This window comes from Martes martes, assembly GCF_963455335.1.
Source record: "Martes martes genome assembly, chromosome: X".
Lineage (NCBI taxonomy): Eukaryota > Metazoa > Chordata > Mammalia > Carnivora > Mustelidae > Martes > Martes martes.
The window spans coordinates 14920792-15064970 of record NC_137897.1 but is presented as its reverse complement, the minus strand read 5'-3'; the positions used below and the strand labels follow the sequence as shown (position 1 = coordinate 15064970).

The 144179-nt window shown below is 37.5% G+C and overlaps 1 protein-coding gene across 2 annotated transcripts; it reads left to right on the top strand.

Moving 5' to 3' along the window:
- Window positions 1-30310: 30310 nt before the first annotated feature.
- RPS6KA3 (ribosomal protein S6 kinase A3) lies at window positions 30311-141687 on the top strand. Of its 2 annotated transcripts, none has more exons than XM_080831229.1 (22): window positions 30311-30360; window positions 61670-61726; window positions 88135-88251; window positions 93286-93367; window positions 102107-102187; window positions 103239-103318; window positions 103909-104015; window positions 107602-107639; window positions 107846-107988; window positions 108164-108234; window positions 116608-116696; window positions 116899-116963; window positions 117041-117143; window positions 119228-119352; window positions 122130-122255; window positions 124796-124885; window positions 126814-126972; window positions 127784-127945; window positions 131341-131417; window positions 131944-132061; window positions 138468-138608; window positions 139247-141687. In XM_080831229.1, the coding sequence occupies exons 2-22, from the start codon at window positions 61685-61687 to the stop codon at window positions 139367-139369; spliced, it is 2139 nt and encodes a 712-aa protein (XP_080687355.1). In that variant the 5' UTR covers window positions 30311-30360; window positions 61670-61684; the 3' UTR covers window positions 139370-141687. The 2 variants fall into 2 exon arrangements, with proteins under 2 accessions (XP_080687355.1, XP_080687354.1); XM_080831228.1 differs by lacking the exon at window positions 30311-30360 and adding an exon at window positions 30715-30810.
- Window positions 141688-144179: the final 2492 nt, after the last annotated feature.

Genomic DNA, 144179 nt, shown 5'->3' with positions numbered 1-144179 from the left:
TTTTTAAAGATTTTTTATTTATTTGACAGCGAGATCACAAGCAGGCAGAGAGGCAGGCAGAGAGAGAGGGGGAAGCAGGGGGAAGCAGGCTCCCCGCTGAGCAGAGAGCCCGATGCGGGGCTCGATCCCAGGACCCTGAGATCATGACCCTAGCTGAAGGCAGAGGCTTAACCCACTGAGCCACCCAGGCGCCCTGGACAAATGATCTTTGATCTGCATGTAGAGTACATACATCTGAACCTAACCAACTTTAGACAAAATGGTTACATTAGTGAAATTTCTTTTCTGAACTTCATCCCTTATGTCTTGAGATTTTCCTTCCTCCTTGAGAAAACCTAAATTTTTCATTCTCTCTTCTCCTTCCCAGCTTCCATCAGAGTTTACTTGTTCTGGGTCTTAAACTCAGGAGCTTCTCTTCTGTGTTTTGGGTGGCATCTAACTACTTTAACTATATCATATGATAGGTAGTGTCATATGGCTCCATGCTAAGATTTTCAAGTATGGGTTCCCATTAGTATAAGGCCAAGGTCATGGGATAACTGAAGCCATGGATTAAATATTATGATTGATCTCTACCAACCTTCAAGTTATCTAAAGAAACTGGTTGTAAAAAAGAGTGATGAAATCTTTGCCCCTTCAGATCCACTCTCCATCCCCCTCTACCCAGTTCTGTGCTCTTGGAGGGTGAGCTGTTTGGATTGCATCAAGGCTCCCTTGTCTTCTGGCCTCCAGTTGTGTACGAAGAATGGGGAGCATCAACAGGTCAGAGGGTGGGAAGAGCAGCGGGCTGGGATATTGAGTCCCTCAGTTTTGTTTCCACAGGATCCACAGGCTGGCCGAACCCATCTGTTGAAGGCCACAGCGACTCTCAGACAGCCCACTCCACACAGCTGGGTCCCAATAGCCACCCCCTCCCTGGCTCCAGCAGGCCCAGGCATGGCAACAGCTTCTCAATATTACTACTTCCAGAGTAATGCAGTCTCCCTTCCTGACCCCCTAACCCCTGCTGGTGCTTTTGTAAGGAGTCCCTCTGTCAAATCCTCTTCTGGTATCCAGTTTGGGTGTGCCCTCTGTTTCCAGGAAAGACCCTACCTGCTAGTCAGACAGGATATTAAATACTTTGGCTAAAGTATTTAAATATTTTTATATTATCACAAGCATGGATGTATTAAAGAGAAAAATGCAAAATATAAATTTACTGTTTTCTGCTACAAGGCATCTCCACAGAAAATTTGGGGCCATACTAGCAAATGTAATTCTCTTTCTTTAGGGAAAATTTATGATAACCAGAACTCAATTAGAACTTTTGCATTACCACTTCTTTTCTGGTCTTTGGCTCATAGTGAAAAAGGAAAAGGAAAGGAGAAAAATGAAAAGAATTTCATGGCAAGAATTCACCTTACAAAAATGTTTTCAAATTATGCCCTGGGTTCAGAGCACTTACTTTTCTTAAAAAAAAAAAAAAAATCTGGCATTTGCATTCAAAATTTTTTCCTTTTTACATTTCTACTCACGAATATGATTTTACAAAAATGCATACATGTGATCATATCATACACATTTGGAGTTTGGGTGCAGTCTTTTTTAATTCTCTTCCTGTTCAGCTTGGCTTCCCTCTCCCCTTCTTGCCTCCCTCTCTGGCATATATCCCCCTTCCAAATAATCCATGACAGCAATTTCATCTCTATCCATACATATTTTCTCCAAGCTCATATTTTGTACACATACACACACACACACACACACACACACACACACCTCTGTACATACACAGTTAAGGGGTTATTTTGGTCTTATTTTAGAAAAATAAGATTATACTGTACATGCTTTTTTGCACCTTTTCTCCATAAGAAATACCATTTAGAGGGAAGCCTGGGTGGCTTAGTCGGTTAAGTGCCTGCCTTCGGATCAGGTCATGATCCCAGGGTGCTGGGATCGAGCCCCACATCTGGCTCCCTGCTTGGCGGGGATACTGCTTCTCCCTCTGCCTCTCCCTGCCGCGATCCACCTGCTTGTGCACGCGTGCGCTCTCTCTCTCTCTGACAGATAAATAGATAAAATCTTAAAAAAAAATACCATTTGGAAATTTCCAAGTAAACTTGTATATCATAATTTGATTAACTATTCTCTACTGATAGTCATTTACTTTGATAACCATCTTCTGCCACTACAAGCAGTGTGTGTGTGTGTTCATTATTGTTGTTTTTAATTTCTAAGACTCGGATACCCTGAAAAGGGATAACTGGGTCAAGTGGCCTGGAGATTTTTAGTTTTAAAAGGTGCTGCCAGGTTGTCTTGCAAAAAGCTGTAGCAGGTCAGATATTATCCAGCAATGAATGAGAGTACACTTTGCCGTGCATCCAACCAGCAAAAAGTTATAGATCCTTTTACATTTTATGCCTGTTTCTTGGGCAGTGTTTTACCGTTACCTTAATTTGCATTTCCCTTTGCTAAGAGCATCTTTTCACATGTTGTTGACCATCTGGATTTGCACTTTGGCCTGTTTTTTTGTTGTTGTTTTTCTATTGGTAGAGAAATTATTTGTAGAAAATAGAAATGTAGGAAGCTTATTAAGACCTTGTATGTATGTATGTATGTGTTTTAGAGAGAATGAGAGAGCGTGAGCATGGGGAGAAGCAGAGGGGAAGAGCAGAGGGGAAGGGTCTCTCCAGCAGACTCTGCACTGAGTGCAGAGCCTGACATAAGACTTGATCCCACACCCTGAGATCATGTCGGAACAGAAACCAAGAGTCTGACGCTTAACCACCTGAGCCACCCAGTAGCTCCCTGATATAGATTTTTAAATGTTTTTCAGTTGTTCAATAAAAATGTGTTCTCCTTCAAGAACTTAGATTGAAAAAATATTTTCAAGAGCGAGTTTTGAAATAATTGCCTCTTTAAATCTTTTGCCCATTTTTACCCTGAGTTAAAAAGTTCTTTTTTAGGGGAGAATTTTTTTAAAAGATTTTATTTATTTATTTATTTGAGAGAGAGAGAGAGAATGAGAGAAAGAGAGCGCATGAGAAGGGGGAGGGTCAGAGGGAGAAGCAGACTCCCTGCTAAGCAGGGAGCCGGATGTGGGACTCAATCCCGGGACTCCAGGATCATGACCTGAGGTGAAGGCAGTCGCTTAACCAACTGAGCCACCCAGGCACCCTAAAAAGTTTTTTCTTATAAAATATATAATGTCTGGGACGACTGGGTGGCTCAGTTGGTTAAGCAGCTGCCTTCGGCTCGGGTCATGATCCCAGCGTCCTGGGATCGAGTCCCACGTCGGGCTCCTTGCTCAGCGGGGAGCCTGCTTCTCCCTCTGCCTCTGGCTGCCTGTGCTTGCTCTCTTGTTCTCTCTCTTTCTGACAAATAAATAAATAAAAATCTTTAAAAAATATATAATGTCTGCCTGCTGTTGCTTAAGTTTTTTCAAGTATATTGTTCATTGATTAAAGTTATGGACATTTTTATAATTTTATAAAGGCAAATATAGCCTGGCCCAGTTTTGGTTACAAAAGTCTAACCTATTCCACCTGCTATGTGTAGTTTCCTAGATTTTCTAACAGGGTGCTTATTATTTCATTTTTAACACGTAAGTGTTTAATCCATCTAAAATGTATTTGTATGTATAAGGTCCAATTTTGTTTTCCTTGTTAGTTATGTCTGCCCTATGCATTAAATAGTCCATCTTGGGGTGCCTGGGTGGCTCAGAGCTTAAGTGTCTGCCTTCAGCTTGGGCCATGATCCCCAGGCCCTGGGATTGAGCCTCACATCAAGCTCCCTGCTCAGCGAGGGAGCCTGCTTCTCCCTCTTCCTCTTCTCCCCCTGCTTGTGTGCTCTCTCAATTAAATAAATAAAATCTTTTAAAAATAAAAATAAATAAAACAAAAATAAATAGTCCATCTTTATCTCACACTTCTCCCTTCTCTTACAATTCTCCCTTATCTCCCACAATTCCCTGTCTCTCCCAAAATTCTCTAGTTGCTATCACAATTCTCTGGTTTCTCCCACAATTCCTTATTTCTCCCCCAGTTCTCTGATTTCTTCCACAATTCCTCACCTCTCCTACAATTTTCATTCTCACTCACAATTCCTTGTCTCTCACGCAATTCTGTCTCTCTGTCTCTCTTAGAACTTTCTGTCTTTGCTGTAATTCTCAATTGTCCCCCACACTTCCCTGGTTTCCTTACAGTTCCTTATGTCTCCCACAATTTCCCATTCTATACCACAGTGACCTCTCTCCCACAATTCCTTATATGCCCCCAAATCTCCATTCTCCCATAATTCTCCATTTTCTCCCCCAATTCCTTGTCTTTCCCACAATTCTCTGGTTTCTTCCGTAATTCCTTAATTCTCCCCCAGTTTTCAGATTTCTTCCACAATTCTTTGTCTCTCTCACAATTCCTTATGTGGCCCACAGTTCTTTACCTCGCACAACTGTCACACAGTTCCTTATTTCTCCCACAATCTCCATTCTCTCCAATTCCCCATTCTCTCTCACGGTTCCCTGTGGCTCCCACATTTCTCCATTTTCTCCCACAATTCTTTCTTTCACAGTTCCCTGTTCATTCCCACAAGTCCCCCATTCTCTCCTGCAATTCTCTATTCACTCCTCTATATCCCTATCTCTCCCACATTTCTCCATTTGCTCCCATAATTCTCTAGGTTTTCCCACAATTTTTTGACTCTTCCAAATTCCTTATGCTTCCCACAGTTTTTGTTGCTCTCACAATTTTGCCACAATTGTGTCTCTCCTTGTCTCTCCTCAATTCTATGTCCTCTCCCACAATTCCCTGTCTCTTCCATAATTCTATGTTCTCAAAATTCTTTCTCACATAATTTTTGTTTCTCTTATAATTCTCAGTTCTCTCCCACAATTATTTGTCATTACTAAATTCTTATATATGTTGAAAACTTTCTGGACTCCATGATTTCCCACTGAACTATTTGTTTATTCTTATCTGTTACTATATTGATCAGACTTTATAATATGTTCTCTCATTTTGGAAAATATTGTTCCTGCTAGTCTAAGACTTCAAAAGAAAAAAAGGCCTGACTCTTCTCAGACCTTTATTTTCTCACCTAATAAAAAAAGAATATTTTATTAAGTTTTTTTTTAAAGACACAAAAATTCAGGGTGCCTGGGTGGTTCAGTCCGTTAAACATCTGCCTTTGACTCAGCTCATGATCCCAGGGTTCTGGGATTGAGCCCCACATTAGTTTCTTCACTCAGTGGGGAAACCTGCCTCTCCCTCTTCCTCTGTCTGCTGGTCCCCCTGCCTGTGCATGCTCTCTCTCTCTAAAATGAACAAATAAGCTCTTTAAAAATAAATAAATAAATAAATCCACCTATTGGCATTCTAACTAGAATTAATTGGACTAATATATTAATTTGGAGAGAATCGAGCTTTTTATGTTGTCTCTTTCTCTAAGATTTGAAATGTCTTTACATTTGGTAAGATTTTGTTTTATAACCTTCAGTTTGAGTTTATAAGCCTTTTCATGGCAGTTCTGAACCTTTCTTATTAGCTTTCTTTTGTGAACCTCATGTGTTTTTTTCCCCCAATATTATGAATGGAATAGATGTTTTCAATTTTCTTTTCTGGCATTTATTGCTAGAAAAGAGAAAAACTATTGATTTTTAAAATATATATCTTCTTGTTTCCACTTGAGTGATTTGAAGGAGTGAATTATGTAGAGATATGTGGAAGGAGCACTCCAAATAGGAGTAACCGTAAGAACACAAGCTCTGAGACCTGGACACGCTTAATGAGTCAATACATAGTAAAACAGTCACTGTAGTTGGAGTCAGTGGACAATAGGAACAGTGGTAGAAGATGGAATCAGAACAGTAGCCTTGGGCAAGATTACATAGTACCTTATAGGCTTTATCAATTATCATTGCTTTATAACAAATGACCTCAAAATTAACAACTTAAAGGAGCAATAAACATTTATTATCTTATAATCTCTGTGAGTCAGGGATTTGTCAGTCATTTAGCCAGGAGGTCCTTGCTCCTGGCCTCTCTTGGGGTTGCAGTCAAGCTGTTCATCACAGTTACAGTCATCTGAAGGCTTGATTGGGGCTGGAAGATGCACTTCTAAGATGGTTTACTCACAAGAACCATGCTGCAGACATTTTTTTATTTCAATCAGTTCAATTCCTACTTAAGACCTGAAGTAAAACCCCGAAGGGGGTGCATAGTCACTTTTCTCTGATTTTATTTCCCTGTTTTATATGCTACTTTTGAAGGATGTGTTTTGAATATGAACCCATCTAAATGTCAGAGCCTGGCTACAAATGTCACAACCCATGTACATTTCTAAAGCCTGTAAGTGTTCTCCTTTGGAAACACAATAGCATTTATGAGATCAAAAGGACATAAGAGGGACGCCTGGGTGGCTCAGTTGGTTGGGCTGCTGCCTTCGGCTCGGGTCATGATCCCGGGGTCCTGGGATGGAGTCCCGCATCGGGCTCCTAGCTCGGCGGGGAGCTTGCTTCTCTCGCTGCCTCTGCCTGCCTCTCTGCATGCTTGTGTGTACTCTCTCTCTGACAAATAAATGAATAAAATCTTAAAAAAAAAAAAAGGACATAAGAAAGGAAGCATGAATATTTTAAACCAGGAAATATGGAGAGCCTCTAGATTTTGACACTCTTTGATGAAATACTGTGTGTAGCTCTTACTCTATTACAGATATAATAAAAGGCAGTATCTCTCATCATGGAGGCCTCATGTAAATGAAATGGGAGCAGATTTAGCTGAAGAGAATTATTCCATCTTCCAAAAGCTTAGTCTCTCCTTTCAGAGAGAATTTATTCTCAGGCTATGTGACCCTATAATTTGCATAAGTTGTTGTTCCATGTTTTTCTTTTAGTTTCATTAAGTTTATTCTTATGATTAGAAGTGGAATTGCTCTCAGTACCCAACTTTCTATAGACCTTCTCCTGGTCAAATCTGCTGGGCCTGTTAATAATAAAGAGCTCCTGGTCCAGGAAGTAGAGGCAAAAGCCAGGAGCTACATAAACAGTGAATCAATCAAAAGTCAGAGAGAAGGTAATGTCTCTGATGAAAATTTTAAAAATTCAAGAAGTTACCCAGGATCCAACCAGCAGAACAGATGCCAAAAAATAATTGTCAGTGCAATGAGAAAGATATCTATAACTTTCCAATTGACTACAATTCTGTTTTTCAGAAGAGTAGTTCATTAGGATTGTGCAAAGCCTGGATACTATATCTCTTATCATCTGATTTCTTCTCTCTGCAATTCCATCTTCCTCAGCATGACCTTCCAATAAATAAAATGGTTTCTAGGTATATCATGAAGGAGGTACCTAAGAGAAAAGACTCTGTGGTTCAAATCACTAGGAAAGTCTACACACCTATATATAAATTAATAAAATTTTCACTCTGATTCACCAACTGAACTCCTATAAATTTTATTTTTATGGTTTATTGGGCCTGATTGCTTCCTAGAACAGGAGAAAATAAAGTGGCATGCTGTTGTTTTTTTCTCTCATTTTATTTTTTTTTTTTTTTTTTTCTCATTTTATATTCAAAAGGAAAATCAATACAATAATGTTAAAAGCACTTAATTTTTTTTTAAATCTTGAGAGTATGGATAGAGATGTCTGAAATAGGGGAAAATACATATTGTAGGACACTGCTAATGAAACAAAATTTGTTTCATACATATGGACAATAATCTAAACTGCAAACAGACTTTTGTAAATATAAGACATGTTGAATTGAATTGAATTGAATTGAATTGAATTGAATAGGTGATTCATGTCTAATTAGCAAAATCCATTTGATTGTGAGTAATCACACTAATACCATGGAGTTCTTAACCCCTGGCAAATCCCCTAATATTGAAGGGACAGTTTCATATACATCTGTGTGCTATAGGTAGTACTCTCTCTTTTGCAAGTAAAAAATACTCAAACTAAACTTGTTTCAGGAGAAAGAGGAAGTTAGTATAAAGATTTCTCACAGAATCCCAAGTCATAAGTATGATTGGCTGAGCCCTCAAAACCACTAGAATAAGAGACACAGTTGATGAACTCTATCATACTTCTCTCTGCACACTGGCTTTATTCTTCTTCCCTTGGTGAAAACTGACTTTTTCCAGGTGATGGAAAACATGACTAACAAATACTTAAGAGCTTTAAGTCTCAGTTTTTAAAGTATCTGATGACAGATTGGCCATCTTTCTCCTTTTTTGTTCTGAAGTCTTGGACTCAGACTCTGATTGGCTTGACTTGAGTCAGATGGTCATCTACTGACCAATGAGATGTAGCCAGGACTGAGCTCATCTTGTACCAGTGTTGAGTCTCCTATGATAGCTAAGTGGTTAGTTATCTAGCCATAACATAGTTATCTCCTATGATAACTAAGCGGCTAAGAAAATTTTCAAAATTTTCTAAAGGCAGGTCCCTGAAGAAAGGTGCTAGGGAGATAATCCCAATTAAGTCTGCTACCCTGAATACAGGTATTTTCTTGGGATAGATCCATAAATTGCATCAAATTCTCAAGGGATTATGACCTCAAAATATTTATGAACTACTGCCTTAGTGCAGCTTATGTCCTTTAACATTCTCCCACAGTAGGGTAGATAAATATATACTCCCTTCAATGTTCCTGTATTACATTACTACTTAAAAATTTTTAAGGATTGTACAAAGTAAATGCAATAAAATTGCCACAAATTCTAAATTATTGGAATCAAACTAACTTTATCATGACAGAAAGATTCTACAGTTAATCTCTTAGCAATGTTTGGTTGTTTTTCGAGTTATATGTTGCTCAGTTTACTGTAATGGAAAGCACCAGTCATGTCTTTGGTTAGAAAAAAAAATCACCATTAAATATGTGATCTTTGATTAATGCTGGCAATGATAGTTTCAAGATTTATACTAGAAAAAAAAAAAAGGAAAATGAAGTATTTAAGACTGAGAACCAGAGCTCAGCCAGGTAAGTCCCTGCCTCTGTCCTTGGTTACTCTTATTTTATAGTTAAGGATTTCTCCCAACACCTAAGCTTCTTTGAAAGGTAATAACTTCTGAAAACTGCATTAACATTCATGATCTCTTTGTTCAGCTTTTATTATATAGTCCACCAAAAAAGAATATCTTATTGATAAACATGGCATAAAGACTTGATAAAATAACTAGGCATTTTTTTGTATCAAGCTAAAATTTTGTCCAAAGAATATTCAAGTTAGGGTAGATCATGTTGTACATTGTTCACCAGTTGTGAAGCATTATCTTATAATCCAGCTATATTAGCCTAATTTAATATCCTCATAAATAGACAAAATTCTGAGAGTTTCAAGCAGATAGCTGAGGGATTAGTAGATATGAAAGAAACACCATCTTTTCCACCAAAATATTCAAATCAATTCACTGAAAGATTATTTACTTGTGACTGGTTATACCATAATATTTTAACTAAAGTCAATGGAAAAATAAGAATGAAGTTACAGACTATTTTTTTAACAGATGTGTCTCATCAAATAGGCAACATGGAGTAGGAAAAAGTGATCTAAAGTGAACTGAATTTTAGATCTGGTTTTACCTCCGTTCCACTTTTGTGACCTGAGTATATGATTTAACCTCTTTGGTCATCAACTGTCAAATGAGAGTGGTGAGCTCCAACCAAGCCATCTTCCAACAGTAGCATCCTGAAATCTTGTTTCCATCTATCACTTGGGTTAGATTTGGTAGCCAATAGCAAGACCCAAAACCACTGCGCCTTAAATAGATGCAAATTTATTTTTCTCTCACATAAAACCTTGTGGTGGGTTGGGGGACACTGAAGAAGTAAGCAATCCGGGGCTGGTATAGTAGCCCTGCTTCACAAAGTCCTCAAGAATCCAAGCTCCTTACAACCCTAGGATGTGGCCCTTGTTCTTGTGGTCTAAAATAGTAGCTAGAGCTCTAGTCTTCATACCTGTGCCTTGGACAGCAAGATGAAAAAGAGGAAAATAAGGTTAGAAACAAAAAAGCACACATTGGCCATCTTTTCAGGAAGATTCTTGGAAACTGTCACACATCGTTTCTGCTAATATCCCATTAGCCACACTGAGTTGCAAGGGAAACTGGGAAACATAGTCTTCATTCTGGGTGGCCATGTTCCCACCTAAGGATGAAAAGAATGGTTACTGGGGAGCACCTTGCAGTGTCAGCCAAGGTGACACTAAAAAATCAATACTTCTAATAGGGTACCAGGACATCTCATCCAGTGTTCAGCAGTAGAGTTATCCATATCCGTAAGGAGTTAAGCCCATTTCTATTTCAACTTACTTCAACAAATACTTCATTGTTTCCCCTTTGCTAGTCACTGTGCCAAGCAAGCCCTAGGGACACAAAAATATAAAAGACAGGCTTAGTCCTTCATCTCATGGGGCTTATATTAGAATAGGGATGATCAGAACTAAGAAATACTAAGTGTGATAATTGTTACATAAAAGAAAGAACGGGGTGTGCTTACATTTGTGACAATTTATCCACCAATTCCTCTAGACTACCTGGACAAGGGAAGAACATGATATCTATTACCCATATTTTTCTCAAAAACCAAAAAGAAGTTTAAGATACCAGATCCTGTCTTCTTTCCTGCTCTTTCTAGCAGTGCTGCTGAGTGGTCTGAGTTCACTGATTTTCTATGGTACTCTGATAAATTCCTGGCCAGTTTTTACCCTGAGGGCCCAGAATGTTAAAAATCTACATTTACCTTAACATCTAAGAGTAGAGCAATAATAGTGCCAGACATACTTAAGAATGAGTTTCTTTGAATTTCTACTTACAAAAGGAAGAAGTCTTGGGAAAGATAACATCAAGAACTTTACAAATTATATTGAGAATCTTTCTTTGTTAAATACTATCCAATCAGCATTTGTTGTTTCTGTTTTTGCTTTATTTTAATTTTCTTGAAACCTCATCAAATGTGTATTTGCCATTAATCATGCACTACAAAGCAAGTTGTCTGCTACCTATAGTATTCACGTAGTCTTGTACATGTATACATATCTTTGCATGAATGTTATAGAAAGAGTTGCTTAATACCAATAATGTATTCAGAGAATAGAGAAGGAGCCCTTCAAAAATAAAATAGTAGTTTTTAGAGGTGTATGTACAGGAATGTGGTAAACACTTAACACATGGGAGTATAATTGTTTAATAATGAGAGAAGTTCATTACACTATTCTTCATATCACTTTCCTTCACACAGGCTACTGAATTTCCTTTGGAAAAACTCTTCTTTCTTTCCCATCAAGTTTTCAAGGGTCACAAGGATCTAGAAAACATTTCACTACTGTCCTGGGTTGAATAGTATCCCCCCAAAATTCATGTCCACCTGGATCCTCAGAATGTGACTTTACTTGGAAATGGGGTCTTTACAGATGTAATTAGTTAAGATGAGATCATACTGGATTAAGTAGGCCCCTAAACCAGTACCTGGTGTCCTTATAAGAAAGCCAGGCAAGGACACAGAGACACACAGAGGAGAGCTCCAAGTTAAGACAGAGACATATATTGGAGGAATGCATCTACAAGCCAAAGAATGCCAAGGATTGTTGGCAACTAGCAAAAACTAGGGGAGAAGCATGAAGCAGATTCTCCCTCAGAACCCCCAGAAGGAACCAACTCTGTTGACAACTGATTTTGAACTTAGAGCCAACAGAACTATAAGAGAATAAATTTCTGTTGTCTGCATATGACAGCAGAAGCTGTTGTAAACATCTTACAGCCGTGATGGGACAAGCCTGAGGACCAAACCAATTCTCTGAGAATGGCAGAGAAAAATAAGAAAAAAGCCCCAGCTTTTAATAACATTATCAAGCCTCTGAATTACATAACCTTGCGACCATTCTATCCTCAGTTTTCTTTTTAAATAAGATAACAATTTCCTTATTCCTTAAGCTTCTTTCAGTTGGGTCTTCAGCTCTTTGCAGTCCAAAACATTCTAACTGATAAGCCACTTCTGGTATAAATACAAAAGGCCAATACTTTAGCTTCATTTCATGTTAACTAGACTTGTGTGCATTACTCTAAAAGCTTAGCCACTGGGATAAAAAGATGACTAGAATCAAAACTTTGTATATGAAGGGGAAATCTCTTCTACAAGAAACTTGGAGAGAGAAAAGACTGTCTTCAGTTAAATGTTTTTGTGCAGATAACAATGACATCAGTGGTCTTGAATTATTTAATACTTTGTTCCACAGTGTCATTTATGGGCAGTATCTTTTGCAGTTCAAGATTAGAAGCCTCTTAACTTGGCATTTCATTTACCTTAGTCACATAGTCTTCAATCATCTGTTTTTTCATGTTGGCTATGCTTCAAGTTCTCTTTTCAACTTATTAAAACTCTTCTTTGTTGAACCTGAGCAAACTACAGCAGAATCCATGCAAAATGCAAAAGCAGAGAATATTGAAAAGTAAACAATCACCCCCAAATAAATAGTCCACAATCTAAAGTATTGATTTTGCTATACAAAAAGTTAATAAAGCAAGTAAAAAAGAAAAAAAAAGAGCTGAAGATGACCAGCAACCAATGACAATAAAACTTGTGAAGAGTCCTATGAGATGAAAAAATATATTTAAAAGTATTTCTTTCTGAGGTGAAGGTGGTGTGACATTAATGGGCTTGGTGAATAAGTGTAGATGCTGAGTAGGAGCTTGAAATAGTACCAGGGAAAACCATAGTTCAGCTGCAAAGGCTGGAAAACTAGAAAGAATAAGTAAAATGGAGCTAAGGAAGATGAGATCATAAAAAGCGGTCTATTTGAGGTTCAGCTCTAAGATTTGTATAATCAAAGTGAAAATTTTTCCATTTCAGGGACTGGAATTATGTTGAAATGGATTTTGATAAAACTCATCATTCAAACTTTATGAGTACGACTCCATAATTGCTACCTATCCATTATATAGAATGTACCCACAGAATTCTGTTGGCTGAATTAGTCGTGACTCATTGGTATGTGTTTTTAGAACATTTAGATATATTGGTTGCTTGAATATTTCAGGCAGTGTTGTCCAAATGTACCTCAATCAGAATACTTCAGTAGTTTCTGCCACTTCTAATCAGCACTAAAACATGACAAACCACTTAAAACACTTCACAAAAAAATGGGCTTTTAGTAAATTTTGTTTCATTAATTTCAAAGGAATTTAGCAATAGCCTAAGAAAGTTGTTAGTGCTGTTTTTAATGTTAATGATATTCCCCTTCAAGAGAAACAAATAGTGACTTGGCTATTTATTCATTCAGTTGACATTTATCAGCATCGCTCCATGCAAAGCCCTGTAGTATGCCACATGGGGAATGTTTAGATGAATCAGACAGGGACTCTGCTCATTCTGATATCAACAGTTAATTTGACAACAAAAAACACATACACAAACGGCTATAATAAGAGGTAGGAAGTAGTAAATGTTAAAGGAGATGTGGACATAAAATTCAAGGACAGTGAGAGAATATTGCCATCGGAGAAGTACAGGAAAGGCTTTGTGGAGAAAGTGTATCAATGCTGAATTCATTTCTTCTTTCAAGAAAAATTTACTGGAGGGGTGCCTGGGTGGCTCAGTGGATTAAAGCGTCTGCCTTCAGCTCAGGTCATGATCCTGGGGTCCCGGGATCAAGCCCCGCGTCAGGCTCTCTGCTCGGCGGGGAGCCTGCTTCTCCCTCTCTCTGCCTCTGCCTGCCTCTCTGCCTACTTGTGATCTCTGTCTGTCAAATAAATAAATAAAAAAAAAGAAGGTAGTGATTTGAGAGTGGAGTGTTCCAGGGAAAGGGAGAGAGTTTAGAGAAATCAAGAAATACCAGTAAGGGGGCACCTCAGTCGGTTAAGCATCCAACTCTTGATTTCGGCTCAGGTTGTGATCTCTGGGTTTTGATCTCGGGCTGTTAGACGGAGGCCCATGCCAGGCTCCATGCTGATTGTGGAGCCTACTTAAGATTCTCGCTCTCCCTCTGCCCCTCCCCCACCAGCTCATGCACACACTTCTGCTCTCTCTCTCTCTCAAAAAAAGAAGAAAGAAAAAGAAATAGGGTCAGTGTGAGCAGAGTGTAATAAGGAAAGGGGAGAATGATAGGAGATGAAGTCAAAGGGGTAGGTGGGGCTCAAATCATGTAAGACCATGTAGACTATAGGGAAGGAGTTTGGATTTTATTCTAAGTGCTTTGGGAAACCCCTAAAGGGTTGAGCAGGAAGGTGACATGATCTGGTTTGCGTTTTTAAAAGATCCCTGTGGTTGCAGGATGGCGAAGGGATTGTAGGGAAGTAAGATTAGGAGCAAGAACACCTCTGAGTAAGCAAATGAAAAAGTCCAGGTGAGAGTTCATGGTGACTTAAAGTCCATTGGCAACCAGAGAAGTGGCTAGACTCAAGATCTGTTCTGAAGATAGAGCCCAAAGACTTCCTGCTGGAGCCTTGTGAAGTGTAAAGGAAGTAGAGGAATTAAAGGTGACTGGAGATACCTGGGTGGCTCCTTCACGATCCCAGGGTCCTGGGATCACTTCCTGCATCAGCTCCGCAGCTCCTTGCTCAGCGGGGAGCCTGCTTCTTTCTCTGCCTCTGCCTGCCACTCTGCCTGCTTGTGCTGTCTCTGTCTCTGTCTCTCTCTCTCTCTCTCTCTCTGACAAATAAATAAACAAATAAATAAATAAAATCTTAAAAACAGAATTAAAGGTGACTCTTAGGATTTCTGCTCATAAACGGTGATGACATTTATGGAAGTCAAGAAGGCCTGCAGTGGGAGGAAGGCGGAGGGAAGAGGTAAACGAAAATCCTAATTTAAGCACTTTACATTTGAGATACCTTTTGGACCTCCACGGGGAGATAAGTAGACACGTACACAAATCTGGAGATCTTTGGAAACAAAAGGGCTGAAGATATAGATTTGTGACTCATTAGCATATAGATGGTCTTTAAAGTTGTGGACCTGGATAAGATCAGCAGGGAGAAAGTGTTGATAAACTAGGACAGAGACCTAGGACCAAGCCCTGGGGCACTTGAGAGATGGATAACATTCTGATAGGCAGAGATCAGAGAGGTGTTTAATAGGACGGAACAAAAAGAACAAAATATCAGGGACAGCAAACCGCTGAGCAGAAGTAGGGGAACACGACTAATCCATGGGAGACTCTATAATACATACCAAGTCCTAGATTTGGTGTAGACTTTAATGGAAACCGTGGAAGGTTTTCAAATCAGTGGAGTGATTCTGCCCCTGATAAAGTCAGAGTAACTCCTTTGTGACCACCCTTCTCTAGATAAGAACTAGAAACCCTTGACAAGATTGTTTTTTAAATCCCGCCTGAAGGCAATCGCAGAGCCAAACAAAAGCAGGCAGATAACGGAGGGGTCAGCACTTGAAGAACAGCAGCAGCTCTTTGTAAGTTTCCCATATTTATTTTACAGCCTCTTGCCTCAAGGCAAGTCCCACTCTTCACCTGCCAGGTCAGCTAAACCCTCTTTTCTTGGTTTGACAAACCCAAGGACAGAGTTGAGACTGAGGTGGGGGACGGGCTAGAAATCTGAACGGAGAGAGGCAGAAAGGGAGTACTTCTTTTTTTTTTAAGTCTCATTTATTTAAGTAATCTCTACACCAACCATGGGGCTCACCCTGAGATCAAAAGTCACGCTGCTCTGACTGAGCCAGCTAGGCGTCCCCAGGAAGGGAGTACTTAAAGTCTGTGTTGAAACTTTGCCTAAATCTCTGGCTTATCCTGGAAGTACACAAATAGAGGGCAGAATCCAAGAAGTCCAGGTAAGGTTAAAAAAAAACACTGAGATTTTAGCTACTGCCCACCATGGGGGAGACAGTTTGGAATTTGAGCTCAGCCAAGTTAACCGCCTACAAAAACAAACAAAAAGTTCCTTTGGAGGAACAGAACAGAATCCAGAATCTCTAAAACATGTCATTTACAATATCCAGGATACAATTCAAAATTATTGGACATATGAAGAAATAGAAAAACATGACCTATACTCATGAGAAAAAACAATCAATGGAGAAAATCAATGGAGATGACCCAGATGTTGAAATAAGCAGACATAAAGAAAATACGCTTGTAGTGGATAAAGCTGAGGAGTGAACTCATTCCTCTGTATCTTAGAAAAGTAGAACTTATATTGGTGTATGAGATTAATTTGAAGATGCAGAGGCCAGAGATGGGAGAACAGTAAGGAAGCTTTGATGAGTGAGCAGTTCTATGGATATAAAGATAGGAAAAATGGCGAAAAAAAATTACTTTGAACAGTATCATCTGACTATGAGAAGAAGTGAGGAATCAAAGACGACACTGAGGTTTCAAGTATGGCTGACTGAAAGAATGATAGCACCACCAGCAGAAATAGAAACATCAATAGAGGATGTAAAGCTTGGATATTAGATGACAAATTCAGCTTTCAAAGCATTGAGCTTGAAGTGTTAACAAGATACCCAGTTGGAGTATGCAACATAGAGTTCCAAGTTCAAGATGAAGCTGTGCAAAAGGTCAGAGTCAAGGCCAGAGAGAGTGATTTGGCGTCATTTAATAAAGAAGTGATCATTGAAGTCCCTAAAAAATTGGATTAATTTTTCAAGGAAGAATGCATACAGTTAAAAGATAAGTAATATGTAGTATTTACCAGTTGCTGCATAGCAAATCAAAAATACTTAAAACAATGGCCATTTGTTTAGCTCATAATTCTGTGGGGAAACAATTGGGTTGGGTTCAGCTGGATATTTATACTGGTCTCTTGCAGGCTCACTTATGTATCCGCCAGGAGCTGCCAGGTCAGGTTTGCTGACAGCTGTTAGAATTAGGTTGAAATGGATATTGATAAAACTCACCACTCAAACTTTATGAATATGACTCTGTAATTGCTACCTATCCATTATGTGGAAAGCACATCTTTCAGACCTCATCTGAGATGGTTCATCTCTGCTCCATATGCACTCTCATCTTCTTGTAATCTAACCTGGGCTTGTTCACATGAATTCCAAGAGAGCAAGCAGAAGTGTACAAAACCTTTTAAGGTTCAGACTCGGAGCCAGCAACACACTGCTTCCATCTCATTCTTTTTTTTTTTTTTTTAAAGATTATTTATTTATTTGACAGACAGAGATCACAAGTATGCAGAGAGGCAGACAGAGAGAGAGGAGGAAGCAGGCTCCCTGCTGAGCAGAGAGCCCGATGCGGGGCTCGATCCCAGGACCCTGGGATGATGACCTGAGCCAAAGGCAGAGGCTTTAACCCACTGAGCCACGCAGGCGCCCCCATCTCATTCTGCTGGCTAAAGCTAGTCATCAGGCTATCCCAGATTCAAGCACTAGGGAAGTAAACTCCACACTCTAACGGGAGAAATTGCAAAGTCACATCACAAAGGGGCATGGATACAGAAAGGGGAATAATTTATGGCCATTTTGCTATCTACCAAAGTAGTCAAAGGACTTTGAATTTGCACACCCATGTTTGTAAAAGCATTATTCCCAATAGCCAAGAGGTGGAAGCAACCCTAAGTGTCCATCAACAGAAGAATAGATAAACAAATTGTGGTATATACATGTAATGGAATATTATTCAGCCTTAAAAAGGAAGGAAATGTGCACATGCTCCACATAGATGGACCTTGCAGACATTATGCTGACTGAAATAAACCAGTCACCAAAAAGATAAAAACCATATGATTCCACTTATATGAGGCATTTAAAATAGTGAAATTCATAGAAACAGAAAGTAGAGTGGTGGTGGCCAGAGAGGGGAGGGAGAAATGGAAGTTGTTTAACTAGTACAGAGTTTCAGTTTTGCAAGACGAAAAAATTCTGGAGATCCATTGCACAATAGTGTAAATATACTTAACGCTACTGACCTATACCCTTAAGTGGATAAGATGGTTAAATTTACATGATGTGTTTGTTATCACAGTTAAAAATAAAATACCTGTTAAAAGATAGAACTTTGGATATGACCCATATCTGGGGAACCAAAGGAGGCAAACTGTGCTCAGTCCGGAACTAGTGGAAACCAGTCTAGCAAGTGGGATTTGAAAATGGTTCTCTACCCTTCTCCCTTTAAAGGACCCCTGTAAGATAAAGGATTCTGGAATTGAGCCTTTCCTCAGTCAAGGAAAGGGGAGAGCAATCTGCTCATCGGGGCCTCTTGCCTCCAGGATTCTCGAGTTCACGTGATTTCTCCAATCATCCAGGCTTATAATATCATGGTGGAAATTTCCTACCCCAGATCCACCTTCTTTTCTCATTCCTGCCAGCCCCATCTCCTAGTTCAGGACCTCAATTCTGTTCTCTTGGCTTCACATCAAATTGATTATTCCCTGTTAACGACTTAGTCGGCCTCCACTGCCTCCCAGAACCACAGCCCCATCTTGCTCCCAGAGAGCAGACATCTCTGGGACAGTGATACATACCTTAGAATGGTTCTAAAGTTCTGCTGCACTCAGGGATTTGATTGGACTGGGCTATCCTTTCGCTGACAGAGAAGGGACAACTCTCCTGCTATCCCAGATGGACATATTTGCTTGGTTCTGCCTTGTTCCCTGCTTGCTCACTCACTACAGTCAGGATGTCTTGTGGCCAGACCTGGAATCCTCCTTCTCACTTGAAGCTGCTGCAGATGATAAAGTCAGGGAGGTGGGGATCCATCCTAACAGTCAAATGGGATACCAAAGTTTAGTAAAAATGTTAAAACCACCAAAATTCTATTTATAATCAAAATGTCATGATTGTCTCAAGTTTGTGTATTCAAATCAAGTTTGTGTGTTCAAATCAAGATCTGGACAAGGTCCATGCATTATATCTGGTTGTTCCTTTTAATATAAAGCATTACTCCCTACCCTCTTTTTATTCATTCCATTGACTTGTTACGGTACCTGACTAACTAAACCTAAAGACTGTATCACATTCTTTATATCAGCCTACTTTCTCTTTTGTTTTGTTAAAGTTCATGATTTAATAGTGATACTTTACTTTTTAATTGAAGTGTAATTGACACACAACATTATGTTAGTTTCAGGTATTTAGTGTGGTGATTTGACAACTCTATATTACTATGCTGTGATCACCACAAGTGTAGCTCCCATATGTCACCATACAGTGCTGTTACAACAACATTGATTATATTCACTATGCTGTGCCTTTTATCCCTGTAACTTACTCATTCTTTAACTGAAAGCTCCACTCTCCTTCACCTATTTTGATCATCCCCCAGCCTCCCTCCCCTCTGGCAACCACCAGTCCTCCATATTTATGGGTCTGTTTCTGCTTTTCTGTTTGACTTTGTTTTTTAGATTCCACATATAAGTGAAATAATTTGGTATTTGTCTTTATCTGTCTGTCTTATTTCACTTAGCATAATATCCTTTAGATTCATCCGTGTTATCGCCAATAGCAAGATCTCATTCTTTATTATCACTGAGTAATATTCCATTGTACATATATACCTCGTCTTCTTTGTCCATTCACCTATCGATGGACACTTAAGTTGCTGCCATCTTCAGATATTGTAAACAGTGCTGCAATAAAAATGGGGGTGTGTAGGGGCACCTGGGTGGCTCAGTGGGTTAAAGCCTCTGCCTTCGGCTTAGGTCATGATCCCAGGGTTCTGGGATCGAGCCCCGTGTTGGGCTCTCTGCTCAGCGGGGAGCCTGCTTCCCCCCCTCTCTCTTTCTGCCTACTTGTGATCTCTGTCTGTCAAATAAATAAATAAAATCTTTTTAAAAAATTTAAAAAAAAATGGGGGTGTGTATCTCTTTTTGAATCAGCTTTTGTTTTCTTTGGGTAAATATACAGTTGTGAAATTACTGGATCATATGGTGTATCTATTTTTAATCTTTTGAGAAATCTCCATAACTGTTTTCCACAATGGTTGCACCAATTTGCATTCCCACCAATGCGGGGAGTTCCCTTTTTTCCACTTCCTCACCAACACTTGTTATTTCTGTGTTTTTGATACTAGCCATTCTGACTGATGTGAGGCGATATCTCATTGTGGTTTTGATTTGCACTTCCCTGATGATGAGTGATGTTGAGCATCTTTTCATGTGTTTGTTGGCCATCTGTAGTCTTTGGAAAAATGTCTATTCAGGTCCTCTGTCCACTTTTCAATCAAGTTATTTGTGGGGGTTTTGGTGTTGAGTTGTGAAAGCTCTTTACATATTTTGGATATCAACCCCTTATTGGTTGTATCATTTACAATTATCCTCTCCCATTCAGTAACTTGCCTTTTCATTTGTTGATGCTTTCCTTCACTCTGCAAAAGCTTTTAAGTTTGGTATAGTCCCAATGCTTTTGTTTCCCTTGCCTTAGGAAACATGTCTAGGAAAGTGTTGAGAAGGCCCATGTCAAAGAAGTTACCACCTGTGTTTCCTTCTAGGAGTTTAATGGTCTCAAGTCTCACAATTAGTTGTTAATCCATTCTGACTTAATTTTTCTTTTTTTTTTTTTAAAGATTTTATTCATTTATTTGACAGACAGAGGTCACAAGTAGGCAGAGAGGCAGGCACAGAGAGAGAGGAAGGGAAGCAGGCTCCCTGCTGAGCAGAGAGCCCGATGCAGGGCTCGATCCCAGGACCCTGGGATCATGACCTGAGCCGAAGGCAGAGGCTTAACCCACTGAGCCACCCAGGTGCCCCCTGACTTAATTTTTCTGTATGGTGTAATAAAGTGGTCAGGTTTCAGTCTTTCGCATATGGCTGTCCAGCATCTTTTAGGTAACTACCTCTTCCCCATTGTATATTCTTGCCTCCTTTATCATAAATTAATTGATTATATAAGTATGGGTTTATTTCTGGCCTCTCTATTCTGTTCTTTTGATCTATGTGTCTATTTTTTGTGCCGGTGGTGTACTGTTTTAACTACTACCACTTTGTAGTATATCTTGAAATTTGGGATCGTGATACTTTCAGCTTTGCTCTTCTTTCCCAATATTGCTTCATGTATTTGTCTATTTTTTGCTTCTGGTATCATTTAATTTCTTTCTTTAGCCCCCTTTTTCCTGAAAACAAAAGTTAGCTCTAGAGCAGCACAGTTCACTGGACCTCTCTGCCAGAGTGGAACTGGCTTATGATGCACACTGATACCATAGCCACTAGCCAAAGGTGAAGATTGACACTTGAAATGTGGTTAGTGGGGGCACCTGGGTGGCTCAGTGGGTTAAAGCCTCTGCTTTCGGCTCGGGTCATGATCTCAGGGTCCTGGGATCGAGCCCCGCATTGGGCTCTCTGCTCAGCAGGGAGCCTGCTTCCTCCTCTCTCTCTGCCTGCCTCTCTGTCTGCTTGTGATATCTGTCAAAATAAATAAATAAAATATTAAAAAAAAATCCTAGTCCACTATCGCTAGGAACAGAACTCTAAAAAAAAAAAAAAAAGAAAGAAAGAAAGAAAGAAATGTGGTTAGTGGAATTGAGGAGATTAATTTTAAATTTTTATTTTATTTTACTTAAATTTAAATAGCCGTATGTGGCAAGTGGCTACCACAATGGAAGCACAGCTCTAGATGCTTAATTGAATTCCACTTCAAGTTCTTAGAAATAACACTTAATAGGTAGTACTATATGCTTCCCATTGCATAACACAAGAGGCGTAGAGGGTTTGGTTCTGCCTCCTTTTGTGGTGTTAAGACTGATCAGTGAGTTCAAGTGGTGATAGCCTAATCCTTCCAGTTCAAGTTCCCCATCCAGTTTTTAACTGAGGGCTCCATTCACTTACAATTTTTGCCTAAATCAGTTCTTTCATTATGGATTTCAAAATAGTGCTTTTCTAAGTCTATCGCCCTGTCTACATTTATTTACAAGCCAAATTTCTTCTATAAAGAACTTTCATCGACTAATTTTTATGGTTGGTCTGAAATGCAGTTTATACAAGAAAAGGCATGATAAATCCTTAATTACTCCTCTTAATTGCCATTAATGGCTGGAGAGAAATGCAGGTGTCTTGCATCTATGCAAAGCTTTGGGGATTTTATCCTGAGCTATGGAAAGCCATTGTGAGTTTTAAGCAGGGGATCAACAAAATGAGATTTTCGTTTCAGGAAGCACCCTTTTAGTCATAGTGTGGAGAGTGGATTAAAAGTCAGAAGATTCTAGAGGGAGCCAGTCATAATACAGGCCAGAGATGGTAAGGACCTGAACTCTAGTGGGGGTGGTAGAGTAGGAGAATTTGACACATTCCAGGTTAGAAAGCAAATCAACAAAATATAGCTGTCAAATAATGTGGTGGGCAGGGCGAGAGACAGTATGGTAGGATGACAGGATGAACTCTAGATTTATAATTTGGTGAACTAAGTAGCTGGTCGTGCCACAAATCACCTTGAGAAATACAGGAAGAGAAGTAGAGAGAAGTTAGTTTCCAAATGAAAAATGAAATCAGCCCAAACACAGACCTCCTGGGCAGAAGGGATGATTTATGAAGCTGCAGCATAATTCTTTTCACTTGAATCTAACAAATAATAGTGAGTGCATACTATACTATACTTGGGGAAAATTGCTGATATAGAATAATCTGAATTCCAGAGATCTATAAATAAAAATCAGGGGTTATTTTGTTAGCATTAAGAGTTTAACCCGAAGAAATTAAATTCCAGGCTCTATTCCTAATCCATTTTTAAACATGTTCCAAATTCCAATCTATCATTTTTTCCCTATTGCTTACAAAGATGTACCTATGATTTTAGGAAATCCTCAATAATAGATATAATGTTTTCAGAAGTGAAAAATGCTATGCAAGTGTATAAGCAAAAATCTTCTCAGTGGTTGTATTAGTTTGCTAGGGCTGCCATAATGAATACCACAAACTGGGGGGAGGGGGAAGTGTGCTTAAAACAATAAAACTTCATTGCCCAGAGTTCTAGGGGCTATAAGTCCAAAATCAAGGTGGCCGCAAGGTCATGCTCCCTCTGGAAGCTCTAGGGGAATCCTTCCTTGCCTCTTCCTAGCTTCCGGTGGTTTGCCAACAATCTTTGGTGTTCCCTGGCTTATAGATGTATCATTCCAATCCTCTGTCTTTACATGACATTCTCCCTGTGTCTCCGTCTTCACAGGGATATCTTCTTATAAAGTCACCACTCACATTGCTTAGGAGCCCACTGTACTAACGTGTGACCTCATCTTAACTAATTATATCTACAACAATCCCATTTCCAAATAAGGTCACATTCTGAGGTATTGGGTGTTAGGACTTCAATATATCATTGTTGGGGGACACAATTCAAGCCAGTAGAGTGGTCTAAAGACCCATGCTGAATTATGAAAGAAAAGTTTTCATTTGAAAATTATCTTCTTTAGCATCATTTCAAAAGCGTTTTACTGATTGCTCTTTGGAAAAACTGAAACTTAGTTTCATTTTTTTCAAAATGACATTCACAGAACCCTGCTGTCTCTGGCAAGGTGAAAAAAAAGCATAAGAAAGCGATATGACATGCAAATGTATTTAATAAAGATCCTTCTAAGTAGTTATATAATTGTATTTTATGGCACATTTTCCTCAAACATTTTCCTGAACATTATCTGAAAAAATTATAGTACAAACATGCAGTCTTTATCAAATTGATACACTAATTTTTGCTAACAGTATCTATTGTTAGAACAAAACAAGATAATGTATGTAAACAATTTAACAGTTTGCAATAGCTGCTAGCTGCTATTAACATATATATTTAGTATTCTTAGAATTGCGCTGAGTATTAAAGAAGTTAATACCTGTGAACCACTTATAATAGTGCCTGACACATAGTATGTATGCAATAAATGTCTAGCTTTACTGTCAACATCACCATCATTATATAAGATGGCAAAGTGTCCAGGCTTCTGGGTGGCTCAATCAGTTGAGCAACCGACTCTTGATTTTAGCTCAGGTCATGATCTCAGGGTCCTGGGGTTGAGCCCCAAGTCCTGAGTCATGAACCCTGCTCCAGGCTCAGTGGGGGGGGTCTGCTGGAGCTTTTCTCTCCTCCCTCTGCCCTTCCTCCTGCTCGCTGGCTCTCTTGCTCTCTCTCTCTAAAATAAATAAATCTTTAAAAAAATATATAAGACAGTAGAATGTCCAAAACTGTGAACACTACTTGAACTCAACTTTTTCATATAGTTTCATTAGGTAGGGTTTATTTAAACTTCATTTAATCTATAGAATTCATCCTTTATTTAGTAGACAAGTGTAAGTTATTTAAATTTAATTTTTTTGAAATTGTACCAATTTCTTTTTTAATAAAGGGATTCCTTAATATTTATATGCCCCCAAAGTATCTATTTTATTTACTAGTTAACAGGAACATGACTTAAAAATAAGCTACTGAAGTCAAAATCAGTGTGTTGTTTGATAAAAATATACTTCATACAAGTATGGCATTATTAATCTACAGCCAGGTTTTCCTACAACAGACTTGATTTGACACTCCTTTATTCATTCAGTTTTTGTGATTAAAGCTGCATATTTCCAAAGAATATAGTTTGGAGCTCAGTTGGTGGTCGAAGAATAGAGTTCCATTTAATTCCATAGCTTTCCTCCAAGTCACTTCCCCAGCTGAGGTCCTGTTGTAGGGCTAGTCTTACATCCAAATCACTAAAAAAGTCAGAATATTTTTTAAAGTATCTTTTCTAGTTGCGGACTCAAATATACATCCAAAAACACAAATATAAGCTTTTATTTTAAAAATATAACCACAATAACAGCCATGATCTAAAATAACAGTTCCATAATGTTTTGGGGATTTTTTCATAGTGATGAGTACAAACCGGTGGTCCTCGGGTTTTTGCTTTAAAATGGTTTGTGGACTGAAAAAATTTGAGAACCACTGCTCTGACCAACCAAACTAAATTGATAGTTATAAAACAGGAATGTTTATCCTCTGAAGGAATACTTCATGCAGCAATTTTTGGTTAATGTTAAAGCAGCCGTTTTTAATATCGGATTGAAAATGAAATTTTAATGCATTATCTCCCTCTTATGAATTAGTGTTCATAAACAAGAACATTTAGTGGGTTTTTTCTGTTCTAGTAAAATGTAAACTGAAGGAAAACAGTAGCTTATTAAAGCTCCAAGAATGGCTTCTCAGTTCCTTGTCAAGTCTCAGAGTCCCATAATTCTTTCCCTTCAAACAACTCCGAAGCAAAATGACACCTCTAAGGATTAAGCATTTTGGAAACCAATAAAAGAAAACATTAAAGCATGTCTGACACAGACCTCTCCTCCATACTTCCCTGTTCCTCCCATCCTCCCTACATGAGTCAGGTAATGTTAACTTTGAATCATACATTCGTTAGTTTCTTTTGAGCATTACATAAACAAAGTTTTGATCATAGTCTATGAGGCAACTGACCTGTAATCATTTGCATTTCAACACATGTGGCTTGAAAAACAGAGCAGTAAGTTACCCTACATGCTCTTTTATTTGAATTCCGCAGGAGGTCACTCACTGTATCATTTTTTGTGATCCAAGAGTGCACTAAAGAAATAGATTATACCATAATAAAATGCTCACACAACAATAACTTTTGAGTGAAGTATTTGAATTACATTATGTATGCAGGAGTACTCCCTTTCTGAAGCTGATAACAATACCTCCATTTATTGAGTGGTTCCTATGTGGCAGGCTCTGTGCTCAATGCATGACAGACATTGTTTCCTCTCAATCTTCCCATCAGTCCTACCAGGTATGCATTATTATCCTTATTTTCAAATGAGGAAAACAAAGGTTAGTCCACAAATGTTTATTGAGCAACTACTATGTGCCAAACCCTGTTCTAGGCCATCAAGTTGAAGCTTAGAGACATAAAGGAACCTTCAGTTTGGGCACAGGCCTGTCTCAGCTCTTATCATGATCCCATGTCGCCTTACTGGGAAAAATATTAAAGAAATATTTCAAGTATTTGTATCACAGAATGTATTCCTCTTAGTTCTTTATAGATTTTATTACCGTCTTTCATCATAGGAAACTCTCAAATCATTGAACTTTATATCTGGAGGGGAACCTAGAGAAGATCCTTACATTTTCCAAAATCTGAATTCTCTCAACTAAAATGTTCAAATAGATGTAGAAATTCCTGTTGTCTCTTAAGATGTGTGTCAATCAGGGGCGCCTGGGTGGCTCAGTGGGTTAAGCCTCTGCCTTTGCCTCAGGTCGTGGTATTGGGGTCCTGGGATCGAGCCGGCATCGAGCCCTGCATCAGGCTCTCAGGGAGCCTGCTTCTCCCTCTCTCTCTGCCTGCCTCTCTGTCTACTTGTGATCTCTCTGTCAAATAAATAAATAAAATCTTTTTAAAAAAAAGTGTGTCAATCAAGAAAATATTGTTAATTTTTATCTAGAAACTTCAAAAATTCCCACAAAATTCATACACATGGAAGATATGTCACTCTGCATTTTGTTTGAATATTATCTTACCTGAGATAAAATTTTAGCCTAAGTCTCATCTTTCTTTCTCTCTATAAAGAAGTAGTGTCTAGCAATTACTTTTTCTTTTTTGTGAAAAATATACTTCAGATAATGTAAAGGGAGAAGACTTTTCAGAGAGGTGATGATGATTACACTCCAAGGGCTTTCTTTTTCTTTTTTTTTTTTAAGACTTTATTCATTTATTTGGGAGAGACAGCGGGAAAAAGATTGAGAGAACGAGTTGGGGAGAAACAGACTCCCTGCAGAGCAGGGAGCCCGACATGGGACTGGATCCCACAACCCTGGGATCATGACCTAAGCTTAAGGCAGACGCTCTGACTGAGCTACCCAGGCACCCTAAGAGCTTTCTATATCAATAACAAAGCTATATGTAATAGAGCTGTGAATTCGGGATGTGTGTAAGGTAGAGATTGTGCCATGAGCTGTCCTTAGTCATCTTTCCAGACTGATGGAACTCCATTTTTTGAGCAAATGTTATTTTGTTAAGTAAAATGCCCATTTAAACTCCTATACAAAGGTTATAATTATAGCAGGAAATTGTTGGGGATAGAGGAAGTTAAATTTGGTTGTCTTGTCATACATCAGGAATGATTTCTTGGAAATCTAGTCCAGATTTTTGACTGAGGTTTGCTGTTTCCCTTTGCTGTAGTTTCAAGTAATAACTTTCCAATATTTTGGTTCTGACTGGGAGATTTATGCAGGAGGTGGGGCATAGAATCAGCCCTTTGTGCTGGTTTTGCACCAAGGAACCCCAAAAGACAGTAGAACGTGAGGCTATCACTTAACATTATATTAGGACACGAAAGGCTCAATGTGAACATTCTAAAGCAGTGCTGTCCTCTAGAACTATAATGCTAATCTTGACAAGTAAGCCCTGTATATAAGTATACATTTTATAGTAGTCATATGAAGATGTAAAAAGAAACAGGTGAAATTAATTTTAATGAAATATTTTATTTAACTCAACATATTCAAAATATTATTTCAACATGTAGTCAATATAAAAATTATTACTGAGCTACTTTACATTCTTTTTTTGTACTAAGTCTTTGAAATCTGGTGTGAACTTTACACTTACAGCCCATCTCATTTGAGATCAGCCAATCTTATTTTAAGTATTTCAAGAGCCATATGTGGCTAGTAGCTACCATATTAGCCTGTGCAGGGTGATCTCTAGAGGCAGCTATTCTCTGGATAACTACACTTAAGAGTTTTCCTTTCTTAAGCAGGAAAGAAAAAAGTAATCCTGCTCAGGGTAATATCAGCTTCTATGTTCAAATAACTCTTTTTTGCAGCCACCTACAAGAAACATCCCCCAGCCTCATTTGATTTTTTCAAATTCTCCCACCTAAAGAGAGTGATTGCACCGCTTTTGGATTTATAAAAGAAATAAATGAAAGAGGTTTGTTAACTAAAAGAAAAAAAATTCACTTTTCTCTTTGGACAAAAGGAAGGAGAATAAGGAGAATGGTGTTTTTCTAAATCAGTTCACAAATACTTAATCAAGCGGATCCTATGTGGAAGACAGCTGTGCTAGTGGTACCTAGTGCATTATTAACAGTTCATTTCATTCCTAATTCCTGCAATGTGACCACTGTTCACAGTAACTTTGTTTTAGAAGTTATTCTTCTACTTCTTGAGGTAAAAAGAACAAAAGTTGATACTGAAATCAACTTTTCAGCATACAACTTGGTTTATTACAATGGAGTAATTCGCACGGCGCAGTGTTAGACACATAGTAACTGTCTCCTTAAATATAAGGTATGTTTTCTCCTAAAGCAAGAATGTTAGTTGGAATAATTGATCACTGTTTGGTGGACTAATTTACCTTAAACTAACCAAATTGACCAACTTCTTTTCGCTGCAAGGAATGGTAATGTGGCTTTGCAATGTAAATGAAAGATAAATTAGGCACTTCCTACATAAATGCAAAACAATGCACAGCTCCTTATCCTCAAACTGGTTTTACCGTCAGGAATTACGGAGATGGTGCTGCCAAATTAGTTGAGTTTGGGTCCAGACTGGATTTGCAGCACTAGAGTCAAGCATGTAGGGGGAGGTAACAAAATCACGAACTAAGTCCTCCCCACCCCCCACCCCCCCCACCGCACAGACCACGCTGAGCCTGCCCAGATGTTGCTCAACCCTGAGCTGTCCCCCTGAGTCCAAGGCTGTGAGAGAGGGCGCGCAGCGAGGACTTCCGGCCACCTCCTCGGGCTCCCTAAACAGATGGAGCCTCTTCTGGTGGCCACGAGGCTCCCGGGCCTCGAGATTGTGCCAGAGAGCGCGCAGGCAAAGGCAGCGGAAAGATTTCAACACCTGCCTCTCTCGGGCCCAGCGAGAAACCTTGCACCGCCCGCGCAGACCTGGCTGGCCAGAACTGGGGCTCTAATCTCAACCTCACACCTGCTTTAGGGAGGAAGCCAAGGGCTCTCCAGGTGTCTGGGTCCCAGGATGATGAAAGCGAGCTGTTAAAAGGCGTGCACCGGAAACGCAGCGGGGGACGCGCTGTGGCCGCCGGGCGTGGGAGGACCGGGACGCCTGGGCCGAGGCCTGAGGGGATGAAGGCACTGGCTGTCCTGGAGATTGCCCTTTACTTTTTTCCCTTCTCCTTCTAGAGGGGGTTGGCCAGTGGCTGCAGTAGCTTTCCACTCAGCCCCGCGACCTTTACACAATTTTGCCCAGGCGCACTAAGCTCGCTAGGCACCTGGCGTTGGGAACACGAGGTAGAACCCACACCCCCACCCCCGGCGGGACTCAGTCCAGACGCCCAGGCCTCTCCCCACAAACTCTTCGTCCTCTTGGATTCCGTTGCCGTCTGGGGATTGGGTTTTCTTAACCCAGGGCTTCCCTGTCTTGGGCTGGAGGAGGAGTTAGAACCCCTCCCTCGCTTTCCCTCCTCCACCCTCCGCCAGCCTGATTTTTAATCTAATCTTTTATTTAAAGTCAACAGAGGAGCAGGAACCCCAGGTTTCTGCCAACATGATATTTTATTTTTTTTTAAAGATATTATTTATTTATTTGACAGACAGAGATCACAAGTAGGCAGAGAGGCAGACAGAGAGAGAGAGAGGGAGAAGCAGGCTCCCCGCCAAGCAGAGAGCCGATGTGGGGCTCGATCCCAGGACCCTGGGATCCTGACCCGAGCCGAAGGCAGAGGCTTCAACCCACTGAGCCACCCAGGCGCCCCCCAACATGATATTTTAAAATAATTCCCCAACCTCTGCTGAGAGGGGCAGCCTCAAGGAACCTCCTTGTTTCCTTCTTCGTGCAGGGAGTGGGGGACTTCGAGAGTCAAGACTGAAGCCTGAGGGCTCTCCAGACTTTGGGTGGGGGGCGACTCAAGCAGGACAAATGCAGTACAAATATTAAAAAGATGACACCAGAGCTTCGATTTGGAGAGCCTTGAATCATAACCGAGAGCCGAACCTCCAGGGGGCTCCAGGGCACAAAGCCTTACGTGTCCCCGTCGTAGGGGACTTTACGTGGGGGAGGGCAGGTGAATGCCTACCGTGTGAGCATGGATAGGGCAGGTTTTGGTCCATTAAAGGATATGCCCATAGACACGACGCGCCCACAAACACCCGCCGAGGAGTGAGACCGAAAAGACACCCCACGCCCACTCCCCAGGTCTTTGGCACCGGACTGTGCCCACAGCGCCTCGCCCATCTCCCTCCCCAGCTAAGCGGGGACCACTGTTCTCTATCCCTAAGTAGCCTCCGACCTGCTCAGACCCTTAGCAGTTCAAGGCTCCCAGCCTTTCGCTCCTCTTGCCCTTCCCTTCTTCTTTCCCCGGCCGCCCGCCAACGCCCCCAGATCTCTCGGGCTCGCCCTTCCTGAAAGTAGGCGAGGCCCAGAAGCAGTCTGGGGCGAGGAAGGAGGGAGGAGCGAAGCGCGGTGGCCGGGGGCGTGTCTTCCCAAGCCCCGCCCCCGGGTGCGCGCGGCGGCGGCGGCGGCAGCCGAGCCTCGCTCTGAGAGACAGGTATCGCTTAGGCGCCATGTTGTGAGCGGAAGTCGGGGAGCGCGCGGCCGCCGCTGTTCTGCTGGGAGCGGGCGCGGGAACCGGCGGGGGGGGGGGCGGAGCTGTAGTCCCGGCGGCGGAAGGAGGAGAGGAAGAAAGGGGCGAGACCGGGTGCCGGGCAGCGGCGCGAGGCTCTCGCTCGGCGTGCGGACATCTCCAGCTAGGCGCGCGGCGTTCGAGGGTCGGTGTAGGCGCCGAGCCCTCTCCCGGGCAGTCGGCTCTGGTGCTGCTACTGCCGCCGCCGCGGCTGCTGTCGTGGGGCTCGGGCGGCGACAGAGCGGGGCCGGCCGTGGGGCGGGCGGGGAGGGAGGAGGCGGTGAAGGCGGCGGGCCGGGGGGGAAGATGCCGCTGGCGCAGCTGGCGGACCCGTGGCAGAAGATGGCTGTGGAGAGCCCGTCCGACAGCGCTGAGGTGAGTGCAGCCGGGCGGCCGGGGGCCGGCGCGCCCCTCCCCTCGCCCCCGCCGGCCAGCTCCCCTCCCGGGAGCTGGCCACTTGGCCCCTTCTTCTGCTCGCGTTTCCCCTCAGTCTGGGATTCCGGTTTGGGTAGTTGGGGTTGGTCTGTTTGCTCTTCTGTTCCACCCGCACCCTCACCTCCCCTCCCTCGCTCGGGGGGCTGTGGTGTGGTGGCGCGTGGGGTTTGGAGTGGGCGCTGGGGCTTTGCAAGAAGCCGATTTTAATCAACTTTGCGTGGGGGGGGGAGCGGGAAGTGGAGCGGGGGCCGGAGAGGAGTTGAGAAGTTTGGCCCTGCCTGGTTGGGGGCTTCCCTGGACCCTGGCGACTTTGGGGTGTAAGGGAGGGATATGGATTGGGTTCACTGGGGAGTAGGGACTCTCGAGTCCGGCCAGGGGAGGGAGTTGGTGCTGTGAGTCGGGTGCGTGGGGGCTGGAACGGCCCAAGGCAGGGCTGGCGACTTGCAGGGGTTTCGGGAAGGGGTGCAGGACAGCCAATGGTTTTTGCCTCCCCCCAGTTTGTCTGCCGCAGCGGTTTCTGGTGGTGCAAAGGAGAAAGTGGAAGCTTGAGGTCCTCCCCCTCCCCCATTTCTTAGGTCGCTGAGCTCGAGGACCCAGTCCGTAGGAGCTTTAACTTGAGTTTCCTGTCCTTGGAGGTGAGAGGGTGATTTTCAAGGCCATCAGTAGCTGCCCTGAAAGGCTTTCAGGTTTTCTTCCCCCAGGATCTATTCGGTGACCATCCCTGAGACACCTAATCGAGTGCCAAAAACCCAAACAGTATACCCAAAGACGGCAAAACAATTTCCCCGGACACGGCACAGCATCGAGCTTTCGCAGCCGCCCCTGTCCCAGCACCAACTCGGGGTCTGCGAAAATAATCCAGGCAAGACCCATGCTAGGGCATCAGCGCTCCTCTCCGGAGTGGAAAATCAATTCCTGATGGTGGCATGTCCGTGATTCTCCCTTCTTGACTTTTTGCTGTCTTCTATTCCCGCAGCGGACTTTGGGGGATTACAGGATGATAGGTTGCGTGTGTGTAATAGTGAGTGACCCCATTTCTGGAAAGCATGACTGAAACGCGGGGGTGGAATGGGGCAGGCTCTGATGAGTGGTGTACTTGGCGGCAGCCGCTGCCCTGCCGGCCTCCGCAGTGTGAGAGGTGGATAGGGTTACTGGTTACGTCAGTAAGACCGAGGCTCAGTTTGATCTGAGATGCGGGACACTTGCATTCCCGGGTATAATGGAGGGGGAGGGGGATCAGTTCAAATAGCTTTTCAATTTTTTTCCTAGTCACCTCTACTGCTGTATAAAATGTTTACTTGCTCTCCTTAACGTGAGCAGAGTTGTAATAGTGCTTACGGCTGGTACTTAGTATTTTGTGACTTGGATCATGTTTTAAAAATCTAAACTAAACGGTACTGTATAATAGAAAAGATATTGATAGATTTTTTCCTAAATATTTTAAAAAGGAAATCACGGTTTTAAGACTAGCAGAATTACGTTTAAAATTGTGTTAGCCTGTTTAATAGTATAGATGTTTTATAAGAAAATTGAATTTAGAATGTTTAATCATCCTTTGAATGGATAGTGTGAAAATTAGTTTGCACATGGGCTCTTTTCATTCATCTTTTTCTTCAGATTTTATTTGCATTAAATAATATAGCTAAAAGGTTTATAAAATATGTTTTCAAATTGCTGACCTTGTGAAAAGAAATTGAATTTGCTTTGAGCCTGATTGTTACATGCAAACGGTAACATTCGCTACTCATAATCAGTTCACATTTCTGCTTGGCACGTATCAGTGTGTTAAAAAATCATTTAAAATTCCACCTTATCCTTTTTCTACATAGCATACATTTGAATAGGGAAGGCACAAAACTGATATTTATTTAGCACTTACTATATGCCAGATACTGTGGTACATGCTATTTCATTTTATCCTTTCTATGACCCAACAGAGTAGGGTTGTGATCCTCATTATTACAAATTAAGAAACTGAATCTCCGAAGTTAAGGGCACAAAGATTATAAATAGTAAATGGCAGAGGCACATTCAAAGCCGGGTGGGTATAATTCATGTGCTTTGCTTTATATTAGGGTAGCTGCTTCAAATCCTTTGTGGAAAAATTCACAGTATAAATAAATAAGCCAGTAGTTAGAGGTCATGTATTTTTCAGAAACAGTTACGGTATTATAAGCAGTCTCACTTGTTAAAGCCTAGTTATTTCAGTTACTGTCATGGTTTCCAGAACCTGGCAGATAGGATTCCACAACTTGCCATTTTCAAAGAATTTTCTTGATATTTTGGTATAAGATATGTCACACGGAGCTGGTGTTGCCTGGATTAATTTTAAAAAGATCTTTTTAAATTGCTTTTAGATACTTTGTTGCCTTTGGTGGTTCATCTGTTTCAAGTAAATCACTTCTGAGACAATTTTGGAAATTGAAGCTAGTAAGGAAAAGGTTGAGAATTTTCATTCAAAAGTCTAATATTGGACTTAGTATTACGCCTGCTATTATGCCATCTCCTCCCCAGTAAGGCCTTATCAGAAAGTAATTATATTTTACCAGAGTAAAATCATTTTTTTGAAAGACGTTTACTTGAGTAAATACATCAAATTTTTTTCTCCCCAGACTAAAAGGTTTCAGAATTGGTCTCGATAGGAATTTTCATTTGTGGTCTCATTCCTAGTAGATTGTGAAATCTTGAAAGCAGAGTCCTTTTTCCTCTGTGTTCTCAGCACTTAACACAGTGCCTGGCACATTTATATTTTGGACCCAGTAGATGTCCACTGAATGAATTATGGTCAGGAATAGGGTGATTATCAATGTTATTTCTGTTCTTATCATTTTAATCTTACACTGAAATACGAGCAGTCTTAAAAGACCTGAGTACCTCCCCGAAAGTACAGGCAGTTTCTTCATTCCTTTACATAGCCTTCCTGCTTTAAGACCTGACATGGGTCTCATGGTGCTCAAAACAAAAAAACCCTTGTGGTTAACTCAAACATGGGTCAGAACATGATAGGCTAGAACTAGGCCAAATGTTTAAAGAAGCAAATTTAGGATAATAAAGGAAGTACTATGTAAGCAGTCAAGGTTAGTACAAGATTAAAAACAAAATAGCGTCCTAAATTGTCCAGGTGAATTCACAACTCTTTAAGGAGTTATTTAAAGATGCTAATATGTTTTTGAGTAACTGACTGTTTAGAAAACAGGTATCAAGGAATTGTGACTATTCTGTAAATTTCTCGCCACTACATTTACTGGATCATAAGCCTGACCTAAAATGACACTTTTTGTCAGTTTTCAATAAAGGATAAATGATGGTAAATGTAAATAAGAACAATATTAATTAATTTAATCTTAATAAAATCAAGGTTATTTTTTGCTTTATAGAAATGTGCTATATAAAAATAACTCCCTTGAATTCTTTTAAATAGCAAGTACCCATAATACATTAAAATATTAACTATGTAAATTTTTTTATAAAAAATGAGACCCTTGTGTTGGAAACCATCTTTAGTGGACATGCATCCATTTTTATCTTCAAAGATTATATTGGATTCTGTACTGTTTCTACAATATTGATACTAGGTTTCTTATTTTTATCTGCAGGGAAAAACATTCTATTAAAGTATGATCATTGATTTTGAAAAAATGTTTTATTAAGTTTCTTCCTTTTCCTGTTTCATTTCTACCACCTTTCAGGTTTTTTTCTTTCCCCCAAGTGAAGATCTGAGGAGAGGACAGGTATTGTTACATGTCAACTGTCAATAGTAACTGTGACACATTACTGAACACTTCACTGTTTTCAGTAATTATGATATAAGATGTTAGTTTTTGTTAAACTAGAATTTAGGGAAGTTTGCTTTATTTTGGCAGCTCTTCCTGTACTTATTTGATTGATCCAAAATGTGAAACTTCTTTGGTACATTTAAATTAAGATAAAGGGATAAACTTAAAGAAACCAGTATAGGCAGACTCTGCCTTTTCTTTAGTATGTTTCTGGAAATCACAATGAGTATATTCTACTTTCATTTAAGGAGAGTGGCATAACTGGGATGTGCACTCTCAACCAAGGATATGATAATCAGTAATTATAGATCAAAAATATAGCAGATCATTTATCAGAAGTCTGAATTGCAGAATTGTTGTAAAGATTTTTTAAAAAATGTATCACACGCTGAAACATTCATACTATTGTGATCATTGACAAGATTTGCTCGAGAGTTCCATACTCAGGGACGTGTGATATAACAGGCTGTGAATGTTGGGTGATGTCAAGGGCACCAGTTTCCCAATGCAGACTGGATGCTTTAGACCCAGTGATTCAGATTACAGTGTACAACAGTGACATCTTGGTGGTCTCTTGGTAATGCATGAGTGTGATGGAGCTCAGTTGTTTATGTGTTTTGGTGGATAACAAGTTTTAAAGCATTGGAATGCAATTGTGCAAATCTATATATTATACATGCAGTTCCCCAATTCACATAATAGAAAATAAAAACAACCAACTGCATTTTTATACTTGGCATTAAATGTCTCCCTCTACCCCACTTCAGATTTGATATAGTTTCCTATATCATTATTTGGAACAATTAGCAGATCTCATATATTCCAGTTTATCAATTTAATACCAAATAACATAAAACCAAAGTAAAACAGCTGTAAATGTTAGTTGTTGTAAAATGTGTAGAGTTAAAAAAAAAATGTATGCACTTTCTGAAGCAGATTCAGGATGAAATGTATCCATATAAGACATAACTATTATTTTATACATTTGGCCTATTTTAAGCAAATACATTAGTTACTAGCAATTAAATATTTCAGTTTTACTTATCTCCTTAAAATTTAGAAGGTACTTTTGTTAGATAATTTTGTTGTATGGGGAAGTGTTAAAGAACATAAGCTTTGGAGCCATAAAGACCTGGGTTTGATTCCTGGCTCTGCCATTTAATAACTTAGTAATCTTATACAAGTTGTTTAATGTCTCTATGCTTCAACATTCTTATCTGTAAAATAGGAATGAAATAATATCTATCTCATAGGGTTGTGGTGAGAATTAAGTGAAATGATAATATATGTAAAGTACGTGGTTTGCTGCATGGTTTCAGTGTTTAATAAATAATATAATGAATCATCTCTCTAATAGAATTGTCTGGGGGAAGCTCTGTGTTTTTCCTCTGGAGTAATTTTTTTCAGAATCAAGCAGAACAATTAAAGATTACTTGTTTGATCTGTTTAAACAGAGCCATCATTATATCTGAATATAATTGTAAGGGTAAGGTGAATGCAGATCTCTTGAATCTTGTCTCCCTTTTTATATTGTTCCCCTCTTCAATATCGTCTTTAAAGGGGAAAACAGATAAAGAACATTTGAAGAATACGTGTGGAAGAAGGAAGAAAGGAAACATTGGTCAGTTTGGGAGGCATCTCACAGTCCATAGCATGTGATTGTTTAGCAGTGTTTTTTTTTCCTCTTAGAGATATATAAGATAGTATATTTCATACATGATAGCATTTTACAATTGATTAAACCTGGTGTATCCTGGATGTCAACTTCTTGAAGGAAGTCTCCCCTTGAAGAAATGGATAAAGTCAATATATAGTGTTAATAGGTAGAATTTTAATTTACTTTCTAAAACGTACCAAAACAAAAAATGTGCACACCTTTTTATATTTTAGGATCAGTTCTATTAATTCCACTTTTAGAGACAGAAATTAGTATGGCACACCCTCCCCATTACTCTAAACACATTTGTTTTGCTTATTTGAATATGCCACGAGTAACTGCATTTTCCTGTCTAAAAATAGACTCCTTTGGATTTGGTCTTTTATGTGGTATTTGTACTTAAAGAATTTGAAATAGGATATACAGTATTTTTTTTAAAGATTTTATTTATTTATTTGACAGAGAGAGAGAGAGCGAGCGAGCGAGCACAGGTAGGCAGAGGGAGAGGGAGAAGCAGGCTCTCCACTGAGCAGGGAGCCTGATGTGCGGTTCGATCCCAGGACCCTGGGATCATGACCTGACCCAGAGGCAGTCACTTAACTGACTGAGCCACCCAGGTACCCCCAGGATATACAGTATTTTTAACAGAGAAGTCTCTGGACATGTTAAAGGTGTATCTGTCTATGCCCCAGGAACCATCACTGCCATGCAAAAACAGACAAAACAAAGGAGCATGACATAATCAAATAAATTTGGGAATTACAGAGTTAAACAGTATTTGACCAATGTCTTTACCTCATAAGTTCTTAGCACTTTTAAGGAGATATTATACATGATGAATCTGCAAAAAGGATATAGCCCACAGCATTTGAGACTTGATGTCAGAACCCTTTTTTCATGAACCATCTATTGAAGTCTCAAAGGACACAAGTGCTTTGCAGAACAGTTTGAGCAGTCTGATAACTATAGTAACATGATCCAGTATTGCCTGCAATTGAGCTGTTACGTTTAATTGACTATATCAAAGCTTTTTTCTTTATCAAGAGTTTTTGTTGCATGATTTTCCATCTTATAATGGACTAAACATTTAAATATAATAAATGAAAGTTTTAGATAACTTTTTTATCCCATATTCTGAAAATTAATTGTTGTATTCTACCTTAATATCAAACTATTTGCCCCTATTAAGTGGCCCTTGCATTGACTTGCTCTGTAACTTACATTTCAAATTCATAATTATTACAAACTCTCTTTTATCATTTGGCAACTTGATGCTGCCATCAGTCTGTCTGTCTCTCCCACTCTCCTTTTTAAACTAATTGCTTCTAATTTGCAGTTACTAGAAAACAACTAGGATTAGTGATGTATTGATGCAGTCATTTTTAACTTGGGAACCTTGTTACTCCATCTTAAAAAACAGTTTACATTTGCAGCCTACCAAATAATGCAAAATAGCATCATCACCCTTTTTGTGATCTCTGCCCATCGTATACACATACCTCTGGGGTCAGGGGTATTTGGACATATTACCTACTAATAAACAGTGTTTTATACTTCAACATAACATTGACCAAATCGCTCAGTCACTGGCATTACCTACTGTGCATATTTACCTTCCTTTCTGGAAGTGTCAACTAGAAAGGAATGTGAATAAGCTAAAGAACAGGGGGCTATATGACAGAAAGCTAGCCTACTGTCCCACCTGGAGTCAGGTCTCCACATTGTCTTTTGGAGTTTTTTGGTGGGATTTTTTTCCCCCATGAAATAGGTCTAGTTTCCTGACTGTTAGCTACCCTATATTTATATGTAAATCCAAAAGCTCTTTCATACCTCCTGTCATTCTTTTCCTCTATTAGTATAAATAGAATTACAGTGGTAGCATAACTTAAATCAGATTTCCTGACCTTAGCTAATATACCCATGGTATCTTACATACCTAGTTATGTTTAATCCACCATGTAAATTGACTTTTATAATCTTCTGTATAATAATGATCTCGTCTTCAAACTTGACCTGGTCATCTAGGTTTCTGTGAGCTTGCCTCTAATCCTGTGGTCCACAAAGCTTGTTATAGGAAACTTGGTTCAGATATTTGACATGTGTTAGAAGCAGATGTCAAATGATAGCCTGAAGCAAAAGGTGATTTTGATGTAATAGGTTGAAGTGCATCTCACATACAGTGTTTTGGGAGAAAACTTCTCTCCAGAAACCTTGTAGGAGCTGTACTAAAAACCTCAGTTACTCAGAATGTTATTTCAATTTTTACATTTAGGAGCCTGAAAACAATATAAAATAATAGGAAAGATTGACTTTAAAAAAAAACACCATAACTTCTAAATCGGCATCATTCAGTAACCACTAGCTACATGTGGCTATGAAGCACTTGAAATGTGATTAGTTTGAATGAGAAACTGAATTTTAAATTTAATTTTAATTATTTTAAATTTAAATAGTCACCTGTGGCTATTGGCTACCACATTGAACAGCACAGTTCTAAAGGTTATAGGATTATTACAATTTGGACTTTTTCTATACCAGTGTTTTTCAGCTCTGCCTTCTATTATTTGTATTTTTAAATTAATAGGCTAAAGCTTTTTCTAAATGAAAAAATACTGTGTTCTTTCAAATTAAATGTAAATTAGCTTTGTCTTGTTCCTCACCTACCCTGAAGATTTTTTATAAGCCCTACTACATGGTATGTGCCCTTCAAATCACCATTCTGCACTTTCTATAGTTTTGCTAGTTTTATAGTAACATTTCTCATTCAAGTGATAACACCAAGCACTGGGGAAATTTAGCTATCAAAAAATGTTGCATTTTGTTAATTATAATGTGCTAATTAATACTAGAAAAATGGATTAATGCATCTTATAGATTAACGTTTACTGAATGCCCTCTCTGACTAGATACTGTCTATATCAACTTGAGTGAGGTAGACATAATTCTTCTCAACCTACAGATGAGGAAACTGAAGCCTAGAAAGGTTAAAGAAGCTGTTCATGGTTGTACCACTAGTTATTAGAGGATGCAGGATTCAAACCCAAGTCTCAGGTTGCAAATTCCATTGACTTTCTACTAGACTGCCATGCTTGAGTTGAGAACTGCATGTGGGTGACTCATTCTAGATGAAATCTCCTACAGGGGAGAAGGTTCTCAGTGGTTTGCATGAGAATATATTTTTATGGGAATGTACAGGTAGAGTTAGAAAAGTGAAATTGATTCAACTCTCTCCAAATACATTGTGAGTTAAATAGGCTTTTGTCAGCTAGCCTGAAAAACAGCATTTGTGACATTGTATGAGAAAATGTTTTGGGATTTCTAAATGGCTGTCTTACAAATACTTGAAACAAAAACTATAGTATTTAGAAAAGGGGTGGCGGTGCTGTCCAGATATTAGTTAACATCTCTTTATATAGAAGTCCCTAGGTATGTGTTTGGGTAACTGTGCTCTGTTTTTGAATTGCTCCTCTTTAAATCATTACCTCTTTATATTTGCATCTCTTCAGAAAAATCTATTTGATATTCCCTCAAAGTGTCAGAGAATAGGATCTTACTCAACCTGAAAAAGTTACCATTTATCTTGCTATAGTATAAGAAAAGGAAATTTGTTGAAAGTTTACATGATCCTTGGTGGGATTTTCCCTCTTTTTTTTTTTTAGCCTGTTAGGTTAAATAGCCCTGATCTTTTTTTAAAAATTGAGATATGATTTACATACCACAAAATTCACTCTTATAAAGTATACAATTTAGTGGGTTTTAGTATATTGACAAGGTTCTGCAACCATCACCACTAATTCCAGAACATTTTCATCACCCCAAAAATAAATCCCATCCTCATTAGCAGTCAGTCCCTATTCCTTCTTTCCCCCAGCCCCTGGCAACCAATAATATACCTTCTCTATATATTTGCCTATTCTGGACATTTGATATTAATGGAATCATATAATATATGGCCTTTGTGTGTGACATCATTCATTTAACAATGTTTTCAAAGTTCATCCATGTTATAGCATGTATTAGTGCTTCCTTTTTATGGCTGAGTAATAAACTGGTGTATGGATATACCACATTTTGTTTATACATTTGTCAGTTCATGGACATTGGGGTTGTTTCTACTTTTTGACTATGGTGAATAATGCTGCTTTGAAAATTTTGTATCAAGTTTTTTTGAACATATGTTTTCGATTTTCTTGGGTATACACCTAGGTGTGGAATTGCTGTGTCATATGGTAAGTCTATGTTTAATATTTTGAATTACCAACAAATTGTTTTCCAACTTGCTTAAACCGTTTTATATTCCCACCAGCTGTGTATAAGGGTTCCAGTTTCTCCATATTCTCATCAACACTTGTTACTGTCTTTTTCATTATAGCCATTGTAGTGTGTAAGAACTGGTATCTCATTGTTATTTTGATTTGTGTTTCCCTTACATCTAAGGATGTTAAGGAACTTTTCGTGTTCTTATTGTCTATTTGTATACATAATTAATTCTTGTGCTTATTTTTTACTGATTTGGAGACTTAAGTGGAGTTTTTGCATTAATGCTTTTAATAGAAGATCCTTATCTGTGTTATATTGTGTACAAATCTTCCTTGACTTAAATAGGATTATGTTCCATCATAAGTTGGAAATGCATTTATTACACCTAACATACTGAACATCATGGCTTAGCCTAGCTTACCTTTAACATGCTCAACACTTATGTTAGCCTAGAATCAGGCAAAATCATCTAACATGAAGTCTATTTTATAACAAAGTATTGGATATCACATGTAATTTATTGAATACTGTACTGAAAGTGAAAAACAGAATGGCTTTAAGTGTATTGGTTGTTTATCCTCATGGTCACATGGCTGACTGTGAGCTGCCATTCCTTGCCACTGCCCAGCATCATGACAGTGTATCATACCAACGTATTGCTAGCCTGAGAAAAGATAAAAATTCAAAGTGTGGTTTCTACAGGATGAAATTAAATAATCACTTTTGCACCATTGTCAAGTCAAAAAATTATAAGTAAAACTGTCATAAGTCAGGTACTGTCTACATAGTTCTTCAGAAAACTTAGTTTTAATCTGTGCTTTCAAAAGATTTTTTTCTTTTTATATGTGATAAATTTAAAGCTTTTCCTAGAACACTGATTTTCCAACTGGGTCAGTAGAATCCTGTGTTCTGTGGAGATACCTTATGTTACCTTATCACCCGGACCACCTCTTTTCCCAGCCAGAGCAGAGTTTCTAGAGGAACACAATAAAGAGGTAATGTTAATTATAGAAAATTATAGCAAGAAAGCAAAAATTAAAGCAATGATATTTTTCGTTACAGTCTCCTCAGTGTTAGACTATTCTATAGTTTCTTATTTAAAGCAAGCGTACAGGAAATACTTGAAAGTCAATCAAAACCACAGGTCTAGATTCTCAGAAATTAAATACTAGTCAATAGATAAATGAATTCTTTTCAAGAATCCATTTCTTAAGTGAGATATACAGGTGTTTCATTTAAAGAAGTAGGAAGATGCAAAACAAAGCATGTTTGCCTCCTTTCCTTCAAGTTCCTGCTGGCTATTGGTATAAGCAGTAAGGGGGGGTATTACTTGAAGAGAGAAATTAAAAATAAGATTTCCTGGGGCACCTGGCTGGCTAAGTCAGTGGAACATGTGACTCTTGATCTCAAGGTCATGAGCTCAAGCCCCATGTTGGGTGTGGAGCCTACTTTAAAAAAAGAAAAAAAAAGGATTTCCTTTGGATTATAAAAAAAAGAAAAGCTCATAAATGAGGGTTTTTAAAAAGATTTTATTTTTTTGAGGCAGAGAGAATATGAGAGAGTGTGAGAAAGAGCGCACTGGGAGGGAGTAGGGGAGAGGGAAAGGGAGAAGCAGGCTGTCTTCTGAGCAGGGAGCCCAACATAGGACTCCATCCCAAGACCCTGGTACCATGACCTGAGCTGAAGGCAAATGCTCAATTGACTGAGCCACCCAGGCACCCCTGTAAATGAGTTTTAAAGTGGACTTTTTCCCCCTGGCTGTTCTGAGCATGTAAAGTATATTACTAGGTGATGGTGAATGAAATAGGATTATTTCCTTTGGAATATTATAGTTTAAAAGTACTGAGGTAGACAGGCAGTTAAAATAACATGAAGTAAGCTAAATTAGCCAGGAATGTTACAGATATAATTGGAACTTTAGAAGAAAATTATGATCTATAATGTTTTAGCATTTTCCATAGTGCATTTTTAAGCATAGTGTGGAAGATTAGAAAGTAAATATTATTACCCCTGACACCCAGTAAAGTTCCTTTTAAAACACACATACACACACAAAGCAAATAAATGTTATTTTCTTCCTTTTTTAAAAAGATTTTATTTATTCGACAGAGGGCAAGCACAAGTAGGGGGAACAGCAGGCAGAGGGAGAAGAAGTGGACTCCACCCTGAATGGACAGCCTGATGTGGGGCTTGATCCCAGGACCCCAGGATCATGACCTGAGCCAAAGGCAGATGCTTAACGACTGAGCCACCCAGGCACTCCTAAATGTTATTTTCTTTTTTTTTTTAAGATTTTTATTTATTTATTTGAGAGAGAATGAGAGAGAGAGAGAGAGAACATGAGAGGGAAGAGGGTCATAGAAGCAGACTCCCCACCAAGCAGGGAGCCCGATGCAGGACTCAATCCCAGGACTCTAGGATCGTGACCTGAGACGAAGACAGTTGCTTACCCAACTGAGCCACTCAGGCTCCCCCTAAATGTTATTTTCAACATAAAAATTAATCACTTGGAGGATACTTCTGGTTCTGTCAAGTTGGAGGAGCCCTGTTCCTCCTAGGTCCTCTTTTACAACTAAAACCCCTTAGACAAAAACACATCAAACAAGTACAGGAACATTGTGAAAGATGGAAAGAAGAAGGGAGACTCCCTACAGACTTTTGGACTCAAGGAATGACACAAATAGTGAGTTCCTTGGTGGTTTTTTTTTTTTTTTATTGCCTCCCATATATCTTTGACAGGTCCTGTAAAAGCCTCCAACCTGAACCACCAATAGACACAGTGAATGAGGAAAGGGTAGCCTAACAATAGTAAAATTTTTGGACATACTCACCCTACTGTAGCAAAACACCGTAGAAAAACCCCACCCTATTCCAAAGAAGCAAGTGGCAGTGCTTGAATTCCTCCACTCACTGATGTTGGCTGTGTAGATCAAGGCCCTGATCTCCCATTGCCTGCCTAGCAAAAGCAGAGAGCACTTTGATTTCCCACTGCTGGGTGGTTTTGGCAGGTTGAGCAGGAATCTGATCTTCCCATCCCCCACCCCATGCCACCACCTGCAGAAGGAGGTGATGATCTCACTAAGGTAGTGTCAGTGTGGTCCAGGAGCCAGTTGAGGCTCCATCCCAATCTGGAAGCGGTGAAACTTACCAAGGTGGTGTGAGGCTGGGGTAGTCCCCAGTAAGCCTCCCCTTGCCCTCTGTCAATGAGGAGCTGAGCTTACACCTTCACTTAAAATCAACAAGGCAGAGCAAGGTGGTTGGAAGTGGGCTAGTCAACTCTGCTTTGCTTCTTTACTGATGTCATTGGGGCCCAGTGGGCAGCTGAGCCTCCCTGCCTCGCATCTGGCATCTACAAGGTAGAACAAAATGGTGGATGGCAGGGCTGGTTGGCACTCCACTCCCCTTCTTCCCTTCCCTGTTTATTGGGCCCTTAAAGAAGCTGAGCTTTCCACTCCTCCTTATAGCCGCAAAGCAGTACAAGTCAGCCCTCTGCTTTCTCTCTCCCTATTGGCAGTGTGATTGATCAGGTAGATGAGTTTGTACCCCTACTCAGAGGCAGTGTGATGGTGCAGCTTGGTGTCCCACTTCCACTGATACCAAAAATGGAGCTGAACTTCCATCTCAGTGCTGTTCAGAAAAGCAAGAGTAATTGTTCCACTTTTGCCAGGGTGGTGTCAGTGGGCCCAGCAGGAAGCTGAACATACACATTCACCTTGCTCTTATACTGCATTTCACTGAGTAGACTGCCTGCTAAAAAATGATTAGGGGCATCTGGGGGGTTCAGTGGGTTAAAGCCTCTGCCTTTGGCTCGGGTCATGATCCCAGGGTCCTGGGATTGAGCCCCGCATTGGACTCTCTGCTCGGTGGGGAGCCTGCCTCCTCCTCTTTCCCTCTCTCTCTGCCTGCCTCTCTACCTACTGGTGATCTCTGTCAAATAAATAAAATCTTAAAAAAATGATTAAACAGGATCCAGGGTTTTCTCTCCAAAATTGTCCATTATACAGTTGAAGATCATTGTACTAGGAACCAGGAAAATGACAACATGAATGAGAAAAAAGTCAACAGCTACCAACACAAAGATGCTTCAGATGTTGGAATTATCTGACAAGGATTTTAAAGCAGCCATCACAAAAATACTTCCATGTGCAATCATAAACACATTTGAAACAAATTAAAAAATCATCATAGAAAAGATATAAAACAGAATATGGAAACTTTAGAACTGAAAGATACAGTAACTGAAATAAATATACTTCACGGGCTTACTAGAAGAGTGGGGATTAACAGGAAAGAGTAGTTTTGAAGATCGAGCAACAGAAATTACCTAATTTGAACGACAGAGGGGAAAAAAATGAACTGACAAAAAAAAGAGCCCTAGGAGCCTGGGGAATATTAACAAGAGATTTAACATCCATGTCACCATAGTCCAGAAAGTGGAGAAAAAGGGTGGGCCTGAAGAAATAATGGCCTAAACATGCCCAGTTTGACAAAAGACAAAATCTACAGATTCATGAGACGGAACCCCAAGCAAGATAAACCCAACATAATCCAGGCCCAGACACCTCAGAATCAAACCTTTGGAAATGAGAACTTGTTTAATGGGTTTGGAGTTTCAATTTTGCAAGATGAAAATGTTTTGGAGATTGATTACTCAGTAGTGTCAATATATTTAACACACTGAACTGTACACTAAAAAGTGTTTAAGATGGCAAATTTTATGTTGTATTATACAACAATTTTTTTAAAATATGTAATTAAACTAAAAGCAAAGCAAAGAATCTTGAAAGCAGCTAAAGAGAAATGAACTATTACGTATAAAGGAACAATGATTCAAATGACAGCAGATACCACATTAGAAACTATGGAAGCCAGAAGCAAATGGCACCATTTTTCAAATGCTGAAAGAAAACTGTCAACCCAGAATTCTATACCCACCGAAAATATTCTTCAGGAATGAAGGTGCATTCAAAATAGTCTCAAATGAGGGAAAGCTAAGAGAATTTGTCTATATATTTGTCAGTCTTTTCAGACCCTGAAATAATTACTACAGATAGTTCTTTAAGCAAAAAAGTAATTTTAGAAGAAGGATCTGGAATATCAAGAATAAAGGAATAGTATGAATTATACAGTCTTTTCCAGAAAATAGAAGAGGAAACACTTCATAACTCACTTTATGAGGTCAGTATTACCCTGAAATGAAGACGTAAAGACTATAGAAAAGAAGGCTATAGACCAGTATCCCTCAAGAGCATAAACATAGAATCCTCAACAAAATATTATCAAAAGAAATCAAGCAATATATGAAAAGAACTATACACTGTGACCAAATGGATTTTATTCCAAGGATGTAAGGCTGGTTCAGTATTCAAAAATCATTCAATATACTCCACCATATTAGAAAGGAAGAAAAATCACATCATGTTAATAGTGCACAAAATGCATTAAACTGAATTAAACATTCATAATAAAAGCTCACCAAACAAACACCTGGGTGGCTCAGTCATGAAGCATCTGCCTTCAGCTCAGGTCATGATCCCAGGGTCCTGGGATCGAGCCCCACATTGGGCTCCCTACTCAGCAGGAAATCTGCTCCTACTCCCCCTGCTTGTGTTCCTCTCTTGCTGTCTCTCTCTCTCTCTGTCAAATAAATAAATAAGATCAAACTAAGAATAAAAGGGAACTTCCTCAGTTTGATAAGTAATATTTACACACAAAAATACCCCCACAAATAACATCATACTTAATGGTGAAAGACTGAATGCTTTCCTCTTAAAATCGGGAACAAGTCAAGGATGTCCATTCTCATCACGGCTATTCAACCTAGTCCTGGAAATTCAAAAGGTAAAGGAACTAAAATATCTAATACAAGATAAAAATAAAGTGGAAGGATCCACCCAATTTTAAGCTTCAGTAATCAAAATTAACACTTCAGTAATCAAAATTCTGTGGTATTGGTAAAAGGATAAACACATAAGGGCTCCTGGGTGGCTCAGTCAGGTTGGGTGTCCAAGTCTTGATCTCAGCTCAGGTCTTGATATCAGGGTCGTGAGTTCAATATAGAATGTGTAATTAGACCCATACAAGTACAGCCAGTTGATTTTTATCAAAGATGCGAAAGTAGTTGAATGGAAAAAGGATAGATGGCCTTTCCAACAGTAGTGCTTGGAGCAGTTACACATCCATGGGTAAAACAGTGCACCTCAACATCACACATTATACAAAAACTAATTCAAATGTGTCATGAGGGAATTAGGAGTATACTTACCTTTATGAGCAATGAGTAACCTATAGAATTGTTGAACACAATATTGTACACCTGAAACTGATAGAACATTGTATATTAACTATACTGGATTTAACACATTTTTTTAAATTTTGTTTATTTATTGAGAAACAGATCACAAGTAGACAGGCAGACAGAGAGAGGGGGGAGCAGGCTCCCCGCTGAGGAGAGAGCCCGATGTGGGACTTGATCCCAGGATCCTGAGACCATGACCTGAACCAAAGGCAGAGGCTTAACCCACTGAGCCACCCAGGTGCCTGATACTGGATTTAATAGACTTTTCAGAACATTTGCTTTATGAAAACAACCCTATTAGGTCAATGAAAAGACAAGTTACAGATTGGGTAAAAATATTTGCAAACTTGTATCTGAGACAGGGCTTGTATCTAAAATACATAAAGAACTCTCTAAACTTAACAGTAACTTAGGCTGAACAATCCATTTAGAAATCTGACAGAAGAGATGAATGACATTTCAGTGAAGAGGATATATGGATAGTAAATAAGCATATGAAAAGATGTTAACATGGTTGGCTATCAGGGAAATTAAAATTAAAATCATGATGAAGTACCAGTACACACCTATTAGAACAGCCAAAATAAAGAATAGTGGCAATATTGAAAGTTGATGGGGATCTGGACAGACCGGCTCTCTCATGCATTGCTAGTGGAAGTGTAAAGTGATGCAGCCTTTCTGGAAAAGAGAGTTCAGCTGTTTCTTTAAAAACTCAACATAGGGGCACCTGGGTGGCTCAGTGGGTTAAAGCCTCTGCCTTCAGCTCGGGTCATGATCCCGGGGTTCTGGGATCGAGCCCAACATCGGGCTCTCTGCTCCGCGGAGAGCCTGCTTCCTCCTCTCTCTGCCTGCCTCCCTGCCTACTTGTGATCTCTCTCTCTGTCAAATAAATAAATAAAATCTTTAAAAACTAAACATAAACTTACTGTATGACCCAACAGCCATACTCCTGGGCATTGATCCCAGAGAAATGAAAATGAATGTCCGCACAGAAGTCTGTACACAAATTTTCATAGCTGTTTGTAATATCCAAAACTTAGAAACCAAATGTCATTCAGTGGGTGAATGGTTAAACAAGCTGTGGTACATCCACACTGGAATTCTACTCAGCAACTAAAAGGAATGGATTATTGATACATGCAGCAATTTGGATGAATCTCAAGGGAATTCATATTCCGTAAGTAACATTAAATCTGTATGATTCCATTAACATAACATTCTTAAAATGACAAAATTGTAGAAATGGAAACAAGATCAGGCAACCACTGATCTTGTTAGGAAGGGGCAGGGGACCTGTACCCCTGGGGCAAATAATACATTATATGTTAATAAAAAGAATAAAAAGAAAGGGGCGGGGGGAGGTGGGTGTGGTTATACAGGGGCAGCACACAAGATCCTGGTGGTGATGAACTAACTGTTCAGTATTTTTATAGTGGTGGTAGCTATAGGAGCCTATAATGTGATATATTTCATAGAACACACATGAGAACCTGTAAAAGTAATGAAATCTGAATAAGGTCTGGGCTTTGTGCAAGTACAAATTTCCTGGTTTTGACAGGAAGTTATGTAAGATGTAATCACTGGGTTAAAGTTATATGTGGCCTCTTATTTTTCCAACTTCCTATGAATCTGTAATCATTACTAATTTAAAAGATAAAGGAAGGGGCACCTGGGTGGCTCAGTGGGTTAAGGCTCTGCCTTCAGCTCAGGTCATGATCTCGGGGTCCTGGGATCGAGACCCGCATCAGGCTCTCTGCTCAGCGGGGAGCCTGCTTCCCCCTCTCTCTCTGCCTGCATCTCTGCCTACTTGTGATCTCTCTGTGTCAAATAAATAAAATCTTTTAAAAAAATTTTTTAAATAAAAATAAAGATAAAAGAAGTCAGCACTAGATAAAATTCAATGTCTATTCTCAATTAAAAACGTTAAAACAGGAATAAAAGGGTGTGTCTTTAATGTTATTAAAAGCAGTCTCAGACCAAGAGCCAGCATCATGCTTGATGGGGACATATTTTTAAGTCAATCTCATTAAAACTTTGCCTGCTGTTTTCACCTCTCTTTTACACTCTAGAAAGAGTTTGCTAATGCAATTAGACAAAATCAGAGTATTCAAGAGAACAGTAAAAGATTACTATTCATAAATGATATAATCATTTGCTTAGGTAATCTAAGGATGCCACTAAAAAGATTCTTTAAAACTAATGGTAGTCTCGTAAGGTGGTATTATACAAAATATATTCAGAAATCAACTAGTTAGAAATGGTAGGGGCACCTGGGTGGCTCATTTGGTTAAGTGTCTGCCTTTGGCTCAGGTCGTGATCCCAGAGTTCCGGGATCAAGAATTGCATCAGGCTCCTTGCTCAGCGGGGAGTCTGCCTCTCCCTCTGCCCCTTCCACTGCTCAAGTTCTCTCTCTCTCTCTCTCCCTCCCTCCCTCCCTACCTCAAGTGAATAAATAAAATCTTTTAAAAATGGTAATGGAAAAAAATCTCATTCAAAATAGTAAATTTTGGGTTATTAACATAATCAAAGGGCAGGAAGTAAATTTAAAAATTAGTTGCATTAAAGAAAAATTTGAACAGATTGAGAGAAAATCTATGGTTCTTTAAATTCAAATAAGATTTAAGGTTTCTTTTTTTCTTGTTTATATTTAAGAATTGAGGGTAACCTGTCTTAAATGAACGTTCCCAGATTTTTAGTTTTTTAAAAATTTCTTAAGCTTCTTTTAGTTATTTTATAGTTTATCTGGACAATTAATACTACCAATTTTTAGTAAAATGCACTTATTAAAAGTATTTATGCTTAATACATGTGCAGCTAGGATTAATCATGGAGCTATAATTAGAAACTTTTATCTTTGACTATTTTTTCAGAAATAAATCTTGTTGCCAGGTTGTGTTTATACTTTTGGTAATTTTTAAATATGTATACACATGTTTTTTTTAATGAGTGAGTCATTTGGATTGTGCTTTTCTAAGTAAATTCAACTCCAAACTTGTCTAAAACGCTTTGTGTTAAGATCCAGTTGATACTACACAAATAGGAATTTTGCTTGGATGTTAAGCTCTGATTTATTGTGTATTTGAGCAGATCCCATTCTGTCTCAGTTTACTACTTGTAGGCTATTATTGCTATCTTCTTTTTGTTCATAAGGGCCTTTATTTTTTTTAAGATTTTATATATTTATTTGACAGAGATCACAAGTAGGCAGAGAGGCAGGCAGAGAAAGAGGAGGAAGCAGGCTCCTTGCAGAGCAGAGAGCCCAGTGCAGGGCTCGATCCCAGGACACTGGGGTCATGACCTGAGCCGAAGGCAGAGGCTTAACACACCGAGCCACGCAGGCGCCCCCGTAAGGGTCTTTAGAAGACTATATAACTTTAAGTGATTGTTGACCATTACATTATCAGTAACATGTTGGGTTCAGTTCAGCAGACATGCAAGCACCACTTGTTCTACCAATGAGGAAACAAGAGATTCAGGTCATTTTGCCACAGTCACAACAAAAGCTTGGGCTTTGAAGCCTATCATCATGGTATATCTGTTTTAGGTTAGGAGGGCTTCAGTAAGCCCCTGGAAACCAGAAGAAATCATTAGACTTGTTCCTTAGACTCTTAAATTAGCCAAACCAATTAATGCATTAAAGAGTTATCTAGTACTCAGATTTTTTAGCTCTCAAAATGGAAGTGGACCCATTAGGATAAGAGAGTCATCAGAATCCCCACAAGTATTTGTATTCGTCATTTCCTCTGGCAAGGTGAGCAGGAGAAAAGAGAAACTAACACTAACACCCAAGACAATGAACTTTACCACAACCTCCAACATAACTAGTATCCAAATCTTGTGGATTAGAAAACTGAGGCTCGTGTTAAGTAACTTGCCCAAAGTCACACCTATAATAAAGGGCAAAGTCAGGTTTTGAAGCTTAATATGTCAGACTTCAAAGCCTATGATCTTTATACTGTGATTTTCCAGACTTGTCTAATCACAGGAATCATCTAAAGTACCTGTTTAAAAAATGAAATAATACCATGGGGCTTCTGGGACTTTGATTCAATTTTGGATAAGGCCCCATAATGTATCACTACCAGGAATTTTAGGTGATTCTGATAATCAGACAGGTTTGGAAAATACTAGCAACTCCATTAGAGTACTAAGAGCTGGGACTTGACGGTATTAGGAAGGTAGGAATAGGTTTGGGAGTATATAGAGGAGCTTTAAAAAAAAACAAAAACAAGTTGACACTTAGTTTTCAAAACTGGTGGAATAGGAATAGTAAAGTTGGAGGCACCTTGCTGGCTCAGTCAGTGGAGCATGCAACCCTTGATCTTGTGGTTGTAAGTTTTGAGCCCCATGTTGAATATAGAAATTACTTAAAATCTTAATAGTAAAATTGGACTGGAAAATTATAAAATTGCTTTAGGTTCCTTACTCTTCACAGAAAAACAATGTTTTGTTCTCTTAATTCTTCTCTTTCAGTTAACATTTATATAATCATTCTTTGACATTAACCTTGTTTACACTTGGGTACACAGGCACTGCTGAAGGATATAGGTAAAACTGTATTTTGAATGCAGATAGGAAAGAAGAAATTAGAAATAACATAAAAGGGGCGTCTGATGGCTCAGTTAAGTGTCCAACTCTTGATTTCTGCTCAGGTCATGATCTAAGGGTTTTGAGATTGAGCCCCGCATCCTTGAGCTCTACCCTGAGGTGTGGACCCTGCTTGAGATTCTGTCCTTCCCTTTGTGTGTCGCCATGCGTGTGTGTGCGTGCACCTACACAAACACACACACCCTCTCCTAAAAAAGAAAAAAGAAATAACATAAAAACAGCTTGAAATACAGAATCATTAATTTCCTCGGGCGTGAAAACCCTAGAAAATCTTTAATAACTTTAATCCTTAAAGTTTAAGATTATAACAAGATTATAACATTCTCAAGCTGGAAGAGCTCTTAGATAACCACATATTTTATGCATGAAGAAACCACAGCTCAAGAGAGGCTTAAGGACTTGCCCACAGTCCTGTGGCAAACTTTCAAATCCATGCTGCCCAAGGTTCCATCTAACTCTTATGGATTGCAGCTAAGTACCAGAAAATAGTGACTTTTCCACAGTCACACTGCTTTTTAGAAATAAATTTACTGGCAAATCATGTTTACCTTATATTCCCTACTTTGTTTATCTAATTTTATGGTTTCTTCCTTCTTTAAATGCCTGATTGAGAGTGTGAATATATTCAGAAGGATTGCTTTTAGGAGATTATGCAATTTGAAATACTATGTCTGAACAAGAATATGTTAGAAAAATGAACCATTACCCTCTTAGGGTAGTTAACAGATGCATTTGTATTTAACAAATGGACACTTTCAGAACACGTTCTGTTATGGAGGACTCTAGTTTTCTCTACTTTTGAAGATGAACAAAGGTAGATGTCTATACATGAATTCTAACAGCATTTCTGTGTAGGAGTATGAGCTTTGGATTCAGACATGGATTCAGTTATCTTATCTGCAAACCTAATAGCTCTGTGATCTTGGAAAAATTACTAACTCAGTTTTTTCTTCCCTACTATACATAATAACACACCTCATGGTTTATTAATGATTAATTGGGATTAAATGAAAGAATATATGTAACATGGCTAACCCTGTATTTTGAACAAAATAAGCATTGCATAAGTGATGGCTGTGGTTATTAGTTCCTTGAGCTAGTGGGGTTTTTATAAGAATATTCATTTCTGAATGAGTGCTTTATTTCTTTATTCATGTTCTTTATCATAATCAGAAGATATGATCTGTACAATTCCTGCTTTGAAGACTTTTGGATTTACTTTATGGTCTAGACATACTCTTTATAATTTTTCATAGGTACTTGGAAAGAACCCATATTCTTTTTGCATTATAAATTCAATATCTACCTGATCTAGTATAAATTACTTCACATGCTTTGTCCTTATTTCATTCATCGTGCTAGCTGATACTAGTGTACTTAAGTTTCCCTTCCTGTTTTGTGTTTGTTCATTTCATGTTATAGTCCCCAAAACATCTTTTGTGTTTTGTGGTTAGTCTGTGATTAAATGTTTTTAATGACTTTTTTGAAAAAATAACATGTTAATTGTAGAAGATCTGAAAAATAGTGAAACATAGAAGGAAAAAAACATTTTTACTCTTACTAAGAAATATCATTATTAAAAGATTTAAATGTGACCAAGAGTAGGGGTTTTAGATTCAGACTTGGGTTTGAATTTAGGCCCTGTTTATTAGCCTTAAGCACAATATTAGACTTTTTTATTTACTTGACAAATATTTATTGAGCACCTACTTTGTGCCAGGCATTTTGCTAGGGGCTGAGGATATAGTGCTTAAAAAGATTGACATACCCATCTTGGCTTAATTTCCTCATTTGTAAATTAGTGATAAGGCCTCACAGAGTTGTTAGAGGCATCTATAGTACTTAACACTTGCCTGGTATGGGGTAATTGCTTAGTAAGTGATAGCAATTATTGTCACTATATGTATTAAGTACTAATTACATTTTTAGTCCAAATCAGATGACCTTTTTAAATTGGCTTTAGGTTTTTGCCTCTCATTTTATTTTTGGCCTTAATATTACAAACTCTTTCTTTTTCTTTATGCTTTTCTAGTCTTAACCTGTTTTGCGTTTCTCTTCAAAGCAGTAAATAATTGTATGGGCTTTTTAACCTTTTAAAAAATATAACCTATGACTCTTGAAGTTCCTAATATCAAGTATTTCAAACACATAGTATAGAATAATATAGAGAGAATAGTATAATGAACTACCATATTCCCATTACCTAGTCTCAAAGATTGTCAACTCATGGCCAATCTTGTTTTATCTGTACTCCCCTCATTCCCACACATACATTCTCTCCCCCACCCTCCAGTGGATTATTTTGAAGCTAATCCTAGATACATATATTCAGATGTAAATATTTCATTTATATTTCTTAAAAGATGAAGACTTAAAAACACATAACCACCATAACATCATCCCTCATAAAAATGTCAATAATTCTGTAATAGCATCAAATTCCAATAAGACACTTTATTTATATTAGATACTTAAAACTTTACATTTCTTACATTATTTCTTTTGAAATGATTTCTATCATCTTAAGTTTTTAATTCTTTGTGGTTTGTTTCTTTTTTTCTTCTGACATATGGGTTGTTTTTATTTGAGGAGGTTATGAAATACTAAAGAAAGAATTACAAAGCTAGAAAGACCTGGGTTTGAGTTTTGCTCTTGCCATTAACTAACTTTGCTGAGCCTTGGTTTCCTCATCTGTAAAATAGGGGTGATTATACCTACCTCATGTTCTTAAGGTTGAATGTGATGCTGTCAAAAAGTAGTTTTTACAGTCTTTGCAAGTTATTATCTTTTCTAGTGATTTGGACTGCAATAAATAAATACAGTTTTTGGTTATCATATGGTTTCTCAAAACATTCCAAAATTTATATTTATTAGCTAACTACTAAAAATAGTGGTTTTTAAGTAATCCTTTTAGGAAAGAGAGAATTGAGAATCTTTTCTCCCTTCTTCCACTACCTCTTCTATTTGGGTCTACATTAATTTAGGCTGAGATTACAAATCTTACCTTTAACTTCCTAAGTTTTATATTGTTTACATACTTATATCAACTATTTACTCTTCATTATGGACCCTTTCTCCATTAGTGGGGTTAATTATTTTACTCATTTGTTTGTAGATACTAGGTTGATTTCAGTATACTTCACCATTTCTTCCCTGCCTCAGTATTCTTAAGTTCTTATTTTGATTCTCTTTCAATGGTCTAGGACATACCTTTGAACAATTTATGAAAAAAAGATACTACCAGGATGGTGAACTTTTATAAGACTTTGCTGATCTAAGAATAATTTCCTGTGACCTTTGTACATGAAAAACTAGAACAAGGTATACATTTCTTAGATCATAACTTTTCCCTTTCAACTCTCTGTAAGTCATTACTTCATTGTCTTCTGGCATTTTATTGTTGCAGAGGAAAAATCTGAGGTCACTCTGATTTTAGTTCCTTTTGAAAATAACCTATTTTTTTCTGCTTGTATGCTTATAGGATTATATCTTTATCCTTGAAATTTAAAAACATTTGCCAGGACATGTCTTGGTGTTGATGATCTCTGTTGAACCTTCTCAGTCTTCAGTCTCAGGTATTTTTTTTTCAGAACTGGAAAGTTTTCTTATACTTTTGATTGATTAAAATGCTCTGTTTTTTTTTTTTCTTTAGGAACATCTGTTATTCATAGATTATTTCTGTGTCTGTCCGCCATAGTTTTTTAATCTTTTCTTTCATTTTTTTTCATTTATTCAAGTTTGTCCTCTGTGGCATGATTCCGTTTTCTGCAGTGTCGATTCTAATATTTGCTATTCACAATGAAGATTTAATTTTGGCTACTGTGTTTTCATTTCTTTATTCTTACCTCAACATATTCCTGTTTCATAAGCAGAATTCCCCTTAGGGGTACACTCCAAAAAACATAAGGTGGATTCAGGCCTAAAATGTATCTGTTTTCTGAGGCCACAATCACAGGACCATACAGGCAAAAAAAAGCTTCTGAAAGGGTCCTCTAAAACTTAAAAGCATAGATATAACCAGAGGTCATTTCTACCCTAGTCTAGAAAATAGAACAGTCTTGAGTACTAGCAGGCCTTTAGTTGCTTGAGGAATAGCAAAGCAACCCATAAGGGCAACTTAACTAGAAGTGATGGATTTTTCCTATTATATTGATTGTACTTTTTCCTCATTATAAAAATAACAAATAATAAATGCATGTAATTTTGAAAACACAAGAAGAAAATCCCATGACCCAGGTAACTGCTGATAAGATTTGATATATGTTTTGCCAGTTACATACACACATGTTGGGGGGGCACAAAATTGGGTCATGCTATATAGTTTTGTATCCTTTTTAATTTAATATATTACAAGCATATTTTTGCATCATTAATTTTTTGAGGCCCTTATTTTAACCATTGCATAGTATTCCTACATATGAATAGATGTGTTATGATTTATTTAACCAGTCCCCTGTTGGTCATTTAGATTGTTTTCTATTTTTCAGTATAATGAGTATGATGAATATCACTGTACATAAGTCTTTATGCACATCTCTGATATTTCCTTAGGATAAATGAGGAGCTGATTCTTAATCCTGTCATATTGGTAAGGATTATATACATTCCTTATTAAGAATATAAAATGCTTGTTTCTTATTGTTTCAATGTGATTGCATAGAAGATTCTTTGGATTCTGAACAATTTGATGGTATCTGAACTAAAATTCAAGAGAGGTTTCTCATGCCTCATCCTCAGCAGCTTCATGGGACTCCTATATGCTTTGGGCAGGAGAACCACTGCTGATTTCAGGGAGTTTGGAAGGCAAATATACTTGTGGGAACTTGAGGGTGGTTAAAAAAAAAAGTACAGTCCTTGCTCATTCCTACAGCCTGGTCTCCAAATTAGTACACCAGGCCTCTGGACCCTTTCTTTTCCTCCTCCTTTCCTGTTATTTCAGGCTCTTATTCTCTGTGAGGAATTCTTTTCTCCCAGTGTTCATATGTATATTTCATTTCTGCATAGGAAGATGTCAGTAGATGTTATTTCCTAGTAATCTCAAGGTAGCATATCGTCAGTCACAGATAATTTTTTTAGTTCTAGTATACTTGTACATGATGATCTGCTGGACTCAAAGCAATTTTTTAACGTATTTTATATTTTCTTCAAAGGTATGAAACAGCAACCTGGAAATGTACATTGTTGTAACATACCATTACAACAAAACAATTCGTTAAATAAAGTTGCTAAAATGAAATTTTTATTTAGTAAAATAGTCTTATTTTTAACATTTGAGAATTTCCCTTAAAACTTGCAAATACTCTAGAAATCATGAAATCTTGGTTCAGAATTAGTGGTTTGAATTGTTCATCCTTTTTAAACCAGAAAGATGATTTTAGTGATAATCTCATACCAGAACCTTAGAAGTTATTTTGAAAACAATTCCTGCTGAAATGCAAGCTAACAGTCTCCTTTGTCTGATTTGTTCTGATGAGATCCATATTGTACGTTATTCTTATTTTTGACTTTTACACATTTCAGACTAAGAGAGTAAAGCATGATTAGCATTTCCTAACCTTTTCCAGTATTTCACATAATATTTGCATATGTACAATCTGCCAAGCTCTGCAGTTTTTTGGCTGGAAGGCATAATGGTGGGATGAGAGAGGATAAATACATTTGCCTCACTTTTAAACTATTCTTTTTTGTCTGTACTCATTCTTTGGCCACATTGTATAAAAATATACTACACTTATGAATGATCTCTTTCACCCTGCGTGGTGGGCAATTGGCTGTATTAAGTAGCAGAACAAGTATCTCAGCACTCTCCTGTACTTCTTTATTGCATTATGTCTTTAGAAGTTAACTGTAGAAATGTATATATTACACAATTCAGGCAAAAGAGAGAGGACAGAAAGTAGTATTTACTGAGCATCTGGTGTCCCTTGGTAGGTCCATTTAAGTACAACATCCCTGTGAAGTAAATATTATATGCATCTTACAGAGACTGAGGCTCAAAATGTTGAGTAACTTACCCAAGGCCAGGTAACTATAGCAGTAAGTGACAGAGCTGGGGTTTAAACCTGATACTAGTGACATGCAGATCACATGTTTTTTCTGTTTCTTTAAATTAAAAAAGTAAGTTTTCTTATTTAATAGGTACTGTTCCTTGAACTTTAGAAACTATAGAAATTGCATATTGAGTCAGACTAATTGCCCATGTAACCTAATCTCTAGTGAAGCTCAGGGTCATTTTTCAAAAAGGAAACTTACTAGCTGCATGAGTAATTATGCTCATTTCTAACAGGTAATATTTGAATCATTGTTTTGATGAGACGATACAAAAGGTTTGTTGAAGTAAAAGTGCTTTTTAAAGTAGATTTTTTTAAAGCTTCACCAATATGTAGGATAATGTTGGCTTTTTTAGTTTCCTTAAATTGTCCAAAATTTTCAATATTTCCTAAACTCAGAAAGAAAGTAGACATTTTTGCAAAAGATAAGAGCATAAACTACCTTTAGATCATGTTTCACTTCATTTTTTTTTTCAGATGGCTTTGTTAGTATATTACTGTTAATTGGCTGGGTGAATTGTTTAGAAAAGAAATACAAGATTTGTGGATTACATGAAGATGGAAATAGCAAAGAGGCTGATTAGCAGATTCAGAATCCTTTTCATAGAGGCTGTAGCAATCCTATAGAGAATCAGAACTAGAAAGATAAGTCAGAAACTTAAAATTTAAGGCTTTATTCATGAGACTAAGTGTACCAACAAGTACACAGGGCTTAGTTGCAGTAAAAAGAAGACTAGGATTTAACCAACAGAAAATTTAGTATGCCTCAGCAATGTGTTTTGGGCATCTCAAAAATAATGCATATGTGAACTGCATTAATATAAGTTTATTATCTAAGACAAGGGAGGTGATATGCTCTTTACTCTGCATTGGTCGTATCAAGGCTGGAATATTAATTGAATGCAGTTCTGTATACGACCCTTTAAGATGAATTGGGTGCATGCTCAGAAAAGAAGGTGGTCTCATCTATCCGAAAGGAATGTTTAAAGGAACTTGAGTTGCCTAGTAAAAAACAGACTCAGGATGGTTTACAGTCATAGGTGTAGATTTACTTCCTGTTATTTTGCAGATATAATACAGGCAAGTTAGTCATATATCAGTAATCCTATTAAAGAGAGTTTGTAGCTGAGGAAAATTACTATATAATAAAGAATTTTATCTAGGCTGCCTGTGAGGTAGTACATTCTTGTCCTGATAGTGTTCAAATCTAGGTGAGAATGGCAAAGAAAGAATTGAAGCATATGATGTTTATTTGGAACAAAAGACTTTAAAGATCCCTTACCAATCATAAATGTTTTGATTCTAAGATTAAAAAAGACTTGATGGAGTATTTTATCCTCATGAAGCTACCTCACCTTAGTCATAATTTGCATTGGTATAGCACTTCATAGTTTATAAAGTACTTCCTTAAAAGTTATCTCAGTTTTGAGTCTAACATTAACCCTTTAGGTGAACAGGGCAGTTATCCTCATTGCGAACAGATAAGATAATAGGCTAGGAGACAGTCTGAATTGCCCAGAATAATAAAGCTTCTAAGTGGCAAACCTAGGACTCTATCCCTTGTCTACCATTCCAAGTTTAGTGTTGTTTCTACTATAACAGTTGGCCTTAAAAGTAAGTTATAGGTCGTAATTCTTGCTTTGTTGCATTGAAAATTGCAAGGAACAGATGGTTCTCAAATTATACTCCCATGGAAAGTGTAATTGTAGCTCAGTTAGATGAAGGGTTCTAAAAGTTAAATAATTGGGAGCCATTTAGCAGATCTTTGTTATAGAAAGAGAACTCTGTGTACAATTAATGAGAAAATCAGTTTGTGCTACTGGATGAATGATGGTACCATTCACTAAGATAGCAAGTATAGAAGTAGCAGATTGGTGAGCCATAAATGGGGTGACTGAATTTTGGGTGTAATTAAAACGGCACCATTGGTTGTCCGTACTAAGCATCAGGCACTGTGATTAGAGTTTTACATCACTTATCTCACTTAGTCTTTACCACATGTCTCTGAAGATGAGACTTTTTCATCTCTACTTCTCATATGAAGAAACTACAGCTTAGTTTGAATAACTCGTCCAAGGCTTCATACTTAGTTTAAGAGTAGAAATTTCAGTCTAGGTGTCTGACTCCAAAGCTAGTGCTCTTAAGAGCTACTTTAAGGTTTGTCTGTGATGTTTGGAGAAAAATGATCAGTTCAATGGAATTAAATGGTTGTGGCTTTTGGGAGAAAGATGTCTCCTGGAGTTATCTGAGTCCTTACCATAGAAGTGGGCAATACTATAGCCTCTGAAAGTGTCTTAGGATAATAAAGATTTTATACCTGCCTCCCCTTTACTGCATTTTAGCACCATTTTTGTGCTTTGTAATATTGTATAGGCATTCCCTAACCTAGGAACATACTCTTTGAGTGTTTGAAAATGAAAGGTACTCTTTTTACAAGTCAGTGGATCTGTAAGATCCTCTAAGATAGATCTCTAGGTTGGGGGCCATGTTTTATTAACCATTCATGTACAGCTTGGTGCCTAGAACATAGCATGAATGAAAGAAGTGGGTGGATGAATGGATGGATAAATAAGGATTTGGAGAGTAGAGAGAGTTCAAATTCAGAGCATCTGCCTCATGTGGTATGTAGGGTAATGGGTGGGCTGCCTTTTATTTCTCAATTGATAGTGCTCCAAAGATGGTTAGCTTAGATCATTCTACATTTGTTGAATTGACAAGTGGTCAGGGGTGTTTACACCTTTTTCCATTGAAGTGACTAGGGAAGACCCTATGTTCCTGACTTCTGGTTTTGTTTTGTTTTGTTATTAATTGCACAAATATCCATTGTAGACACATTAGAAAATTCAAATATGAAAAAACAAACATATTTTTAATTGTCTAAAATTCTACCACCCAGAAATAGCCACTGTTAACATTTTGGTGTATATCCTTCCAGAGTTTTTCCCATGCAAATATATACATTGAAATATGTATATATTTATTTAAAATGGGATCATTACAATCCATATTTTTTGTAAACTGCTTTTTCACTTATTACATGTGACTGTCTTTCCATGTCAATAAATTTACATCTTTATTATCATTTTTAATGACTGTATAGTATTCCATTATATGGATGTGCCATCATATATTTAACTAGTTCTCTATTGTTAAGAATTTAGGTTTCCAATTTGGAGTTCTTTTTGGAAAAAGTTATGGTGAGCATTCTTGTATGTACATCTTTGCACACTTGTTTTAATACAGACTTAGATTACCTTCCTGAAAGGTTGTGCTGATTTATACTTTCTCCAGCAGTATATCCTGAGTGCTCTTTTCCCCATACTCATATTAGCGCTGGGTGTTATTTTTTCTGTTAAATCATTACCAGTTTGAAAGGCAAAGTTATCTTTCGGTTAAATGCATTTATTTGATTAGTACTAAGGCTGAACTCTTTTTTTCCTTATTGCTCATTTCTTTTGAGGTTCATCATTTTTTCTTACAGGTTTGTAAAACAAAGTTCTTTATGTATTGAGAATACCAACCCTTTGTCATATGTTGCTTTTTTTGTAATCAATTTGTCTTATCTTTTTCGTGTCTGACAGATGATATTTTAAACGTCTATCAATTCAAATGTCATTTTTTTCCTTTATGGTTTCTACCCTCCTTACCCCATAAATATATTTACCTATAGTTTCTTCTAATATTTGTATAATTTTGTTTTTGACATTTAAATGTTTTATGCACCTGGAATCAATTTTGATACAGAAATCTAGCTTACTTTCCCCCCAAAATAATCAGTTGCCCTGTTTAATCAATGGAGTTGGAATTTAGAGTATCTTCTGCCAAAGAAAGTATTGTAAATGATGTTCAATGAGGTTTGAATGACAACCATTTGTAATGCATTTAACTATTAAAATAACCTCAAGGGCTCACCTGGAAAGGTAATCATCATTTATTATATCATTTTCATGGAAAATGCTTTTATAGTTAACTTTTAAAGCAAAACCTGTTGCATACTGGCAACTACATACTTGTATGGTGGTTTGGTACTTCATTAAAACCCTGTAGGGGTAAAAATATTCCTATGTGATTTTGTTTTGTCTGCCTTCATTTAACTTTAATTGATCTGAGATCTGTGTTGGTAACTTTCTACTTGCTATGCTTTTCACAGAATGGACAGCAAATTATGGATGAACCTATGGGAGAGGAGGAGATTAATCCACAAACTGTAAGTAAAGTATTGTATCATAAGGGATATAGATAAATCAGATACTATATAGTTTAAGGATTCTTATTTTTCAACCAAGCAAAGTAATGATCTTATGGTATTAGAAACTTGTTGATGCTTTCACATTAATTTTACCAAAATATAGTCTTGAATATGCTAGTGCCATTTTAAAAACTGTTCAATAAGACTGATTTTAAAAGAATGACAAAACAAATTGCTTTATATTGTTGAAAGTTTTTCATTGATACCTCAAAGCTTATTTTTTTTAAAGATTTTATTTATTTATGTGAGAAAGAGAGAGAGAGAGCATGAGAGGGGAGAAGGTCAGAGGGAGAAGCGGACTCCCCATAGAGCTGGGAGCCTGATGCGGAACTCGATCCCGGGACTCCGAGATCATGACCTGAGCTGAAGGTAGTCGCTTAACCAACTGAGCCACCCAGGTGCCCTCAAAGCTTATTTTTTTAAGACTTCATTGACTTATTTGAGAGAGAACACGAGTGGGGGGTGGGGAGGGAGAGAGACAAACAGACTCCCTACTGAGCAGGTAGCCCAATGAGGGGCTCAATCCCAGAACCCTGGGATCATGACCTAAGCCAAAGACATATCCTTAACCAACTGAGCCACCCAGGTGCCCCCTTAAATCTTTTTTTTAAACGAAACTAAACTTTGATTTCTTAGAGACAAAAATAAAAATACTTTATAGAACTATTTAGAACTTTATAGAACTATTTAACATAGAAGATGAATGGTCACCATTTCCTCATCTTGTTTTTTTATTCCCTTCTAAGTCCCCAGCACCTAGACCAGTGACTGGCACATAATAAACACTCATTAAATATTACATAAATGAATTAATAAATGTTCCTACCTTTAAGATAACCATTGTTAGCACAGTTAGTATCTTCATTTTTTTCTGTACATAAGATAGTTATTACTGATATTTATAAAATATATATATTCTCCAACTTGCTCTTTTCAATTACTAAGTCTGGAACACCTTTTTATCATAATACATGTAGATCTTCTTTTTAAATTGTTGCATGATATTCTGGTTTTTTGAGATTTTATTTATTTGAGAGAGAGCAGGGCAAGGTAGTGGGGAGGAGCAGAGGGAGAGGGACCAGCAGACTCCATGCTGAGCATGGAGCTCCATGTGGGGCTCCATCTCAGGACCCTGAGGTCATGATCTGAGCCGAAACCAAGAGTCAGACACTTAACCAACTGAGCCATCCAGGCACCCCTGTTGCATGATGCTCTATATTTTATGCATGTCCTACACTTAATGGAATTTTCCCCCTATTTATTTTTGTGAACTTGTGTTTCAGTAGGATATAGTCTTAGAGAAGGATGTGCTAGAACAAAGGATATGAACATTTAAATCTCAATAGACATAGGAGCTCCTGCCTGGCTCAGTTGGAAGAGCATGCAACTCTTAATCTCGAGATCATGAGTTCGAGCCCGACATTGGGTATAGAGATTACTTAAGTAAATATTTTTTTAAAAAATAAATAAATCTCAGTAGACATTGCCAAATTGCTGTCTAAACCAAAAGGGTTGTAAAAATATTACTGTATAAGAGTATCTGTTCAACCATACCCTATTCAACAGTGGGTATTATTAGAAATTATTTTTCATTTGAGCCACTCTAAATAAATAATACTTTCTCACTTCACTTTGCATCTCATTTGATTATTACTGAAGTTGCATATGCATGTATTATTGGCCTTTTTGTTTTTGGTTGATTATCTCCTTATGGTCTATGTGATCATATATATTCTGGATATTTACTCCACATCTTTAATGTATCTCGCAAATATTTTCTCCCTGTTTTTTAACATTGATTATGTTGTCTTTCATTGTATGTATACAGAAGTTTTCATTTTTAAATGATCATATCTGGCTTCTGGGTTTTGTGTTTTGGTTAGAATATCTCTCCCTTTCACAGACCTGTACCCCTGGGGCTAATAATACATTATATTTTAATAAAAAATAAAAAAAAAATTTTAAAAAGAAGATCTTTCCCTGCACCAAGGTTATAAAAATAACCCCTTATCTTTTCATCTACCACCTCTCTGGTTTTGTGTTTTACATTTAGATCTGTGGTCTACTTGGAATTGTAGTACACATTATGACATAGAACTCTAACTTTTTCCAAATACCCTGTTGTCCTATCCCTTATTCACTGAACAAATAAAAACTATTCAACTTATTTGAGATTTCTCTTTTACCATATATAAATTGCTGTGTTCTCCTTGTATTGGATTTCTCGGGCTTCCCTAATAAAATACCACAAACTGGGTGGCTTAAAATAATAGAAATTTATTCTTTCACAGTGGGAGGACACTAGAATTTATGTGTCAACAGAGCCATGCTCTTTGAAGGCTCTGAGAGGGGGTCTTTCCTTGCTTTTTCCAGCTTCTGGTGACTGCCAGTAGTAGTTCTTGGGATTCCTTAGCCCTATCACTCCATTCTTTACTTCCATTGTCACATAGCATTTTCCCTATGTGTCTCCATGTCCAAATTCCTTCTTCCCATAAGGATGCCAGTCATTGGATTAGGGCCCACCTTACTCCAGTATGACTTTATCTTAATATTATTGAATCTACAAAGATCCTGTGTTCAAAAAAGATCGCATTCACAGGTACTGGGATTAGAAATTGAACGTATCTTTTTGGAAGACACAGTTCAACCCATAGCATCTCTGAATGTCTTGACTTCACATACATTTTCAATTACTTTATTTTTATCATATGTTTTTTGTATATGTCAAGGCAAGCCATCCCACCTTTTTAATTTTTTCCCAAAATTGTGGTCTTACACATCTTCCAGATAAACTTTGTAATCAATTGATCAAGCACTTCTGAAAAAGTTACTGGAATTTTTATAAAAATTCTGTTAAATTTGCTAATTAACATGAAGTAAATTATTTTAATAATGTTGAGTCTTCACATCCCCAAAACATTTATTCTGATATTCTTTTATATTCTTTATCAAAATTTTATGGTTTCTTACATATGGTTTTATACATTAATTTATTAAGATAATTCATGGGTATTTTGAGTTTTTGTTACATCGCAATGGGATTTCTTTTCTGCTGCCTTACATCTAATTATTGTTAATACATAAAAATGTTAAATGGTGGGGAACCTGGGTGGCTCACTTGGTTAATAAGCATCTGTCTTTGGAAGTCTGCTGCTCCCTCTCTCTGCCCCTCTCTCTGCTCATGTGCGCGCTCTCTCTCTTTCTCTTTCTCTCAAGTAAATAAAGATCAAATAAATGATCTTTAAAAAAAAGTTAAATGTTGGGGCACCTGGGTGGCTCAGTGGGTTCAGCCTCTGCCTTTGGCTCAGGTCATGATCTCAGGGTCTTGGGATCGAGCCCTGCATCGGGCTCTCTGCTCAGTGGGGAGCCTGCTTCCCCCCCACTCTCTGCTTGCTTCTCTGCCTACTTGTGATCTCTGTATGTCAAATAAATAAATAAAATCTTTAAAAAAAAAAAGTTAAATGTTAATTAAATGAATGCATAAAAGGGCCCAGGCATGGGACCTGTGCCTGAGGTTACCTTCACGTTTAGTCTAGATTTCTGTACCTCCCAGGCCATTTGAGGCATTCTGTTTCATTCATCTGGAGTATATATTTATTAGCATTTAAGCAAACATAAAAACAAACAGTAAGCATTAATACTGATTTTTCTGCCACAAGTTACCTGTTTTTCTTAGGTAACAATTTCTTTAGAAGGAAAACCTTCAAATTTTTTATTCTTTCTATAGTCTAAAAACGTTTTCCATTGTGATATTATGTGGTTCATACTTCCCCTGAGAGTACTCATGGCATTAGTAACATCTGTAAGAAAATTGCATTTTATAGCCTGGTTTGAAAAGGTGCCTGACGGGGTTGTGATATCAAGCCCTACATCGCTCCACAGTAGGAGCTCCTCTCCCTCCCGCTCCTCCCCACCCCCACTCACTCAGGCGCTCACACTGTCTCTCAAAAAAAAAGAAAGAAAGAAAAGCTGCAGGACTGTGGTATTACTAGCAATGTGGGTGAAGTTTTTGAGCAGATCATTCCAGATAATAGGAATTAGGATTGAGTATAAAAAGCCTAATATTTACTATTTCACTGATGGTATTAAATCCAAAAGATTGTCAAAATATATATGAGCCTTATACTTTTAAATTGTATATTTGCCTTTAATGTACAACTAAAAGATTTCATTTTGTCAACTACTGATAATTTAAATAACAAAAGTTGAGATGTTGCATTAGTTATCTATTTGATGCATATCAAATTAGCTCAGACTTAGTAGCTTAAAACAACATACATTTCTTATCTCACAGTTTCTGTGGGTCATTAATCTGGGCACAATTTAATGGGGTCCTTTGGTTCAGGGTCTCTCACTGCAGTGAAGGAGTTAACCAGGGCTAGATTCTCATCTGAATCTTGATGGGAAAAGGTTCTTCTTCCAAGCTCACGTGTTTGTTAGCCCAGATTCTTGGCCCATAGAAACTGTGAGAAGATGACCTGATGATCTTGTGATTCCTCTTCACCCTAATTTACCCTCTTCCCTATGGACTGCTCCACGAGAGAAAAATAGGCACTTACCTTGTTTGAGCCATTGCATTTTGGGGTCTTTTTGTTATAGCAGTGTAGTCTGACTACAGCTAATCATTCATTAACCAAGTACTTAAGGAATTTCTCTGATGTGCCAAGAATTCTGCTAGGTTGTTAGAGACTCAAAAGCAAATGCAGGAAACTTGCAGTCTTCAGACAGCACGATAAAGTTGTTCTTGTCTTCTTCTCTTCTCACCCAAGACATCAAGGAGAATAAGAAACAGAAATATGGTCTTTAAATTAGATTTGTATAATTTGAACCACAACATATGAATATGAAAAGTAGATAAGACCATCATAACAAGAGGAAGTTAAAGGACCTAAGTGCTTTTAGAGAGGTGTAGCAGCAGGAAACATGCCTTATTTATTGCCCTCACAGCTCCAGAAGAGCTCAAGAAGAGCTCAAGAATGAAGTCACCAGGCACCATGGAAAGTAGAGGAATGGCACGGGGCTGAAAACTGAGATTGGTTGAATATCAATATAAACAGCCTCCACTGTCTCCTCTCTCCTACCTCTGGAAGAGACAGAAGGTATTTCATAGAGAAAAATGAATCAGAATGGCTCCAGACTTGGGGAACCCCAGGTATAGTAGGAAGTGGGGTGAGGCACTGGGCTAGAAACAAGGAGATCAGGTAAAAGCCTAGTAAATGGTGATATGGTCCCCTTCCTTACCTGTTACACAAACCAGGACTGTATCTTCCTGACCGGAAAGTAAAGCCTTTCCTGAAGAAATTAAATGGTCCCTGATAAAAGACATTCAGACACAGTTAGGAGATCTCAAATTTAAAGGCTGATTATTTGGCCAGTTAACCTAGCAAAAAAACCTCACAGTTGACAAGCTCCAGAACATCTAGTCCACTTCTTAGTGTCTCACTCTAAAGTATGACTGAAAAGCCAAATATTGCTGGACATTTGAGAAAGGCTTCCAAATGAAAGAGTAAGCTCTTGAAGGAACAGGCAGTGCAGTAAAAAGGAAAAAGATAAGTTAAATTAATATCTTCTGCATGTTGAAAGACAAAACTGATTTGCTAAAATAAGAGTAGGATGCTACTTTTTTAATCAGAAGAAGAAATTCTTAGAATTAAAAATGGGATAGGAATGTTTTACATTTTACTAGAATATTTAAAAGCTAATGTTAAGGAAATCTCCAAAAAAATAGAACAAGGGAGGGGCGCCTGGGTGGCTCAGTGGGTTAGGGCCTCTGCCTTCCACTCAGGTCATGATCCCAGCGTCCTGGGATCGAGCCCCGCATCGGGCTCTCTGCTCAACAGGGAGCCTGCTTCCTCCCTTCTCTCTCTGCCTGCCTCTCTGCCTACTTGTGATCTGTCTGTCAAATAAATAAATAAAATCTTAAAAAAAAAATAGAACAAGGGAAAGAGATAGAAAATAGGAGAGAAAAAGAAAGAAGCAATCTAACATCTACTTAATAGGAATTCCAGAGACAATAGGGAAATGGAAAGGAAGAAATTAGGAAAGAAATGTCCTAAAAGATTTGTTTTTTTGACATTTTAATATCTCTGAAATCGAAATCCTTGTTAAAGTCAGTGGTGTGACACACTTTAATTGGCAGCACTTTCTTCTATAATGGTATAGTGATAATCATGCTCTTAGATTAAATGGAGTACTAAAATACCAAAAAAAATTTTTATCCTTAATGTGAGGACTGTGAGTTGCTGGATTAAAACAGCCTACTGAAAGCCTCTTAATAAAAACAAATAAACAAAACACCTACTCTCAAGAAGAATCATTATTATGAATTATCAAACACCAGTGATAGAAAATCCTAGAAGTTTTATTGGACTGAATGTGTCCCCCCGCAAAATTTGTATGTTGGCGCCTAATCCCCGATGTAATGGGTGTTTGGAGGTGGGGCTTTCGGGAAGTAGTCAGGTAGAGAGGGCAGATGGCTCCTAAATAGGATTAGTGCCCTTATAAAAGAGACCCCAGAGAGCTCCCCCTTGCCCCTTCTGCCATGAGAAGACTCAGCAAGAAGGTGGCTGTCTAGAAACCAGGAAACAGATTCTCACCAGACACTGAATCTGCTGGTGATTTTGATTTAGACTTCCTAGCCTCCAAAACTCTGATGAATAAATTTCTGCTCTTTATCGTAAGTAACTTAGTATATGGTATTCTGTTATAGCAGCCCAAATGGGCTAAAATAAGCTTTTAGAGATTTTTAAAATATATAAAGGACAGGATATGAGAATAATATCAAATATTTCACATTGGAAATTAGAAGACAAGGAACAATGCCTTTGAAGTGCTTAGCGAAAATGATTTTCAACCAAGATATTTTCAGACGTATATCTATTTTTAGGAAGGTGCTGGAATGTAGGCTCCGCCAACACAAGATGGTTGTTAACAAGAAAAAGACAGGAGATTCAGGCAACAAAGGATCCAACATTTATAAGCACAATGAAGAAAGTTCCTTCACATTGTGATGAATAAAGGGTGCTTCAGAAGACTAGTTCATTCAGTAGGCTTAGAGAGTACTCAGTCCAGATTGAAGCAGACAGATGATTCCAGGAAAGCTGTCTCCAGGGGAAAAAATAGAAGTGATGAATTATCCAATAGGTTGGAGTACTGAAAATTCACTTAAGAGGCAGAGTGAGAAGAATTTGAGATAGGCAGAAAGAAAGCAAATTTTAAAACCAACTGCAGACTTAAGAAGAAAACAGAAGTTATACACAAGAAATGTAACTAGAATATATTCCTTACCTTGGCAGTGAACAACATTTGCGTCGTCATAATAATGTAAAAACTAAATACTGATTTAACCAAAATTTGTGATATGAGTGTTGTTATCTCTAATGGGATGTCTAAAGGTAATATCTGAAATTGATGAGTCAAGAGGAAGTAGTATAAGGTTATTTTTTTCCTTTTTCAAGTTTTTATTTAAATTCCTATTAACATACAGTCTAATATTAGTTTCAAATATACTGTAGTGATTCAGCACTTCCATACATCACCTGGTGCTCATCAGGACAAGTGCCCTCCTTAATCCCCATCACCTGTTTCACCCATTCCCCCCCAACCTCCCCTTTTGTAACCATTAGTTTGTTCCCTATAATTAAGAACAGTGGTGGGCCCCTTTCTTTTTTCTCCTTTGCTCGTTTGTTTTGTTCCTTGAATTCCACATATGAGTGAAATCATATGGATTTTGTCCTTTTTTTTTTTTTAAAGATTTTATTTGACAGAGATCACAAGTAGGCAGAGAGGCAGGTGGTGGGGTGGGGGAGCAGGCTCCCTGCTGAGCAGAGAGCCCGATGTGGGGCTCAATCCCAGGACCCTGGGATCATGACCTGAGCCAAAGGCAGAGGCTTTAACCCGCTGAGCCACCCAGGCGCCCTGGATTTTGTCCTTTTCTAATGGACTTATTTCACGTAGCATAGTACTCTAGCTCTATCGATGTCGTTGCAAATGACAAGAGTTCATTCTTTTTGATGCCTGAGTAATATTCCATTGTATACATGTACCACTTCTTTATCTCTTCATCAGTTGATGGACACTTGGGCTGTTTCCGTAATTTGGCTGTTGTAGATAATGCTGCTATAAACATTGGGGTGCGTGAATCCCTTTGAATTAGTGTTTTTGTATTCTTTGGGTAAATACCTAGTATTGCACTTGCTGGACCATAGGATAGTTCTATTTTTAACTTTCTGAGGAACCTCCATACTGTTTTCCAGAATGCCTGAACCAGTTAGCATTCCCACTGGTAGTGCAAGAGGGTTCCTGGTTCTCTACATCCTCACCAACACCTGTTGTTTCTTGTGTTTTTGATTAGAAATAAATAACAATGGGAACAATGGGAACCAACAATGGGAACAATGAAAAAGCTGAAAGGGTACCAGGAGCACTAGGTACTGTTCCTTTTTGGTCATATAAGTCTTACAGCACTATTTGATCATGTAAACATTGATAAAAATTTAAGTTAACTAGGATATAAAGTAAAACTAGTTATAACTAGTATAATCAGGTAAAAATTCACAAAAGACATAAAATTTTGGTAGAGGTTTTTAGAAGTAAATGCCAGTATTTGGGTGAAGGCATTCTCATAGGAAAGTGGTATAAACAAAAGCCAAAGGGGAAAAAATGTGAGAGGTTGCTAAGTCAGTTTGACTAAAATGATAATCATAAAGGAAAGACAAATTTCTCCTAAACAAAACTAAAATAACATAAACATAACATAAAATACCTTCACTCAGATCTTCTTGACATATGGAGCTGCCTCTGTGTTGTATCTTGAACATGTCCCTTGGTTTCTGTTTGTAGCAGAGCCATTTCATTCTGGCTGGATTGTTTCCTCCTTTACACCTCATCTCTTCTCTCTTCCCTTTGTTCTTTGCTGTGCATTCTGCCTTCTTCCCAGATCCTAGATCCACTTCTCTTCCGTCTCCTGAAATTTTAATGCTTTTCCTTTATTCTGGCTTTTTGAAAGTTCAATCCTTTCTTGTCTTTACTCTCCTGAAGTAAAAACTTTTATATTTTCCATGTATCTCATAAAATATAAGAACATTTATCCAAATAAATTGATTCATACCAGAATATAACAGACAGTTATCACCTTCCTCTATCTCCCTTCCCCAGGGATATTTGCATGTTAATCCATATTTATGCATAATTCATTGAATTTTTCACCAATTAATTTGTTCTAGCTGGTGTCATTTGTTCTCCCTCCCCTGCTGGAGAGACTGGATTATTTTTAGCCTTTATTCTGGTGGGACTGGGGAAAGACTGCCTTCACAGCAAAAGATAAGAGTGCTATATAGTACTTCAAGCCAAGATATCTTTCTGGACTCTAGAATTTCCCATCTTTTCTCAGCTGGCTAGAGAACTCCATGTTCTGCATGATCCATGCTGAAGAAATAGGGAGTCTTGGCCGTTTACATCTCTATAGTCATCCAAGAACCATCATTAAAGCAATTTCTTGCTTAATTGGGAAATAATTCTCTTAGCGGTTCTTACAGTACCCGGCAAAGGTTCTTCTGAGGCTTCAGAATTAAAGGAGATAAATAAGTACCTAGCACAAAGTAAGAACCCAGTAAGTGTTCGTTGGCCTGTCATCTTCCTTCCAGAGTCTGTTCCTTTTCTCAGACTATTCACCCGGAATAAAGTATGTCTGTTAGGAACTATGGTGGTATCCAGTAATTTTGTGGCTGACAGTAGGTCTGTGAGTGAAGTGAGTTGTGAAGTGAGTTCATTATCTCTTAACTTGGTCCTCTGGCCTTTCTATTTATCTTACTATTTATTTCTAGTGACCATGCACACATCAATTATTTATGACATCAACTTTGTAAATATTATGTGACTACAGTCTTAAACACTGTATTTATCAACTCAGTCTTTGTAGCTGTTGTATCATAGTCACATGCGTAATTGTCAAGAATTAGAGAAAGCTTGTTAAAAGTAATGGTGATTAAAAATGGCTTAAAAAGGTATAGTGAAGATAGTTCATAGATGACCTTAAATGTCAGGTTAAGGAGCAGCACTCCTATGAAGGACACAGGTAGTACACTGACAGTGCCCGCATTCTTTACAAATCCCCTAAAGTCATGATAGGCCTTTAGTAGTAATTTCTTCCGACTTGCACACATGCTGTTACTCTAGCAGTTGTTTATATAGTAACCTTAAGGCTACAGTATAATGTATATGATGGCCTCCACAGTATCCAGGGAACTTCACCTGTTCCAAGTTGTCTACCGTTTTCCTCCATTTCCTTGAAGGTTCCCTCAGGCTGCCTTTTACCTTGCCTTTGAGCATCCAAAGTGATACTCATAGCCATGAGTCCAGCACATACTTGCACACATCATGGGTTCAACACAAAATAAACTATAGAAGGAGAAGCCCTAGTGTAGTAGACAATAGACAGTGACGAATCCACTCAACATAGGAGAGTACAATAGAGGGCTCATTGGTAGGGAACATTTGTGGAGTGGTACATTGACAGTACTTACTGATTAATTGTGTATTGTCTGTTGTTCTAACTCTCATTGGCTGAGAGTGTATTTTAGCACTTATAGCATGGGAAAATATAGTCTAGTACATGTAAGTATATACCACTTAGGAAAATTTCCGAGATAAATAGCATTATAATTAGCACTGCATGGTGGCATTAAATGAGTACGTGTATAACTGGCAAATTTTACAAACATGCAAGGTGTCCCTTTGTTACATTTTTGGCTCTCTTTCAAGGCTATTTTTTCTACTTCGTAGTGTCCCTTCATCCACCCATAAGAGCTTTAAAAAAAAATAAAATCTCCCCCCTTTTTTTCATGGTTTGCCTACCTCATATGGTGCTTCTGATCCAAAATTGCTTCTCTTCTGCTGCAGTCTACACACTTTTTCAGTTTGATCTAATCCACAACTGGAAAGAGAGCAAACTGATTTAAATTCTGTTCAGGTATGACTAGTTTATAGAATCGGTCTGAAATAATGAGAGTTGTAACCTCTTTACTTACATGGGGGGGGGGAGTGTGGATAGATTGATGAGCATTATCACCTAGGATGTATCACTGCTTATTGCAATAGGCCTACGTGGGGCATTGGTATAGCTGCCCCCTTGCCCTCTCTCCATGCTTATGGGAAATGTTGCAAATGATCGTTGAGACGAGACCTTAGAAGGAACCCATCTCAGTGCTCTAGGAAGCCACTACCATTTGCTTAAGATTGGTGATATTTCCTATCTCTGATTTAAAACCATAGAACTTCAGCACTTTGTAACATTACCTACTGATGGATGTGTACTAGAGAGTAATTCTTTTGTACTTAAATGGAAACCCCTAGATATTAAACCCTTCAATACTGAAAAACTGATCCATACAAAAAATCATATACAAAGGAATCATTTCAGAAAACATTTTTGTTTTAAGTTTGTATCCTCAGGTTGATTTTTCTCCAGCATGGTTCTACTTTCATGAGCTTATGCAAATGGATGATAATTGGGTTTGACCAGGGTTGGAGTTTTGCCAAATATAATGTATGGTGTAGAAAGGTGTTCAGGAACTCTGCTATGGACCCTCTACTGAGCTGTCTTTTCTTCTGGGTCTTACCACAAGTTTTAGCATTTCCTGGTTTCTGACCTAAGTCAGCCACTGGCCATACATAAATACACACTCCTTCCCCAGATAGAATTGCCTGGTTATGCTCCCACCAACATCACAGCCATTCCAACTTTCTTCAAGAAAGTATGAACTTGAGCAACAGGTTCCTTAACTGCTCTTTACCCCTCAGTTTCTGCATCTGTAGGATGAATAGTACTTATCTCAGTGTAATGAGAATTAACTGAAATAATTTCACGTAAGCACAGTGCTTAGAATGTACTATCTTAAATGATATTGTTAGAATTATACTTTAAAGAACGAAAAATTTATTAATGAATGAGAATTCAAATAAAGAAACTAAGGACTCAGTTGAAAGAAGCTAGAAAAAGAACTACAAAGTAAACTTCTAGAGAGCCAGAAGAAGGAATTAAATACAAATTCCAAAATCAGTGAATGAGAAAATGGGGGTGGGGGAGCAAATACACAACATTCAGAAAGCAAAACACGATACAACCACAGATAGGAAAGAGTTTAAAACATCTTAACAACAAAAATATTTATAGAAGAACTGATATAATATCTGGGATTTGCTTCAAAATAATTATGGGAATGAATTATGGGAATAATTAGTTATGGGGGAAGTGAGTGTATGAAGTAAGATTGTATGTGAAGTAAGTGTGTGTGAAGTAAGATTGGCCATGAGTTGGTAATCATTAAAGGCGAGTAATAGGTACATGAGGGTTTGTTACACTAGTCTGTCTACTTTAGATATGTTTGACATGTTCTTTAAGTTTAAGGTTAAAAACATGGAATATTATTATAGCAGCAATGGCCACGGTCGCCAAACTGTGGAAAGAACCAAGATGCCCTTCAACAGATGAATGGATAAGGAAGATGTGGTCCATATACACTATGGAGTATTATGCCTCCATCAGAAAGGACGAATACCCAACTTTTGTAGCAACGTGGACGGGACTGGAAGAGATTATGCTGAGTGAAATAAGTCAAGCAGAGAGAGTCAAGTATCATATGGTTTCACTTATTTGTGGAGCATAACAAATAATATGGAAGACAAGGGTAGATGGAGAGGAGAAGGGAGTTGAGGGAAATTGGAAGGGGAGGTGAACCATGAGAGACTGTGGACTCTGAAAAACAACCTGAGGGTTTTGAAGGGGCGGGGGGTGGGAGGTTGGGGGAACCAGGTGGTGGGTATTAGGGAGGGCACGGATTGCATGGAGCACTGGGTGTGGTGAAAAAACAATGAATACTGTTATGCTGAAAAGAAATAAAAAATTAAAAAAAAACATGGAATATTAAGTGTAACTGTATACTAATATAAAAGTCTTGCTGAAACTTGGTTTTCTAGGAAAATCTAAATGATACCATTTAGAAAGGGATAGAAAAACTGAATATAGCAATAGCAAGGGAGAAATTTAAGGTGTTAAACTCTCTACCTCCTAATTATGGGCAGGCCCCTATGATTTGATGGAGAAATCTTTGAGACTTTGAAAAAATAGATCATTCCTATAGTCTTTAAAATGTCCCAAAGCATAGGAAAAAAATGTACATTGCCTTCTAGTTTGTTTTATAAAGTTAGCATAGCCCTGAAAATGAAAGTTCATACACAAAAGGAAACTGCCAATTTAACTTATGAATATAGATGCAAAAATCCTTTTAAAAAATTACAAATCAGATACATATATTAAAACAATGGATTTTTCCCAGGAATGCAAACGTATCAGGACACTGTTGATCTACATTATCAAATCATGAGGTCAAAGGAGATAGATGAAGTGACTATATTAATAGATAATAAGACATTTTATAAAATTGACTATTCATTCCTCTTTTAGTAAAGAGTATTCTGACCTTAACATGATAAAATAATGTCTAAAACCAAATATCAGGGCGCCTGGGTGGCTCAGTGGGTTAAAGCCTTTGTCTTAGGCTCAGGTCATGATCCCAGGGTCCTGGAATCGAGCCCCGCATCGGGCTCTCTGCTTAACGGGGAGCCTGCTTCCCCCTCTCTCTCTGCCTGCCTCTCTGCCTACTTGTGATCTCTGTCTGTCTAATAAATAAGTAAAATCTTAAAATAAAATAAAACTAAATAACAATATCGTGTCAGAAAGATTTAGTGAGTGTATTCCCAAGTCATGATCAAGTAGTGTTTATTAGTGCCTGCTTTATGGTCCATAGCCTGAGGAATTTGGGTTTTGTTCTGTGAAGGGAAACCATTGAAGAATTTGAGGTAGGGGCATGACCCAGTCTGATTTCTGTTTTAAGATTATTCTGGCTATATATTAAGCCTCACCCATTCCTTTTCCCACTGCAGTAGCAGAGTTGACAGAAACCATATGGCCTACAAAATCAAGAACATTTACTGTCTGGCCCTTTACAGAAAAAAGTGATAAAATGCATAGTATGGTTCAAGTGTGTATATGTGTGTATCCAGAAAAAGACTAGAAAGATAAGCACCAAAATAGTGATTTTTTTCTTTTGTTTTTCTCCTTATTATTCAAGTTTTCTGTAATGGACATGCATACTTTTTATAATAAAATTTACTTCTTAAATAATAAGGTAAACACTAAAACCAGTAAGGTACAAGAATAAAGGGAAATTAGCTGAAATTTTAATAAGATTAATTTAGAGAAAGTCAAAAGAAGCAAGAAGAATATAAACAATAATACCTTGTTTCATGCACACAGCCACACAAGTAGTATCCATTTCAGATTTCAGCATATGACACTTTTTACTCCAGCAGCCATTATTTGAATTCCTATTGTATGCTCTTTGCTATGGGAATACAAAGATAAGTATGGTGCCTGCTCTGAAGATTAATCTGGTAGGGGCAGTGGCATGAACTTAAACAGTAATCAGTGTCTTAAGCAATGTACCAAAGGGCCTTAAGCGCTTTCATTTTTGGTTAGGAGATAACTAACACCCAAAAAAAGCTGTTGCTTAGTGGTGAGTTGTAATATGATTATAAGGGATTCCAATCATGTGAACTAGTCTTTTTTTTTTTTAAAGATTTTATTTATTTATTTATTTGACAGGCAGAGATTGCAAGTAGGCAGAGAGGCAGGCAGAGAGAGGTGGAAGCAGGCTCCCTGCTAAGCAGAGAGCCCGATGTGGGGCTCGATCCCAGGACTCTGGGATCGTGACCTGAGCCGAAGGCAGAGGCTTTAACCCGCTGAGCCACCCAGGTGCCCCTGAACTAGTCTTTTTAACTTTATTTATGGTGCCTTTTGATACAGAGAAGTTTCTGAATTTTATAATCAAATCTATATCAATATTTTCCTTTATGACTTCTGCCTTTCCCAGACAAGTAGCCAGATGTCCTAACATCTCTGTCAGATGTAAAATGTCAACATTTATCCTTTTATTTTTTTCTGTCCCTCTGTTTATCTTTTATACAGCAATACCACACTGTTTTAATTTAGGTATCATTTCATCTCAAGGAGACTTATTTTAGGTTTTGGTATCTGAAATATTGATTCATTTTCTTAGTGCTTTTATTAAAAAGCACAGCACACAACAAAATGTGACTGTTAACCTGAGCATCAGTAGTCATTAAAGCCAATTCAAACTAATCCTTCAAATTCAAAAAAGGTTATTTGGTTGCTTCTTAAGTATTACTTGAATAAAGTTGATGAGTGCTGTATACAAAGACAATCCTATTTTGTTTTGTACATCTTTTCATCAGTTGCACAGTAACCGTGCTATTTGCTGCCTCTTGACAGTCTTAAAAGGCATCTCATGTTCAGACTGCAGTTTTTATGTTAGGTGGTTGTCCTAACCATGCTGCCATTTTGCAGCATTATAAGGAGACTTAAATAATTCCTTCTGGGAGATGGGCGGGTTTGTGTTCTGATGGAAATTTTCTTACGTGCTTTCCTTGCTGAAAAATTGAGCATGCATTTTTAATCAAGAAGACTGCACAATTCCCTAGCAGAATTCAAAATTTTATCTTGGTCATTTATTTGGGTCCCAGGTGATTCTAATATACCTGGTTAAGTAAGATAATTTTTTAAATTGAGCAGTTTTTTTTTATTCTTCAACTTCTGTTGGGTCACTTATAAAACATTGCCATAAAAGTTAAATGCAGCAAGAACATATAGAGAACATTATAGAACATAGCTGCAAAAGTTTGATAGGGTGAAAAGAGCCTTGGCCTTTCATATGGCACGTGTAACACCTAATGGAAACACGTAATGGATACTTCAATGTTTGCTCCAAAAAGTAGTGCTGAACTGAGCTCTCATTATAGATAACTCCATTATCAAATATGTGCCTGCCTTGACCGTGGTTCCTTCATCCAGAAAACTAGCTGATCATTTCTGGTGTTTTCAGAAGACTTTTCAGGTTTTGTGTTTTATTTTGTTTTTTTGTTTTGTTTTTTTTTTTTGTACTATCAGTTTCAGAGGTGGAGTTTAGTGATTCATCAGTTGCATATAACACCCAGGGCTCGTTACATCTAATGCCCTCCTTAATGCCCATCACCCATTTACCCCATCCCCCCACCCATCTCCCCTCCTGCAACCCTCAGTTTGTTTCCTATAGTTAAGAGTCTCTTACGGTTTGTCTTCCTCTCTGATTTCATCTTATTTTATTTTTTCCTCCCTTCCCCTGTGTTCATCTGTTCTGTTTCTTAAATTCCACATATGAGTGAAATCGTACGATAATTGTCTTCAGATTTTGAAAATTCAGTTATTTTATTAAATTTGTATAGATTATATATATATTAATGATCGATGTGTTTGTTGGTTCTGCTTAGGTTAGTTAAATGCACATCAAGTAGAGCATTTTCCCACAGCTCTTGATGTTTCTGTCCTTGGGTTTTGTTTAAATGCCACTATCTCAGTGATCATATTCTGATTATTGGCATATTTTAAAAACTATTTTCCAAAATAAAAATACCTTAGAAGAACTTCTAGAGGCTGTTAGAGAATTAAATGGAGTAAGGGATTATCCAGTAACTTAACCTCTCCTTTTCCAGTTTGGCTTATATCAGTAAGTCGTTTGCTCACTAATAACCCAGGGGTTGGTCTTTCTTCTAATTTAGATTTTATCGACTAAGATTTTTAGTTATGGACCTTGAAGTCTTTAACCTGGCCAATAATTGATGCCTATAACCAGTGTGAATTTAAATATAATTTACTTCCATTTAAAACGGGAAGAATTTGTCCTTATATCACATGCAAAATGTTTCTTGCATGTAGTCATTTTCTTCCCATAGTTACGAAACAATGCCTCATTGAAAGGGAACACCCATGACTTGTCTATATATAACCTTAAAATAGTCTTGAGACTATCCTTTAGAGTGTGTGTGTGTAAACATTACAAAGGGTAGAATTCCACATGTGCATCAATGACTTATTATTTTAATAGTGCTGACTAGTTTCATTTGCTATTAAAGAGTCATAGTTAAGAAATACTGGCATTCCCCAGGATTCTAAAATAAAATAATGTTCATTTCACTAGTTGTAAAAATTGTCTGGATTGCTAGGAACCAAGAGTTAAGAACATTTCAACAGGATTTTTGCTATCAGCAAATCTGTTTTGGTTTCCTGTTCTGGCCTCCCTACCTATCAGCTAGCTACATAGTGCCCTCGCCATTACGTTTCTCCTTTCTTTTACCACAGGAAAATTGTCAGGCCTCTTTTTCTAGCATTTCAGGACCCGCCTGACAGGAAATTTTCTAATTGCCGGAACAGCTGGTAGGAGAAAACTTTGCAGGGGCTTGGCCTTCCCTTTCCAACCTAAGTTTTACAGTCAGAAATTCTTTTATCACCATCATGGTTTCGTAGCCATGTTTAAATTTTTGTCTTTTCGTGTTCGCTCTATACAGGTAAGCTTTGTTCAACTTCTGTGAAAACTAAAATGTTTTAGTTGGAGCTCAGTATAATTATACTAATTAAACAATTATTTCGTTTTATATGTTCTTTTAAGAAGGTTTTCAAAATTCAAAACCAGTTTTTAAAGAGCTTTTAAAGGATAATATTTATGTTTGCTAAAAGTAAGCCACCTATGTGTATTATTCGTTTCAATTGTATATTTTGTAAACTTATTTTTACATTGGCTTTTTGGTGGTAGAATAGTTTTTTTTTTTGCTCATGTTTGTAATTTTGTATAATAAAACAAATGACAGTAACTTTCAGTATTAAACCAGGCTTGAAGAAAATTGTGAACTTATTGATAGTTAGGAGATTACTATAATGTAAGCAATATTTTGATGGGTTAGAGAATATATTATTTTTAAATAGTCAAGACCTCAAAGTCAGACTTTTGTTGAAATTGGTTCCTTTCAAACTTTGAAGTTTTTAATCAACTGTATTTAAGTAACTTTAAGTAATTTCATCTTAGAGTAGACACAGTTTTCAAAGTATTACTTTGTTAAAATGTGCTTAGCAAATGATAATTTGCATTTTGTTTCATTTAAGTTCTGCCAAATTAACTTGATATTTTGCTGTGAGAATTGTGCTATTCTGCTGTTCTCCAAAGAGAATTTAATTTTTTGATTGGGATTCCCGATTGGGAGAAAACTGCTCCTCTGCAGCAGTGATTAGGAATGTTAGTCTGGAGAACAGCAATGCTATTTTCTCAAACATAGAAGAAGCTGGCTTGGAATACTCTTAGAGATCTTGGTTTAATGAAAAATGCTGAACATATTTATCATCCATTAGCAAATAAGTAAATTGGATTTGGTCAAATTGTAATCTAGAATACCTTAAATTGTTTTTTTCAGCATAACTTGGATAACCAGCCTAATTATGTATCACAGCCAAATTTTTATGTTTATCAGTCATCTAAAAATTTAATGTATCTTTTTTTTTTAATTTTATTTTTTCAGTGTTCCAGGATTCATTGTTTATGCACCACACCCAGTGCTCCATGCAATACGTGCCCTCCTTAATATCTTTTTAAAATTTAAAACTATATTATAGAACCTTAGGTTTCTATATAGAGATTAATACTTGAATTTTGAATTACATTCAAGAGGCAAATGAAGTATACATTTTTTATTTGTAACGTCTTCTTTATGTTAGGCCAAAAAACAGTTACATATTGACAGTTAGTAAAGATTTATTTATTAGTTTTTACCAAGGAACATTTAAATAATTTACTTCAAGTTTCATCTATATTTTCTGACATTCAAAACAATTTAGAAAATACAAATGCCTTAAGAACACACTTCCTGACCCAAGGGAGAGCAGGAAAAAGGAAATTATGTATACAAGTCAGGGCATAATGCCAAAAGTTGAATCATTCTTTAAAATCAATTAATATCACACAGTTTGTTTACTTAATGGTAGTATGTTACAATATTGGGTTTTCTGTCTTAAATAGACAGCATCACTTTCTGTTCCTTTAATACTTTTACATTTTAAGAACAAAATTATATCTTTTTCCTCTCAACTTAAAAAGGAAACATTAATTTTTTTCCCATTAAAGGGCAAATCTTAAGGACCAATTTAGAAGGAACCTATAGATCTTTTGGTGCTCCTGGAAAACAAATGAGGTGGCTTTCTGTGTGACTGGAGGAACACCAGAAGATCCACCTGTCCATGAATTTTCTTTTGCCATTTTTCTGTGATGTCTAAAATGACATCCTTTATAGAATTCCAAAAATTATATATTTGTTAACTGAATTGACCTTGTTTTTTCTATCATGGGTCACATACCAACAAGTATTTATCCAGTAATAAATCTTTGAAACCCTAAGTAAATTCCTAGAGGGCAGAGACTCTTCTTTATCTTAGTATCTCTAATATCTAGCCCATTACATGGCTCATAATCTGAATTGCCTTCTAACAAAAAGGAATGGGCCTAAGAATGTGTTACAGATCAGAAACATTTCCATTAGGACCAGGCAATTCGGAAGAAGCAGAAGCACCATAGTCTCCCTGAAGTTAGCCCCTCTTGGACCTGTTCTTTTATTCCTCTCTGATCCAAACACTGGTCTCCATGTGTGCTCCCACACTGGCCTTTGCACTGGCTTGTCTCTGCTTGAAATGCTCTTCCCCAGATGGTTGACTCCGTCTCATCTTTCTGGTCTTACACAAATAGCACTTTTTCAGTAAAACGTGCAATGATGGTTTTATTTAAAATTGCAAGCTCTCCTTTTCATCCATGCACTTCTGATCTCTCTTACCCAACTTAGTATCTTTTTCCCGTGGTATTTATCTTGTTCTAACATGAATATACCTATTATTGTTTGGTTTCTCCCCAAAACGCCAGAGATTTTCATCTGTTTCATTTATTGTATATCTCAGGCATCTAGAAGAATGCTTGGATGTATGAGGTACTCAATAAATAAACGTTTAAGTGGATGAATGGATGAATTCCCATAGCTTGAGGGTATTGAACATCTAGGCTGGGGGTGGCAAATATCTGAAAGTGACGGGGGTGTAGACAGATGATACAGGGTTGTGATGGAGACCAGCTTTTAGAAATACAGTGTAAGTTTTTTTTATGATGATTAATGGACATATATCCATGTATAATTTAAAATATGTCAGAGAATATAAAAATATGTGAACCTCACAAGGGGAAAATGGATATAAATTAAATCTGTGCTTGACTTCACTGACAAAATTCTTCTTCCATAAAATTATAGTTGCTTTACTGTGCGCTTATAGGCAAAAATTCAGTTTTACAAACTGTAATTCTGTGTTTTCATTATGTAAAATTTCATGTAACAGTTTTATTTCAGTAACAGGTGATTTATTCACATGATATGTTTGTCACATGCAAATCCCTGTACTTGGATTATCAGTGCCTTTGGAAATTTGATATTCCTTTCCTTATCCATCTCATTAGATTCTAGGTATGAGCTAGAAGAGCACATTGTTGCTTTTCTACCTATTGTCCAAGATTGCCCAAGAATTAGTATTATGTCTTAGTTGAACCTCATTTTCATTTCTAAAATACCATGGTCCCATAACTTGGAGAAACTGGTGACATTAAGCACAATCTGAGCATTGAGATACCAGCCAAGGGTATTTTGCTTATGATACTGCTATGACCGTATTATAACATAAACGTAGATAAAAGGTAGCTTGCTAATGTGACTAGTTAAAAATTTAAACTTGGAAGGAACAAAAAAAGTGTTGAAGATATAATAGTGACAAGTCTTTAGAACTTGGGCCATAGGCCTTGATCTTTTCTCTCCATCTCCGTGCACACTTTTTTGCACTTTCTGGGCCCAATGTAGAAAAAGACTTTTGAAATTCTAGTTTATATCCTAAAGAGGTTTGGAATGATTGCATCCATTTTGGGGTAAGAGGGTAGGGAGTGGAGGAAGTTGCTATTTTTTTTAAAGAAACATTGACAAAAGGAGCACTTGCAAATTTATTTTAAAATAAGATTTGCCAGAATAAGAAATTCAGTATGAGGGTGGGAAAATAAAACCAAGGAAGTCTCTTGGAAAATAGGAGAAAAAAGATAAGTGACATACAGGATTCAATCCCAGACATACAATACCTAAGTAGTAGCGTTGCAAAAAGATAAACCCTGAAAAACTGATGGAAGGAAATTATTTTTTTTAAAAAGTGCTAGAGTTCCCTCAGAGGCAAAGAATTCAGGTCTTTAAATTATAAAAGCTCACCAACCATCTAGCATTCTGAAGGAAAGAAGACCCATATTTATCTCACTAGTGTGGAATTTCAGAAGTACAAGGACAGAAAATTCTTACAGCTTCTGGAAAGCAAACAGTACATCTTCCCAAATATGTGTATCAGGCTAGCATCACCCATCTCAGTAGCAGTCCTGGCTGCTAGAGGGCAATGGGCCATTAATGTCAGTGTTCAAGGTCAGACTGTTTTTATTCTATAGAATTTTTTACCAAGTGAAACTATACAAATGTGAAGACAAAGACATCTTCGGATGTGCAAGGTTCAGAAAATTTTTTTCCACATCACTTTTCTTAGGAAGTTAACAGGGTAGTAATCTAAGAAAGAGAAGGGTATGGAAAACTGAGAATAGTGGGTTTGACCAGGAAAGCCCAGAAGAGATACCTGGAGGTAATAGCTGTACAGCAAGGCCTAGGAAACAATCGTTCCTGATGGGAAGGTAAGAGAGGGCTCTCAGAAGAACGGGAAGTATGGTAAAGGGTTAAGGAAAAATTAAGACTAATGGTCAAATTAACCTTTCCCTCCCCCCAGGAATGACAGGGCTGTTAGAAACAGGAAAAAAAGAAAAACATGTAAAAAATTCATGGTCCCCAGGGTGCCTGGGTGGCTCAGAGGGTTAAGCCTCTGCCTTCAGCTCAGGTCATGATCTCAGGGTCCTGGGATCAAGCCCTACATTGGGCTCTCCACTCATCAGGGAGCCTGCTTCTCTGCCTAGTTGTGATCTCTCTTCCTGTGTGTCAAATAAAAAAATAAATAAAATCTTTTTTAAAAATTCATGTTCCCCCCCCCCCAAAAAAAATCATGGTCCCAATAGAACTCAAAGTAAAATGTATCATGAATTTAAGCATTTGATGAAGTGTTGTTTTGTTTTGTTTTTTAAGTCCCCTCAGATTGTCTTGGAAGTCACTGTTATGGGCCTGTATAAAAGGAAATTTAATGTACTTTCTAGCCTGCATTTAAACAATATATTGTCATAAAAATGTGAATGCTGGTATATGGGACTTCTGCTTTTAAAATCAGGCGGTGGAGATAATATGAAGGGTTTGGTTGTGGTTACCGGAGAGAATTAATTTTCTCAATATTAATAAAAACATAAAAATATAGCTAGCAGGTTAGGGAAATACAGGCACTATTTTTTGTTAAAGATTCTTTTTACTCATTTGTCAGATAGCACAAGCAGGGAGAGCAGCAGGCAGGGGGAGAAGCAACCTCCCCACTGAGCAAGGAGCCTGATAGGGGACTCAATTCCAAGACTCTAGGATCATGACCTGAACCAAAGGCAGAGACGCTTAACTGACTGAGCCACCCAGGTGTGTCCGTACAGGCACTGTTAACCTCCTTTTATAAAGTGAGGAGTTAGGGGGTACCTAAGTGGCTCAATATGTTAAGTGTCCAACTCTTGGTTTCAGCTCAAGTCATAATCTCAGAGTCATGAGACTGAGCCTCACATCAGACTCTCGGAGTTCTCGGAGGGGAGTCTGCTTGAGATTCTCTCTCTCCCTCTGCCTGTGCCCCCTCCTCCCTTGCACACATAGTTTCTCAAATAAATAATAAATCTTGAAAACAAAATGAGATGAGGAGTTAGGATTCTATCCAAAACTAATAGAAAAGATGAGAAATTTATGTAAAAGCAATATAGTTAGCAAATAGTGGGGAAGAAGATGATGAAGGAGGTATGAGTGAATCCTTCATCTTATTTTTAAATCAGCAGGCATTGTCTTAAAGTTAATAAACCAAGAAATTATCAAAGTAAGTGCAGAAAGAACTTTTTTAAAAAGCCTAGGTATTAGGGTGAGAGGAAACTTGCTTTTCATCATAGGGTATTTTGTCACTATTTGATTTGGTCATCCATGTGCACATATTTAATTTTAAAAACAAAATGTTTAAGGAACAGGAAATAACCCAGTGGACAAAAGATTACGTGTAAGGCAATGTTGGGAGATAATACCATAAAACTAAGTTGCAGCCTTATTGTAGAGGGCTTTACATGCCAAGGGGAAGCAGTGCATTTAATTTAGGAAAACTTAAAGGAGTTTTTGGGCAGTCTGGTCATATGACTGGAGCTATCTCCTTTCAGAAAATGAATTTGTCAGGAGGATGAAGTGGACTGGCAGTGGCACAAAGGGGCATTACAAGTAACCAAGCTAGTTTCAGTTTTCCACAGGAAAGGTAATGAAGAATTTTACCTGGTGATGCTACTGGAAATGGTGGGGGCGGGGGGAGGAAAGAAAGACATTCCCATTACCATGTTTGATACATAGTAGATGTTTTAGTATATGTTTGTTGAATGAAGGGATCAAAGGGAGATTCTGTTTTTTGGTAACTTGTTTGACGTGAGAGGAAAGGAAGGGTAGTCATCCAAGATAAAATCTTTCTTGAATAGTTACTGCTGTTTATTTTGAGATCCGTGACCTGATTGTAGCTCTCCTTATGAGAGTAAGACTGGATCCTGTATGACTGCTGCAAAATGCAAAACATTTTATAATTCAGTGATCGTTCCCTGCCTGTATTGCATCTTTGTGACAATTAACTATAGTATTCTTATGAAATAAAAGATGAAACAATATTGCAGCCTAAAATTACATCCCACTTACCCAAAAAAGAAAACTGATAAGACATATGGAATGTTATACAGAGTATAGTTCTTCACAGCCTCATGATTTAAAGGCATAAATGGCTGTTAGATTCCAGTTAGGCTCTTGAACAGATAGTTTTTTCCATAGTAGGCTGACTGGCACATGCTAGAATCCAACCCATGACCTTGGCCTTTTGAGTTTAAGTCTGTAATCCACTAGTCTTTTAAGTGCGATGTGACAAGCACTTTGGGTTACAGAAAAGAAAGAGGAGAACTTCCTTTTAGTTTCATTTCCATGTATAATGTATATAATTCAGTAATACAAAAAGTATATATAATTGCAAAGCCAATAAGTATATAAATATTGGGTATATGCTAGTTTTTTTTTTAACTGATGAAGATATGCTACCAAAAGTTCAAAAACATTTCTCTAATCACTGTAGCTAACTGACCCAAGAGAAACAGACCAGTTAAAAGGATCAAGGGAATAAGTTTGTATGTTCCTGTCATTGATCTTGGATGGGGAACCACAGAAGCCTCTGACAGTCTCAGTATGGGGTAATGCTAAGACCCTTGTTTTAGAAGTCATTAGAAGTCAGAACCTGGAATTGATCCATACTCTGCCAGTTATTGGCTTGTGATCTTTACTTAATCTCTTTAAACTTCAAACTGTATTCAGACCATTTGGCCTTTAAAAGATCTGTCAAATTTCTAGTGATGAATGGGGGAGTCTGTAGAGAATTCTGAGATGTTTTTGCTTGCTCTGAGGTATACCCCACCCTGTTGTTACCAGCCCTCTCTAACAAGGTTTTTTATGAAGCAGGAAATATAAAAGGTGAAAAAGCACCTAACCCAGGCTTGGAACATGGTAGGTGCTTAATAAATGTTTGCTGGATTTAACCATTTTCACACATACATTATTCTTTGAAATTTTTCTTTAAAGAATTTGGTAATTTGCTTCCTGCCTTTCCTAATATAGGTACAAATAGCTGTCACTCTCAAGCCCTTGTACACCCACCAACCAGTCTCATTTGCAGAGAATGGGTGCACAGGAAGGAGGGTAGAGTCTCAGAGTCAGGTAATGCTTGATTCTACCCTAACACCTGCACAGGATGGTTGTGAAAAATAAAGGAGATAGTACACATGAAATTACAAAATAAAGGACTAAACCATATTGAGGGATTGTTTTATTGTTGCCACAGTTCTGAGAGCCTCCAAAATGTTGAAGCTGCTTGAGTATTAATTAGCACAGTCAACAAACGTCTGTCTTACAGAGTAAAATAGTGGGCCTAGATTCCTTTTTTGTCCTACAAGAGCTTTTCTTTTACTGCTCATTTTCAGAACCTGCCATATTAGTAGAACAGTGTATCTTTTTGAGAAATCTTTGTAATTCCGTATATAGCCAACATTCTATCTCAGAAAATGTTAATTGAGCTCAGACATGCATGTGGAAAACAACAATAATAAAAACAATGAATTATTTTTATACAACATATTTTGATTCTACTAATAATACTTAGACACTAGGAAAAAATAACAGGCAAAAAAGAAAAATGGTCTTTGACAGGCATATACTTCTGGTTTTGTTGGGTTTTGTTTTATTGTAGTTTTTGGCTATAACATAGTATATAGGTCTTGATTAAATAAGGTGTACTATCTACTAATCCCAGAGTGAATAAGTAATTGAAATTCTGTGTGTACATACATATATTTTCAACCTTTCTCCCTTTCTGATGCCTTCCCTCAGGTTTACTGACACATCCACTGTCTAAAAATCCTTCCCTTAACCCTAAGACCTTCCATTGTTCCATTATGCTGAGTAGTAACTTTTTTCTGTGTCTAATTCTCCATTCCAAATGTTAAATCTTTTTTGATTTTGTGTTTTAGAGTTAACTCTTTCTCCTTGTTTAGTTCTCAAGTAGTTGTAGAAAAAAAGTAACTTACATATTTCCAACAGAATAAACTTCAGCATACTGATCCAAATGGCCTTGCTGAGGGTAGAAATCTCCATGTTTGCCTTGGAATATTTTTCAACCCCACTCCCCAGTGAACACGACTCTGTGTGTGTGTGTGTGTGTGTGTGTGTGTGTGTGTGTGTGTGTGTGTGTGATTGGTTTTACCTAATACAAGCACATGTCAGAACACAGCAGATTACTCTGTTGTGTTTTCAGACTTCTTTACATCCTCTGCCTTCACCCCATGAAACTATTTTCATTATCTCCAGTAGGAAGAATGAAGACTTGGAAATACTCAGTGCTAATGTTAAGTAGAAGTTAAAGTGGTCTATGCAGTGGGCTGGTATCTTTCTCTTTGACATTTAACTTGAAAGTATACTTGCAGGGTTGTGTGGCTGGCTTGGTTGGTAGAGCATGTAACCTTTGATCTTGGGGTCACAAGTTCAAGTCCCACACTGGACATAGAGCTTACTTTGAAAAACCAAATAATAATTTGAGGATTTCTAATATGATAATGCTAAATTTATGTTTCTTGGTTTATAGCTGGAGAAAATGTCTCTAACTCTCTTTTTTCCGTTTATATTTGCTTCAACAGGAAGAAGGCAGTATCAAAGAAATTGCAATCACACATCATGTAAAGGAAGGACATGAAAAGGCAGATCCTTCCCAATTTGAACTTTTAAAAGTATTAGGGCAGGGATCATTTGGAAAGGTAAGTCACGAGTGTTTCTTTTTTAGAAGTTGTTTCTTGGAATTTGTGTGTATTTCAGACAGATGAAGAATGGTACTATTTTATGAAATATTACCAATCTCTGTACAAGCAGTGTTTCTGTTTGTTTGTTTTTTAAGATTTTATTTATTTATTTATTTGACAGCGAGATTACAAGTAGGCAGAGAGAGAGGGGGAAGCAGGCTCCCTGCCGAGCAGAGAGCCCAATGCAGGGCTCGATCCCAGGACCCTGAGACCATGACCTGAGCCGAAGGTAGAGGCTTTAACCCACTGAGCCACCCAGGCGCCCCTGTTTCTGTTTTTACATTTCTCACTGTCAGTAAGTATGAGAAAGTGAATAAAATCATTCAAAGGTACACTGGAAACTTTTGTAAATTGGCACTAATCACTTCATATTTGTTTTCTCTTCAAGAGCATGTGACTTATACACTTTACAAATGATTAAAAATCAAAAATTATTCCCCTGGTACACTTTTTGATACTTTTTGAGTCCTCATGTAGATACGGAAGGTGATCTTGCTAAGTACATTATAACAGTGTATCTCAATCTTTCCTCCAGAATATCCCTAATACCAGCAGAAAGTGAATGGCTACTCCCAAGGAATTAGGGGAGGAGGATTACTGCTATGAGTACAGAAATTTTGGAGACTTACAACTTGTCTTTAAACTGAATATAAAAGGGATGCCTGGGTGGCTCAGTCAGTCAACCGTCTGCCTTCAGCTCAGGTCATGATCCTAGGGTCCTGGGATCAAGTCCCATGTTGGGCTCCTTGCTTAGCAGAGACCCTGCTTTTCCCTCTGCCTGCCACTCCCCCTGCTTGTGCTCCCGCATGCTCTCTTGCTCGCTCTCTAACAAATAAATAAATTATTTTATTAATTAATTAAAATGAATGCCGAGGTTACATTCTAATGAATGATACCCATGTTTGTCTTTAACATCAAAAATGTTTCACAAAGCCACCAACTAAAATTGCTCCTGAAGGTGCAACATCATCATTTTTCTTCAGATATTCCTTATCCCCCTGCTGCATACCTCAGGAGCATTTTCTGTCCTCCATTTTGAGAAGAACAATATTATGATTACTATTATTTGATCTAACTATTCTGTTTCTCAGTAAGAGGAAGATTCTGAGATTGCATTCAACTTTCACATTGCAGTGCTTGCTTACCACCTCCCCGTGAGGAAATATCTGAAGATAATACGGTCTGCAAGCTCGAAAACAACACCACTTTAGCTTCCTTGTGTGTTTTAGGGGGACTATTTAGCAGTTCTTGGGTAATATAGGTAATTTATTACAGCTGTTAACCTCCTTTAAACCCAAAGTGATGCTTTTATTTCAAATATTGGTTAAGTAGACAGTAGAATGTAATGGTTGCAAGTTTGGGCTCTCGGTCAGCCAGATATGGATTTGATTTTTTTTCTTCTACTTGTTACATATGCTTGAGCAAGTTACTTAACCTCTCCAAGCCCCATTTTCCTCTTCCAGCCAGTCATTAAGTATTGAAATCCCTCAAGGTTCCATTCTAGGCTGCCTTCTCCTCACTCTAATACATAAATAATACATAATAATACATTAGTACTCTCACTAATTATTTTCTCTATGCCCACTATCATAATTATAACCCATATACAGCTGTCCTGACAGATTTCTCTCTCCAATCTAGATCATGCCTCTAAGCTCTGAACTCTATGTACAGCTGCATATTTTGTTCTCTTCACATGATTCAAAGGCAGTTTAAACTCAACATCTCTACAACCAAAGTCAGGATTTTCCCCTGCCCCCGCCAACCTGTCCTGTTTCATTTTTCTCTGCAACTATGAATGGCATCCAGTTAAGCAAGCCAGGAACTTGGGAGACATTTTTGACCTACCTTCTACTGCCTATCTTTTCTCTTGCCTCTCCCCACCAAGTATGAACTATCAGCAAGTCCTATTGATTTAGTAAAGATTTCTCAAATCTTGCCTGTCCTCTCCTTCTCCACTGCTACTCCTTAAGTCTTTGCCACCCCCATTTCTCCTTGGGGTGTTGAAGGAGGCTCCTAACTCGAACTAAATTTGTTCTTTCCTCAAGCCACTATTTACGTGACAGCCAACAAGAGCTAATCTTATACTTCAGTAGCTTCCTTTAAGCCTTTAGGATAAAAACATACTGTTAAGATGGCTGAGGAGCCCCTTGTTCTGGTGCCTAGTTACCTGAAAAGCACCACTTTATGTATTTTTCACTCTCCGTGTTCTGGCTACCTTGGCCCTTTTTTTTTTCCAGTCCTTGAGCACCTGGCTCCATCCCACTAGAAAGCCTTTGCACATGCGATTTCCACGTCGTGAAACACCCCACCCCACCCTTTTCCTCATCTTAACTAGCACCTCTCATGTTTATGATCTTCTCTGCCATTCTAAATCAAATTCTATTTTACCCTGTCAGAACATTATATACCTCATCTTCACAGCACTCACCACAATTGCATTTTTTCATGTGTGTAACTGTTCAGTGGCTATTTCCTCCACTAGACTCTGTGTTCTTTCCATGAGTGCAGGAGACATGCTCTGTACCATGTCTTAGCATTGAGCTAGTAGCACAGTATCTAGCATATAATTCTGGAAAGAAGTAATGACTAAATAATAGTCCTGACCTCATAGGTTAGTAGTGAGAATCAAATAATAAAAGGCCAGGCACATAATATCTGCTATGAAATTGTATTATCATGCAGTCATATTATGGGTAAACCCAAATAGACTGGTTTCTTTCTATACATTAGATTTTCAGGGAACACAGTATTTAAAGTTGCCAGGAGTTAGCATGCATCTCCCTTTATTTCTTTAAAAGTAACTTAAATACCTTACTATAAATAGCAAACATTAAAAATAGGGCATCTCCTTTCTTACTCATCCTAAAAAGCCCGTGTAAGCCAAGGAAACAGGGATGACCTGTCAGAGCTTAGAATAGCTTCATGGGGGGTTCGAAAGGTCATGAATACTCTGGCTGGGGAAGATCCGATGGCATCTTGGACCACTGCTGCTCCTGCTACCCTTAACTGGTGACCTGCCAGAGGGAACAGATGAAGAGTGCCTGAGCAAAGGCACAGAACTGGGTGGTGGCCCGATTCTTGTTCAGTACCTCCACTGTGACACTAGTCAAATTATTTAACCTCTCTAAGCCCTAGCTTGGGCAGCTATAAATAGGCATTCCTTAGTCCACCTGTCTCCCAAAATTATCATGATGATGTATTACAAGTGCTTGTGAAGGTCCTTTGCAAACCAAGAAGTGCTGAAAAGTGTTAAGGTACTTTCAAAGAAGGGTGAAAAAAGTTTGGAATCCACAGGGAGAATTTTTCTTGTGGAATGGCACAAAGAAGCTTGATTAGGGAATCTTAAGAATAAATACCAAATAAATCCTAATTATCTCCACCTAATTAGAATTTATTTCTGTTCAAAAATATTAATAATCTGATTACCTTTAACATGTGAACATCATTCCATCTTAGGAACCTGATTAAGAATGCTTTTTTCTGGGGCGCCTGGGTGGCTCAGTGGGTTAAAACCTCTGCCTTCGGCTCAGGTCATGATCTCAGAGTCCTGGGATCGGGCCCCGCATCGGGCTCTCTTCTCTACTCGGCAGGGAGCCTGCTTCCTTCTCTCTCTCTGTCTGCCTCTCTGCCTACTTGTGATCTCTCTCTGTCAAATAAATAAATAAAATCTTTTAAAAAAAAAAAAGAATGCTTTTTTCTCCCTAGTTTAGCTCACTGCTAACTGGCTAAAAGGAACTAAAGGGTGGGGCATCATAGAAGGACAAGAGGGAGTGATTTGTAGAGAGGAACACACAGTGCATCCAGGTTTCTGTGCAAGTTGTGGTGCTCTTCACTAAACTTTTGAGGTCATTGCCAATCACCTTTGGCACAGTTTCTCAAAATGAGGAACTCTCCCTCACCCTAGAATCTGTTGGATGTAGCATTTTTTGATTTTTGCTAATAGCCTGGCATGCTAGAGCAGATGATTGAGAGCTGACCTGAAAGTTAAATTCTTGATTATAATTGCTTCTCTTCTCATCTGTGGCAACTCAGTAGCAACTGCTGGGAAAGAATAGTTAGAAGAAAAAAGTTGAAATTCAGGTCCATTTAGTGAGTATGTTTAAGATTGAATGAAAAAGATCATGAGTCACTATACTGTATACCGGACACTAGTATTACACTGTATGTTAACTAACTGAAATTGAAATAAAAATTTTAAAAAAAGATCACAGACCTAATGGTCAAAATGAACAGGAAAGATGTATAGTTTCATATTAGCCATGTTATAGCATGACTGTGAATTATGTAGAGCAGGCTTTATTCATTTTGCATAAATTTCACACTAGATTTTGAAAGCAGCTAAAAATAATTTGGAAGATCAAGAGGCTCAGTAACATATGTAGGAACTGTGTTCTTCATATTTAGGTATGTGTGATAATTTAATTTTTAAAAGATCAAAATGTTAGGGTTCTGTCTTAAGTCACATTAAATAGTTGTGAATAGGCTTCTTCAGTGTGTTTTAAATTGTTCTTCCCAGCTATGAGAAATTTATGTGCAGTTTTCATACATAGAAAAGACCAATTATCAGTGATTAATTGTACCAATGGAAAATTGTGGTCCAGGGGTACTCCTGTATAACAATTTTTATCAGATCAAAAGAATTTTTATTTTGTTAAAAGCAGAGCAATGACCACTTACGTTATACTTTAAACATTGTTGGACTTTTATCTGATTACACAATTTAAAGATTTTTGTGTCTTATATGTTACATGCTTTTTGGGAATTGGCAGACAACAGAAAGAAAGAAAACAATATGTTCACTTATGTTGACACCCCAAGTTATTATCACTGTTTACGACTCATTGTATTTATAATTGATACATGAGAAAAATAAGCATCTACGGCACAACAATCTTTTTAGTAATACACAGTATTACTGGAAGGGTCTTTTAACAGTGGCATAGTTTGTGATACTTTGTAAAACTTATTTTCGCTCTCATTTAAATACAGGTTTTCTTAGTCAAAAAAATCTCAGGCTCTGATGCTAGACAGCTTTATGCCATGAAAGTATTGAAGAAGGCCACATTGAAAGGTAAGTGCTATAACTGTTTATACTGTTTGCATAGTCTAAGCAAACTGGAAGGTCTCAACAGATCTCTAGTGACTCCTAGGCCAGTTACTTACATTCTGAATCTGTTCCTGTTACTATCTTTTTTTTTTTTAAGATTTTTATTTATTTATTTATTTGAGAGAGAGAGAGAGAGCGAGCATGAGAGGAGAGAGGTCAGCGGGAGAAGCAGACTCCCCACTGAGCAGGGAGCCCGATGTGGGACTCGATCCCGGGACTCCAGGATCATGACCTGAGCCGAAGGCAGTCGCTCAACCAACTGCGCCACCCAGGCACCCCCTGTTACTATCTTTAAGTTTAAACTTTATTTTAATGAATTTTTCCTACTGGGCTAGGAATCACATGACTAGTGAGAATGGGTGTTGCCATGTTAAAGAAAAAGTTTTATAAATTCATTTTGGGCTCATGCAAATAAAGGTTTAGAAAATTCAGACTGGGTTTGATTCATCTTCAAATTAATGTGATTGTTTTAATGTTTTGAAAACCTACTGATTTATCAAAAGAAAAATAGCTTTTATTTTAAGGACTTTATCATCTTGACTTCTTTTTTTTTTTTTTAAGATTTTATTTATTTATTTGACAGACAGAAACCACAAGTAGGCAGAGAGGCAGGCAGAGAGAGAGGAGGAAGCAGGCTCCCTGTTGAGCAGAGAGCCCGATGCGGGACTCGATCCCAGGACCCTGGGATCATGACCCGAGCCGAAAGCAGAGGCTTTAACCCACTGAGCCACCCAGGTTCCCTATCATCTTGACTTCTGGTCTCCAAGTTTTTTATTTTAAGCCTCTGATTTTGAACAATCTTATATAGAATTTGACTCTTTTAGGTAAATAGTCATTTAGAAGAAATTATACATAATTTCTAAAATACTTACATCTATTTTTTTTTTAAAGATTTCTTTATTTATTGACAGAGAGAGAGTACAAGTAGACAGAGTGGCAGGCAGAAGGAGAGGGAGAAGCAGGCTCCCCACCAAGCAGGGAACCTGGTGCTCAATTCCAGAACCCTGGGATCATGACCTGATCCAAAGGCAGTGGCTCAACCGACTGAGCCACCCAGGCACCCCTTAAATCTTCTATTTAGTAGTTTTGTTTATTTTACCCCATAACCTCTGGTTGTTAATGTATTGATTCCCAGCATCATTTTTTTCCTCTTCAATTTACATGTAATTTTATTTATTTTATTTTATTTTTTTAGATTTTATTTATTTGACAGAGAGAGACACAGCGAGAGAGGGAACACAAGCAGGGGGAGTGGGAGAGGGAGAAGCGGGCTTCCCACAGAGCGAGGAGCATGATGTGGGACTCTATCCCAGGACTCTGGGATCATGACCTGAGCCGAAGGCAAACGCTTAATGACTGAGCCACCTAGGCACCCTACATGTAATTTTAAAGCTTTTAAAATATTTAGGAAGGAATATTTGTGATGACCATTTATTATTTCTGATGTTATTCTTTCCAGTTAGTAACCTAACCTGGATATCATCATTCCAAGAAATTCTACAATTCTCTATAAACACCATCCTTTGCTTTCTTTCTCTTGCTCCCTTCCTGAATGTATTTTCTTTCCTAGCTAGTCTCTACAACTGGCACACTACTTACTTGATTCTTGCTAGGACCAGAGAATTAAATTATGTCCTCAGTGCCCTACTTTATATCACTACTTGTATAACTTTATGCTTACTCCCAAGTTATAAAACTACATCAGTGGAACTTAAACAAAAGAGGTCATTCACAAAAACAACAAAAGTAGGTTTCATGTATTTGATGAGCTCTGTGTTATACATAATATACATAACTATAAAACTGAAAAAATCTAAAAGAAATCAGGAAAGGAAATAAATGCCCAATTCCTTTTAGAGAAGGCTAACTGTTGTTAAGAATCTTAGTATTCATCCAGCCATCCAATTAGCTCCATATCCTCAAGATTCCAATTGAATTTTCCTTTAAATATTTAAAATTTTATTTGAAAAGCATACACCTCAAAGAGAATAGGTGCTATGCTGTATGGCAAACCAGGTGTACAGAACAATGAGAAATGATTTCACAAATTTTGTTTGAAAGACTCCTTAGCAACCTGGAAAAATTAGTCTTAAATAAACCCTATGCCATAAAAAAATCTAACAATCTAACTGCACAATCTAAGATTTTATTTATTTATTTGACAGACAGAGATTACAAGTAGGCAGAGAGGCAGGCAGAGAGAGAGGAGGAAGCAGGCTCCCTGCCGAGCAGAGAGCCCGATGCGGGGCTCGATCCCAGGACTCCGGGATCACGACCCGAGCCGAAGGCAGAGGCTTTAACCCACTGAGCCACCCAGGCGCCCCACTAACTGCACAATCTAACTGAATTTTACAACTTACCACATCTAGGAAACTTGTGAAGAGATATTGAGCAAATTACAAGTTATAAACAGATTGACACTGCAAAAATATTTAGCCTTTCACACAATGAAAAATAGTATAAATAAGAAATCATGAAATTATTCACCTGAAATATTAGAAAATAATAACATAAGGAATGAGTACAGGGCTCCTACAGGCCAAACCTAGAACAATTTGAACATTACAGTAATTATAGTGATGGATTACAAACCACTGAGTCAAAAATCCATGGATTGATCCATAAATTAAGTAATATGGAGCAAGGGAGAGCTCTTCCTTACAGTAGAATTCCAAATAATATATATAAAAGGAATAATTGAATTAGGAGGTCCTGAAAAGTAGTATTACAACCTCTACCTAAAGGATTTCAAAATTTTATGAAGGGGGATAAAATAAGGTTTGGAAAAATGTTCCATTTTGCTGATACAGAAATACATGGAAAATAATGTTAACATTTCATACAGTGGAAGCATAAACTGGAAAGTGGTTTTGCAATAAATACAGAGAAGCATTATTGCTGCTAAACTGACCTGAGGAAATAATCTCAGAGAAAGAATTCATGCACTTGAAAATTCTCATAGCAATATTAATTTATAATGTTGAGAATTTAGAAATCACACAAATATTGAAAAATAGAGGAATGTTTAAAAATTATACTATTTAATAGGATATTATTTAAAAGAAATATTTCAAATATAGTCCCCAAAGTGAACTTAATGAAAATATGTAAGTCAACAGTTATAACAAATTTGGCTACCACAAGTATGTAAAATTACATGGATATAAGCTATAGAGGAAACCCTAGAAAAATGAAAATATTTGACATATCGGAATTGTAAGCTGTCAGATAATTTTTAGTGTATTCTTAAGCTCAATTTTAATTTTTACCAAAGTAATATGTATATAGAATCTTACAAAATAATATTGCTTTGCCAACTCTCCTCCCTATCCCAGTTCTTGAACCTCAGAGACAATGACTTTTGTCTCCTTAACTGCTATTTCTGTCATTTACATCCACATTCAGTACTCCTAATTGCAATTCTTTATTTTTTCATTTGGTGACAATTTACTGACTTCCTAACATAGCAGATTAGGATTTAGTTCTCTCATACTACCACCCACACATAATTCTGCCTTTCATGTCTGCCCAGTAATGTTTTCATTATTACAGCTTGGATTGTTTGTTTGTTTGTTTGTTTGTTTATCAGAGAGAGAGAGGGAGAGCACAAGCAGGGAGAAGAGCAGGTAGAGGGAGAAGCAGGCTTCCCACTGAGCAAGGAACCAGATGCTGGGCTCCATCCCAGTACCCTGTGATCATGACCAGAGCTGAAGGCAGACACTGACTGAACCACCCATGTGTCCCACATTATTACAGCTTCATAAGAACTGTTCCTAACTGAGCCAGATAGTATACTGGAGTCACATTACCTTCACATCTTTGCTGTATTAGATCTCATTTTCTGAATTCTGTGTCTACTTCTTTCTCAGTTCACTTTCCAGTCTGGGTAGAACACATCTCCTAGTAGCTACCTCAGAAAGGGTGAATGGATGGTGAAATTTTTGTGACCTTGAATGTCTTAAAATGCCCTTATTCTACCTTGTCAGTTAATTTATAATTTGGCTGAGTATAAAATTCTAGGTGAGAAATAATTTTCCCTCAGATATTTGAAGGCATAGTTTCCATTGTCTTCCAGTTTCCTGTGTTGCAATTATGAGGTTTATTGCAGTACTGACTTCCAGTCCTTTGTACGCAAGCTGCTTTTCCTCTTTGGAAGTTTTTAGAACCATTCAATTCTTTATCCCTGCTGTTTTGGAATTTGTACAGTGGTATTTCTTTAGTGTGAACTTTTGAAATTTACCTTATCAGGTATGGGATGGTCTCTTTCTTTCTTTTTTTTTTTTTTTAAGATTTTTTTCATTTGACAGAGAGATCACAAGTAGGCAGAGAGGCAGGCAGAGAGAGGGGGGGAAGCAGGCTCCCTGCTGAGCAGAGAGCCCGATGCGGGGCTCGATCCCAGGACCCTGAGATCATGACCTGAGCCAAAGGCAGAGGCCCAACCCACTGAGCCACCCAGGTGCCCCTGGGATGGTCTCTTTCAATCTAGAAATTCATTTCTTCAGTTTTGGCCAAGTATTTTGTCATTTTTTCCCCATTTTGTAACTCCTGCTCTTTGAATATGTTGGGTTTCGTGGATCATTTAATTTTTTTCCTTGCTGTTTTCTAGTTTTGTCTTTTTCCCCCTATTTTCTAGGAAACATACTAATTAACTTTCGAACTTCCTATAGACATTTTTGTTTCTACCATCATTTTTAATTTCCTAGATTTTCCTTGTTCTCTTCTATTTTTAAAAACTTTCTAGTATGGAAAGTGTCAGACATTTACAGAAAGAAACAAAAGAATATGGAGAACCCCCATATAACCTCCTTGCTGCCTCAGCATTTCTCAACTCATGGTCAATTTTTTTTGTGTCTGTGTCCTTTCTTTTCCCCTGTCTTGATACTATGATGCAAATCCTAGACATTGTACAATTTCTTCCATAAATATTTTAGTATGTATCTCTAAAAGATAAATATTCTTAAATAATACAACTATATTACTATACCTAAAAAATTAATATACAGATACCTAATCAATGTTTGAATTTCCACTTCTTCCTATTGTTATAATTCATCTTTCTTTTTGCAATTTGTTTGAATCGAGATCTATATCTCTATTTTATAGTTGGTTGATTCTCTTTAAGTCTTTTAATCTATGAACTCTGTCTCCATTGGTTTTTTTTTTTTTGGTAGTTTATTTGTTGAAGATACTGGTTCCTTCCACCCTGACCCTTTTTAAAGCTTCTTATTTCATGGGTGCCATATAGTCTTTGCTCTGTTGGGGTATATAAATTATTACAAGGTTGATTTTTAAGTTTTCTCCTCTTTACATTGTCTCTGTTACCCTTTATTCCTTTTTTTCCTGTTTATTTTTATAACTGTTTTTCATCTTTAGAGGCTTTCCTCAAATGCTTGGGGATCCTTTGCTATCTTTTTCACATTTAAGAGTGAGATACCAGGGCAGCTGGGTGGCTCAGTTGGTTGAGTGTCCAACTCTTGCTTTCAGCTCAGGTCATGATCTCAGGGTTGTGAGATCAAGCCCCACTTTGGGCTCCATGCTCAGTTGGGAGTCCACTTGAGATTCTCCCCTTCTCTCTCTGCATCTCTCTCTCTCTCTCTCTCTGTGTCTCTGTCTCTGTCCCTTTCTCAAAAAAATAAATAAATGTTTAAAAAAAAAAAAAAGAGTAAGTTACCAAATAGCCAACGGGAAATAGTTCTCTGGCAAGAATTTCCTTATTTCTCATTGGCTTCATTCCCTTAGGCTTAGCTTTTAGCTTTCTCTTATCTACTGTGTAAGTTACCACTTACTCATCTTCTGCTCTTGCTTTCTCTCCTGTTCTTTGTCCTTGTGAGCTTATGCATAATTTTTCCATTATCATAATTTCATTGGGGCTTTGGAAGAATGTAGAAAGTAAAACATTTATGTTTAACCAGAAGTCTCTTTCCATTTCAGAGTTCCTATTAATACAATAAATGGGGTCAAGTAGAAGTCGTTAGTGTTAAGTTGAGTTTGTAGGGACTTTTGTCCTAATACAGTAGTCTGTGGGCCTCAAAGTTTCTTAATACATAATCCTAGAAACATAAACAGCATTTCTTCTTGTTCACTCTTACGTTCAAGTCAAGGAGGATTTAAAATCTAATAGCTACGATATGAGAAAAATTATTTCAGAGGAATGTAGTTGCTTTGCCAGCATGAGTCATTATTAACAAATTCTATTTTAGGGTTTAGAGTTTAGCCAATATAAAACATGCCTTCTTCTAAACCAGTATATCCTAATCAAAATTCTTGATTTTAGGATGATTTATATTTGTCAGTAGGACTTTACATGATAAAAGAAACCAGATTAGAATTATTACACAGTCCTACCTCAGACAAAATGAAGGAATTCTTGAGTAAGTAAATCTCGCTGCTCATTTTCAACTAAACAAGTTCTCATCAGCGTTACATGTAAGGAAACCACCTCACAAGATAATCATAATGGGAAAAAAATCATCTTTTTCTAGCCTCTCATTTTATAGAGAAGAAAGCAGGAAGTCCCTGAGCAGTATAAGAATTTGAGCAGGTAATTCATCTAGTTACTGGCAGGGCCACTGAAACCTGTAGTTCCTGACTCCCAAATAATTGTTCTTTTGGTCGTGATAGAATAATAGATGAGGGATATGCAGTAAATATACGGATGGTTATTTTTGCTGCTCACTGAGCAGAGAGGTGTGTTTTAAATGATAAGCTTTGTAATCTTTGTATAATTATTGAAAGATAGAAATTTGGAATCCAGCTTTAAGGTAATAGAAACTGAATCCAAGATCATATAGATAGCAGTATAAAAGCACAAATGTGGGCTAGACTGGAACAGAGTTATCAGCAGACCTAAGTGATGAACCTCATTTATATAAATAATAGAAAGGATCTGTTGGATAGAAGACACCAGTTGTTGTGATAGGATAAGATAATGAAATCAGAGATTGATACTGAATTTCATATACTTGTTGCTGGACAAGTCATTTAAAAGAGCTTTGTAGACCTCAAGAGCAAAATGATTTCTGTATCTGGTTTGCCCATTTTCAGTCACTGGCACTGAAATCTCCCAATTGAAAGTGGAAAATTGGTAGAATGGGAAACATAGGATTTTGTTTTAGATTCTTTGTTTCTTTTTTTCCAGGGGTCTTATTTCTGTTTTTAAATATCTGGTCACTTTATATTGAAAAGAATACCAGTTCATCTTTCTCTCTGTCCCTACCCTCCTCCCCCTACAGAAGACTCTTTTCCTGGTTCTTTCTGCTTAAACTTTGACATAACCATTCAGTCCTTCTGGCCTGAAGAATGCAAGTCATTTATGGTTTATCCTTATTATGCAACAGAAAAAAAGAATAAAATTTTAATGAATGATCATGTTCACTTCTTAAATCCATTGAGCTACCAACACAGAATACTTATCAGAATGTATTCTATTTAGTTAGTTGTCTGTCACTCCCATCAGATTATGAGCTTCTTGAAGAATATTTTGTTTGTATTTGTGTCTTACGGTACCTATTACATAGAATTTGCTCAGCGAATCATTGATCGGTAAAAGAGAGCTTTACCTCTAAGGCGAAACATAAATTTATCTGCCATTCCAGATTGTCAAGAATCTGGGTCTTCCCAGTTTAACCTCCCCAGTTTCCATACCGATTTGGTTACTTTCTCTTCCTTACGTATGCCTCCATGTCCTTGCTTGCTCTGGTACTCCATACCTGGACTTCTCTTTTAGGTCTGACCTTCCCATCCATCTAAATTCCACTCCGAAAGTGCCAAACTCCACCTCTTCCTTCATGCTTTCCTACTCATCTTTTCCTTCCCTGAATTTCTTTCTGTACTACTTATTGCTAGTAATAAGTCATTTTATCCCTTTATCATATTCATGGTGCTATAGCTACCATTTAATTGACTATCTCCTATATACCAGGCTATAGCTACCATTTAATTGACTATCTCCTATATACCAGGCTCTGGGATGTACAGACCTTATCTCAAATGGTCACACAGCCTACAAAGGTACAGTGGTGTTATCTCTACTTCATAGATGAGAGGCGATGGAGGCTCAAAGAGTTTGAGTAGGTAACTTGCTTAAGATTACACAGATCTGAATCTGATTTAACTCCAAAAAGCCTCTGCTCTTTCAGTTGCACCACGTTATTTCTTCTCCCCTTTCTCTCCTCCTTCCCCCAAAGTAGACCTTTTTGGGTATACCCATCATTCACCATGTCTGTCATGTTTTACAGTTGCTTAATGAATGCTTGTTAAATTGAGTTGATAGGATTGGTAGGGGTTAGTAAAACCTATTCCGTTTTCTTGTGTGTTTTAATATTTCATTGGGATGCTTCATTTTTAAAAAGTTACTCTTTTTTGGTCATTTTTTATAACTTTGATTAAAATACTTGTAAATTTGATGTTAAAGCCAACATCTGATTAAAATTCTGATATGTTCTCTATGTATTTTTAAACATAAAGCACAGATTTTATAAACATGAACACTTTTGTCTAGCTATATAATTTAGTAAAAAATATATTTTAAAAATTTGAGACTAATAGTTTTATTTGTACATATAAATTGTTTTATTGGTATGTATGAAAATATGAATTCACACTTTAGCATAATTTAATTTAAAATAGGCACCAAAGAGATTTTGTTTTAAAGATTGTCTCTGAAAGCTATTGTAATACAGCCATATGTACAATATTTTGTAGTTCGAGATCGTGTTCGGACAAAAATGGAGCGTGATATCTTGGTAGAAGTTAATCATCCTTTTATTGTCAAGTTACATTATGGTAAGTTCAAAACCACTTGCAACCTCATCCCTCCACCTGATCCTCCACTCCCTAAGTGCATTCAGATATATTAATGTATATAAGTATTCACTTGTGTATATTTATATGTGTTTAACAGATAAATAAAATCATGGAAATTAAACCATTACTTCTTAAACTTTAGAAGCCTTTATTGCATTTATACTTATGTTTCTGAATAGTAGCCATAGGAATAGGTAATAATAATCATTGTTCTTTATTATAATAAGGAGTTTATTATATATTTATGTATTTGTATTATAATATTATATAATTAGTAACAGTGTACCAGCAGTTTATAGTGCATATGTGTTAGCCCAACTTTTCTTAAAAGCGAGAAAGATCCCTAATGTCAACATCCTGAAGCTTTTATCACCTTTCTTTTCCCCAAAGGTGTATGTGCTTCTCTCAGTGGGTAAAGTTGTGATTCTTCGTGTAATTAAAGCTTTGTGTAATTAAACCCACATTTTTCCTCCACTTAAGTGACATGGTTCTTATATTTTGTTTCATGGTTAAGTAACCATGTTGGGAATTTTTCTTATTGATCACATTTTTTTTAAAGATTTTATTATTTGACAGAGAGAGATCACAAGTAGGCAGAGAGGCAGGCAGAAGGGAGGAGGAAGCAGGCTCCCTGCTGAGCAGAGAGCCTGGTGGGATCCCAGGACCCTGAGATCATGACCTGAGCCGAAGGCAGTGGCTTAACCCACTGAGCCACCCAGGTGCCCTGATTGATCACATGTTTTAAAACTACTGTATTCCTGGGAGACTGTGGCCTGAAGAAAATGCAACAAATGTTCTAGTGGTTCCATAATAAAAAACTCTGGTTTTAACATTTCCACATGGACACTAAGAGAAATCAGTGGTTATCTTCTCATAAAAAATAAATTTAGATCTATGATATAATCATTAGTTTGCTTAAAATAATATAATATTCATTATTCAATAATAATAATTTGTGAATGAGTTGACCTAATGTAAGCCAAAAAAATAAACTGGTGGATTAAACAGAAATTCTCATTTCTTCATTCAGCTTTTCAAACTGAAGGGAAGTTGTATCTTATTTTGGATTTTCTCAGGGGAGGAGATTTGTTTACACGCTTATCCAAAGAGGTATGTAATTAATCTCTATTTTTAATCTATCTATATGCATCCTGTTTTAACTAAAACTTTGTTATATTTCAATATTATGTTTATCGTATTTTGTCTAGTGGCACAAGAGTCTTAATTAGAGCCAAAAAGAGTTCTTTTCCTACCTTTTGAAATTATTCTGAAAGTAGGACTTTAAATTGATAAAATGTCTTTGTCTTTTGTCCTGCACCTTTTAGTTACAGTTTTCAGAAGCAATAAATAATATATCAAGGTATCCTTAAACAATTAATACTGGAAATTCAGTATGCGTTTAAAAGATCACTTTTCATTTCTAAGGTGTTACTGTGGTAGGGCAACAATGGCACAATCTGAATATAGATGTTACTTAATAAAATGTAAAATTATTTCCCCCACAGTGCATTTAGAAAGTAATTAGTTGACTGATTTGATCAGTCAGGGATTTTTGCAAATTCCTTTCATTAGTAAAGTGGATAAAACTACATGTGATTAGCATGTTTATAACTTTTTAAATATTTAAACTCTAGGATGGAATTTTAAATAAAGGCTATAGACACAGAAAATAAGACAAAAAAATTATTATTTTATTTTAGGTGATGTTCACAGAAGAAGATGTGAAATTCTACTTGGCCGAACTTGCACTTGCTTTAGACCATCTACATAGCCTGGGAATAATCTATAGAGACTTAAAACCAGAAAAGTAAGGAATTATGCCACTAAGTTGAATACAATGTAATAAAATTATCTAAGAGGTAATAAAAAATAAAATTACTTTGTAGAACTACCACAAGAATTATATTAGAGTGCCTGTGCTTCACATTTCTGATAACACACTATGTAATCTTATACTTCTAAAAATCTGCCAATCATAATATCTGTTATTGTTATCTTGTTTTCATTTGCATTTTTTTATTTTTTTTATTTTTTTTAAAGATTTTATTTATTCATTGGACAGAGAGATACACAACAAGAGAGGGAGCACAAGCAGGGGGAGTGGGAGAGGAAGAAGCAGACTCCCTGTCCAGCAGGGAGCCCGATGTGGGGCTCGATCCCAGAACCCTGGGATCATGACCTGAGCCGAAGGCAGACGCTTAACAACAGCCACCCAGGCGCTCCTGCATTTTTTTATTTTTAATGAGGTTGAAATCCATGTGCATATGTTTATTGACAATTTGTATTTTTGTGTGATTTTCTGTTCATGGCCTTCATTTATCTTGGAATATTTTTTTCCTATTGTTTTATAAGATACCTTTAGAAATTAAGAATTTAATCATTTGGCATATATTACAAATAGTCTTTTTAGTTTGTATTTTAATTTTAACTTATTCTATTTTTACCTACACAAGTATTTTTTTCTTAGATCTATCAGACTTTTGTGATCTCTTCCATGACTTTTAGTCTTAGAAAGCCTTTTCCAATCGCATAATCAGATACTTATATTCTCATTTTATGGTTTCTTTTTTAACTTTTAACTCCATCTGGAAATTTTTTGGTACGAAGGATGGCATAGAGTTACTGCTTTCCTTCAAATATCGTTTATTGAATTTTGGGGGGGGAGCGGGGAGAGAGAAAGAGAGCATGCATGAGCAGGGGGTAGAGGGAGAGGGAGAGAGAGAATCTTAAGCAGGCTCCACACCAAGTGTGGAGCCTGATGTGGGGCTCAGTCTCACAACCTCAAGATCATGACCTGAGCCCCTGAAAATTGTCTTCTCCACATCATTTCAAATTCTTAGTGTGAGTTGAGCAAATTTCCCATTGTTTTTGTAGTAGCAAGTATCAAGAAGCTAGTATTTGGGGCACCTGGGTGGCTCAGTCAGTTAAGTGTCCAACTGTTGATTTCAGCTCAGGTCATGATCTCAGGGTTGTGACATGGAGCCCTTTATCAGGCTCTGTGCTAGGCGTGGAGCCTGCTTAAGATTCTCTCCTTCTCCCTCTAGCCCTCTCCCGACTCACACTCACACTCTCTCTGTCTCTCTCAAATAAATCTTTAAAAAAAAGAATTTGGATATTACTTACATTAAAATGTTACATGCAAAATTTAAATTATATATTACAACAGGAAATGATCCTTTGGGATCCTATTTACATGATCATTTAGAAATTATTAGACTTTCACATTTTACTTTCATTTTTTATACATTTTGGTTTTGGATAAGTTTTATATGCGTCCATTGTTTTCCCCAGATTATTACTAAGTTTTGTTTTTCTCATTTTCCTGATTTCGAACTATAAAGACATAAAATATAATTCCTAGTGAGAATAAATATTCAAGAATATGGTTCTTAGAAGAAAAAAATTACTTTAAACATAATAAAAATATGTGTTAGTGTTTTATATCATTTAGTTGAATGTATTTATTGTAAACCATTGGATTAGCATTGGTCACAAAATTATGTATACAGCATGGGACTTTCTTAGGAGTCAAATAAGATCAAATGTATGTAAGAAGTGAGATCTTTCACAAAGATGCCTAGATGACACTATTAATTGATGTAACATTTAGTTGTTAAATAATCCAACTATATACCATCATATAGAACTTGGAAGAAATTTCAGTTTTTAGACCAGTTGTTTTATGCACTGTAAGGGGTTTCCCACATTCTTGTAAACCAAAACTCTATTATAATAAATATGGTTGAAAATGATTATTAGTAGTTAAAAAAGAACTTTGCCTATTGAAAGTAATACAGTTGGCTTTTTCTTTCAAAGATAAAGGGTAGACGTGGTTATCTTAAAAAAATGCATTTGCTATAGAAGGCGTAAGTAATGTTCTGTTAGCTTAGATATGTTCTCTCTCTTTTTTTTTTTTCAAAATTACCAAGAGTGATTTGAAGTTTTGTTTTTAGAATTGTCTTTCATGTATTTATTAGACAGAGGGAGGATAATTTCCACCATACCTAATAATTTCCTTTATATTCTGGAAATGGTTAGTCTGCTCTGTAATCAAGCATAATTAAGCTTGTATTTTTTTATAAGTCCCTTATGAAGACATGAAAAATAAGTCCCTACTGAATTATCCTCAGTAGTAAACTTTATTGTAATCCTGTTTGAATTGATGACATAGAAAGGTTGGTAGTATTTTTGACATAGCAAAATTTTATTATAGCAAAATTTGGCTTTCACATTTTTTTAGTTAGAATTAAAAGTAAAGAAATCCCTATGTTATAGAATGGCTTTGAATATAAGTGAAACAGTTTATTACTTGGCCTTTCAAGTCAATATACTAAAATGCCCATCCAGAAATAGAATTATTGACCTCCAGCCTAGTACTTATCCCTTTCTATAGCTTGTTAGTTAATGACATTATTCTCCACTCAAGTATCTCCTAAAGCCGGAAACCTAGTGTCTTCTCCATTTGTTCTTTATCATGATCCATATTTAAGAGCTCACTAAATACCCTTTATTTTCCCCTCTGAACTGTTTTATGAAAATGCAGATCTGATTATCTCTACGTTTCATGCATATAAACTTTATATGATTTTCAGTGCCCTTGGGAAGAAGCCCAAACTATTTGGAATGCCTTATTGGCCTTTTGTAGACTGGCCCCATGCATTCAACATATGTTTCTTATTTGTCTCTACCAGGCGCTGAGCGACAAGATGAATAAGGTCAAACCTAGAAGCTCAGAGTTTACTGAGAAAGAGAGAAAACACTGGAGAACTTACACAGATTGGATAGGGGGCGCCTGGCTGGCTCAGTTGGTTAAGTGTCCAACTCTTGATTTGGGCTCAGATCATGATCTCAGGATTCTGAGATCAAGCCCTGCATCTAGCATCAAGCCTGCTTAAGATTCTCTCTCCTTCCACTCCCCGACTCTAAAAAAAAAAAAGAAAAGAAAAGAAAAAGAGGATTGGATAGAGAAACTAGGAAAGAATGATTGAGTCAGATACCTAAAAAATGACCAAGAAAATGACAACTTTAATGCAGTTGACTTAAATATGTGGACCCTCTGTCTGTTGTGCAAGCACTAAGGATTTTAGTTAGGCCACCTCTGCAGAAAAACATTACAAAGAGCAACTAGAAATTAGAAAGAATATATAGGTTTTAGTTCTTTTCCTTATAGTTTTCAAATGCCCTTAATACATGTTTATAAGGCTTTGCCTTTGGGTTTTGTTATGTATGTGTATCCAAAAAAATTTTCTCCTTTTTTACCTTTCCCTTATCACAGTCTAAAACAATATTTTAGAAGAAATGTGGTGATCTGGTGCTTAACACAGTAGTTTCAGTTCTAGGTTCTATAAGTATCTGGTGGTTTGAAAAGATTTTCTGAATTTGTTTTCTTTCAGCATACTTCTTGATGAAGAAGGTCACATCAAGTTAACAGGTAAAAATCTTCATTTTATTAAAATATTCTCTTCTACTTTATATAATTTCTTTTAAAGTTGATTGTGGTTCAAATATTGAGTAACACATTGCCTTGAAAACTTGGATTAGAATTTTTAATAAATGTAAATATTGGAACTCAAAACTTAAACTTTAAGTGTGGAAATTATTGTAGGATAGTTATGAGTTGTGTATTTATTTTGGCAGATTTTGGCCTAAGTAAAGAGTCTATTGACCATGAAAAGAAGGCCTATTCTTTCTGTGGAACTGTGGAATACATGGCTCCCGAAGTAGTTAATCGTCGAGGTCACACTCAAAGTGCGGACTGGTGGTCTTTTGGTGTGTTAATGGTAAGGATTGGGGTGTTTTTTGAGTTCAGTAATATGGTGGAAGTATAAATCACTTGTTTTATTATATAGCAATTTTACAAGATTTGGTTTGAAGTAAGATGTTGCTTTTTTATTTTCTGGCCTTGAGATTTTATACTTCTTGACTAATACCCCTGATTATGTTGCCTTTTTGTAGTTTGAAATGCTCACTGGTACACTACCTTTCCAAGGAAAAGATCGAAAAGAAACAATGACTATGATTCTTAAGTAAGTACTCCCTAAGTACTCCCTAGTGAATATGTTTTGATGAGATTTAGAAATAAATGCTTCAAACTGAAATATGAAATTTTATTCATTGATATTATGATGTTAATGTTAATGTGCTTCAAATATGAACAAGCCCCATAGATTTAGAGTACTCATGTTCCTTTTTTTCAATTCTGGGCACACAAATGTTGGAGCTTTTGGCCCTTATTCATGCCCTCCACCAAGTACAGCCAGAGACAAGGCCCCTGCCCCAAGCAGAAACACCAGGGATCCAGGGCTCTGGATTATATCTCTAAAGGAGTACTCATATAATCTTCATATTAATGTTAAAATAGTGAAAGCTTCACCTTTTAAATTTGGAATATGATAAGGACATCGATTATTCCACTTCTCTTCATGTTGTCCTAGAGATACTAGCAAGTATAATAAGGCCAGGAAAAGAAATAAGGTTTAAGGTTTAAAAAGAAGAAATAAGATTATCCTTATTTATACAACATGACTGTGTCCATAGAAAATCCAAATCTTCATATACATTCTTGGAATTAATAAGAGTTTAGCAAAGTTGTTGGATCAGAGGTGAATAAATAAAATCTATTTTATATCTACATAGTAGCAACAGAAAATGAAATTTTTTAAAAAGATAATATTTACAAGAGTATAAAAAACTCAAATAATTAGGGATAAATATAGCAAAAGTTATGTAAAAACTCTATGCAGAAAACTAGGAAATTTTATTTAAAGAAAATTTAAGGGGTACCTGGTTGGCTCAGTGGGTTAAAGCCTCTGCTTTCGGCTCAGTCATGATCCTAGGGTCCTGGGATCCAGCCTGCGTCAGGCTCTGTGCTCGGCGGGGAGCCTGCTTCCTCCTCTCTCTCTGCCTGCCTCTCCACCTGCTTGTGATCTCTGTCTGTCAAATAAATAAATAAAGGAAAAAAATTAAAATTTAAAGGATTGTTTTGCAAGGTTGTACCATGTTCCCGTTATGACAGACACAATATTGTAAAGATGTGGGTTTGTATAGATGAGCATTTTCCAGTAGAAATGTAATGTAAAATTACTGTGTAATTTTAAATTTTTTAGTAGCAACATTTAAAAAGTAAAAAAATTTAGTATGGATTATAATATATTTTATTTAACCCAGTATAGCCAAGATACCATTTCAACATGTAATCAAACAGTAGAAAATGATTCATGAGATACGATACTTTTTTTTCTTACTTACTTGAAACTCAGTGTGCATTTTATTTTATTTTATTTTTTCCAGGGTGCACTTTATACTTAGAATTTGGGCTAACCATATTTCAAGTGCTTGGTGGCTCTTTGTTGCTAGTGGCTACCATATTATACAGCATAACTATAGCCTTAATGCAGATGGGATTTAAATTTTAAGAAGTTTTTTGTGTGAAACTTGATAAACTGATTCTAATATGTAAATCAGAAAATGCACATTATAACCACAATGGGCTACAATTGCATACCCACCAGAATGGCTAAACAATATAAAGTGCTGACAGGATGTGGAGCAGTGGCAACTTTCATCCATAGCTGGAAGGTTCTTACAACCTTTGGCAAGCAGTTTTTGACATTATCTTCTAAAGCTAAATATATGTATACCCTCATCCAGTAATTCCACTCGTACACATGCACCCAGTTTACATGCATCAAGGTACTTGCACATCAAGAAACCAGAACAAAGGGGCGCCTGGGTGGCTCAGTGGGTTAAGCCTCTGCCTTCGGCTCAGGTCATGATCCCAGGGTTCTGGGATCGAGCCCCACATCAGGCTCTCTGCTCAGCGGGGAGCCTGTTTCCCCCTCTCTCTCTGCCTGCCTCTCTGCCTACTTGTGATCTCTGTCAAATAAATAAAATCTTTAAAAAAAAAAAAAAAGAAAAGAAACCAGAACAAAGATGTTCATAGCAGCATTATTTGTAATAGCCAAAAAGTGGAAAATGGATCACTAGCAGTAGAGTAGATTAATAAATTATGATATATTCATAAATGAGATAGAGCAGCGGTTGACATATGATCTGTAAATATTTTAGGCTTTGCAAGCCACACACACTGTCACATATTCTTATTCTTTATTGTTTATTTCCAGCACTTTAAAAATGTTAAAACCCGGGTCCCTGGGCACCTGGGTGGCCCAGTCAGTTAAGCCTCGGACTCTAGATTTCAGCTCAGGTCCTGGTCTCAGGGTCATGGGATCAAACCCCATGTTGGACTCCACCCTCAGCGCACAGTCTGCTTGTTCCTGCCCTTTGTTCTTCCCTGCCACTCATGCTTGCTTGCTCTCAAACAAAATCCTAAAAATAGTGTAAAAACCATTCTTAGCTTGAAAGCCTTGGAAAAACAGACTGAGGCCTTTGGCCCAGGGGTGCAGTATACCATATAGCAAAGAAAATGAACAAACCAGTTATATGCAGGTACTTGGGTTAATTGTGTAAGGATGTTGAGCAAAAACAGTTCAGACACAAAAGAATAAATAACTATATGGTTCTATTTATAAAGGTTTTTTGGTTTTTCTTTTCCCGAAGATTTTATTTATTTATTTGAGAGAAAGAGAGCAAGAGAGAGCATGAGCCAGGGGCAAGGAGAGGTAGTAGCAAGCTCTATGTGAGGCTTGATCCTCGGGCCCCAGGATCATGACGTGAGCCAAAGGCAGACGCTTAACTGACTGAGCCACCCAGTTGCCCCTCTGTAATTATGAAGTTTTAAAGCAGACAAACTAAAGCATAGTTTTTAAGGCCCATATGTAGATGGCAACAGCCAAGGCAAAATAAGAAAAGTGGTTAACATTGAATGAGGGGTTACAGTGTTACATTTCTTGGCCACATGTCTGTTCACTTTTTGGTAAATCAGTGAACTGTATAAGTTGGTGATGTTGGGGTTGTGTAGGGTTTGTTTGTTCGTTTTGCACTTTGTTATTCTCCACAATAAAAAAATACTTGCTATATAAGTGACTGTTCCCTGAACCTTCATTACTCCATCGATCCTGGCCCCTTCTTTTCAGCTAACGAATATACTCTTAATTTCAAAACAAACAAACAAAAAACAGCCCTTTCTTTGACCTGGCTTCCTTTCAGCTTTCTGCACCATCTTTCTGCATCCTTTCAACAGAAAGCCTCTTCAAAGAATTGTCTGTGCTTTCTGGTACCATTTCTTGGCTGCTTTTATTCCGCAGCCCATTGGTGGTTCGTTCCCACCAATCTCCTGAAACTTCTCTTATTATGGTCAGCAGTGGTCTGGTTGCTTAACCCAGTGGCAGTTTGTTAGAAAGGCGACTCTCTGCACCATTTGTTCACACAATTCATTCAACAGATGATTGAGGTCTTGGCTACATCTATGTAGGATGCAGTGTGAACAAGACTGACAGGATCTTCTGTCGTCTCACAGTGCTTGCATCCTAGTGGGGGAGACAAGGAATTAATATTTAAACAAATGAATGTAATAACTTCAGGTAATAATAGGAGCAATAGACATAATAAACCAGATTATTCTTGAAGTGTGAGGGAAGGAGTAGGGGCAGGAGCCATTTTAGAGAAGACAGTTAAGAAAGTTGTCTCTGGGAGTATCTGACACTGTTGGCCACTTTCTCCCCATTTAGATCTTCCTACTCCCATCTGCTTCTTCTGCCTCCCTAACAGTTCCTCTTTTGGTCTCCTGCTTGACCATTCCTTCTTTGCTTGCTTTTTTCTGTTTAATTATGAAAAATTTCTAATGTAATTAATAAAAATAGTGTTAATACAGTGAACACATATATCAGTCATGCAGATTCAGCAGTCATGAAGATTTTGCCACATGTGCTTCATCTCTTCATTGAAATATTTTAAGCATTCCACGCATGCCATTTCTCACCTACTGCAGGTTGCATCACTAGAAAGTATGGATGTTTTCTTATATGACCACACCTAACAAGACACTACTAAGGTATCCACTAATACCAGTTCTTAAACAGATTTTTCAGGTTTTCTCCAAAACTGTGTCTCTGTAGTCCCAAATCACATCTGAACCTTTCATTTGGTTGTATTTCCCAAACTTCTGTTTTTCCAGAACACTCTACCCTGTTTTTTCCTACCATTTGCTTGTGGAAGAAACCAAGACAGTTTTATAGAATTCCACTTTCAGAATTTATCTTGTCAAAAAACGACCCTAAGTACATGAAACAAAAAGCATTGAAGCCAATCCTGTTGCTTACTATAGTAAGGGAGAGTGATGCTAATCTGATAGCGTCTAAGAAGTGTAGACCACTGTTCTTACATAGAGTTTTGGGGGAAGGGTGGAGTTCAAAACTTGGCAGATTTTCAGGGCCATAAGTGGGTTGACATCATCTCTAAGAGTGGTTACTTGGGTGGGACTGTTGTTGATCACTTGGCACTCAGGTGTGGTTGTTGGAGTCAGTCCATTCTTGTTTGATTTTCACAGATGAAGAGCAGTTATTGATGGGTTGATTTGGAAAAAACAGAAACAGTGTTTACCTAGGCAAGTTGTTTTGATTAGTTAAATGACTTTAAAGCCAGTTCTTGTGGCTCTCTTTAACATGGTTACCCAACAATTAGTCTTTTCCTAGGAGGGTTGAAATTGTTTTATTTTCCTTGTAATATTGTTTAACTTGTTCCTTTATCGCATTTCTCGTTAAACTTTTTTTTGGCAAGATTGTTTCATAGCTCATGCTGCACCCTATTGTGTCACATCAGAAGGCTTAGAACACCTTGTTGGCCCACTTTAAGTGATGAGTTCCTATAGTTACAGCTGATCCCTCTCTTGCGAATTTCCCTGGCAGGCTTTCATCTAGTGTTTTCAACCACTGATAATCATTAGTTGAAACATTTATTTTATTAGGGATTCAAAAATCATGATTTTTCTATTGCTTTTATTCCTTCTTCATTTATTAGTTGGTATTTCCCAAAACACTGAACTTTCTCTAATCAATGAGGGCTCTTCAGTTACCTTGAAATAAGGTTCAAACAAGAAAGGCAGAATAAATGTTTGATTCTTTTATTCTTTTTAGATTTTATTTATTTATTTGACAGACAGAGATCACAAGTAGGCAGAGAGGTAGGCAGAGAGAGAGGAAGGGAAGCAGGCTCCCTGCTGAGCAGAGAGTTCAATGTGGGGCTGGATCCCAGGACCCCGGGATCATGACCTGAGCTGAAGGCAGAGGCTTTAACCCACTGAACCACCCAGGCGCCCCTAAATGTTTGATTCTTAATTTCTGGTTGTCAGAGCCCTGATTACCTCCAGTGGTGATGGTGTCCAATGAGTTGGGTTTTATGTTAGTTTTGACTTTTTCTTATTTTACTATAATGACTCTCTGGGATATAATCATCAGTGTGATTCAACGTTTACAAACAATTGCATTCATTTTTTTTTTTAGCTCTAATTTTTTTTTATTTCTTTTCAGCGTAACAGTATTCATTGTTTTTGCACCACACCCAGTGCTCCATGCAATACATGCCCTCCCTAATACCCACCACCTGGTTCCCCCAACCTCCCAGCCCCCGCCCCTTCAAAACCCTCAGGTTGTTTTTCAGAGTCCATAGTCTCTTATGGTTCACCTCCCCTTCCAATTATTTTTAATGCTCAAGTTGTTCTTTTTCTGACCACTGTTTAAATGTTCTTGTTCCCCAGGGTTTCATCTCTGATATGCTTTTCTTCCCTTCTGTGCTCATTTTCCTGGCTGACTTCAGTCATTTTAGTTACTCTCAAATTACTCTTTCTTACTTTAAGTTAACCAGGCATCAGACCTGTATTGGCATTTAATCACCAGCATAGCTCTCCAAAAACATGATATGTACGACTTAACATTTTTAATTTAAATTTATCTGTTTGGTGTTCTTTTTTTCTTCTTGTATTTTCAATTACCCTCATTTTTTAAAAAGACTTTTATTTATTTATTTGACAGAGAAACACAGCGAAAGAGGAAACACAAGCAGGGATGTGGGAGAGGGAGAAGCAGGCTATCTGCTAATCAGGGAGCCTGATGCAGGGCTCGATCCCAGGACCCTGGGATCATGACCTGAGCCGAAGGCAGACACTACTGACTGAGCCACCCAGGCACCCCAGTTAGCCTCATTTCTAAGCACCCTATTTCCCTAGCCAGAAACCTGAAAATCATTCTTGATTTCTTCCCCTCTCTTGCACTTGCAGGTATTGACCAAATTCGCTCTCAGAAGTTTTTCAGTGTCCCAGGCTTTCCTTTACACTGCACTGCTTATAGTTCTCAGACCATGGTGGTCTCCTACCTACACTACTGAGTGAAGCTCCGAAGTAAAATGGCTACAACTACCACCACTTCCCACTCCAGATAATCTATACTAACCTCTGGAGTTACCTTGTTGAAAATAAATTTGGTCATGTTAGTCCACCATTGAAAGACCTCTGCTATATCCTTATTACCTAATATGGCAGTGTTTTCCCAGATTTGTTCAGTTGAACCCTAATTCTACAAGATGTGAATAGATATTCTCTGAAAAAGACGTGCTAGCAGCAAATATTTAGAAAAACACTGATTCTTTTCTTTAGATTTCTCAGCCTTTCGTATGTAGTGTATTTTATTCTGTGTCTCCAAGAGGGATATAATAGATAGCATTCCACAAATTCATTAGATCATGAAGTATTTTTTTGTTGTTGCTGAGTATCTAGAGAAATTAAAGGTATTTAGTAAAATATTGGGGGAATGCTGGCCAAGTGAATAAATTCTCGATCTTTAACTGCATTTAAGGCCTTTCAGTCTCTCGTGTTAAATTAGATATCCCCTGCTATTCCCTTAGCAGTCTTTCCATGTGTCCTTCTGAACTTGCCTCTTCACATATCAGGATTATCCTCAGGTTGTCCATCTCCATCTTCTCCTATCTTTATCTCTGTACCCTCAGCACTGAGGAATAGCTGGCACATTGTAGCTCACTAACAACTCACTGAATAATAAATGGATCTATTTCTGAAGTAGAAATTTCTCTGCTAGCCGTTTCCCCAGCTGTTATTGTTTTCATACTTAGAGATAGTTTCCTTAATGTATAAGTTAGGGGAAGAAAATAAAATTATATATTAAAGCTGAAACTGACCTTCAAGCTCATTCAAGCTAGTGGATTTCAAACTGTGTGCTGTAGACTCTTAGATGTTCCACAGACCCCTTTCCCACCAGCTCCTCTTCCCTGTAGGACTGTTAAAGGAAATGGGAGGAAAACATAGGCATATGAAGCACATGTTCTTTTAGCAGTTTTAAATAGTGGATTTCTTAAATTCCTTTTGAAAAAAAGGTTCCAAGGCTATAGTTTGGGAGCCATTGATCTAACGGTCAGTCCCCTTGCTTATAAAGAAGTAGTAACAGACCCAAGGGGATTGTCTTTTCCCAAGGTCACAAAGTTCTTAGTAACAGTACTAGAACTAAAACTCGGATGATCTTACTCTCACAGCAGTGCTTGTTGCAAAATTTATAAAAATGAAGAAGTTTGTTAGAAAATTATGGACTGGGGTGCCTGGGTGGCTCAGTCAGTTAAGTGTCTGCCTTCGGCTCAGGTCATGATCCCGGGGTCCTGGGATCAAGCCCCATGTCGGGCTCCCTGCTCATCGGGGAGCCTGCTTCTCCCTCTCCCTCTGCCCCTTTCCCTGCTTGTAGTCTGTCTCTCTCTCACTCTCTCTCTCAAATAAATAAATAAAATCTTTTAAAAAAAATTATGGGCTAAAATTCTATTAAGTGTCCACACCAAAAAACCATACACAAATGTTCATAGCATCTTTATTTGTAGTAACCCAAACGACACAATCCAGATACTCTTCAACAGGGAAATAGATAAACGAACTGTGGTACAACTATACTGTGGAATATAACTCAACAACTTGGATGAATCTCAGGGGAATTTATACTGAGTAAAAAAGAAAAGATTACACACTTTGTGATTACACTTACGTTCTTAAAATGACAAAGTTACAGAAATGTAGAATAGATTTGTGATTGCCAGAGGTTAGGAACTAGAGAGGGAAGGAGGCAGGTGTGGTTATAAAGGGACATGAGGTATGCTGGTGGTAATGAACTGTTCAGTATCTTTACCGTGGTGATGGGTACAGCAACCTATACATATGGTAAAATGGCATAGGACTAAGCTTCTGCACACAGTGAGTGCAGTTAAAACTGGAGACATCTGAAGGAGATCAGTGGATTGTACCTAAAGTCAGTATTCTGGTTGTGATAGTGTACTATGGTTTTGTCAGATGTGACCATTGGAGAAAACTGGGTAAAGTGTACACGGGATCTATATTATTTCTTACAACTTAGTATAAATCCACAATGATCTCAAAATAGAAAGGATTAATAATTTTAAAATAGAATACAAATACTTCCAAAAAATAAAATGTTATTATGTGGGTTATTATTTAGAGCCAAGCTTGGGATGCCACAGTTTTTGAGTCCTGAAGCCCAGAGTCTTTTACGAATGCTTTTCAAACGAAATCCTGCGAACAGATTAGGTAAAATTTGTAATAAATTTGTTTCTTTTGTGTGTTTGTTGGTCTTTGGGATTTTTTAGTTGGGGGGAGGTGGGTATTTGTTTTTGTTGTAGAATTATGACATAGTAGTACATATATTAAAAACAAACACTAAATTATCTATTCCTCCTTGAAATAAAATTACCATTTAATCAAAAGTTTTAAACCATTTAATTTTTGATAGGTGCAGGACCAGATGGAGTTGAGGAAATTAAAAGACATTCATTTTTCTCAACAATAGACTGGAATGTGAGTATACAATGAAAATTTGCTTGAATTTTTTTGTATTTAATGCATGTCTAAATCTCTCTTGTTTTTTCCACCAGAAACTGTACAGAAGAGAAATTCATCCACCTTTTAAACCTGCAACTGGCAGGCCTGAAGATACGTTCTATTTTGATCCTGAGTTTACTGCAAAAACTCCCAAAGGTAAGGAGAAATGTGAAAACCTAAATGTAACACATATATATGACTCCTAATGCTATCCTCATATCTGCCCTGTGTACCGTATCCCTGCTTCAATAACTAGAATATTAGTAACTCCTTTACAACATTTTATAGCAGTTAAGATCCTTGTTAAATCTTTGATACTCTTTATGTGAAAAAATTCTTTGGTTGTGCGTTCATTTACCTGTAGCTATTTTTACATGAAATACTCTTCAGTATAGATAGTACTCTTTAAAACTCTGAGGTTAGGTAGAATTCTGGAAGTACTTGTGAAGTTCAAATCCAAAACATAAACTTTACATGTGGTGTGATCATTTCAAAATGATTCATATCCTGTGTCATGCTTTATCCTAAAATTGCATAAACAATGACTCTTGTAGAGAAGTTATCTTTGAAATGATAATCTGTATTTTATTAAATTAGTATGTGTTGCATGTAATTTTGTGTTCTGCACTCTAGTACTCTCTCATTTAGGTGTACCAGACCCCAGGTTTATCATTGACAAGCAAATAAATAAAAAGTGTATTTGCATATATTTTCTATAGAGTATATCATTTAAACCTCACTATAAAGCTTTCCAGTCAATATCCTCATAATTTATGTTAAACATTGATGGATTTTATTATTTTTTGGTAAGACAGTCTTAGAAATTTGGATTAATATGTAAAATTTTATCAAATACATGAATAGTGATATGCATAGAATTGATGATATACGGTAATGTTTTACTTTGCTTTCTCATTACAGTTTGGCCTGATAGAGGAAAAATGTCAAAAGAGAGCAGTTCTGTATTATATTCTACCCAGATTGGTTCTCTTAGCATAGTTCTTCAGTATAATACTGTCACATTGATTTAAAATGCACTAAACAGTATTTGTTGCTGAGAATGTCAAGCTGATGTTAAAAAAGAACTTTATGTGGAGTTGATGTTTAAGTATATTGCCTGTTTGGTTTTTGCTGGTGCCTAGACTTTATAGTGTAATTATAAATATTAGTATGCTTAGTTGTGTGTTTGTATTTATGAATAGCACATTTGTTATGTCTTATTTGTTTTTGTAATTAAATTTTTAAAGTATTTTTCTATTTTTGTTAATGCCAGTAGATTCCACACAAATAATTTGAGTAACCATATGTGTCATGTCATAAAATATATTCTAAGGACTGCATACCATGATTGTCTCAGAAATTACTTTTGTTCCTTATATATATATAAATATAGTAATTTTTAACTTGTAGTTTAGATTTCTAGATTCTGATGTTATATATTGAGATCACCAGACTAAATTTCTTTCTCCTAAATTATCTGTAGGGGAATCTTGTATCTCCCCCTCATCAGGAGCCATAGCATTGTTAGGTTATCATGTAGGGTTGCACTGTTTAGTATGGTAGCCTGTAGTCACATGTGGTTATTTCAATTTAAATTAATTAAAATTTAAAATTTTGTTTCTTGGGGCGCCTGGGTGGCTCAGAAGGTTAAACCTCTGCCTTCGGCTCAGGTCATGATCTCAGGGTCCTGGGATGGAGCCCTGCATCAGGCTCTCTGCTCAGCAGGGAGCCTCCTTCTCCCCCCCCCCACCCCGCCTGCCTCTCTGCCTACTTGTGATCTCTCTCTGTATGTCAAATAAATAAAAAAATCTTTAAAAAAATAAATAAAAATTAAATTTTGTTTCTCAGTCATGCTAAACCACATTTCAGATGCTTGAGAGCTGCATGTGGCTACTGGCTACCATATCGGACAGCACAGATAAAGAAAATTTCCATCACTACAGGGAATTCTATGAGACAGTGCTAATTTAGAATAACATTAGCCTAGTAATTCATTGATTTATTATATTCTTCAATGAATTAGCTATTTTCTGGGCTCAGAGGAGATAGCATGTTAGAGTTGTGATACCAATAAGCCATCAGGACAAAGCTGATAGAGTGTTTCACTGAGTTATCCTGGAAGCCCTGGATGCCTAATAAGTGGAATTCAAGAATAAGTGAGAAAGGTCATACTGTCAACAATTCTTCCTTTAATTAGCTTTCAGAGTATTACCTTCTTAGTAACATATTATTCTTTTCAGATTCACCTGGCATTCCACCTAGTGCTAATGCACATCAGCTTTTTCGGGGATTTAGTTTTGTTGCTATCACCTCAGATGATGAAAGCCAAGCTATGCAGACAGTTGGTGTGCATTCAATTGTGCAGGTGAGTGAATGTATAATTTAAAATTTGAACTGTTTTAAGATATAGTTCACTGTGTGAATAATTAGATTTATCTGCTGTTTTTAAGTGGGTGACTTAAAATACATTTTATGTCATTGATCTTGAAAATTCCTTTCATATGCCTCTAAAAAGATTAAAAAGAGAAAACTGTGCCTGGGTGACTTAGTTGGTTAAGCATCCAACTCTTGCTTTCAGCTCAGGTCATGATCTCAAGGTCATGGGATTGGGCCACTGGCGGACTGTGTGCCCAGTGCAGAGTCAGCTTGAGAGTCTCCCTCCACTCCCCACCTGCCCCGGCTTGCACACACCCATGCTTTCTCTCTCCTCTTTCTCTTTCTCTCTCTCTCTCTCTCTCTCACTAAAATAAATAAGTAATAAATCTTATAAAAAAAAAAAAAAGAGATTGCTTGCTCCAGAGTCCTGGATACCTATCTGACTTGAAGCGGGGAGGGGGGCGCCTGGGTGGCTCAGTTGGTTAAGCCTCTGCCTTTGGCTTAGGTCATGATCCTGGGGTCCTGGGATTGAGCACCACATCGGGCTCCCTGCTCAGTGGGGAGTCTGCTTCTCCCTCTCCCTCTGCCCTTCCTCCTGCTCATGCTCTCCCTTATTCTATACTCTCTCTCAAATAAATAAATAAAATATTCAAAAAAATAAAAGAGAGTTGAGATACATATCACCATCTTGTCTCTACCCTCTCCTCCTATGCCTCATGTTTATCAGCCCTAACTTGTTTCATCTTCTGCCTCTGTCAGGTCAGCTGTGATGAACTGAGGTCTCCTGATTCCCTGATGGCTTGGAACAGGGCTCAGTAGACTTGTTCTGTAAAGGGCCAGTTAATAAATATTTGAGGCTTTGGAGGCTTTGTGATCTCTGTTATGACTCAACTCTGTCACTGTAGCACAAAAGCAGCCATGGACTATAGCTAAATAAATGAGCATGGCTGTGTGCCAGTAAAACTTTATAAAAGAAATAAAAGTGAATTTCAGTCTTATATTTTCCAAGTTTTGTGCCCTTGTTCTTTTGGAGCCCCAATTACTATTTAAAAGAAGTGGTTATAGGTATTATCTTAGGGTGTCCCCCACCTCATTATCCCATCTGTTTATCAGAGTTGGAACACAGGGTAAAAACCACAGAAGCAGGATTCCAGATGTCTGTGTGTTTGTAACAGGAGACTGGACTAATAAATGTTATTAGAGGAACACAAGTAGTACAAACCATTAGATTTATTTCTTCCCATCCTAGTATCATAGAAAGGTAAATTTAATTCATCCTCCAAGTCACAGAGGGAACTAGATACATCTTTTGAAGCACTGATTGTTTTTAGGGCAGTAATTAGTGCTTGAATTTGCTTGATGATGAAGTTGCTTTTGCTCTAAATTTTTTTTTCATGAGTTAGTCATCTTTGTTTCCACTTTCTAGAAAACCAGTTTAAACACTGGTTTTTAGATAAAGTTCATGGTTGAAGCAGTTTGTTCAGTTTACTATAGCAAGCATGTGATGTGTATTAAGTTTTCAAGTTATAACTTCTGTGCCTAACATAGAAATCACAAACATATATTCTACAGATTTCAAATTTTAACCCAAACACAGTTCATAGGCATTGGTCGGGGGGGGGAGGTCTCCTTTCAATATAGCCAAGGACAGCACAACTTCCCCCAGCCTGCTTATGGAACTACTGATTTGCTTGCCATCATCCCACCACATGTTATTCGTCTTTAACTCATTAACAGTTTCTCTAGAAGAAGTTGTATTGAAACTTTGACTTGAGGGTGGAAATGGAGGGCATGGCTACTGGTAGTCCACAATGATGATAATAGGTATCACCTTCAAATACATTATTTTTATTTAGTATTCACCATTAACCATTAACACATGTTCAGGGTTACACAGTCTGCCAGAGGGACCTCTGAGACAAGAATCCAGATGTTCTAATTCTAAATCCTCCTAAATATTTTTCTTCTGTACCAGAAGCTTCAAACTTCTCCCTATTTGCAAAAGTACTTCAAAGACCTAGCACCATTTGGGGAATGGAACAGGACTCAGTCACAGGCAAGGCTTTCCACCCTTTGACTAGTAACTGCATTTTCTGTTGTACATATTCAGTTTTTTCTTTTTAACATGAGCTTTTTAAAAAGCCTATTTCTTGCTATACATTTTATGGTAGACACCTCTAAAATACACAGTTGTGGGGGTGCCTGGATGGCTCAGTCGGTTAAGTGGCTGCCTTCGGCTCAGTTCAAGATCCCAGGGTCCTGGGATTGGGCCCCAAATTGGGCTCCCTGCTCAGCGGGAGGCCTGCTTCTCCCTCTTGCACTCCCCCTGCTTGTGTTCCCTCTCTTGCTGTGTCTCTCTCTGTCAAATGAATAAACAAAATCTTAAAAAAAAAAATACACAGTTGTGGAAGAATAAATGCTGTAAAGATTCATTTTTAGGGGCGCCTGGGTGGCTCAGTGGGTTAAAGCCTCTGCCTTCCGCTCAGGTCATGATCCCAGGGTCCTGGGATCGAGCCCCGAATCGGGCTCTCTGCTCAGCAGGGAGCCTGCTTCCCCCCCCTCTCTCTCTGTATCTGCGTCTCTGCCTACTTGTGATCTCTGTCAAATAAATAAAATAAAATAAAATAAAAAATATTCATTTTTATTTTGATTATATTCATTTATATTTGTTGTTAACATCAACAATGTATAATGGGTAACATATTCCCCTAAGATAATTTATACCGTAGTTATCATAAAACTGTCAATTTGTAATTGTGTTTGTAGCAGTTGCACAGAAACAGTATTCAGTTTACTGATGGATATGAAGTAAAGGAAGATATTGGAGTTGGCTCCTACTCTGTTTGCAAGAGATGCATACATAAAGCTACAAACATGGAATTTGCAGTGAAGGTAAATCTTTTCAGATTTAAAATGCAGCTCTGGGGTGTCTGGGTGGCTCAGTCAGTTGCGTGTCTGACTCATGATTTCAGCACAGGTCTTGAACTCAGGTTCATGAGTTCAAGAGTTCATTGGGCTCCACGCCCAGCATGGAACCTACTTTAAAAAATTAAATCAAAATATAAAATACAATTCTAACAGTTATTATTCACACATGTCAGTACCAGTTAAAATTAAACACTTCTTCTTTGGTAAATGTGCCTCTTTTGTTTTGTTTTGTTTTGTTTTGTTTTGTTTTGCTTTAAAGGTTAGGTAAATTTAAGTATCTGCCTAGCAACCCTCAGGGGTCTTAATCTGGAACCACAGATTCACCTGTAAACTAAAGGCAAGGTAGCATACCTCCAGTTTGCTGAAGGTATTAGTACAGTTTACATCTGACCTGATTTTTAGTAACATCCTTTTACCCTGAAAAGTCCCCTATTTTGTGGTCTGTTAGGGAATTCCTCAAGATTGTATGCCAAATTTTAAGTGTTTACATTTTTCTGGCAAAAATATTCATACTGTCCTTTACATATAAAGGGATCTGTGGACCAATAAAAGTAAACCACTACTGTTACAAAATTTGTTATCATTTGCTGTTTTAATTTCATCAGGTGTCAAGACAGTAAGAATTTTCTAAGCCAAAAACCAAATCACGTGGCTCTATAATAAAGTTTGAGTTACAAACCTGTAGTTGTAAGTGAAAAAATACTATATTCAAGTCTCTGCCTTTTCATTTCTTGAGATGGTAGTCACTGCTCTCCCAATATAAGCAATTTAAGTAATATCTAAAGCTTTCAACTTATTTTGGACCTTAGAACTGGTCAATAAGTGTGGGTAGCTCATTTTTAGTTAGTAGGAAAGTGGCATTAATTGTTATTATTTCTGTACATCCACCTATCATCTGATATGATTTCACTGTGTAAAAATGAAAGTAAATGTATTTTATATATGCATAGCTAATATCTGGGAAGACACACACCTACATAAAAAATGGTAATTACTATTCTAAACTTGGATGTAATTGTTTTAAAAACTATCAGTGTCCGGCTTTCTATCAGATGTAGGATGAACCATAGAAATGCATGTTAATTTGCTCTTCTCCTACTCATTGCTCATAGTGAAATCTGGGGTACATAGGAATTTTCACATTGCTTACATGAAAGGAGAGAAGGTGAGTAATGTACATGATGGGCAGTTTAAGGAGGTATCTTGCCTCCATAAACGCATCAGAAGAAAAGCAGAAATGCCTTGAGGCCCCCTTTGAATTACAGAAACCAGAGGCAGTATACCAAAACCTTGAGAATATCTTCAAGCTATTTGTGGATTCTTGTGACTTAAATTTAATTCATAAAACCAATCCCAGCACAACTTCATTCTACTGAAATTACTACAAATCTAAGATCTACAAACACAAGTCTGAATGTGACATAAGCTCTGCTCAGATTAGCAGATCAAAGAGAAAGTTGCTGGGAATAACACCTCCCAGTGTGTTCTAGTTTTCAAAAGACTAGTCCTGGATCATCTCCCCTGAATTAGGATGTCTATTCCATATACGTTTCCTCTTAATCATCCATTTGCTATGGTAGTCCACAACTTGCTGTGGTAATTCCACACTGTCATTTGCATTTGATTACAGTGTACACCTAATGTTTGTATTCCCTCTTCTCCTCATACAGAACTGTTTTACAACTAAATCTATTTCAGGTAGCAGATTTGGCTTGTACTGTGAGTTGCAAGCTCTTTCCTCAACTGCTGGAGCATTTGAGTATTTATTGCATACATTAATTACTAAGCTTTTTTAAAATTGAAAATATAAAGGTCACAAAATTTGTTTCAGACTACCCTTTGGACAAAATGAAAGCCAAACTTGTCCTTTTAAAAATAGATATAATATTACTTTAACAGATTAAAACATTAAGAGGTATATTTTTAAGAAGCTGCTGACAGAAAAGGGTTGGAAAGCTACATTAGTATTTTAAAGGGCTTTATTATAATAATTAAACTTAACTCTAGCCAAGTAAAATTCTAGGTGTGGTTTTCTGCTTAGCTTTCTGCCTAGCTTCAAAAATAAGCTTGTTCTACTTAGCTGTTAATTAATTTTTTATAAGTAGCTTACAACTAATGGGTTATTCCATTGAAGCATTTTATTAAAGGAAGTAAAGTTAATTCAATAAACAGATGCTAGTGGTAGTATTATAGATACACCTTATTCTTAATTATCTGTATTGATTGGGCTTAGAAGTTGACTGATTTTCCAGGGTTTAAGGACATTCAAGGAGAGAAGAAGGATATGTTCTTCGTACCTCTTCTTGAGGCTTTTGAGTGTTTAGAAATTCCTAAACTTAGACTGGCGTTCAGACTTTGATTAGACAGTCTGGCCAAGTACTTGAATAAAACTGATTGATAAATGGCTCATATGTCCAGTATTTATATAAGATAATACCTAAAGTCTGTAGCTATTTGTGACCTTAATAGTTCACGAGATTTTATGATAAATATTTGCCTTTTAGATTATTGATAAAAGCAAGAGAGACCCAACAGAAGAAATTGAAATTCTTCTTCGTTATGGACAGCATCCAAACATCATTACTCTAAAGGATGTAAGTAGTAGATTCTTGAACTTCGATCATTGGAATCAGTTGTCCAGCTCACATTTGGAATGTTTTCAAATATATTGTGGTAGACAAATAACTTAATGAGTAACTTTTAAAAAAAATTGAAGGACAACATATACACCATAATTTAAGTTAATAAAAACCTGTTTGTGTAGTTAATTCTTATACTTTTGCTTTAAGAAAAGTGTTACTGACATTATTGCTTTTAATATCTTTATTGGAACATTTGTGTATTAAATAGTATTAGGGATTGACTAGTCTCATGCTCCATGGACTCCCCAGACTGTCTTCCACAGTACTGCCAGAGAGAGCAAAACTCGTATGTAACCACGTTACTCCTCTGCCTATAGTTCATACCCCCTCACCTCCAGTCCTTGCCTTCCTCTGTCTGCAGTGGTTTTCACACTTCCTCTTCCACCCCATCCCCCAACCATGCTCCACTATGTGCGCATCTTTAAACTTTCCTCCTTTTCTCATGCTGTTCTGTCTTTGAATTTATGGTTTCCTCATTTAATACTACCACTTACCTTCTTTGCCTGCCTTACTACCATGCATCTAAAACTTTGCTAAAACATTACTTCCTCCAGGAAGCCTGTCCTGAGCGTCACCATACCCCAGACAAGTAAGGTATCCCCTCCTTGCTACCTGTGGTTTTTATCATAACAGAGCTGTTGGCAAAAGGTGTGAACTCCCCAGACAGCATTAAATCTTCTCTTGCTGATAGTGCTCAAAGGCTGTATCTGGGTTGTAGACCTAACATGTCCCGTGGCCAGGTCAAGCCAGAGGACTTTTAAGGTACCTTTCGCCTTTCACCTCTGAGATTTCGTGAATTCCAAAGTTTACTCTCCCTTCTTCATAACCAAAACTCCTAATTTCCTCAGATTAATTTATTGCTGCTCACTGTTAGAAGGAGAATGTTAGCTTAGTCCCATTAAATGTGAAGCTGTGTAACTTAAGTGACTCTTTGATATAACCTGCAAGAATCCAAGTAAATCAAAAAGAAGGTATAGAAAATATTTTCATCTTTGCCTTACAAACTCCCTAAGCTGTCACTGTTTTTCACATCTTTTCTCCTTCCTTCATTTCAAATTCCAAAGTCTCTAAAATTTTCCCGACTTTTATTACAGCATCTCCGACTTTTTAACTCTTGTTTCTATCTTCCTCTCTACTAGAATAAAAACATTGAGGAGGGGTACCTTGTTTTCTCCATTTTGGGGGCCCCAGCACATGGTACCTCTTATGGAACTAAATAAAAGTGTGCAGTAACCCTGTGGTGAAGGGGAATAAAAGGAACTGAAGTTTAATGAAGGGGTCATTTCAGTTTGGGATTGCCTGGAGTACAAATCCAAATGACAAGGAGCTTTCTATTTCTACATGAGGAGTAAACAGCATGCTTCTGTGTGGTTAGATGGAATTTTTGCTACTTAATCTTCCTACTTAATTCTTGCCACAACTTGTCTTTCAGTTTAATCAAAACCAGGATAATTCATTGTACTGCATATGTAAATACAGTTCTGCAGTTGTAGGAGTTCCAGGAAAGTTACAGGCATGTGTCTTTATACCAATCCCTGCTGTCATCAGTAGATAGAAAGATCAAGAGAAACAAACCCTGAGAGAAAAAGTTCAGTGCCCTTTGATATACGTTGCCCATAGTTACTTTGATTGCCATGACTTACGTTTCATAGAAGGAAATTACAGCCTTTTTTTCTGACATCCAGTCTAATCAATTCGTATTTTAATATTCTTATATGTATAAAATGGTTTGCAGATTTTATACCGTCTATTAGTTGTGATAAGTAAAATTTTCCTTGACTATAAAATGAGTTTTAATTTCTCTTGAATATGCTAAACTTTATTCTGAGCACATGTAAAGCTTCAAATAATTTTTTACATTTTGATGTTGAATTTTACAGGTATATGATGATGGAAAATATGTGTATGTAGTGACAGAACTTATGAAAGGGGGTGAATTGCTGGATAAAATTCTTAGACAGAAATTTTTCTCTGAAAGAGAGGCCAGCGCTGTCCTGTTTACTATAACCAAAACTGTTGAATATCTTCACGCACAAGGGGTAAGTCTTTTTAACATTTTATACACACACACACACACACACACACACACACACGTGTATATATATATACACACACACACCCCTTTACCTTTTCCTTTTTTTTTTTAACCTTTTCTTAATGTTTGAACTAAAATTACAAAGGTTGATGTTACTTTATGCATTAATGGAGAATAACTGTTACTAGCTTATTCTGCTGTTAACTCCTCTACATAAATTTCTCCCACTGAGCTTGAAGTGATACTTTGAAATCCTGACTTGTTTATATTAAATTCTTATGCTTCCCAAGAAAAAGTAAGCAAGGTCCTCTGACCTGGAAGACCGATCACCGTTTTTGCCAGGCCACTCCGGACTCTTGAGAACTGGGTCCATTGCAAATTTAGACGCAGAACCAGAGAATCATGGGTTGTATTCAATTATAAAAGGAAATTAAGAGCTTACTTCTTAAGGAATTTATTTTCGATACATTATTCTTACTTTGTCTGTCCTTGCTCTCAGAAGCTAACAAGTGGAATGTATTCATTTCATCCTAGAGCTTCTTGACTTCTAGCTTTGACTACTCAATTGGACAAAGAGGAGGGACGTACATACTATTTTTTTTCTTCCTCCTGTCCTTGCCCCAGTTCTGTGCTAGAGAGTTAAACTTACATTATCAGCATTTTATTTTTTTTTTCATTATCAGCATTTTAAAATGAGATAATTTAAAGGTCAGCACTCGTCTTGTTAAGTACGTCACTTGACATTTTGCGAATAAAGAGTTTTCTGTAATGGAAATGTATTGTTAATGTACCTCTTTAATTTGTATTTCAATTAGGTGGTTCACAGAGACTTGAAACCTAGCAACATTCTTTATGTGGATGAATCTGGCAATCCAGAATCTATTCGAATTTGTGATTTTGGCTTTGCCAAACAGCTAAGAGCAGAAAACGGTCTTCTCATGACTCCTTGTTATACTGCAAATTTTGTTGCACCAGAGGTAATTGTGAATTATTTACTTCCAGTATTTCAGTATATTTAAAAACTCATTTGCTGTGTTTATTTATTTTTTTTAAAGATTTTATTTATTTATTTGACAGAAAGAGACATAGCAAGAGAGGGAACGGAAGCAGGGGAAGTGGGAGAGGGAGAAACAGGCTTCCCGCCAAGCAGGGAGCCTGATGCGGGGCTCGATCCCAGGACTCTGGGGTCATGATCTGAGCCAAAAGCAGATGGCTTGATGACTGAGCCACCCCGGCACCCCTGCTGTGTTTAATATAGAGTGGTTAATAGTTGTTTCATTGAAGACCTACTGAACAAATAATTAAAATGTCAGCTCTCTTTCTTCTGATGGTAATAAATCCTGTCTTTGGTCCCCTAGTACTTAGTCCACTACAGTCCTTTTTTTGCTCTGCCTTCTGTCTTTCTACATAATCACACATCTGTAGCGGTCTGCTATCACTGACACTTTGGGGCCTGTGAGCACATGGAATTAAATGGAAACTAGTTTATTCTCATCCTTTCCTAATATTCTTCTAATTTCCTGGTTTTATTACCATCTTCTTGTATTTCTGAGGCTAAAACATCATGGTCTCTTCTTGTCTTTAGCTACATAACTAGGTACCATCTCTGTTATCCCCTAAAACCAGTTCGAGGTTCTTCCTTTCACAGAACTGCCATCCTAGCCCCGCTTCTTTCACCACAGCCCAAATGACTGCCACAGCCTAGGTGCACCCTGCTCCCTCTCTCCTTCTGTGATCATTCCACAGAAGAGCTGTAGAGTTACTGAAGTCTTCAAGCACTGCTTTGATCAAGTCGCTTCTTTTCCTAAGAAATTTTGGTTCCCCATTGTAGCAAATCTAAAGTCCACTGCTTTGCCCTCAAGATTTCATGCATGTTTATTATCACCGTGTTAAAAAAAATGTAATTGTGGTGCTACCTGGGTGGCTCAGTCCTTAAGCGTCTGCCTTCTGTCTGGGTCATGATCCCACGGTCCTTGGATGGAGTCCCACATCGGGCTCCCTGCTCAGCGGGAAGCCTGCTTCTCCCTCTCCCACTTCCCCCTGCTTGTATTCCCTCTCACTGTCTCTCTCTCTCTATGTCAAATAAATAAATAAAATTTTTTAAAAAAATGTGACTGAACTATGTAATAAAAAATAATAGTTAACCCTATTATACGGCTTATGTGCCAGTCACATGTATTAGCTGATTTCATCCTCACAAATAGCATTTACATATAATAATTTTTTCTCTTATGTGAAATGAGACCTTTTACTTGAATTTTACAAGAAATCAGGTGCACAGTGAGAGGTTATGTCATTTGAGGTCAGATTGAGATTTGAGCCCAGGCAACATGGCTGCAAAGTCTATGCTTTTACCATTAGATACTTCACCAAACAACAGTAACAGTTGGTAAGGTCAGGATATCATTGGATTGTAGAGCTGCATTTCCCCCTCTATTTTCCAAACTTTTTGTAATCTTGTTACTTCTGAGATATAAAATAATACTTTTTAAAAGACTACTTGCACCTGTTCTCCTGGTGGGACTAGAACTAATGAGGGACAGACTTTTTGCTTCTTTGTCCATATATCCACAGCTTCTGACACATATTGATGTCCCAGCATGGTCACTTCATCTAGCCATCTCATTATTCCTCAAGAGGGCTTCTTGCTTCAGACAAGCAATCTGCTTCTGGAAATCACCATGTAGCTGTTTCGCCTTGGCATGTTGGAATGTTTTTTTGCCTCAAAACCTAATGTTTTTTGTTTCAAATTTTTTTGCTTCAAGACCTTTTTTGCTTCAGAGCCTCTAAATTCATATTCTTCAGGAAATCTTCTATGATAAAACCCTCCCTGGACTTGACCTTTTAACTCTTTGTCTGAGATTCACCACTTAATCATTCAAATTAAAACTTGGAAGTCCTCCTGAAATGCTCCTTCTCCATCATTTCTCTACATCCTGTCAGTCACCAAACCCTTTCCATTCTGATTCCTGAATAGTTTAGACCCCTTTTCCCTTACCCATACATCCCATCTCTACTAAGTCCTTCCTGTTTTATCATGACGTCTTTTCCTTTCCATGTCCTGCCTTAGTGTAGTTCCTCATAGCCTTTCACTTAGTTTGCTACAAATTGCATCCTATCAGACGACCTTGTTTCCAGTCTATCTTCTTGCCAGCATTTCCTCTATACCTGGAGTTACTCTTTTGGCATACACGTCTACCTGTTTTATTTCCCTGTTTAATGTTTCAGTGACCACAGATTGCCTACAGGAAAAACATTTTAAATCCTTAAGATATTTGTAAAAGCCCTTCTTCGTTCTCTCTGGTATCCCCTACCTGGACATCTGGCTACACTGAATCCTTGCCTGTCTTTAAGCATGCTCTGCTCTCTTGCCTCTGCCCTTTGAGTGTCCCCTGCTCTCCTCCACCTCCTCCCTTTACTTCCTGAATTCTTGCTTATAGGCCCAGTACCAGCAGGCTGCCCTGTAGTCTTCCTTCTCTCCCCATATCAAAAATGAATTGTTTGGGGACACCTAGGCAGCTCAGTCGGTTAAGCGTCTGACTGTTGACTTCATTTCAGGTCATTTTCTCAAGATCATAGGATCAAGTCCCACGTCAGGCTCCATGTTCAGCGGGCAGTCTGCTTGAGATTCTTTCGCCCTCCCCACCCACCCCCCATTCTTGCTCTTGCTCTCCCTCTCATTCTAAAATAAATAAATAAATAAATAAATCTTTAAAAACAAAAATGAATGAATGGTTTCCTCATCTTTATACCTATAACACTTTAGGCATAATTTTGTTATAATACTTAACATGTTGAATTATTAACTATATGTATGTTTATTTCCCCTCCTGTATTCTAATTTTCTTGAGGAAACAAGAGTGTTTTGTGTTTATCACTCTTCATGCTGGATAATAGTTGGTGATTACTAAATGCTTGAGTGAATCATATTTTTTATATGTAAAAGTATAATTTTGCATTATATTATTAGTACTTTTATATATATTCCTAAAAGTAATGTTTTATGTAACCACTCCTGCAGCCTCATACAAAAATGAATATAAATTCATTTAAAGAAGAAACTTAGAGGGAAGCAGTGGGGAGAAAAAGAAACTTAATTTCCTTTTATTTTATAGTCCTCTATATGCCATAGCATCACTCAACAAATGCTAATTCAAATACCAAAATCAAATATATATATGTGTAAATATATATTCATATATATATATGAATGAATTATTAGTTGTAGAATAGTATTAATACATTACCTTGCTTGTTAATCATGTTCTGTTGAGGTTTTTCTTAAATACATTGATTTAGAAAATAATACAGTTCACAGCCTATTCAGTTCTCTAAACAGTAGTGTGTTAATGCTAATTTTTGCTTTTTCTAGGTTTTAAAACGACAAGGCTATGATGCTGCTTGTGATATATGGAGTCTTGGTGTCCTCCTCTATACAATGCTTACTGGGTAAGTGGACCATATGTTGTAATCAACATTTATTCATCAATATTTTGTTCTATTTTTTTAATCTCTCTGTTGTAATATCTTTCTTTCCATGTTTTCTCATGTTATCTAATAATCCTGTGTGTGTATATCTCTCTCTATATATGTATATGTACCACATTTATAACTGTATCATTACTGGCTTTCTTTAATGTACCATTTGTTAATGTCTTAAGGTCTTAACTTGATTTTTTCCATACCTCTTTTGTACTCTTATGTTATAAACATACACTTTTTTAAAATAGTCTATTCTAATGTGTCATACCTTAAAATATTTATATTATCATACATTAAGTCTAATTAATATTTCATAGCTTATACCTTGACCTGGTGCTTTATGGTGTTGATATTTTTCACTTTAGGAAATTTTAATAAAATATTACATTAATTAAATTAACTGGAGTACTCTTGAACACTGCAAATAAATGTGAAGATTACCAACCAAAAAAGAAATTTTATTCATTAACATTTTAATTTCATTATAAATTAGTTACACTCCATTTGCAAATGGCCCTGACGATACACCAGAGGAAATATTAGCACGGATAGGCAGCGGAAAATTCTCACTCAGTGGTGGTTACTGGAATTCTGTTTCAGACACAGCAAAGGTAAGTATGGCTTCCTATTATAAGCTTCTTAGAAAATAATTTCTCATAATCCCTGGTGAGAAAAAATAATAATCAGTTACAAACTTTTGTTTATAAAATATTATTTTGAAGTGATGTTACCAAATAACTTGAACTCAAAAATGGACCTATTATTTTGTTTCCCAGAATGTATTGGTTTGGCTTTATTATCTACACATCTAAAACTACTTACTGACAAGCATGAGTAATAATGGTGATATAAGAGATTCTTTTTTGTTGTTGTTATGTTAGTTACCATACAGTACATCATTAGTTTTTTATGTAGTTTTTCATGATTCATTGTTTGCATATAACACCCAGTCCTCCATTAATACGTGCCCTCCTTAGTACCCACCACCAGGCTGACCCATCCCTGATCCCCCTTCACTCTGAAACCCTCAGTTTCTTTCCTGGAGTCCATAGTCTCTCATGCTTCATCTCCCCCTCTGATTTCCCCCCTTCATTTTTCCCTTCCTTCTCCTAATGTCCTCCATGCTATTCCTTATGTTCCACAAATAAGTGAAACCATATGATGATTGACTTTCTCTGCCTGACTTATTTCGCTTAGCATGATCTCCACCAGTTCCATCCATATTGATGGAAAAGTTGATTTTTCATCCTTTCTGATGGCTGAGTAATAACTCCACTGTATATGTGGACCACATCTTCTTTATCCATTCATCTGTTGAAGGGCATCTCAGCTCTTTCCACAATATAAGAGACTCTTAATGATAGAGAACAAACTCAGGGTTGATGGAGGGATGGGTGGGGGATGGGCTAGATGGGTGGTGGGTATTAAGGAGTACACTTGTTGTAGTGAGCACTGGGTATTATATGTAAGTAATGAATCGCTGAATTCTACTCCTGAAACCAATATTATACTGTATGTTATGAACTAGAATTTAAATAAAAATTTGGAATAAAAAAATGTAAACCTGTTAACCAAAATAATAGTAATATGAAGAAGAATGATGGGATGCCCAGGTGGATCAGTTGGTTGAGCTGCTGCCTTCAGCTCAGGTCATGATCCCAGTATCCTGGGATTGAGTCCTGCATGGGGCTTCTTGCTCCATGGGGAGCCTGCTTCTCCCTCTGCCTCTGCCTGCCACTCTGCCTGACTGTGCTCTCTCTCTCTCACTCTAACAAATAAATAAATTTTTAAAAAAGAAGAAGAAGAAGAAGAATGATGATAATGGTGGTAATCTTCATGATTTGTGTGGCTTTTTTGTGCCTCACACTGCACCTCACCTAAATCATCCCATTTAATCCTCTTCCAAACCCTGTAAAATAGGTGGTAGTATCCCCATTTCACAGAAGAAAACCAAGGCTAGAATTTTTGTGTGAATTTGTCCATAGTTACATACTGGGAGCATGTGGATGCTTTGAACTAAGCAGTTGGTCCCAAAGCCCTTATTCCCTAGAATAACTGCACCATGTTCTATTTTTGGTTCATATTATATAGAAAAGGGTCTCATCTTTTTCACAATAAACAGTAGTATGGTTTTAGAGTGTCTGCTTGAAATCCATTTGAAAAGCCTTTCTCACTGGAAGATCTGCCATACTCTGGCAGACTTGCTTTCCAACTCTGCTCTAGTTTTACTTTATTCATAGAAAATGCTCTTTTAAAATCAAGAGTGAAAATTTTAAAAATTAGAAAGAAAAAGAAGAGCAGTTTTCCACTTTCGAATAAGAAAAACATAGAGGAGATAAAGAAGATACATACTGGTAAATGTGCTTGCTGATTTCTCTTAGAGGTGGAAGCCTGAGTTGAGATGATCACATAAGTAAATAGGGTACGTCAAAAATGTAGGTCGATTCTTTTGGCATAAAGATGAAGCCTCTGTTAACTAATTTAATGTCTGCATAGATGATACTTGGCTTTATAACTGATTTAAAATGAAGTGTTAGCCTTTCCCTTTTTTTAACAATTATTTCTTAAACCAGATGATTCACTTTTTTTCTGGGATTTCTTTTTAATCCATGTGTTCAACACTTACAGCATGCTTACAGTGTGAAGGTCCAGGGATCAAAGATGTGACTGAGATAGAATTCCTGATCTCAGGAAGCTCATGGTCTAGTTGGGAGATGGCCAGAAGTATACAGCACAGTGTCACGTGTGCTGTTACAGTGGTACATCTTTTTTGTGTTAAAGAAGTTTACAGATGGTGCTCAGTCAGAAAGATTTCCAAGAAAGCTTTCCAGAAGCAGTGAAGGGATTTTCCTGGCAGCTTTAGGGAGCAGAAGGATGTATTCCATCCCAGGCTGAGGGAGCAGCACATGCTATTTGTGGTCAGGCCAGCCTGAAAATGGCAGAATGCTTCCAGGTTGCTGTGCACAGTTTGTTGTGACTAGCACGGGGTACACGTGAGAAGGTAGCTGATGAACCCAGATTATAAAAAGCTTTGCAGGGGCGCCTGGGTGGCTCAGCGGGTTAAAGCCTCTGCCTTCGGCTCGGGTCATGATGATCTCGGGGTCCTGGGATCAAGCCCTGCATCGGGTGCTCTTGCAGAGAGCCTGCTTCCTCCTCTCTCTGTCTCTGCCTGCCTCTCTGCCTACTTGTGATCTCTGTCTTTCAAATAAATAAAAAAATAAAAAATAAAATTTAAAAAAATAAATAAATAAATGGCTTTGCAGACTATGCTCAGGATTTCAGGTTTATTCTATAGGTATTGGAGAACTGCTGAAAAGTATTAAGCGTTGTAATGATCAGAGTTTCCTTTTTCAACTTTGTTCTATAGAGCAGTAATTCTTATCTCTGGAGTCTGCCAGAAATTGTCATGATCAGTTGTGAGACATATTAAATAATGTCACTGTATAAAGTATCAGAGCTTACCCATTGCCTCCTTTTTAAATAAATTATAGAGATAACCTTGACTTGCTTTAATTTCAGTAATTTGGCTCTCATTGACTTGATTCCAGTATGGTTTTTTGAATGAAAGAGAAAGGTGTGGATGAGATAAAAAATAGAGTACAAAAAATTGGATCTAACTCACAGCCTTTCTTATAAATATCACGTTATTACTGATAACTTCTGCAAATTTGTCCAGTTAAGACTTGAGATAAGCATTATATGGTACAGTGAATACACACAAAGTTGGAAGTGAGGGTTCTATCAGTCTGATGTGTTCCCTCAAGAGCAAGGTGCACATGTGAATGACCATTAGTCATATGGGCCATATGTTTCATATGTGGCTTTGAGAAGAACAGGACCATCACTACAATTCACTGGGCACTTATGTGCCAAGGTCTATGCTAACACTTAATACCTATATTATTTCATTCAGTCCTCACTGACCTAATATTAAGGGTTTTACTTAAAAGGTTTTACAGTATTTCAGGTCACAAATGATGAAGACCTAAACTAGAGCAGTAGTAGCAGGATTTGAGCTAAATTAAAGAAAATTTAGGGGGCAAAATAGACTCAGTGGTTAAATGGACATAAGAAGCAGGGGAGGGGCACCTGAGTGGCACAGTTGATTAAGCGTCTGACTCTTGGTTTCAGCTTGGGTCATGATCTCGGGGTGGTCAGATCAAGCCACACACTGGGCTCCATGCTGAGCATGGAGTCTGCTTGAGATTGTGTGTGTGTGTGTGTGTGTGTGTGTGTGTGTGTGTGTGTCTCAAAATCTTTAAAGAAAAAAAGAAGCAAGGGGGAAGCAGATAGTAAGCATGAAGTGCACATATCCACCATAGGCAAATGAGTTGTAGTGGTATTCTTTCACCAAGATGTGGGATACAAAAGTAATTTTGAGAGGCATGATAATTACAGATTTGGACATTAAGAATTTGAAATGCGGGACGCCTGGGTGGCTCAGTTGGTTAAGCGGCTGCCTTCGGCTCAGGTCATGATCCCAGCGTCCTGGGATCGAGTCCCGCATCGGGCTCCTTGCTCCGCAGGGAGCCTGCTTCTCCCTCTGCCACTCTGTCTGCCTGTGCTTGCTCGCTCTCTCTCTCTCTCTCTCTCTGACAAATAAATAAATAAAATCTTTAAAAAAAAATTTAAAATGCGACTGTGGTGTATAATTAAGAGATGTATGTCCATTAGGCAACTGGCTATATGGATGCAGATCTTAGGAGAGAAGTTTTGGGTGGACAGTGGAATTAGGAGTTACCATCTGTAGTAGCTAAAGCCATGAATATGAATGAGCTTATCTGAACAGAGTGATGAGATTTATGGAAGGAAGAGAGTTTTGTTGTGCCCCTGGGCAGTTTTGTAACTTTTTATGTACTTGAAGCATAGTTTCTCACTTTAAGAATTTGGAAGGGGAGTTCCTAATTGTTTCACTTTTTATTTCTAATTCTGTTCAGTAGCTTATTCCTGTTCTTTGCTGTTAATGAAAACTAAAAATAAGAAACTAAATAATAGCAAAGGAGTACTTGGAATAACATCTCTTCAGTTCCCAGTACCAGTCAGCTACCAGGTTCTGTTGCTTCTTTCTCTTAAGTTGCTCAGACCATCCATATTTCTCTGTCTCTTATACTGCCCTAAAGCCATCATCTCTTGCCAGTCTCAAATTGGAGTCTTCAGGCTTGCACCCTCAAATCCATTTTCCTCCACACTTAGTGAGGGTAAGCTCTCTAAAGTACAAACCTGACCTTGTCATTCCCTTGCTTTAAATAATTTCTTACCTTCAGACAAAGGCCAGATTTATAGGGGCCTTCATGGTCTAGTCCCTTCTCACCTTCCCATTTATCTGCTGCCATGTTCTGCTTGTTTTTATTACAGCCTCACTGCACTCCTTTCAGTTCCTTAATTGTGACACGTTCTCATCCCTGACGGCTTTCCTCTAATCACACTCCGCCTTAGCTCCCTGAATTGCTGTTTCCTCCTCCCCTTCTCTGTAATCTATCTACAGCTCATCCTTCAGGTCTCACATTCCTCTAAAGAAGTCACTTCTAAGCCACCCCATCCTGTTCAGGTCAGGTGTCTCTTTGTGCTCCTCTAGCTATACGTCTTTATTCATCCCATCAAAGACTTACTGTTTGCTTTGTAATTGATTCTTTGTTTCTCCCTCACTGGGCCGAAAGCTTCATGAGGTCAGAGTTCATTTCTGTCTTGTTCACTTCTGAATATCCAATGTCTAGCAGAATACTTGGCCTTTAATAGATACTCAAATAGATATATTTTGAATGAAAAATTAAACTAGTAGATGGCTCTTTTAAGTCACAATTCTTCTTATTTTGGAGAGTATAAAACTATCTAGCAATTATATGGATCTGTATTCCATGCATAGGAAAGCATTTGGATAGATAGAAGGCATTTTCTCTGGAAGAATGGTATTCTGGGAGTTCTTCTTGTTCTTTTGCTTCTTTGTATTTCTTGATTTTTTAAAAAATAATGCCTGTGCAATGCCCATGAAGTGGGGAAAATAAAAATGACTCTAATCTGAGGCACCTGGCTGGCTCAGTTGGTAGAGCATGTGACTCTTGATCTTGGGGTTGTGAGTTCAAACCCCACGTTGGGTGTGGAGCCTACTTAAAAAAAATAACTAATCTTTTGGAGGGGGCATTTGGAGCTCTCCAATTAAATTCCTATTATTGGACAGTTATGTTCTGCTTTTCGTTATTACCAGCAGCACAAAAAAGTCTTCAGCTGAAAATTACTTAGAAATAAAACTATAAAAGTATAGAAAAGTCAGAATATCTCAGTGAATAAAAGAGCCAAAGTACTTAAAGATACATAAATGTGGTAAATTTACTCTTTGTAGTGTACCAAAATTACTGTTACTCAGGGAGGAGAAAACAGAGACTTGGGTTTTTTGCCTTTTTTTTTTTTTTTTAAAGAAATTGCCATGTTGGGGGCACCGAGGTGGCTCAGTCAGTTAAGCATCCAACTCTTGATTTCACCTCAGGTCATGATCTCAGAGTCATGGGATCGAGCCCCATGTTGGGGAGTCTGCTTGAGAGTCTCTCCCTCTCCCTCTCCCACTGTCCCTTGCCCTGGTCATGTTCACTTCTGTTCTCTCTCTGTCGCTTTCTTTTTTTTATAAAGATAGATTTATTTATTTATTTATTTATTTATTTGACAAAGAGAGAGAGATCACAAGTAGGCAGAGAGAGAGAGAGAGAGAGAGACGAAAGCAGGCCCCCTGCTGAGCAGAGAGCCCGATGTGGGACTCAATCCCAGGACCCTGAGATCATGAGCTGAGCCGAAGGCAGAGGCTTAACCCACTGAGCCACCCAGGCACCCTCTCTGGTCGCTTTCTTTAAAGTAAATCTTAAAAAAAAACAAAAAACAAAAAATTGACCAAATTGCTTTGAACCCCAAGGTTTGATACCAGGAAAAAATAGTGTCATAGAAGCTAAAGAAGAATGCTGACCAGTATCAAGTGCTATAGAAAAACAAAAGTTTAAACTTGTTTTATTACTGCTGTTCTTCCCATTACAGGACCTGGTGTCAAAGATGCTTCATGTGGATCCTCATCAGAGACTGACTGCTGCCCTTGTGCTCAGACATCCTTGGATCGTCCACTGGGACCAACTGCCACAGTACCAACTAAACAGACAGGATGCACCCCATCTAGTCAAGGTGAGCTGCCCCATTCAGGCACTGCTTTCTGCATGTCTTCCAGGAAACTGTGAGCCCCCCGTCCATGCCCACAGCACGTTTCCCTTTTGCTCAGCCTGCATCCATTTCTAAAGTGAGATTCTCTTACAACGAGCGGTTTGGAAAAGAGAAAGTCAAAGCATGCCAAAATATAATAAAACCAGTTTAAGAATGACTTCTGAGTTTATCAGTCATATAGGCTTAATGGATTTCCTAACTTTTGTTTATACTTTTCTTTCTTGTGCAAAACCCAGAGCAAATTCTTTGAGGTTGTCAGCAGTGGCAAAACAAGTTCCAAAAGAGCATGTTTTGCTGCCTCTGGTATTAAAGAATTGCAAAGAAACAAAAGTTGAATAGTCCTGAGTAAAGTGAGGGCAGCTTGTTATAAGCCCATCCCTGTCCTTTCTCATCCGTAAGTTCAGCCTCCTATATTTGCCTCTTTAATTTTAGTTAAATCAGAGGGTTTGACCAGTATGGTTATTTTCATTATACGCCCAATTAAATCTATATAAATTTTCATATGAAGAAATTATCGAGGTGGAGATATCTGTATTTCATATTCTATGTACTTGTGACTACCCATTGTCATTTGTGTTGTGACCTCTCTTTCCTATTTTCAGGGTGCTATGGCAGCTACATATTCTGCTTTAAACCGTAATCAGTCGCCAGTTTTGGAACCAGTAGGCCGCTCTACTCTTGCTCAGCGGAGAGGTATTAAAAAAATCACCTCCACAGCCCTGTGAAGTGACCTCAGTGAGATATTTGGTACCATGGTGTAAGCTGATAGCACAAGTTCTGGCGACAGGTAGCACATATCTGAGAGACACCTGCAAGCACACACTGTCCCAGCTGGTACCCATAATGCTGCTGCTCCTCCTGCTGCTCCTGCTTCCGTCTCTTCTCGCTTTAAATGATTGTTAGCAAGTTAGATTTTCCTGGAGCTTCGGATGAAATGAAAATGGAAACATGATGAAGACATATTCACTGAATCAACAAGAATAATGAACATACGAATACCACCTAAAAATACACTGAATAAAGTACTCTACACCATATAGCATTATTTTTATAGGAAATATTTCATGTCCCTGAAATATTCTTTGTTAGTTATAGGGATGGACAGTTTATGTTAAGCACTTAGCTTAAACAATCCGTTTCTATTAGCACTGTATCCCTTGTGCCATCCAACATTTTGTATGTTTTTGTAAACAGTTCATATACAGTACATTTCTGTACTGCTTTCTTTAATGTATACATGCTTTGTTTAACTTGGAATCTATTATTATTAATCAATTGACTATTAAATCTGGTTAAATAGTTCACCTGGATTAACAGTATTGTTGGACAGCCCTAAAAATGGCCAGATTGTGGAACAGCTGTTGAATGTAATACTTCCAAAATGTACATATCTTTCCCCATGTCTGTTTCACTGGTTCGTTCATTTGTTTGTTTCTTAAAGTCAGGTGCTTTGTCAGACTAACCTAGAGAGCTGTTATGGTAGAGAAAGTTATCACGTGTGTGTGGCATGACATCAAGAGTACACCTATGAAGTTAGTCCATATACGTTGCAACTCCTTAGGGTTCTTTTTTCCTTAATTAAGGAGGTAGTTCTTGCACTTTTGATCTTGAATAGTATCCATATTTAGTATTTGGCATATAATTTGGGATTTTGCCAATATACATCAAAGGCCTTTAAGAGTTCTGGTGAAGAGATTGACGAAGGAAAATTTAACAACAGATCATTCAAGTCCCATTAGATCTTTCATGTTTAAATAGATCAAATTGCAGAATTTAGCATATGAATAACAGGATACCTGTTCTTGTGTACCTGCAAGAAAAGTATGCTTTTTGGAAAAAAGGTAAATCATAATGAGTTCTATCCCATTACGATGCTCTATATTAAACACTAATTTGAATGTAATAAAGGCCACCAGCCTCTCTATGAAATTGGATTTAAACTTTCTTATTCGAGGGAATAAAATATTCTTGATCAAACAGTATTTGTTCTCACCTGAAATTATAGCTCAAGTAGGCTAAGTGAATGTTCACCATTGAGTGTTTTCTGAATTCCTTCTGATGACTTACAGCCATATAATGCTTCCTTTAATTTCAGAAATGATCAGCTTTCATAGTGGTCACTGGGTCTGCTTAGATTACAGTATTCGTTATCTACATCTAATTTGGGTAGTTTCCACAATTCTATTTGATTAAAGAAACTTTTGTATCCATTATTACCTGTATTTTGGTTAAGCTACCTAGCTACATCAATATGTAATATGAAAAACATGAACAAGGAAAAGTGATTTAACTTAACCTCATCAAGAATGCCCAACAGATATCTTAGCCATTTACTAAGCCATTTACATCGGAAGTCTTTTTACCTGCCCAAAGCTTTAAATCTTTCTTTGAGAGTACAAAGCCAAGAAAGTGTAGTTTAGTTAAATGTCTTAGAAGCCACTTACTATTACTTTAAGTTTTCCTCTATGCAGCTAAAGAGAAAGGGAAAATCTGTAACATTCATTTTGCTTAAGTGACACAAAATGATTATTGCATAGAAATCAAATGTAAGTTTATCTTCTAAATTTAAAAAATGTACAGTAAGAGGGATTCAGAATATCTAGATGGAGAAATTTTTTTTTAAATTCTTGAGTATATAAATGCTAACTATCAAAAACTGTTTCCCATTGCCCAGAAAGAAATTTTTTTTCTTTCTTTCTCTCTCTCTCTATTCAGTGTTTCAAACCACACCCATCCCAAATTCTTGTCGCTTTTAAAATATTAGTGTAACTCTAGGCAAAAAAAAAAAAAAGACATTTTCAAATTATGGACACCGATGCTATTCCATAATTGCTTAGGTGTGTTGTCCGTCGTAGTCTTAGAACCAGAAGTAAATGTGTAAATCCTTATAAATTATCTAGTTCAACATTGTCATATTGCATATAAAGTAACTAAGACCCAAAACAAAGACTAGAATCCTTAACTTCTTACTCAGTTTTTTTCCCCTCATTAACACCATGCTACCTTCCCTTCATATTATCACCCAACCAGGAGCAGAGTTGTTAAAAAAAAAAAAAAAGTGTTTCTTGGGACATTACTCCACTGGTAGATGAATGGCAAGTTTATTGCTTTCAAAGATAATGCCTTCTTGCCTACTTCAACTGCCAGTTTTATTGGAGAAAAGCAAGTCATATGTTCACAAAACTGAAGACTTTTGCCTAAAATGCAGTTCTTGAGCTTGATTTATTTCATCTGTGGTCCTGGTGTTCCTATTGCCTTTGATTTACAGCAGACAGCTCTAAATGTAATGCTTGCCCTGGGTTTACTTTTCCATTAATTACTGAGTCCAGTTCCTCTGAGCCCTTAACCAGTTAGTTCTCCTAGTTACCAGGGCTTCTCCCAGAAGGTTTTAATTTAGTCTTAAAGATTATTTCAGTGTGAAAGAAGGAACTAAACCATCAGGCCACTTTTACAAACTTCCTCTTAGCCTATAATCCAAAATAATATCTAGAATGGTAGATTGCATTTAACTTTTCCAAGCATATGCTGAAAAATATGGATTACGCTACCACGTGTTTTGTATCTTCCCTTTCAAGTGATGATGTTAAGGTAAGTTTTTGTCCTTTTAATTTTTTATGTAAGTCATTTCAGCTCCTTCTAATTTATAGAGATGTCTTTTTTCCTAAGTACAGTAGACCTTTAACTTTAACAGATTTCATACAGATTCATTTATTCACAAACAACCCCAAGAGTCCAAAAATGTAATGATTTTGACAAGGCACGGAATCAAGATGCTGTAAGGCTGATGTGTGGGGAAAAGTCACTTAGGGTCTGGAGGGGGTGTGGTGTGTACGCAGTAGAGACTCACATTTCACATGTGGTAGGCTGCAAAGTATGGGTTTGGATCAACCATTTCCCACCTAATTTTAAGAAGTGGGGACATTATGAGAGGTGGGGCTGGCCTGTTTGCTGTGCCCTGCACCCTCAGCCCAGGAAAGATTTGAAGAGGGAGAGGGGTACAAAGGCTTCATGAGTAAGAGAATGGATTGGGTTGGAAAGGGACTGGGGTGGGCCCAGCCTGGGATGAGAGCAGAAAAACATCGAAGATTTGGGAGCCTTTGTACAGATGTACTTAATCACCATGGAAGTCAGCAATACATATCTCAACATGGCTTTGATAGTCTCCACTTCCCGGCCTTTATAAATGACTGAAAAATACTCAGCTTTCTTTACCATATTTTATAGATAAAATTCTCATGGTGGTATTAAGGATTTATGAATTTCGTGAAGGCATTAGGACAGGTATCTCAGGAATATAAAGAGTTAGAAAAGGTCTGTTTTCTGTGCTTAAGAAATACGATGGGTTCCATGATTGACCCTTGGTGCTTAAACCAAGAGGTTCCAATCTAGTCCTAGAGTTTTGTCCCTCTGAAAGGTCCAGCTCCATGTGACTCACGCTAGATGTATACATTGAGTTTTATTTAATTCACAGATAAGTTGACTTAACTCATTATTTATATTTCAATTAGTGAAAATAGTCCTCTTTTCACCTCCAGATTGCTTACATTTTGCTGGTTTCCCCAAGTGACCATTGGTGGAGACCAATTAAAGAAGGAATGAAATTTGCTTTCTTGGGACTGTGGTATTCTACAGAGCCACGCTTAACCACTTTTTCTAGTGAAGAATCTACAGAATGATAATACCTAAATATGGATGGCCAAGAAGAATTTGTATCTACAGTGTGCTTTATGTACTTCTGACACTGCTGTATTTTGTGTGGTCAAGTGACTTGTAACTGGTTCCAGTGTGACTTGAGTGTTCTCAGTTCTAGTAATGAAGTCAAGTTAATTTTCTTAAGCCTTGTATTACTATCAGTCTCACATTTACCACTTTGATTTTAGTCTTTTAACTGTTCATACAGGGCATAGCAAGGGTTGGGATGAGAGTCTACTTCCTACCTCTTAAGGCACTTTTCTCATTATTTTGCCATATAACCTTGAAGTGCATGATAAGCTGTTTAAATGTCCATGACTTCTCCCAAAGCAACTAGCAAAGTATATGACATTGAGTAGAGATTAGTAAAAAGGAAAATTTAGAGACTTAAGTTCAGAGAGGCAGACTTCAAGAAAACCTCTTCTAGAGCACATACCATTTGAGTACAATATGTGTAAACACATGTGAGAGGAGGGTCTCTGTAATAGTCTAAGTAGATTAGTTCAATATCTAATGGAAGTGAAAATCTTTACTCCTAGTATCACTATAGTACCGAATGAGCTGTATACTGAGTTTTTCAAATAAGTATGTAAAGTAGAACTTTTAAATACAAAGCAAGGGCATAAGGATAAAGGTTTTGGTTTGTTTATCTCTAGTTTATCATCTAAAGCTTTTTTTTTTAATTGCCATTCCTTAGCATCCTTAATAATTATGAGTGATGAGTTTTTAATTCTTAAAATTATGCACATGTATTAGGTTTATTTTAGCTCTTACCCAAGCAAAAGGGAAGGTATACACCTAAGGGATGTAATTATTTTGCATTTTTGGCCTTGGGTGGGAATG

What these genes read in the sequence shown, in the direction of transcription:
- RPS6KA3 (XM_080831228.1), top strand. Translation starts at nt 30,742, where the DNA reads ATGCCGCTGGCGCAGCTGGCGGACCCGTGGCAGAAGATGGCTGTGGAG. An exon ending in AAATCCTGCGAACAGATTAG is followed by an intron (nt 116,697 to 116,898) that starts GTAAAATTTGTA and finishes AATTTTTGATAG; the next exon opens with GTGCAGGACCAGATGGAGTT. An exon ending in ATGCACCCCATCTAGTCAAG is followed by an intron (nt 138,609 to 139,246) that starts GTGAGCTGCCCC and finishes TCCTATTTTCAG; the next exon opens with GGTGCTATGGCAGCTACATA.